Source organism: Aphelocoma coerulescens, chromosome 3 (assembly GCF_041296385.1).
Source record: "Aphelocoma coerulescens isolate FSJ_1873_10779 chromosome 3, UR_Acoe_1.0, whole genome shotgun sequence".
NCBI lineage: Eukaryota > Metazoa > Chordata > Aves > Passeriformes > Corvidae > Aphelocoma > Aphelocoma coerulescens.
The window spans coordinates 825,888-966,989 of record NC_091016.1 but is presented as its reverse complement, the minus strand read 5'-3'; the positions used below and the strand labels follow the sequence as shown (position 1 = coordinate 966,989).

General features: G+C 51.1%; 2 protein-coding genes and 3 long non-coding RNA genes across 16 annotated transcripts; 3 read left to right on the top strand and 2 right to left on the bottom strand.

Annotated features, from left to right (window-relative positions):
- The first annotated feature begins 30,974 nt into the window (after positions 1-30,974).
- Positions 30,975-37,584, top strand: LOC138107490 (uncharacterized). Of its 3 annotated transcripts, none has more exons than XR_011149552.1 (3): positions 30,975-31,326; positions 32,183-36,109; positions 36,704-37,584. It is a non-coding gene; the product is annotated as an uncharacterized lncRNA (long non-coding RNA). The 3 variants fall into 3 exon arrangements; XR_011149553.1 differs by lacking the exon at positions 30,975-31,326 and adding an exon at positions 31,996-32,065; XR_011149551.1 differs by lacking the exon at positions 30,975-31,326 and having other exon boundaries at positions 32,111-36,109.
- A 14,094-nt stretch (positions 37,585-51,678) lies between these two features.
- LOC138107489 (uncharacterized) lies at positions 51,679-94,972 on the bottom strand. The gene is made up of 7 exons (XR_011149550.1): positions 93,355-94,972; positions 84,174-90,324; positions 79,210-79,400; positions 64,854-65,014; positions 56,342-56,403; positions 54,578-54,697; positions 51,679-53,114 (listed from the first exon to the last, which is right to left on the bottom strand). It is a non-coding gene; the product is annotated as an uncharacterized lncRNA (long non-coding RNA).
- Positions 69,211-72,516, bottom strand: LOC138107091 (uncharacterized). The gene has a single exon (XM_069008416.1). The coding sequence runs from the start codon at positions 72,260-72,262 to the stop codon at positions 69,917-69,919; it is 2,346 nt and encodes a 781-aa protein (XP_068864517.1). The 5' UTR covers positions 72,263-72,516; the 3' UTR covers positions 69,211-69,916.
- A 4,703-nt stretch (positions 94,973-99,675) lies between the features above and the next one.
- LOC138107487 (thyroid hormone receptor alpha-like) lies at positions 99,676-112,528 on the top strand. Of its 10 annotated transcripts, none has more exons than XM_069008725.1 (8): positions 99,676-99,779; positions 101,601-101,794; positions 103,087-103,148; positions 104,858-105,157; positions 105,538-105,714; positions 107,330-107,457; positions 108,939-109,041; positions 109,921-112,528. In XM_069008725.1, exons 2-8 carry the CDS (start codon positions 101,742-101,744, stop codon positions 109,929-109,931), a joined length of 834 nt encoding a protein of 277 aa, XP_068864826.1. In that variant the 5' UTR covers positions 99,676-99,779; positions 101,601-101,741; the 3' UTR covers positions 109,932-112,528. The 10 variants fall into 10 exon arrangements, 9 of the variants coding, with proteins under 9 accessions (XP_068864826.1, XP_068864823.1, XP_068864825.1 ...); XM_069008722.1 differs by lacking the exons at positions 108,939-109,041; positions 109,921-112,528 and adding an exon at positions 107,718-108,759 and having other exon boundaries at positions 104,858-104,958; positions 105,028-105,157; XM_069008724.1 differs by having other exon boundaries at positions 108,939-112,528.
- Positions 112,529-126,250: 13,722 nt separating this feature from the next.
- On the top strand, positions 126,251-132,867 carry LOC138107486 (uncharacterized). The gene is made up of 2 exons (XR_011149546.1): positions 126,251-126,606; positions 127,467-132,867. It is a non-coding gene; the product is annotated as an uncharacterized lncRNA (long non-coding RNA).
- The last annotated feature ends 8,235 nt before the right edge of the window (positions 132,868-141,102 follow it).

The following is a 141,102-nucleotide window of genomic DNA, read 5'->3' as shown; positions in this document are numbered from 1 at the left end:
CGAGAGGGCGGCGGCCTCGGTGGCTGCCGAGCGTGGCAAGGGCAAGGAGCGAGCGGGGCCGCGTCTGGCAGCGGAGGGGAGGGGCGAAGGACGGTTCGGAGCGCCAAGGGACACGGGCGTGCATGAGCGGGGCCAGAGCGCTGCAAAGGAGCGGGCGCCGTGCGGGGCGGTGACCGCGACGAATGACAGCGCGGGGGGCGGCCCGGCGGGGCCGGTTTTGCCGGGCAGCAGAGGCGCGGTCGCAGCGCGACACGGGGCGAGGGGCACCGGGCGAGCACGGTGGGAATAGAGCCGCCCGCGTGCCGCTCTCAAGGGGGCGGCTCGGAAAGGAAGGCGCAGTTCGGCGCTTTCGGGACGGCGTAAGTGGCGTTTTTATTCGAACCTGCCAGGACCTTGCAGAGGGTGGATGACACTTCCGCCACACTCAAGATGGCGGACGCAATAGGCCCCTAAGAGAGGTGTCCCTGCCGATGCCTGCCGCCGGTCGCGGGGCCGTCGCCCGCCTCCGGCGCCGGTGACCCCACCACCCGTGTCCTCGCACCGGGGACCACGGCGGAAAATCGCGCGGAAAGCGCGGGGCCGGCGTCGGAATCCGGGCCGGATTCAGGCAGCTGAATAGACAGAAGCCCTTGTGAGGGGCGGGGGCCTTGTGAGTACCACACTAAAGATGGCGGCTCGACCGGAAGTGGCTTCTGCCAGCACCCAAGATGGCGGCGAAACCGGAAGTTAGATCATTGCCACACTAAAGATGGCGGTCGTTTACGCTGTTTTCTGACCTTCTCAAGATGGCGGCAGGGAAGGCCCCCTCTAGCTGCGTCTATTCGGCTGCCTGAACGCGACGCCGACACCGACGCCAGCCCAGCGCTTGCACACAATTTTCTGAGGCGTTTCCCGCTATGCGGACACCGACTGTGGGGTCAGTGGCGCCTGGGGTAGGCGGGAGCATTCAGGCAGCCGAATAGACGGAGCGGGGTCCTCCACCGCCGCCATCTTGAGAAGGTCGCATCGCCACATTGGTGTGGTCCCGGTAATTTCCGCCCTTCTTCGCCCGACGCGGCAATGGCGGGGAGTCCGGGGAGCAGCGCTGCCGGGCCGGGGGCACCGGGGCGGGTGCTGCGGGCTCGGAGGTGAGCGGGGAACGGGGACAGTCCCGAGCGGACGGTGGGGGCCGCGGGGGATCGGTATTCCGGCCCAGGGATGGGTGTCCCGGGACAGGGGTGGGGGTCCCGGCCCAGGGATGGGTTGCTGGACTATCTAATAAGATTATATAACAATCCTACAAGGAGAACTATGTAAAAAATCCTCCCTTGTTACCCTTCTCCCAGCCCCGCTGTGTTTTCAGGATCCTGGGGGCAGAGTTTGGGTCTGGACAAGGCTCTCGGGCACAGGGTGGGATTCTTGGGGTGCAGGACCAGGATTTGGACTCGATGCTCCCTGCGGGTCCCTTCCAGCCCAGGGAATGCTGCGATCCTGTGCCTCTGGGGGTGAAATAAAGGGGATCGCTGGGGTTTTTGCCCGCTGTGTTCACGGCCCCGCCGGCTCCGGGCGGGTTAAAGGCGCAGCTGCCCCGAGACAGCGGGACCGGCCGGGGCTGCTCGCTCCCGGTGCTGCCGCCTTGTGGGGAGAGCCCGGCACTGCAGCCCGGAACGGCGCTGGACACGGGATCGGCGTGGAACAGCAGCCCAGGGAATGCTGAGGCACCCCAGGGAATGCTGAGGTGTCCCAGGGAAGGCTGAGGCGTCCCCTGCCCGGGGCACTCGGCAGCAAATCCCTGATGTTGAGCGGAAAAAGGAAAGTTCTGGGTTAGTGGGAGGAGGTTTCTGGAATGGAGTTGGGACAGGTGCTGATCCACGCATGGAATCACGGGGTGGTTTGGCTTGGAAGAGCCACCAAGATCATTTACGCTCTGTTTGTTGTCCGATTCCACAGCAAAGTACATCCAGAACTGGCACCTCACCCTCACGGACAGCAGGAATGTCTTGCATAGCTCTTGGAATGGGAAGGGCCGTTGGGAGCTCTGGCAGGAGCAGGTAAGAACAGAAATGGGATCATTCCGGCTGCTGCTGGAGGTGGTTTTCTGCTTTCAGGCTGTTCTTCTGACTGATCCTTTCACAGCACTGTTCTAGGGCACATTTGAGGGTAATTCCAGGAATTTCAAACCAGATAAAAACTGGTGGGGAAAAAATGTGAACCTGATCCATTTCTGGTAATTCCAAGCTTCTCCCACAACACCGTTCCAGGGGAAAGCTGATGAAAGGGTGAAGATGCAGAGGAGCAAGTGCTGTAAACCCCCCTGGCACTCTGACAGAGCAGACCTTGCAGTACTCGCAGCAGATCTCTTGGAGAAAGTGTGGGATGGCAAGGTTTTCCAGGAAAGCAAAAGGAGGGCAGAGATGAGGGAATAGGCTTCCAGTTATTCCTTTAGCTGAAAGCGTGGGGGAATTGAGAGGGGCCACAAGAACTGTTTGTGTAGGAAAATGGGAGTTTGGGGGCTGAATCGGAGTTTCTCTCTGGGGCATTTTTGAGGGAAAAGCTGAGGTGCTGTTTAAGGGAGGGAATGCACATTTTTGGGGTGGAAAAGGTTTAATCAATATTGTAGAGGAAGTAAAATGTTGGGGGTAAAAGTGGATGCAATCTGGAGGGGACAGAAGGAATATTTTGAAGGCAAAATGGGGAACTCAGTAGTGGACAGAGGGGGAACATCTTGGAGGCAACACTTGACAAACTCTCTGGGGTGGAGAACGAAGACATTGAGGGAAAAATGAGGTGGTGAGCAGTGGGCACGTAGGGAAGGTTGTGGGGGTAAATCTTGAGAAAAGCCCCGTGGTATTCAAGAAATTCTTGGAATCAGGACGGAGGAATTCAGCGGTGGAAAACCAGGGGAATTTTGCGGGGGTAAAACTTTAAAAGATCTAAGAGTTGAGAGTGAGTGTTTTTAGGTGAAAAGGATGTCTTGTTGAAGTTGGGCATCTGGATTGCGGCATTTATGGATCAGAGGGTGTGTTTCCAGAAAGTAGAAGATAAAGAAGACTCCCAAAGCCTCGGTAGCTGTGTTAAGAAATCCCTGCCAGGGAAGAAAGGTACCTAAACCTCCTAGAAGTAGGGACTAATTAGCATGGGAAGCAGGGGAAAACCCAGCCCAGTGGGAGAGAGCAGGCCGGGTAAGGGAAGAGAAGGATGCCCTTAAGAAGAAGCAGGGAAGGGGAATTTCTCGGTTTGCTCAAATGTATCAAAAAGTTTGGAATCTGGGTCTGTGTGGAGGCCGGGATTTTCTCGGCCACATCCAGAGCCCAGCACTAGGAATAAAGTAATTCCAGGCTTTACAACGCCAAAAATGCAGTACCAGAGAGTTCTGTTGTCCCGAGGACTTGGGGGATATTTGGCAAAAATTTCTGGGGGCCCAGGCTGGACCGAGCTTTTCACACTCCCCGGATTCACGGGATCGGGGATTCCAGCGTGCCCTGCACGGGTTTTTCAGGGAAGTCCCAAATCCGTGTGAGCACGAAGCAGAATCCCCTGGGAGCTGAAGGCAACGGGATATTTCTTGGGAATTTTGAAGGATTAGGTGAGTCCTCAGTGTTAGGTTGGAATGAACGCAAATTGTCCGGGAGTTGCTGGTTTAGGGATGGCCAGGTCTGGATTTGGATTTGTGGGCACCGAGCGTTCCTTGTGTCAGCTTTAGGTCTGGGTTGGTGGGAATTGTCGGAGAAAAGAGAAGGGAATTGCAATGCAGAGCTCCATTCCTGGAGAAAGGATCAGGATGGGAGAGGAAAGGCTGTGGAGCTGCTGGGAGCTCCTGGAGACCAAAAGGATCTGAGGTCCGGAGGCAAAAGCTGTGGAAGAAAGGCTGAAAAGGGTGCGGGGTGGGGCGGGAGGGGGAGGAGGGCACCGCGGGGGGTGGGGGGAAAGAGGGAAAGGATCCCTGCTCCGGGAATCCAGCAGGGGCCAGGAGAGGATCATTTTCCATCCACTGCTCTCAGTGGAATCCTAATAAGGAAGGTCGAAGGAAAGTGATTCGTTTGTTTGTTCTTAGGTTTGGAATGCAAAGTGCTCTTCCAGAGGGGAATATTCACCTGTTAAAATTCTGTTGGATCCAGGAAAAGAGGGAGGCAGCAGCTGGGGAATGAACGGGTGGATTTTTGGCGGATACAGGCAAAGGCATGGGCAGGGGCACTTAGGTAAAATACACTTCATGGGCAGCACCAGGAAAAGCCTCAACTGCCCTTTTTTTCCAAGCTCTGACATTCCAGAGGAGTAAGCAGCGGTCAGCACATCGCTCTCTAGAATTCCTTGGATGGCCAGTGCTTTGTTGGGAAGAGGTGACATTTGGAAAGGAACAAATCCGGGGATATAATTCCTGATAGTGAGGCCCTGGTTTTGATATCCTTCCAGCACCCGAACGCAACAGAGGGAATCCTGGAGGAGGAGGAGGTGGAAAACGCTGTCGCTCCGTTGGTGGAATTCCTGGGAAATGGAAAGCAGCAGAAGCAGCAAGAACAGAGTTGGAAGCAGGCTCCAGCCGGGTAAGGCAGACACCAAATCCTTTGGAATTAGAAGTGGGCAGGGGTGGGAAGAATTAATTCTTCAATTTGTAGCCCATGGATTCCTGAGCAGGATCCTGGCAGGGAAGACTGCAGGGATCGGCCTGGGGACTGTTCCCGGCTGGGGGCAGCGAGGCTTGGAATTGGCTGGAGGGAAGAAAGGGGGATCCTTTGAGCACAAGGATCAGCTGTGAAATGTGGAGATGGCATCAGACAATTCCTCGGGAGGGTTCGGTTCCTGGGCCAAATGGATCTCCTGCCTTGTGAAGGAGCTCAGAGATCTGGGAATCTCCCTGGCTATTCCCTGTGTGAGTCTTCATCTCCATCCCGCCTTATCCTGATCAAATAAGGGCCTGAGATGTGTTTAGCAGCAAATGCATTCCTGTAAAGAAAGCCAAGTGCAAAGTGCATCCAGATGCGGAGAAGTCTTTAGAAAAGCATTCCAGACGTGCAAATGAGGGATATGTCTTCCTGCATCTCCCGTTGTTTTTCTCTGTCAGGTTTTGGAGGGGTTTCTCTCCGTGATTTCCCGCAGTCCAGGTGCGTCCCTTCTTTTGTCCAAATCCAGTGCCAGAGGATTGAACAGCTGACGAGGGGGGTCTGGGATGAAAAGGGTTCTCCTAAAATGAGGGAAACAATGCTGGAAGAGAAATGAGCATCCTTTTAATGCCTGGAATAAAAATGCTGGAATGCTGAGGCGTCCCAGGGAAGGCTGAGGCGTCCCCTGCCCGGGGCACTCGGCAGCAAATCCCTGATGTTGAGCGGAAAAAGGAAAGTTCTGGGTTAGTGGGAGGAGGTTTCTGGAATGGAGTTGGGACAGGTGCTGATCCACGCAAGGAATCACGGGGTGGTTTGGCTTGGAAGAGCCACCAAGATCATGTACGCTCTGTTTGTTGTCCGATTCCGCAGCAAAGAACATCCAGAACTGGCACCTCACCCTCACGGACAGCAGGAATGTCTTGCATAGCTCTTGGAATGGGAAGGGCCGTTGGGAGCTCTGGCAGGAGCAGGTAAGAACAGAAATGGGATCATTCCGGCTGCTGCTGGAGGTGGTTTTCTGCTTTCAGGCTGTTCTTCTGACTGATCCTTTCACAGCACTGTTCTAGGGCACATTTGAGGGTAATTCCAGGAATTTCAAACCAGATGAAAACTGGTGGGGAAAAAATGTGAACCTGATCCATTTCTGGTAATTCCAAGCTTCTCCCACAACACCGTTCCAGGGGAAAGCTGATGAAAGGGTGAAGATGCAGAGGAGCAAGTGCTGTAAACCCCCCTGGCACTCTGACAGAGCAGACCTTGCCGTACTCCCAGCAGATCTCTTGGAGAAAGTGTGGGATGGCAAGGTTTTCCAGGAAAGCAAAAGGAGGGCAGAGATGAGGGAATAGGCTTCCAGTTATTCCTTTAGCTGAAAGCGTGGGGGAATTGAGAGGGGCCACAAGAACTGTTTGTGTAGGAAAATGGGAGTTTGGGGGCTGAATCGGAGTTTCTCTCTGGGGCATTTTTGAGGGAAAAGCTGAGGTGCTGTTTAAGGGAGGGAATGCACATTTTTGGGGTGGAAAAGGTTTAATCAATATTGTAGAGGAAGTAAAATGTTGGGGGTAAAAGTGGATGCAATCTGGAGGGGACAGAAGGAATATTTTGAAGGCAAAATGGGGAACTCAGTAGTGGACAGAGGGGGAACATCTTGGAGGCAACACTTGACAAACTCTCTGGGGTGGAGAACGAAGACATTGAGGGAAAAATGAGGTGGTGAGCAGTGGGCACGTAGGGAAGGTTGTGGGGGTAAATCTTGAGAAAAGCCCCGTGGTATTCAAGAAATTCTTGGAATCAGGACGGAGGAATTCAGCGGTGGAAAAGCAGGGGAATTTTGCGGGGGTAAAACTTTAAAAGATCTAAGAGTTGAGAGTGAGTGTTTTTAGGTGAAAAGGATGTCTTGTTGAAGTTGGGCATCTGGATTGTGGCATTTATGGATCAGAGGGTGTGTTTCCAGAAAGTAGAAGATAAAGAAGACTCCCAAAGCCTCGGTAGCTGTGTTAAGAAATCCCTGCCAGGGAAGAAAGGTACCTAAACCTCCTAGAAGTAGGGACTAATTAGCATGGGAAGGGAAAAACCCAGCCCAGTGGGAGAGAGCAGGCCGGGTAAGGGAAGAGAAGGATGCCCTTAAGAAGAAGCAGGGAAGGGGAATTTCTCGGTTTGCTCAAATGTATCAAAAAGTTTGGAATCTGGGTCTGTGTGGAGGCCGGGATTTTCTCGGCCACATCCAGAGCCCAGCACTAGGAATAAAGTAATTCCAGGCTTTACAACGCCAAAAATGCAGTACCAGAGAGTTCTGTTGTCCCGAGGACTTGGGGGATATTTGGCAAAAATTTCTGGGGGCCCAGGCTGGACCGAGCTTTTCACACTCCCCGGATTCACGGGATCGGGGATTCCAGCGTGCCCTGCACGGGTTTTTCAGGGAAGTCCCAAATCCGTGTGAGCACGAAGCAGAATCCCCTGGGAGCTGAAGGCAACGGGATATTTCTTGGGAATTTTGAAGGATTAGGTGAGTCCTCAGTGTTAGGTTGGAATGAACGCAAATTGTCCGGGAGTTGCTGGTTTAGGGATGGCCGGGTCTGGATTTGGATTTGTGGGCACCGAGCGTTCCTTGTGTCAGCTTTAGGTCTGGGTTGGTGGGAATTGTCGGAGAAAAGAGAAGGGAATTGCAATGCAGAGCTCCATTCCTGGAGAAAGGATCAGGATGGGAGAGGAAAGGCTGTGGAGCTGCTGGGAGCTCCTGGAGACCAAAAGGATCTGAGGTCCGGAGGCAAAAGCTGTGGAACAAAGCCTGAAAAGGGTGCGGGGTGGGGCGGGAGGGGGAGGAGGGCACCGCGGGGGGTGGGGGGAAAGAGGGAAAGGCTCCCTGCTCCGGGAATCCAGCAGGGGCCAGGAGAGGATCATTTTCCATCCACTGCTCTCAGTGGAATCCTAATAAGGAAGGTCGAAGGAAAGTGATTCATTTGTTTGTTCTTAGGTTTGGAATGCAAGGTGCTCTTCCAGAGGGGAATATTCACCTGTTAAAATTCTGTTGGATCCAGGAAAAGAGGGAGGCAGCAGCTGGGGAATGAACGGGTGGATTTTTGGCGGATACAGGCAAAGGCATGGGCAGGGGCACTTAGGTAAAATACACTTCATGGGCAGCACCAGGAAAAGCCTCAACTGCCCTTTTTTTCCAAGCTCTGACATTCCAGAGGAGTAAGCAGCGGTCAGCACATCGCTCTCTAGAATTCCTTGGATGGCCAGTGCTTTGTTGGGAAGAGGTGACATTTGGAAAGGAACAAATCCGGGGATATAATTCCTGATAGTGAGGCCCTGGTTTTGATATCCTTCCAGCACCCGAACGCAACAGAGGGAATCCTGGAGGAGGAGGAGGTGGAAAACGCTGTCGCTCCGTTGGTGGAATTCCTGGGAAATGGAAAGCAGCAGAAGCAGCAAGAACAGAGTTGGAAGCAGGCTCCAGCCGGGTAAGGCAGACACCAAATCCTTTGGAATTAGAAGTGGGCAGGGGTGGGAAGAATTAATTCTTCAATTTGTAGCCCATGGATTCCTGAGCAGGATCCTGGCAGGGAAGACTGCAGGGATCGGCCTGGGGACTGTTCCCGGCTGGGGGCAGCGAGGCTTGGAATTGGCTGGAGGGAAGAAAGGGGGATCCTTTGAGCACAAGGATCAGCTGTGAAATGTGGAGATGGCATCAGACAATTCCTCGGGAGGGTTCGGTTCCTGGGCCAAATGGATCTCCTGCCTTGTGAAGGAGCTCAGAGATCTGGGAATCTCCCTGGCTATTCCCTGTGTGAGTCTTCATCTCCATCCCGCCTTATCCTGATCAAATAAGGGCCTGAGATGTGTTTAGCAGCAAATGCATTCCTGTAAAGAAAGCCAAGAGCAAAGAGCATCCAGATGCAGAGAAGTCTTTAGAAAAGCATTCCAGACGTGCAAATGAGGGATATGTCTTCCTGCATCTCCCGTTGTTTTTCTCTGTCAGGTTTTGGAGGGGTTTCTCTCCGTGATTTCCCGCAGTCCAGGTGCATCCCTTCTTTTGTCCAAATCCAGTGCCAGAGGATTGAACAGCTGACGAGGGGGGTCTGGGATGAAAAGGGTTCTCCTAAAATGAGGGAAACAATGCTGGAAGAGAAATGAGCATCCTTTTAATGCCTGGAATAAAAATGCTGGAATGCTGAGGCGTCCCAGGGAAGGCTGAGGCGTCCCCTGCCCGGGGCACTCGGCAGCAAATCCCTGATGTTGAGCGGAAAAAGGAAAGTTCTGGGTTAGTGGGAGGAGGTTTCTGGAATGGAGTTGGGACAGGTGCTGATCCACGCAAGGAATCACGGGGTGGTTTGGCTTGGAAGAGGCACCAAGATCATGTACGCTCTGTTTGTTGTCCGATTCCGCAGCAAAGAACATCCAGAACTGGCACCTCACCCTCACGGACAGCAGGAATGTCTTGCATAGCTGTTGTTTTGGAATGGGAAGGGCCGTTGGGAGCTCTGGCAGGAGCAGGTAAGAAGAGAAATGGGATCATTGCGGCTGCTGCTGGAGGTGGTTTTCTGCTTTCAGGCTGTTCTTCTGACTGATCCTTTCACAGCACTGTTCTAGGGCACATTTGAGGGTAATTCCAGGAATTTCAAACCAGATAAAAACTGGTGGGGAAAAAATGTGAACCCGATCCATTTCTGGTAATTCCAAGCTTCTCCCACAACACCGTTCCAGGGGAAAGCTGATGAAAGGGTGAAGATGCAGAGGAACAAGTGCTGTAAACCCCCCTGGCACTCAGACAGAGCAGACCTTGCAGTACTGGCAGCAGATCTCTTGGAGAAAGTGTGGGATGGCAAGGTTTTCCAGGAAAGCAAAAGGAGGGCAGAGATGAGGGAATAGGCTTCCAGTTATTCCTTTAGCTGAAAGCCTGGGGGAATTGAGAGGGGCCACAAGAACTGTTTGTGTAGGAAAATGGGAGTTTGGGGGCTGAATCGGAGTTTCTCTCTGGGGCATTTTTGAGGGAAAAGCTGAGGTGCTGTTTAAGGGAGGGAATGCACATTTTTGGGGTGGAAAAGGTTTAATCAATATTGTAGAGGAAGTAAAATGTTGGGGGTAAAAGTGGATGCAATCTGGAGGGGACAGAAGGAATATTTTGAAGGCAAAATGGGGAACTCAGTAGTGGAGAGAGGGGGAACATTTTGGAGGCAACACTTGACAAACTCTCTGGGGTGGAGAACGAAGACATTGAGGGAAAAATGAGGTGGTGAGCAGTGGGCACGTAGGGAAGGTTGTGGGGGTAAATCTTGAGAAAAGCCCCGTGGTATTCAAGAAATTCTTGGAATCAGGACGGAGGAATTCAGCGGTGGAAAGCCAGGGGAATTTTGCGGGGGTAAAACTTTAAAAGATCTAAGAGTTGAGAGTGAGTGTTTTTAGGTGAAAAGGATGTCTTGTTGAAGTTGGGCATCTGGATTGTGGCATTTATGGATCAGAGGGTGTGTTTCCAGAAAGTAGAAGATAAAGAAGACTCCCAAAGCCTCGGTAGCTGTGTTAAGAAATCCCTGCCAGGGAAGAAAGGTACCTAAAGCTCCTAGAAGTAGGGACTAATTAGCATGGGAAGGGAAAAACCCAGCCCAGTGGGAGAGAGCAGGCCGGGTAAGGGAAGAGAAGGATGCCCTTAAGAAGAAGCAGGGAAGGGGAATTTCTCGGTTTGCTCAAATGTATCAAAAAGTTTGGAATCTGGGTCTGTGTGGAGGCCGGGATTTTCTCGGCCGTATGCAGAGCCCAGCACTAGGAATAAAGTAATTCCAGGCTTTACAACGCCAAAAATGCAGTAGCAGAGAGTTCTGTTGTCCCGAGGACTTGGGGGATATTTGGCAAAAATTTCTGGGGGCCCAGGCTGGACCGAGCTTTGCACACTCCCCGGATTCACGGGATCGGGGATTCCAGCGTGCCCTGCACGGGTTTTTCAGGGAAGTCCCAAATCCGTGTGAGCACGAAGCAGAATCCCCTGGGAGCTGAAGGCAACGGGATATTTCTTGGGAATTTTGAAGGATTAGGTGAGTCCTCAGTGTTAGGTTGGAATGAACGCAAATTGTCCGGGAGTTGCTGGTTTAGGGATGGCCGGGTCTGGATTTGGATTTGTGGGCACCGAGCGTTCCTTGTGTCAGCTTTAGGTCTGGGTTGGTGGGAATTGTCGGAGAAAAGAGAAGGGAATTGCAATGCAGAGCTCCATTCCTGGAGAAAGGATCAGGATGGGAGAGGAAAGGCTGTGGAGCTGCTGGGAGCTCCTGGAGACCAAAAGGATCTGAGGTCCGGAGGCAAAAGCTGTGGAACAAAGCCTGAAAAGGGTGCGGGGTGGGGCGGGAGGGGGAGGAGGGCACCGCGGGGGGTGGGGGGAAAGAGGGAAAGGATCCCTGCTCCGGGAATCCAGCAGGGACCAGGAGAGGATCATTTTCCATCCACTGCTCTCAGTGGAATCCTAATAAGGAAGGTCGAAGGAAAGTGATTCATTTGTTTGTTCTTAGGTTTGGAATGAAAGGTGCTCTTCCAGAGGGGAATATTCACCTGTTAAAATTCTGTTGGATCCAGGAAAAGAGGGAGGCAGCAGCTGGGGAATGAACGGGTGGATTTTTGGCGGATACAGGCAAAGGCATGGGCAGGGGCACTTAGGTAAAATACACTTCATGGGCAGCACCAGGAAAAGCCTCAACTGCCCTTTTTTTCCAAGCTCTGACATTCCAGAGGAGTAAGCAGCGGTCAGCACATCGCTCTCTAGAATTCCTTGGATGGCCAGTGCTTTGTTGGGAAGAGGTGACATTTGGAAAGGAACAAATCCGGGGATATAATTCCTGATAGTGAGGCCCTGGTTTTGATATCCTTCCAGCACCCGAACGCAACAGAGGGAATCCTGGAGGAGGAGGTGGAAAACGCTGTCGCTCCGTTGGTGGAATTCCTGGGAAATGGAAAGCAGCAGAAGCAGCAAGAACAGAGTTGGAAGCAGGCTCCAGCCGGGTAAGGCAGACACCAAATCCTTTGGAATTAGAACTGGGCAGGGGTGGGAAGAATTAATTCTTCAATTTGTAGCCCATGGATTCCTGAGCAGGATCCTGGCAGGGAAGACTGCAGGGATCGGCCTGGGGACTGTTCCCGGCTGGGGGCAGCGAGGCTTGGAATTGGCTGGAGGGAAGAAAGGGGGATCCTTTGAGCACAAGGATCAGCTGTGAAATGTGGAGATGGCATCAGACAATTCCTTGGGAGGGTTCGGTTCCTGGGCCAAATGGATCTCCTGCCTGTGAAAGAGCTCAGAGATCTGGGAAGAGCGCAGCCAGCGCAGGGAATGCACTGGCAGATAAAACTGCTGGGGAACGGTGGGGAAAAGCATCCGAACAGGGGGCCTCGTTTTGTACAGGAATGGTACAAAAAATTGTCCGAAAGAGCAGGAATCCCATGGGATTTACATATTCCTTGGAGACCACATTCCAGTGGGAAGTCTGAGAGACGGTAACAAAACCTAAAAACGCAATTGAGCCCAATCTGCCCAAAGCCTCCAATGGCCACATTCCCTGGGATTGCTGAGGAATTCAGCCGAGCTCCAAGCAAAAGGTGAGCCCCTATGGAATCCTTTCTGGGAGACCCTATCCAGCTGGGACTCTTCCTGGAGAAGGCCATGGGATAAGGGTTATCCCAGGTCCAGAGAATATGTAATTTCCTGGGGAAAAACACTTGGATCACTGCATCACTTATTGTTTTAGGCTCACCAGTCACCCGGGCTATCCAAGTCCATCCTCCCCAGCGGGGAGAGCGGGAGCGCGTCCGGACATGGAGAATTTCTGGGAGAGCCCGGGAGAAGGAAGAAGGCTCCAGCTTCACAGATCTGTGTCATAACCCATCCTGTCGGCCGCTCCTGTTTAAACCTGGTGGATTGGGCCTCTTGGATTCAACCTGAGCAGCGCTAATTGCTGGGAATGAAGCAGCCTTTGGTACTTCTTTTCCACGAAACCTCTCCACCCTGCCCTTCAATCCTGTTGCAAACAGGGGAAAAACCTAAAACTCCGTTTTTCCCCCCCTCTCCCCTTCACTTTGCCTCCTCTTTTCTTGCAGGCTTTGGGCTATCCAGGCTTGGATGTGGATTAGGCAGAGCACCCTGTAAGCTCAGCTCCAGGTGGGATTGCAGCGGTGTTGGAAGCACCAGGGATTCTCCCAAGGTTTGGTGTGAGGAGCTGCATCTTGGGAGGGGCTGGGATTTTGTGCACTTTTGGGGTTTTTTTTTCCTGTTTGCCTTTTGGGCCGGCTCAGAGAAAAAGCTGAAAACCGAAGAAGCTGAGGGGGGTTCCCAAATTCCTTTCCAGCCCTTCAGAGGAGGCACAAAGCCACGTGCAGCTGAGGAAAGGGATGTGAGGAGAATGGCAATAATGGAGCCTCGGGACTCTGCACTTCATTCTTTTCACGTGTTTGGAGGTGCAGGAAATGCCAAACCCCACAGGAATTCTGTGTCTGTAACATTGGGTGCAACCTCTTGAAACCCAAGTGCTGAGAGTGGGGTTTTCCCAAGGGTAAATCCCGATGTGACATGGCAAAGCTTCAGTGAGGATTTCCAGGCTTGACTGCACAGCTTTTGGGAAAGCTCAGGAGCCAAACAATATCAGATTTCTATGGGATTTGGATCAAACGTGGCGTTTAAATGTGGGACAGCTCAATTCCCCGGGTGAGAAAGTGCTTGGAGTAGCCAAGCTGAGCCATTTTTGAGAATTCCAAGCATTGTGTCCTTACGCTCCTTAATACAGCGTTTAAATAATTGATACAGAATGGAGACAGTATCAGGGGGATTTGTTAGCCTGGCAGGGATGTTTTTTCACCTGGCAGTGTGTTGGAATAGTCAAGACTCCTTATGTCAGAATTAATTGGTCTTCCTTCTTTTCCTTTCTTTCCTTTCTAGATTGTGGCTGAGTGGGAAGAATGTTTGGGGTAAAGAAACGAAATGCCCGAGGGAAGCTTCGTGTTCCCGTGGGGCTGCTTTAGGTACGTGCAGGTTCTGAGCTGCACCGCGACTTGAGGCTCCCACAGAAGCCTTCCGAAGCTGGAAGGGCTGGGAAAGAGAATTCCAGGAGAGGTGTGGGAAGCGCTTTCTGCCAGGTCTGGGCAGCGTTTAGCCAGCTTTAGTTAAGTTCCTTTTGCACAGGTTTCGTGTTGCTTTGATGGTGAAGTCACCCAACCCTGAAGTTTGCTAAATTACCCCTGAAAAGCTTTAATGAACCAATGCTGAGGGAACTGGGGATTGGATATCTGGGATCTTATGGCCCTTTGAGGCCATGTTGGGTTTACGCCCTGATTTTGGTGCCAAGGGAAACTCCCAAGTTAAGAATAATCCAAATATGAAGCACTTCTCACAAAACTCAGCTTTGCAAACCTTTATTTGGGCTAAAAAATAAGAGATGGGAATGCCCTTGGCAGAAAAGCAGCTGTGAGGCCCAGCAGGCTTCAAATGCCTGTCAGCAGGAGCTCCAGGAGAAATGGCTGCTGGCTCCGGGCATCCTGGGCTTCCCAGGCAGGTTTTGTACTGGATTGCAAGGCAGTTTTCCTGCCTCTGGGGGGTGGCACCTGCATCCCACTGGAAAGGGAAAAATGTGGAGAGAGCGCCAAGCGGGAAGGCGGTTGCTGATGTGTGTCCTTGGATTGCAGTTCCTCCCGGTGGGTCTGTGCTGCTGGAAGTACAAAGGAGATCAGTCCTGGAGTACGTGTGGGTTCGCCGGTGGGGCTTGGGAGAGACGCTGGACGTGAAATTCCAGGGAAGTTCCCCTTGCTGGAGTGAGAAGCAGTGGAAGCAGTTTGCTGTCTGCTTCTTCATCCCCTTCACCTCGGTCCCCTGGGGCTCCAGGTAATCCCCTCTCACCTTTGCTTTTCCAAGGGTCTCTAAATGAGGGCTTGAGCTTTGGTGTTGCTCCCTTTTACAGGGAAGATCTGTTCCAGGAAGGGTCTCCTGGTCTGGACTGATGGCGTTGCAGGAAGAGCAGGAAACCCCACAGCTCCTGTGGCTCCCTCATCTGATTTGGCTGCAGGCCGCAAGGCTCATTCCCAAGTGTCATCCCCTGGCTCCGTGACTCGGTGAGGTTGTGTTCCCCCAAAGGCCAGGGGCCGCTTTGTGTTGCAGTTCACGAAAGTCCAGCTCGGTGGTGCTGGGTTTGGTTTTTGTGTGCCATGAAGGCACTAAAACTTCCCCTCCTTCACTGGCACAGCCCTGGAGTGGGAGCAGATTCCCCTTATCCCAGAGTTATCCCGCTCCTGCCCTGGATCCCTGTGGTGCCGTGTGTTCTCCAAGCTCACAGCACTGCTGGCTCTAAACAAGAAAAACAATCCCTGTTCCTTCTCTTCTCCGTCCTTGATGTTCCCAGGCCCTGCATCTCCCTGGCTATTCCCTGTGTGAGTCTTCATCTGCATCCGACCTTATCCTGATCAAATAAGGGCCTGAGACGTGTTTAGCAGCAAATGCATTCCTGTAAAGAAAGCCAAGAGCAAAGAGCATCCAGATGCAGGGAAGTCTTTAGAAAAGCACTCCGGACGTGCAAATGAGGGATGTGTCTTCCTGCATCTCCCGTTGTTTTTCTCTGTCAGGTTTTGGAGGGGTTTCTCTCTGTGATTTCCTGCGATCCAGGTGCGTCCCTTCCTTTGTCCAAATCCAGTGCCAGAGGATTGAACAGCTGACGAGGGGGGTCTGGGATGAAGACGGTTCTGCTAAAATGAGGGAAACAATGCTGGAAGATAAATGAGCATCTTTTTAATGCTTGGAATAAAAGTGCTGGAGAAGGGCACTTTTTATTTGATATGGTGTCATTCTCCTTTTTTTTCCATGGATAATACTCTGCGGTGAGCAATCAGAGCAGAAATATGAAATGCAGGAGTCTTGCATTCCACAGTGGGATTAACTTCGCTTTTCTGCTCTCTTTCAGGACAGGAGCAACCACTGAACTCGTCCTATCTTTGGCACCAAGAGCTTTGGATGTTGGAGCAGCCAAAGCCAGCTTGGGCCCCCCTTGTCCTGCCCGTGGTGTGGATGAGTGACAGGCTCCTCTTCTCCTCTGTGCTGGGATGAACTGCCTAGGGAATGCTATTTCTGACAGCCCGGTCCTAGCCGTGGCTGCTGGAAAAAGGCACAGGTGAAGAGGCAACCTGCCAGAGTTCCTTGGGGATGATGGAATTGTGGTGTTTGGCTGTGCCCGGAGGGGCAGGTTGGGCATTATTTGTGTGTCTGAGGACTGGTTTGGGTGTTGGGGAGCCCAGGGAGCTGAGCTCTCAGTGCATTCCCAGCTCTCCCAGGGGTGGGAGCTGGTGCAGGGCTGGGTGACAGCCTCTGGTTGGGCTCGGGGCAGGCACTGGCCCCGGCACAGACACGGGGTGGTTTGGGGACGCTTGGGGAGCAATGGGAGGAAAATGAGGGATGGTGCTGGGCAGAGCGATCAGCCTGTGCTCGTGTCAGTGCAGCTGTGCAGGGCACTGGGATCTGGGTAAAACTCCAGCTCTCCTGGTGTTCAGGGATGCAAGGTCTGAGGGACTGGATTTACCTGGGGCTTTCCAGGCCAGCAGGAACAAGAGGAAATGTGGTGCCAGAGCTGCGTCTGTGTGTGTTCTCTGCCTGCGAGAAGAGTGCGTGTGTGGAATGCTTCTAACCTTGTGGGTGTGAGTTTTGCCTTTCAGGCTTTTCAGCTACTTTTTAAACTTAGAGTAAAAACCACCCAGCTCTGCTGTCTGGGGTTTTTTTCCCTCCCAGCTGGGTTTTTTTATCTGGGCCCCGGCCGCTCTGTGAGGTGACGTTCATCGCCAGGGGTTGGGTGCTGACCGTGCCGGGGCTGGGCATTTGTCAGGCGCGATGATTTTGGGGCTCCCGGGAACCGCCTTCCCATGGGGTGCTCTCGAGACGAGAGCGAGGGTGGGTTTGTGTGGAAGCTGAAGGAGGCGGGTGGTGGATGAGTGTTTTGTTCTCTGTCTGCTGCTGTTGTTTTGGGTTTCCTGGACCAATAAGATGTCATACATTTTCCAGAAAGAGAACAATTGTTAGGTTGTACTGCGATGGGGTTGGCTTGTGTTGCTCTGGATTCGTGTTTGCCGCTGCACTTGCACGTATTGCTCTGGATGTCACTTGGACTTTGACCAGTGTGCAGATGGATTGGATTTGTACTTGTGCTTGTGCACATTGTTGTTTCCACTTGCTTTGCTGAAGTGTAACTAAAAAACCCTCATTCAATAAAGTTGAAGAAACCCTAATAAACCCCCCTCCCCCCTTTGGTTGCTCTCTTCCTTTGGTGTGCTTTAGTAATTTTTTTGCCATATTTCTTGCTTTGCTGCTCTGCTTTGCTTTACTTTTTAGTCTATTCCTCACTTGACTTTTTCCAACTCTTTCTCTTTTTCTCACTGTTTAACTCTTTCTGGATGTCTCTGTCACTCTAGTTCTCAGTTGCTCTTTTTCTCTTCAACACTACTTCTCTTTTAAACTCCATTTCTTTTTCTCTCAAACCCGATTCTTCTCTTTCTCTATTCCTTTTTCTCTCTATTTTTCTTTCTTTCTTTCTTTCTCTCTGACTTGCTTTCTGCCTTGCTTTCTTTCTGCCTTTCCCTTTCTCTGACTTTCTCTCTTTCTCTGACTTTGACTTTCGAACTACCTTTCTCACCTTCCCTCCTTTGTTCATTTTTACCTTTCTACCTTAGTTTGTTTCTGTAGCAGCTTGGAAAAAAACAGAGACCATTCTTTCTTCAGGCACACTCTGCCCCAGGCTTTGTGTTGCTATTTTGGGCAAGTTTGAAGAGAGTTTTGGGAATGGGCACAGGGCAAGACCAAACAGATCCATGCCCACACACTTGTCAGGGCAGACTTTCTGCCCCTTTTAGGCCACTGCCTCAAACATGAAAGCTCCCAGCTTTCTGGGAGGTGAAGGAAAAGCATTCCCACCTGCTGCTTCTAGCTGGAGTCATGGCCTGGTCTGCATCTTTCCCAAGAGAGCAGAAGGCCCTTCTCGAAGTGAAGATCAATGGAACAAGTTGCTCTTCTCCACAGGGCTCTCCTTAAGGCTGGAATGGCTGCTGCCAGCCTCTGCACTTTCTGCCTCTCCAACTTTCTACCTTTGTTCATTTCTACCTTTTTGACTTTCTACCTTTGTTTGTTTCTAACTTGCTAGATTTGTCCCTTTCTGCCTCTGTTTGCTTCTAACTTTGAAACTTTCTGCCTTTGTTTTTCTCCCCATTTTTACCTTTCTGCCTTTGTTGGTTTCTAACACTCTACATTTCTAACTTTGTGCCTTTCTAAATGTATTTTTTGCTTTCTAACTTTTACCTTTCTAACCTTGTTTCTAACCTTCTTAGAGTGGAGGCTCCTCTGGCCTCAGGCCCAGAGGGAAGCCAAAGCCTTAGGTTTGAATTGAAACCTTTGGACAAGCTGGCATCCGTGAAGCCACAGCAAAGTGCAATAGAACTACGGATTTTTAACTTTTAGTAGAAATAGATGCCAAGTGCCTTAGTCATGAAAAAGCTGTAGCAGAGATCTTCAGCACAGCTCTTGCTGCAGCAGTGTTACCTTTTCACAGAATTCTTTACTTTAGACAAAATCTAGATTGAATGGCACTGTTGCCATTTTTTAGATGGAGTGTTCACATAAACACTAAGAGCTGATAGAAACTGTAGATGCAAATCTGTGTAACACAGATGTAACACTTGTGTGAGGCTTACGACTGTTAGAATTAGACCAGGGTGGGTTAAGAAAAAGAAAACTAGAATCGTGTGTGAATCTTACTGGTCAATTAACAAATATAATCCACACTTCTGTAAGCAAAAAATATAGTGTATGGAGCATATAGAAGCAGCTGGTTTTGCCTGCTGCTGCTGCTTGGCTTTATCATGTAACCCCATTCAAAGTCTGCCTTCAAGACAGCTGTGAGACTGTGAAATCAAGAACTTAGCAGAACAGCAGCCTCCTCTGCTCTTTCACCCTGGTCTGAGAAGGAAGGGTACCCTGTCAAAAGCTCAACACTCGCCTTTCTGACTTTGTCTCTAAATGTCTACCTAACTTTGTTTCTAATTTTTTTTGTTTCTACCTTTGTTTTTAACTTTCAACCTTTCTACCTTTAGAAATTTGTTCGTTTCTTGTATTGTACCTCTTTGTTTGTTTCTAAATTTCTGCCGTTGTAACTTCTACTGTTTAAATTTCATTTGTTTTTAACTTTTTACCATTCCTCCCAGGGAGGGATGTGTGCAGAATACCAAAACCTGCTAAGGTCTTCATTTTGACATCTATAGACAAAGGCGATGGATTTAGATGTAGATTCATTTTGAAATAAGCCAGCCCTCTCTGTCTACTCTGTTGCATATAGGAATATAAGAAGCTGGGACTAGAGATGAGCAAGTTTTGAGCATAACGAGGCGGCGTTTTTCTGTAGGAAGGGAAGAAGCGAGTGCCTGGCGCCAGGAGCCGAGAGGCTGGGGCTGCAGGAGCTGCAGAGCGCCCTGAGCCGGCTTTTGCCTCTGCTCTGTCCGTGCCCCGCAGCGCGGCCCGGCCCCGGGCTGAGCTGGGCGGCGCTGCTGCCGCCTGGTGGCGAGAGCGCGGCACTGCCGGCCCCGGCACGGCGCCCCGGCGCTGCTGCCGCCCGGGGCCGGGGGAGCCGAGAGGGCGGCGGCCTCGGTGGCTGCCGAGCGTGGCAAGGGCAAGGAGCGAGCGGGGCCGCGTCTGGCAGCGGAGGGGAGGGGCGAAGGACGGTTCGGAGCGCCAAGGGACACGGGCGTGCATGAGCGGGGCCAGAGCGCTGCAAAGGAGCGGGCGCCGTGCGGGGCGGTGACCGCGACGAATGACAGCGCGGGGGGCGGCCCGGCGGGGCCGGTTTTGCCGGGCAGCAGAGGCGCGGTCGCAGCGCGACACGGGGCGAGGGGCACCGGGCGAGCACGGTGGGAATAGAGCCGCCCGCGTGCCGCTCTCAAGGGGGCGGCTCGGAAAGGAAGGCGCAGTTCGGCGCTTTCGGGACGGCGTAAGTGGCGTTTTTATTCGAACCTGCCAGGACCTTGCAGAGGGTGGATGACACTTCCGCCACACTCAAGATGGCGGACGCAATAGGCCCCTAAGAGAGGTGTCCCTGCCGATGCCTGCCGCCGGTCGCGGGGCCGTCGCCCGCCTCCGGCGCCGGTGACCCCACCACCCGTGTCCTCGCACCGGGGACCACGGCGGAAAATCGCGCGGAAAGCGCGGGGCCGGCGTCGGAATCCGGGCCGGATTCAGGCAGCTGAATAGACAGAAGCCCTTGTGAGGGGCGGGGGCCTTGTGAGTACCACACTAAAGATGGCGGCTCGACCGGAAGTGGCTTCTGCCAGCACCCAAGATGGCGGCGAAACCGGAAGTTAGATCATTGCCACACTAAAGATGGCGGTCGTTTACGCTGTTTTCTGACCTTCTCAAGATGGCGGCAGGGAAGGCCCCCTCTAGCTGCGTCTATTCGGCTGCCTGAACGCGACGCCGACACCGACGCCAGCCCAGCGCTTGCACACAATTTTCTGAGGCGTTTCCCGCTATGCGGACACCGACTGTGGGGTCAGTGGCGCCTGGGGTAGGCGGGAGCATTCAGGCAGCCGATTAGACGGAGCGGGGTCCTCCACCGCCGCCATCTTGAGAAGGTCGCATCGCCACATTGGTGTGGTCCCGGTAATTTCCGCCCTTCTTCGCCCGACGCGGCAATGGCGGGGAGTCCGGGGAGCAGCGCTGCCGGGCCGGGGGCACCGGGGCGGGTGCTGCGGGCTCGGAGGTGAGCGGGGAACGGGGACAGTCCCGAGCGGACGGTGGGGGCCGCGGGGGATCGGTATTCCGGCCCAGGGATGGGTGTCCCGGGACAGGGGTGGGGGTCCCGGCCCAGGGATGGGTTGCTGGACTATCTAATAAGATTATATAACAATCCTACAAGGAGAACTATGTAAAAAATCCTCCCTTGTTACCCTTCTCCCAGCCCCGCTGTGTTTTCAGGATCCTGGGGGCAGAGTTTGGGTCTGGACAAGGCTCTCGGGCACAGGGTGGGATTCTTGGGGTGCAGGACCAGGATTTGGACTCGATGCTCCCTGCGGGTCCCTTCCAGCCCAGGGAATGCTGCGATCCTGTGCCTCTGGGGGTGAAATAAAGGGGATCGCTGGGGTTTTTGCCCGCTGTGTTCACGGCCCCGCCGGCTCCGGGCGGGTTAAAGGCGCAGCTGCCCCGAGACAGCGGGACCGGCCGGGGCTGCTCGCTCCCGGTGCTGCCGCCTTGTGGGGAGAGCCCGGCACTGCAGCCCGGAACGGCGCTGGACACGGGATCGGCGTGGAACAGCAGCCCAGGGAATGCTGAGGCACCCCAGGGAATGCTGAGGTGTCCCAGGGAAGGCTGAGGCGTCCCCTGCCCGGGGCACTCGGCAGCAAATCCCTGATGTTGAGCGGAAAAAGGAAAGTTCTGGGTTAGTGGGAGGAGGTTTCTGGAATGGAGTTGGGACAGGTGCTGATCCACGCATGGAATCACGGGGTGGTTTGGCTTGGAAGAGCCACCAAGATCATTTACGCTCTGTTTGTTGTCCGATTCCACAGCAAAGTACATCCAGAACTGGCACCTCACCCTCACGGACAGCAGGAATGTCTTGCATAGCTCTTGGAATGGGAAGGGCCGTTGGGAGCTCTGGCAGGAGCAGGTAAGAACAGAAATGGGATCATTCCGGCTGCTGCTGGAGGTGGTTTTCTGCTTTCAGGCTGTTCTTCTGACTGATCCTTTCACAGCACTGTTCTAGGGCACATTTGAGGGTAATTCCAGGAATTTCAAACCAGATAAAAACTGGTGGGGAAAAAATGTGAACCTGATCCATTTCTGGTAATTCCAAGCTTCTCCCACAACACCGTTCCAGGGGAAAGCTGATGAAAGGGTGAAGATGCAGAGGAGCAAGTGCTGTAAACCCCCCTGGCACTCTGACAGAGCAGACCTTGCAGTACTCGCAGCAGATCTCTTGGAGAAAGTGTGGGATGGCAAGGTTTTCCAGGAAAGCAAAAGGAGGGCAGAGATGAGGGAATAGGCTTCCAGTTATTCCTTTAGCTGAAAGCGTGGGGGAATTGAGAGGGGCCACAAGAACTGTTTGTGTAGGAAAATGGGAGTTTGGGGGCTGAATCGGAGTTTCTCTCTGGGGCATTTTTGAGGGAAAAGCTGAGGTGCTGTTTAAGGGAGGGAATGCACATTTTTGGGGTGGAAAAGGTTTAATCAATATTGTAGAGGAAGTAAAATGTTGGGGGTAAAAGTGGATGCAATCTGGAGGGGACAGAAGGAATATTTTGAAGGCAAAATGGGGAACTCAGTAGTGGACAGAGGGGGAACATCTTGGAGGCAACACTTGACAAACTCTCTGGGGTGGAGAACGAAGACATTGAGGGAAAAATGAGGTGGTGAGCAGTGGGCACGTAGGGAAGGTTGTGGGGGTAAATCTTGAGAAAAGCCCCGTGGTATTCAAGAAATTCTTGGAATCAGGACGGAGGAATTCAGCGGTGGAAAACCAGGGGAATTTTGCGGGGGTAAAACTTTAAAAGATCTAAGAGTTGAGAGTGAGTGTTTTTAGGTGAAAAGGATGTCTTGTTGAAGTTGGGCATCTGGATTGTGGCATTTATGGATCAGAGGGTGTGTTTCCAGAAAGTAGAAGATAAAGAAGACTCCCAAAGCCTCGGTAGCTGTGTTAAGAAATCCCTGCCAGGGAAGAAAGGTACCTAAACCTCCTAGAAAGTAGGGACTAATTAGCATGGGAAGCAGGGGAAAACCCAGCCCAGTGGGAGAGAGCAGGCCGGGTAAGGGAAGAGAAGGATGCCCTTAAGAAGAAGCAGGGAAGGGGAATTTCTCGGTTTGCTCAAATGTATCAAAAAGTTTGGAATCTGGGTCTGTGTGGAGGCCGGGATTTTCTCGGCCACATCCAGAGCCCAGCACTAGGAATAAAGTAATTCCAGGCTTTACAACGCCAAAAATGCAGTACCAGAGAGTTCTGTTGTCCCGAGGACTTGGGGGATATTTGGCAAAAATTTCTGGGGGCCCAGGCTGGACCGAGCTTTTCACACTCCCCGGATTCACGGGATCGGGGATTCCAGCGTGCCCTGCACGGGTTTTTCAGGGAAGTCCCAAATCCGTGTGAGCACGAAGCAGAATCCCCGGGGAGCTGAAGGCAACGGGATATTTCTTGGGAATTTTGAAGGATTAGGTGAGTCCTCAGTGATAGGTTGGAATGAACGCAAATTGTCCGGGAGTTGCTGGTTTAGGGATGGCCAGGTCTGGATTTGGATTTGTGGGCACCGAGCGTTCCTTGTGTCAGCTTTAGGTCTGGGTTGGTGGGAATTGTCGGAGAAAAGAGAAGGGAATTGCAATGCAGAGCTCCATTCCTGGAGAAAGGATCAGGATGGGAGAGGAAAGGCTGTGGAGCTGCTGGGAGCTCCTGGAGACCAAAAGGATCTGAGGTCCGGAGGCAAAAGCTGTGGAACAAAGCCTGAAAAGGGTGCGGGGTGGGGCGGGAGGGGGAGGAGGGCACCGCGGGGGGTGGGGGGAAAGAGGGAAAGGATTCCTGCTCCTGGAATCCAGCAGGGACCAGGAGAGGATCATTTTCCATCCACTGCTCTCAGTGGAATCCTAATAAGGAAGGTCGAAGGAAAGTGATTCATTTGTTTGTTCTTAGGTTTGGAATGAAAGGTGCTCTTCCAGAGGGGAATATTCACCTGTTAAAATTCTGTTGGATCCAGGAAAAGAGGGAGGACCAGCTGGGGAATGAACAGGTGGATTTTTGGTGGATACAGACAAAGGCATGGGCAGGGGCTCTTAGGTAAAATACACTTCATGGGGCACCCCCAGGAAAAGCTCCAGCTGCCCACTTTTCCAAGCTCTGACATTCCAGAGGAGTAAGCAGTGGTCAGCACATCGCTCTCTATATTCCTTGGATGGCCAGTGCTTTGTTGGGAAGAGGTGACATTTGGAAAGGAACAAATCCGGGGATATAATTCCTGATAGTGAGGCCCAGGTTTTGATATCCTTCCAGCACCCGAACGCAACAGAGGGAATCCTGGAGGAGGAGGTGGAAAACGCTGTCGCTCCGTTGGTGGAATTCCTGGGAAATGGAAAGCAGCAGAAGCAGCAAGAACAGAGTTGGAAGCAGGCTCCAGCTGGGTAAGGCAGACACCAAATCCTTTGGAATTAGAACTGGGCAGGGGTGGGAAGAATTAATTCTTCAATTTGTAGCCCATGGATTCCTGAGCAGGATCCCGTCAGGGAAGACTGCAGGGATCGGCCTGGAGACTGTTCCCGGCTGGGGGCAGCGAGGCTTGGAATTGGCTGGAGGGAAGAAAGGGGGATCCTTTGAGCACAAGGATCAGCTGTGAAATGTGGAGATGGCATCAGACAATTCCTCGGGAGGGTTCGGTTCCTGGGCCAAATGGATCTCCTGCCTTGTGAAGGAGTTCAGAGATCTGGGAAGAGCCCAACCAGCGCAGGGAAAGGACTGGCAGATAAAACTGCTGGGGAACGGTGGGGAAAAGCATCCGAACAGGGGGCCTCGTTTTGTACAGGAATGGTACAAAAAATTGTCCGAAAGAGCAGGAATCCAATGGGATTTACATGTTCCTTGGAGACCACATTCCAGTGGGAAGTCTGAGAGACGGTAACAAAACCTAAAAAGGCAAATGAGCCTAATCTGCCCAAAGCCTCCAATGGCCACATTCCCTGGCATTGCTGAGGAATTCAGCTGAGCTCCAAGCAAAAGGTGAGCCCCTATGGAATCCTTTCTGGGAGACCCTATCCAGCTGGGACTCTTCCTGGAGAAGGCCATGGGATAAGGGTTATCCCAGGTCCAGAGAATATGTCATTTCCTTGTGAAAAACACTTGGATCACTGCATCACTTATTGTTTTAGGCTCACCAGTCACCCGGGCTATCCAAGTCCGTCCTCCCCAGCGGGGAGAGCGGGAGCATGTCCGGACATGGAGAATTTCTGGGAGAGCCCGGGAGAAGGAAGAAGGCTCCAGCTTCACAGATCTGTGTCATAACCCATCCTGTCGGCCGCTCCTGTTTAAACCTGGTGGATTGGGCCTCTTGGATTCAACCTGAGCAGCGCTAATTGCTGGGAATGAAGCAGCCTTTGGTACTTCTTTTCCACAAAACCTCTCCATCCTGCCCTTCAATCCTGTTGCAAACACAGGAAAAACCTAAAACTCTGTTTTTTTTCCCCCTCACTCCTTTTCACTTTGCCTCCTCTTTTCTTGCAGGCTTTGGGCTATCCAGGCTTGGATGTGGATTAGGCAGAGCACCCTGTAAGCTCAGCTCCAGGTGGGATTGCAGCGGTGTTGGAAGCACCAGGGATTCTCCCAAGGTTTGGTGTGAGGGGCTGCATCTTGGGAGGGGCTGGGATTTTGTGCACTTCTGGCTGTCCAGGTACAGGGATGGGTTCCTGGGCGATCTAATGATATTATATAACGATCGTACAAGGAGATCTATATAAAAAATCTTCCATTGTCATCCTTCTCCCAGCCCCGCTGTGTTTTCAGGATCCTGGGGGCAGAGTTTGGGTCTGGACTAAGGCTCTCGGGCACAGGGTGGGATTCTTGGGGTGCAGGACCAGGATTTGGACTCGATGCTCCCTGCGGGTCCCTTCCAGCCCAGGGAATGCTGCGATCCTGTGCCTCTGGGGGTGAAATAAAGGGGATCGCTGGGGTTTTTGCCCGCTGTGTTCACGGCCCCGCCGGCTCCGGGCGGGTTAAAGGCGCAGCTGCCCCAAGACAGCGGGACCGGCCGGGGCTGCTCGCTCCCGGTGCTGCCGCCTTGTGGGGAGAGCCCGGCACTGCAGCCCGGAACGGCGCTGGACACGGGATCGGCGTGGAACAGCAGCCCAGGGAATGCTGAGGCACCCCAGGGAATGCTGAGGCGTCCCCTGCCCGGGGCACTTGGCAGCAAATCCCTGATGTTGAGCGGAAAAAGGAAAGTTCTGGGTTAGTGGGAGGAGGTTTCTGGAATGGAGTTGGGTCAGGTGCTGATCCACGCATGGAATCACGGGGTGGTTTGGCTTGGAAGAGACCACCAAGATTATTTATGCTGTTTGTTGTCTGATTCCACAGCAAAGAACGTCCAGAACTGCCACCTCACCCTCACAGACAGCAGGAATGTCTTCCATAGCTCTTGTTTTGGAATGGAAATGGCTGTTGGGAGCTCTGGCAGGACCAGGTAAGAACAGAAATGGGATCATTCCGGCTGCTGCTGGAGGTGGTTTTCTCCTTTCAGGCTGTTCTTCTGACTGATCCTTTCACAGCACTGTTCCAGGGCACAATTGAGGGTCATTCCAGGAATTTCAAACCAGATGAAAACTGGTGGGGAAAAAATGTGAACCTGATCCATTTCTGGTAATTCCAAGCTTCTCCCACAACACCGTTCCAGGGGAAAGCTGATGAAAGGGTGAAGATGCAGAGGAACAAGTGCTGTAAACCCCCCAGGCTCTCTGACAGAGCAGACCTTGCCGTACTCCCAGCAGATCTCTTGGAGAAACTGTGGGATCACAGGGTTTTCCAGGAAAGCAAAACGAGGGCAGAGATGAGGGAATAGGCTTCCAGTTAAGAATGGTTTGGTGGGTGTAGGAATGATTCTTGTATGTGTGATGCTTCCCTTTTTATTCCTGAATAATTAAAAAATTCTTGCTTTAATAAACCATTTAAATTTAGGAATTTAAATTTGAGAGGGAACAGTGCAAAAATAATACCGGGGGAGGTCATGGAATGATGGAATGGTTTGGGTTGAAAGCCCCATCTCTGAGCCTGTTCTGGGCAAGCTCGTGCCCATCGGCCACTCGGTGCAGGTGGACATGGAAGTCATGGAGGCGTTCAGGGAACGCTGATTGTTTTTCCCTGCCTCTGGCAGTCAGGTCATTACAAAGACTAATTGACCTCTTCCAGTGGGGAGACATTTGAACAAGAGGTGCCAAAAAGAATTGGAGCTTCTGCACGATGAAATCTGCAAGAATCCAACTTAAAATCCCCCCTGGATGGTCACCGGTGCGATTCCCACGGACTGGTCACCTTGGCCAGGAGTGTCCAATCCTGCTGTCAATGCACTGGACCAGGATGTCATTTTCATTTCATGTAAAGACCCTCTGGGTGCCCCCCAGTCACTGGAAGGACCGGACTGGGCTCCCAGGGCAGTAATTCCAGGTGTTCTCTTCATGGGAATAGCACAGGGGCCTTCCCCTTGCCCAGAGGAGCAGCCAGTGCCTCCCTCAGTCCACAAATCCCCAGGACAGAACACAGAGAAAGTAACAGGAATATGGAAATCCCCCACAGTGGGAGATTCTGGTGCTCTGGATTAAATTTTGGATTTATAATGTTAAAGGGAGGGGGGTGTGGAGGGGTTTTTCTCCCTCTCCTGTTCATTATTGTTACCACTGCTCTTGTTGCTCTCACTGTTATTATGTGTTGTCATTAATCTCAAATGATTGTATTTGTCTTGGTTTCCATTCTTAAACTGTTCTGAGCTGGAATTTTGTCTCTGGTCTCTTCCCCATCCCACGGGGGGTGAGGGAGCAGCTGCTGGTGCCCAGCTGGGGTCCAGCTGTGGCCCCGGGCACTTCTGGGGGCTCCGAACCCGAGGGACAGGAGCGGTTTTGGGCTCACAAAAAGAGACCCAGTGCTGCGTTTCGGGGGCTCAAAAGCAGGCGCAGAGCTTAAAAGCAGAGACTAAATCCTGCATTGTGGAGTCCTATTACCGCAGGCCGAGGCCCTAGGGTATATCACTGTGTCCCGCAGCCGCAGGGAGGAGGAGGAGGAGAGAAGATCCAGCAGGCAGGAATTGTGCAGCAAGATTCATTTCTTTAATTATTTTACAAACTCTATTATAGACTTTTTTCTTCATAGTCTAATTGGACAAACGATCAGCCTCCCCTTGGGGGTGATTGGCTAAAATCCTAAAACATCCACTCTCAAAATATTTTTCTACTGTACCATTATCAAGACTTTTCAAGGTTGCAGGTGGTGGTTTGGTTGTTTACATTCCCTGCCACCTCTTCTGTGAGAGAGAGAAGTCTCTCACAGACTTAGAAAATAGCAAGAGAACCCTTGCTAACAGCATTTCTCTATCTAAAGAGTCCTGAGAGCAGGCTGGTATGGCCAGAGCTGGGACTCAGAAACAGTGACTAAATCCTGTTTTCAGGGCTTGAGGAAGAGAATGAGTCCTGTGTGTTTGGGCTCACAAAGAGAAACTGAAGTGCTGCGTTTTGCTGGACCTGAATTAAAGCCTAAATGCCGTGTTTTGATGCTCAAAGCGGGCTCTTCGGGCCAGGGCGAGTCTGTGTCTCTGAGCTCCGAGTCCTGCCTTAGGCACAGCCCGAAGCCGGGCTCCCCGGCCTCACGCAGAGCTCGGGAGCAGCGACTCAGCGCCGCGTCCGGGGCTGGCGGCAGAGCCCGGGGCCGCGTCGTGGGGCCCAAGGCGGGCTCCGGGAGGGGCTCAGGGCTGAGCGGAGCCCGGCCCGGCGCGTCGGGCCCGGCTCGGGATCCCGGGGCTGCCCGGGCGCTGGCACAGCCCCGGCTCCCCGCGGAGAGCCGGCCGGAGCAGGAGCGGCAGCGCCGGGCTCGGCCCCAGCGCCCGTCCCGGAGCGGCTCCTCCCGGTCCCGATGCCAGCCCCAATCCCGCCGGGGAAGAGGCGGCGCCGCCCGGGACCCGCAGCGGCCGCCGGCAGGACCCGGAGCCCCGGTCCCAGGAGCGGCCCCGGTGCGCGGGGCGGGCCCGGCCCGGGAGAGAGGGGCGGGGCCCCGAGCGATGGAGCCGCCCCCGTGCCGGGCAGGGCGGGCCCCGGGGCCGGGCGGGGCCGGGGCTCTGGGGCGGTCCCGGGCGGGGCCGGGGGCGCGGCTTCAGGGGCGGCCCCGGGCCCGGCTCAGGTGCGCGGGGCGGGGTCCGCACAGGTGCGCGGGGGCCCCAGCGCGGCTGCGCGGGGCGGGGCCGAGGGGATTTAAGGCCCGGAAATCGCCCCCCGCCGCCATTTGCGCGCTCAGAAGTCGGTGAGGCTGCCGCCGGGCCGGGCTCCCCCTCTTTCCTCCCCCTCTTTCTCCTGCCCCTATCCTCCTCCTTCTTCCCCCGCTTATCACCTCTTTCCTACCCCCCCAGTTCTTTCTCTCCCCCACACCCTCCCTTTCCCTCCCAGCCCCCCTCCTGCCCTCTCCCCAGCGCCCCCCACCCTCTCTCCCTGCTCCCCTGCGCATCCCCGACCCCCCCAGCCCTCCTTTGTCCCCCAGCCCTCCTTTCTCCCCTCTCCATACCCCGCTCCCCAACCCGACTCCCCTCTCTTCCCCTTCTCCCCCTCCTCTGACCATCATCCCTCGCCCTCACCCGGCCTTTCCCTTCCCCCCTCGTTCTCCCCAACGCACCCCGACTCCTCTCCCTACCCTATCTCATTCCTTCCACCTCCCCGTGTTCCTCTTCCCGCTTTCCCCCTCTGCACCTTGACCCCCCCCCCACCTGTGCTCCGTCCTCGTCCTCCCCCCCCCTCCTTTCCTGTCCCCCCACCCCGCCTCTCCCTGCACACCCCGAACCCCCCACCTGCCCTCCTTCTTTGACCCCCTCTGCTCCCTTATTCCCGTCCTCTGTCCCGTCTTTCTCCCGCAGCCGCGGGACTCGGGGCGCCGGAGAATAAAGCCCAGAGGGCCGGAGCCCGGCGCCCCTGCCCTCGCTGGAGCCCCACACGGGGCCGGACCCGCTCGGCGGGTCCCCTGTGCAAACAAGAACACCGCCGGGGCTCCGGCTTTCCACACACACACTGGGGATCCCCTCCTCAGGAGGGGGTCCCGGGAGGGGGGGGGTGGGTTTCAGGGAGGGTGGTGGGTTGGGGTGGGCCCCCTCCGGAGGAGGGGGTCCCGGGGGGGGTGGGTGGGTTTCGGGGAGGGTGGTGGGTTGGGGTGGGCCCCCTCCGGAGGAGGGGGTCCCGAGGGGGGGGGTGGGGGGGGTGGGCCCCCTCCGGAGGAGGGGGTCCCGGGAGGGGGTCAGGGTGGGCCCCCTCCGGAGGAGGGGGTCCGGGGGAGGGGGGTGGGGCGGAGGGGGGACTTTCCCCCCCTCCAGTCCCCGCCCCCTCTCCCGGACCCCCTCCTCCGGACGGGGCTCCCCCAGGCCCCCTCCCCGGGGCCCCCTCCTCCGGACGGGGCCCCGGGGGGGGAGGGGGGGGGGCGGGTGGGGTGGGGGGGAAGCAGAGGGGGTCACGTCACTCTGCAGCATGAACAGACATAGCGACCACAGGCCAAACCAACAGCCCCTCCCGTCGAGCCCCCCCCACCCCACCCGCCCCCCCCCTCCCTCCCCCCCGGGGCCCCGGTCCGGAGGAGGGGGCCCCGGGGAGGGGGCCGGGGGGGAGCCCCGTCCGGAGGAGGGGGTCCGGGAGAGGGGGCGGGGGACTGGAGGGGGGGAAAGTCCCCCCTCCGCCCCACCCCCCTCCCCCGGACCCCCTCCTCCGGAGGGGGCCCACCCTGACCCCCTCCCGGGACCCCCCTCCTCCGGAGGGGGCCCACCCCCCCCACCCCCCCCCTCGGGACCCCCTCCTCCGGAGGGGGCCCACCCCAACCCACCACCCTCCCTGAAACCCACCCACCCCCCCCCCCCCGGGACCCCCCTCCTCCGGTGGAGGGGGCCCACCCTACCCCAACACACCCCCCCTCCCTGAAACCCACCCCCCGCCCCGGGACCCCCTCCTGAAGAGGGGATCCCCAGTGTGTGTGTGGAAAGCCGGAGCCCCGGCGGTGTTCTTGTTTGCACAGGGGACCCGCCGAGCGGGTCCGGCCCCGTGTGGGGCTCCAGCGAGGGCAGGGGCGCCGGGCTCCGGCCCTCTGGGCTTTATTCTCCGGCGCCCCGAGCCCCGCGGCTGCGGGAGAAAGACGGGACAGAGGACGGGAATAAGGGAGCAGAGGGGGTCAAAGAAGGAGGGCAGGTGGGGGGTTCAGGGTGTGCAGGGAGAGGCGGGGTGGGGGGACAGGAAAGGAGGGGGGGGGAGGACGAGGACGGAGCACAGGTGGGGGGGGGGTCAAGGTGCAGAGGGGGAAAGCGGGAAGAGGAACACGGGGAGGTGGAAGGAAAGGTGGGAGACAGAGGGGGAGGATTGAGGGCAGGTGGGGGAAATTGGGAGGGGAAGGGGAGCAGGGTGAGGGGGCAGGGGGGACGCGGGATGGGGGGGGGGAGGAACGGTGGAGGAGGGGGGGGGGATGGAGGGGTAGGGCAGGGTTGAGGCGTGTAGGGGGAAAGGGAGGGGGGATGGGGGGGGACCGGGCCGGGGGGGAGGGAGGGGAGGGCTAGGGGGGAGAGGGGGGGGGGGGTTGGGGGGGGGGGGGGGGTGTAGGGGGTGGGGGAGGGGAGGCAGAGGGGGAAGAACAGAGAGGGTTAGAAGAAGAGAAGCAAACACAAATATAAAGAAATACAGAGACACAGAGATATATAGAGATACAGAACCCGGTCCGGCCGCAACCTCTCCCACCGAGCACCGAGCGCGCAAATGGCGGCGGGGCCGATTCCCGAGGCTTAAATCCTCTCGGCCCCGCCCCGCGCAGCCGCTCTGGGGCCCCGCGCACCTGTGCGGACCCCGCCCTTCACACCTGTGCCGGCCCCGCCCCGCCCCGCCCGCGCCTGTAAATGCCGGCGGATCCGCGCCCGCTCCGCTTTGTGCGCTGGATGCTCATTCTGCTCGTCCCGGGCTGCGGCGGGACCGTCGTTCGGAGCGCTGTGCGGAGCCCGGCCCCGGGGGCTGCTCCCGGCGCTGCGCCGAGCCCGAGGCGCTGAGGTGGGACCGGGAACGGGGTCCGGGGATTCGGGTCCGAGTCCTGTCGGTGTCTGCTGGGGGTCCCGGGCCGAGCCGCTTGTCCCTCGGCGGGCGGGGTGTGGCTCCCGGGCTCGGAGAACTGAGGTGGGATTGGGGATGGCATTAGGGATCGGGATCGCCGCGGCTGGTTAAAAGCCGCTCCGGGATTGGCGCTGGGGCCGAGCCCGGCGCTGCCGCTCCGGCTGCGGCCAGCGCGGGGCTGCGGTCCCGCCGGAGCTCCGGCTACGGTCCCGCCGCGACCGCGGGGAGCCGGGGCCGTGCCGGGCGGGCGGCGCTTCCCCGGAGCAGGCGCTGGATCGCGCCTGGAAGCGGGCGGGGCACGGGGACCGCCCGTGCTGGCCCCGGCACCCCCAGAGGCCGCCGCTCCCGCAGCGCCGCCCGCCCCGTGGGGCGGAACCGGAGCGGCGGCGCTCCCGGCCCGGGCCCGCCCGCAGCCCCCGCGGGGACGCGCAGCTCCCCCAGCCCCGGCGCTGCCGAGGCCGCCGCACCCCCTGCGCAGAGCAGCGCCCGCCTCCCCCCGCCCCGGGGCCGCTCCCCCGGGGGCCTCCCGCCCGCCGCGCCCCCCGCCCAGCGAGCGCGGCTGCAGCGCCGCGGCCGGGAGGAGCCGCTCCCCCGGGCCGGGCGCTGGCGCCGAGTCCGCTGCTGCCGCTCCTGCTCTGACTGCGCCCGCTCTGGGGCCGGGGCTCGGGCCGCTCAGCCGGTACCTGATGCTCTCCTTCCCCCCCCCCCCCCCCACTTTCTCTGCGCCTTGCACTCTCCAGTGCAAAAACCTCTGGCTTTGAAAGTCCAGTGGAAACTGTTTCTTCTTTATTTCCAGAGCACAGCATCTCCTGAGTGGGAATGGATACACAAGGAGCACCAAGTCGAACCCTTATGTGAATGCCTCATCTGGGCCTTGAACCCACACCTGGCCATTCTCAGCACCCTGCTCCAACCAAGCCAATCTCAGCTCCTGCCAATGTCCTGCCTGGCATGGCAATGCCAAGTGCCAGCAAGGTAATTCCTTTGCAAATACAGCTCCTTCTTTTATGCTAATGCTGCTTTACACCCCAGCCCCTGCCATGGCTACAGGGCAGAGCTCCATGGCCAGCACCTGATCATGGAACACCACAGGTGATCGCTTGGGGGACAGCACAAAACTCTTCCCATAGCCCTGATTTCCTGCCCTTTCCAGGATTTCCCCAACAGCTGTCAAGGTGCTCATTCCACGTCCCTTTCCAGGGAGAAAGAAGCAAGGCAAGTCCTGAGGGTTCACTTGCTCCATGGCCAAAGTTCTGGAGAGTGTCAGAGCTGCTCCTGCCTGCAGAGGGGCATTTCCCGCAGGTGAGTGTTCACAGGCCAAAATCACAGTGGCGGCTGAGGCAGCTTTTGTGGCCCAGAGCTGCACAGAGCTCTCAGTGACTCCTGCTCATTGCCAGGAGTGTTCCTTGGTGCTCCTTCTGTGTGTCCCAGCTGGCAGGGAACGGGGGGAGGGAGAAGGCCGGCAGCCCCAGGAAGGGAACCAGCAGCTCTTGTGCTTTGGATTTGCAGAGAGGAGCTGTGCCTGCAGTGTCCTGCCTGTGGCACACAGCATGCCAAACACACATCCCGGGAACGGGCACCGGGCTGCCTGGGCAGCGCTGGGATGGACATGGATAAAGGGCGGCCCCTCGGCCAGGGGCTGCTCTGAACAGGCACCCGGAGATGCTTCGGCCCCGACAGACCCCACTGACGCCCCAAAAATACCCCAAGGAACAGCTGGCACCGGGGAATGTCGGCACGGGCTGTTTGCAGAGGGGCTCAGACAGCAATTCCCGCTGCCGACCTCCCACACACCTGCCAGCTATGTCCCAGCCACCCAAAATGCCTTCCCTTCCAGCCTGAGGACATCATCCCTCAGCAGCGTTAAAGCCAAGGCAAGCTTCCCCCACAGCAATGAAATGCCAAGCAATGCCCTCAGAGATGCCTTCAAATGAAAGGTCAGAGGCAGAGAAATCTCTTTGGATTGAGTTGGCAGTTTTTGGGGAACCAGCTGGAACTGCACAACTGATGGAAAGCTTTCACAGGTGGCTCACACTGCAGGTGCCCTGAAGGCAGGGATGTGCATCCCTTTCCTGAGGGAAAAGAACTTCCAGAGGCTCTGCAATGAAATTGCTCCTGCAGGGAGAGAAGTCCTCCCGGGGGCACAGGGGCTGCCTCAGCACGGGCTGGGAGCGCGTCCGGCCAGCGCCTTCTCCTGCTTCCAAATATCACCCGAGCCCGAGCTCGGGGGGTGCAGGCAGCTGAATTCCAGGGAACTCTGTCAGGTGCCCCAGGGACATGGTGGGGGGGGCTGGGGGATGAGGGTTACAAACAGCAAATTCTATGGAACGTGAAGTTGTCCTTGCCCTGACCCTGCTGAGCTTCCCTGGAAGCTCTGCTGCTTCCTGACACCTGCTGTTAAATAGGCAGCTCTGCATGGGAATATCCATGCTCCAGGAGGCACTAGGAGGCTATTCCAGTGGCAATTCAGGGCTTTGGGTAGAATTCATGTGAACTAGCAAAGCCTAACCCCAAATCTGGGCACCACACAGGGAACAATCTTTGTGCTGCCCTGGCAGCCAAAGCCCCTGGGCTGGGAAATGTCAGCAGGCAAATGGATAGAATGATTTAAATCCCAGCATCCCCCAAAGGGACAATCCACTCACCTCCCTTTGCTCCCAAAGTGTCCACTCTGTTCCCCACAGGTGCCCTGGGGATGCCAGGGAGGTCCCTTTGCCCACAGTGCCTTTCTCCTGCCCCTCTCCAGCCTGAGGCCTCTTCTCCCTTCCCTGCCAGCTGCTGCCAAGGAAGGAGGACACAGTGAGTCCTGAGTTCACCTCCAAATAGTCCTTCCCTCACCTTGAGATGACCTGAGACTTTACCCCCAAAATGTCCCCATCTGTCTCCTTCTGAGTTCCTCATTTTTTACAAGGAAGCATTCTTTCTCTGCTCTGGAGATTACCACAAGATTTGCCCCCAAAACTTTCCCCACCTGTCCACTACCTCTTTCCTCATTTCCACCTCAATATTCTCATTCTTTACCCTACAGACACTTTCAATTTTTACCCCTCAGAACTTCCCTACCTGGCCATAAAACCTCAGTTTACCCCATCAAGTGCATTCTCTCTGCTACAGATCACCTCAGATTCTACCCCCGACATTTTCTGTACCTCTCCACCACGGAGTACTTCATTTTTACTTCAAAATACTCCTTTTCTACCATGGAGATTCCCTCAAGTTTTACCCCCCAGATTTACCCACCTGTCCACAGCAATTCCCTCAGTTTACCTCAGGATGCTCCTGCTCTCTCCTAGAGATGACCTCACATTTTACCCCCTCAATTTTCCCTACCTGCCCAATTCTGATCACCTCCTTTTTACCTCAAAATAGGAGTTCTTTCTTCTACAGATTAACTAGGATTTTATGACCAAAATGTCTATTTTGTCCCCTGTATACTGACCAGATTGTAAAACCAAAACCACGCAAGTTCTGTCTGTCTTATCCCCAAAATGTTCATTCTGTCCCCTACAAATTAGGTCCGATTTTTTCTCAAAGACACTTACTGTTCCTCCATAATTACCTCAGGGTTTGCCCCCCAAATTCTACCTCCTCTTGACTACTGGTCACCTCATTGCTTCCTCAATATGTTCATTCTCTGCCCTACAGATCTTCCCACGTTTTACACCCCAAATTTCCTTGCCTAGCCCCAGTGACTGCCTCAGTTTATGTCAGTGTGTCATACTCTCCCTAGAGATTACCTCAAGTTTGACCCCCAAAATTTTCCTTAACTGTCCACAACTTATTACCTCATTTTTACCTCAAAATATTCATTCTCAACCTCTAGATTATTTCAAGTTTTACCCCCCCAAAATTCCCCTACCTGTCCACTACTGATTCCCTCTTCTTCCTTCAATATTTATTTACTTTCTACCACATAGCTTCTATCAAGATTTACCACCAAAGTTTTCCATCTGTCTACTACTGATGACCTCATTTTTACCTCAACATGTTCTTTCTACAGCTTATTTAATGTTCTTTTTACACAAGTTTCCCTACTTGCCCACAACTGATTCCCTCATGTTACCTCAGTGTGTTCATGCTCTCCCCTAGAGATTAGCTCAGATTTTCCCCACATGCTCAGTACTCATCACCTCATTTTTCCCTCCAAGTGATCATTCTCTGCTCTTGAGATTTTGTCACGCTTTGCCTCCAAAATTTTCCTTATTTGTCTACTCCTCTATGCCTATGCCAAAATATTCATTCTGTCCCCTACAGGTTACATCAAGTTTTACCCCCCAAATTTTCCTTCCTCTACAATATTAACTCTTTTCTGCCCCAAAAATGTGCATTCTCTCTCCTAAACATCACCTCAGCTTTTCCCTCAAAAATGCCACCTCGCTCCCCTCGACATCCCCTCCCATTTTCCTACACAAACAATTCTTGTGTCCCCTCTCAGTCACCCCAGGTTTTCCCAGTGAGGAGCTGCAAGGAATTCAGGCAGGGCCAATGACACCAGGGAACAGCTGTAAATTCAGAGGCAGAGAGAGAAGATCTACCAGGAAAGGGGAAAGGTTCAGAAGACATTTCTGCAATTAATTAATTAATAATTATTTCCAGTTCCCCACTGAGAAGAACACAACCTCACAGCTGTTAAGGCCTGACGGTTCCCTGCAGGGAGAGCTCAGCACACGTGCCCAGAGGCAATCCCAGCATCTGAAAGAAAGAAAGAAAGAAGCAGCAAAAGGTGATTGCTTCTCTTTCCAAGTTATTTCAAGTGCTCACACCCAAACCAACCTTTGCTCTTGATTCTGGCCGGGTGCATGGTGAGCGGTGGGCACAGGTCATGTCATCCATGCTGATGTGAGTGATGCTTTCTGGGGGAAATCAGCTGATTTCCAAAGTTCCCTTCCTGCCCCGTGCCTGATGTGCACAGGAGAAAACCCCTTCCCTGAAGGGACTTGTGCTCCCTCTAATCCCATTTGCCCAGTCTGTTCCATGGGGATATTGCCAGCCTGGGGCAGCAGAGGCACCCGCAGCTCTCAGCACTCTCTGCTCCAAGCACAGCTCTGGGCTCCTTTGCAGACTGCCTCTGCCGTGGGGTTTTCTCCAGGAGAAGCCAAGGAATTGCTCATGGAAGGGTGGAGATTAAGTTAGCCCAAAGGGAAGCAAAGAATAAGTACTCCAGGAAGAGCCCTTGGGAGCTGCTGGGCTGAGGTGGGAAGGGGACATTCCTTGCCTGCAGGGCCAATACACAACAACCTCCAACCCAAAGCACAGACTGGCAGGTGGGGTCTGACAGCACCACTCTGACAAACCTCCTTGTCATTCTTCCCTGCAGTGACTTTTGCAATCAAACTCTGAAGCTGACAAGCCCAGCAGCTCTGTCCATCCACTCTGGAAGGAAAGGATACTCCAGGGATGAGGCCCATTCCCAGCAAACGCTCCCAACACAGCCCGGAGGCACCGCTGGAGCTCGGGTGTGGAGCTGGGAAGGGCTGCCAGGAGCACGCAGCCCCCAGGTGGGGTGGCAGTGGCAGCAGCAAATTCCCCCAGGCTGATGGCACAACAGAGAGACAAAGGCCAGCAGTGTCCACGGGAGGTGCAGGGTTAATTCTGCTCCCTGCCCTGCCCCATCCCTGCAGGAAAGCTCCAGGGGGGAGAGAAACTCTCAGGGTGCCCAAAATGCAGCATCTGTCACCCTGATCCCGCTTCAACTCAGAGTGTGGGGCCAAGCTCCCCCCACAGGTAAACACTGAGCTGACCTGCTCAGGCTCAAACACAGCCCCAGTTCTCACCTCCAGCCTGCTCCTGGGGCTGCTGCCACATTCCTGACAAGGTGCCAAAGGCCCCTTTGGACAGGGCTCTCTCTGTCTCAGGTGCTGGGCACTGCAGGGACCAGGGCAGCCCCCTCTGGGGACAACTGGGGATTCATCCCACACCACGGGCAGGACCAGGGGCCCTCCAGTACAGGCTGGTGGGGCCAGAGCTCCTTGGGTTTGGCTGCTCAAACACCAAAGCTTTTGGCAAAGATGGGACAAGTTAAGTGGGTTTTCCTGCCCTGAGAGAGAGAGGAAATTGTTAAAATTAAGCATGGAAATTAAGTTCACTGTGGAAGTCAAAGGCTCCTGGCTTTCCCACTCCTGTTCTGATTGCTCACTAGAGGGTTTTATCCATAAAAAAATGAGAGGTGGCACCAAATAAAAGAACTCTTTTTCAACATTTTTCCCCTACTTTCTTTCACACATAAAAAGGATGTCCATTTTTACTTAGTGCATTCTTTGCCTAATTTTAACAGAACTGTTTTCCTTCCAGGCCCCACTTGTGGGTTCTTCACTCCTTTGCCATCGGACTTTGGACAAAGGAAGAGAAGGATCGGCTCCACACGGGTGTCATCCAACGGGGAACACCCCCTGTACCAGCCCCAGCCTTCTCCAAGCACGCTGCCTCACTTTCCCCATTCTGGATGCTGGCTCCAATCCAGTCTGAGTTCTCCCCTGTTTTCCATGTCTAAGGACAGGAACTTGTCCTGGTCAGGGTGTAAGGCCTTAAACTGCACATTGATCTGGGGGGCTGTGACTGGGATTCCAGCAGGGAATTCACTGTTTTACAAATAAAAATTATTCCAGGGAGCTGCTGCTTCACCACACAGTGTCAGCAAAAGAGAGAAAACACTAAAGGTGTATCCAAAAACAAGGATGAAATGATTCCTCCTGCTTTTAGTGGGATCAGGGCTTATGCTGCCCTGGAATGACAAAGAACTTCTCCCTCAGCCCCCCAGAGAGCCCTCGAAAAGCCAAAGTGCCGCAGGGAAGGAAGGAAGGAAAGGCACCTGCTGGGGCAGCACAGGTCCAGCTGCTCATGGGGACTGGGAATGAGTGCGGAGCCAAAAGCACCTTCCCAGGCTGGAGGGGCTTGCCTAAAGCACCACCTCTGGGAAGCAAAGGGCTATGGAAGAAATGGAGTGGGAATTTACAATAATAATCATCATGTATCGGGAAAGAGCAACAACAGAAGCAACAATCATTCCAAGGGAGCAGGAGGGATGCGGAGCTTGAAACGAGGTTTGAGTGAGGCAGCAGCTCCTGGGAGTTCTAACCCACAGCTCCAGCTCTGCGATTCCAGGAGCACTGCAAGCTCCTACTGCCCCGTCCCCGGCTTTGCCTCCTGCCAGTACTCGGCACCTCGGGCACGGTTGGGTGCGAGTGCTCCAGTGCTGCTGCCCCGAGGGAGTGGGAAAATGGCCATTAAACCACTTCCCACTGGGCTGGCTCCGAGCTCGGGCTGGGGAAAACATTTGGCACCCCTGGCATTTCAATGAAATCAGTTTCCATCACTTTGAAGAGGCACTGAATAAACCCAGGGCACATAAGTAAACCTCTCCCCATAAGGACAGCCCCAGGGAATACACAATTATTCCTATGCCTGGCCAAACAAACCAGCAGCCAGGTTTTGGGAAGAGACTCCAGACTCTTATCTCCTTCCCTGGCTGTAAAACACTTGCAGAGGCTTTGGAGTTCATACAAGCTTGTCAGGATTTGGATACTTCATGTAAATTCCATTCAGATACTGGAATGGAAGTGTCCTAAAGGCACCTCCACTCAGACTTTAATTTTAAGCCCTCTACCACCAAAGAATTTAGATGTTCTTTTCTTAGGAACACCCCACCTCTGCTTCTTTAGGTGTCTCCACGTGGGACATAAATTAAATGTGGACAAATTTTAGAATGCAGCTTCCAAGTCAAGTTACCTGCTAGGAAATTACTTCAGCTCTCTGGTACCTTGGGCTGTTTTAAACACAGCCTGGCCCTTCATGGCTGAGGCTCTGAGCTACACAACTTGTGAGTGGGCAAGTAGCAGCAGCTGAGGTCTCATCCCAGCTGTACACAAAAACAGGGAGTGGGGGCTGCACGTGGATACGTGCAGGCAGGGTTGGGCCCCTTCTGAAAGCTTCAATCCCTGTTTTGCAGAGATTCAATCAGGGATAATGACATTTTCACAAAGCTCTCTTAAGGCACGTGAAAACCCGAGTAAGAAAATGGAATCAAACCCTTTGTTCCACTGGCCTCACGCCCCAAATTCCAACGGGACAGACAAGTCCCTCTCCTCGGAAGGCAACGTCTCCTACCTGGACCTGTGCCTTCCGCAGCCTTTGGTGGCCGCTGTCTCCATCCTCCCACACCTCCTCATCTTCCTCCTCAGCAGGCCTGGCTTCCTCATCCTGCAGAGCAAGCACAGGGACAGTCACCAACCTGCTCATCCCAAACCTGGCCAGCAGGGATGGACTGCTGGGACCCCCTGGACGGTCACCCCTCTGCTGGGCACCATCCCTGCTCTGCAGTCCATTCCCGTTCCTGGCCTGGCATCTCCTTTGAACGGGATGTTAAACCACAACCACTTGCTCGGCTGGGTTTTGGGACATCAGAGACTCCCCCAAGGCAGTGGACAAAGCTCCTGTTCCCACACCCTCTGCCTCCCAAAGCCCTGCTAGGGCCAGGCAGAGCAAAGGAAACCCCTCACTTCCTGCTGGAAATTTCCTCTTGTGCTCGGAAACCCAGGGAAATCGTGGTTGCCCCATCCCTGGAAGTGTTTGAGGCCAGGCTGGCCGGGGCTTGGAGCACCCTGTGGATGGAATGAGGTGATCCTTAAGGTCCCTTCCCACCCAAACTATTCTGCCATTCCAGGATGATTCTGTGATCTCTCCCTGCATTTATTTTGCATCGCTTCCTCTCTAATTTGAATTCCCAAATCAAAATGAGTTTTTAAAGAAATCATTTAAAATTATCCCAGGAATAAAAAGGGGTGCAAACATACAAGAATCATTCCTACCTCCATCAAATCATTATTAATTGGAAGCCTCTTTCCTCATCTCTGTCCTTAGTTTTCCTTTCCTAGGAAACCTTGTGATCCCACAGTTTCTCCAAGAGATTTACTGGGATTGCAGAAAGCTTTGCTCTGTCAGGGAGGCAGGGGGGTTGACAACACTTGTTCCTCTGCATCTTTATCCTTTAACCAGCTTTCCCCCAGAATGGTGCTGCAAGAGAAGTTCAGAATTACTAGAAATGGATCAGGTTCACCTTTTGTCCTCACTCTTTTCCAACTACTTCCAAATTCTTGGAATTATCCTCAAATGAGGCCTAGCAAGCTACTGTGAAAACATCGATCAGAGGAACATCCTGAAAAGAGAAAACCACATCCAGCAGCAGCCAAAACAATCCCATTGCTATTCTTACCTGGTCTCCAGGTGCTCCTGCCAGAGCTCCCAACACCCATTGCCATTCCATGAGGGTGAGGAGGCAGTTTTGGATGTGTTCTTTGCCATGGGATGGGAAAACAGAGCCCAGAGGGTCTTTGTGTCCCTTCCAAGCCACCCCATGATTCCATGATACCATCAGCACCTATACCAATTCCATTCTGGAAAGCCCAATTCCATTCCTCCCATCAACTCAGAATTTCTCCCTTCCTCTCTCTGCTCCACATCAGGCATGTGTTGCCACGTGCCACAGGCATGGGATGCCTCAGCATTGCCTGGGAATGCCACTCAAGGCTGCCCTTGTGGCCTCAGCGCTCCAAAATGCCCAGCTGGCTCCCGTTCCAGCTGGGAATGTCCCAAACAGCAGCGTGGGCTGTGCCCTCTGCCATCCCACCATTGGGGCAGCTCCCATAGAATGTGACTGACTTACTGGGTTTGCAATTCCTGGCTTAAAAGTCAGGTGGTGGAATATCCTCTCCTGGGAATATCCAGAAGACCAGAAGGCTCCCTGGAAGCCACAGGTCAGGGACAGAGTCAGATGAACGATCCTGAACTGGTTTTCAGGGGATGCATCCCCAGCCTGTGGCTGCAAAAACTCCAGAGCTGTTCCTTCCCCTTGGGACAGCCAGGGAAAACATCCCCAGCATGGATTTCTGACAGGAAAAACCTCACTGCTCCAGGCTACTTGGCTCCTCCCAAATCCAGGCCAGCACTCCAACAGGCTCTAAGGACAAAACAACAGGAAAGACCATCTCAGGGCACACGCCACAAGCTGGGCATCACATTCCTCACTGGAACTGGGCTGTTCCCACATCCCTGTGACAGTTGGGAGCATCTCCCGTTCCTCGCTCTTCCATTCAGGACAAAGAGACAACAGAGCTGTCAAACAGCCAGTGTGTAACCCCAACAATCCAGGGAAAACCACCTTGCTCTGGGGAGAAACATCATGCCCAGTTATGGAAAAAACCAAAGAGCGGTACTGGGAACACTTCCAGGCATGGAGGCTCCCAGCTCCGGAAATGCAGCTCACAGGCTTCTTCCCATGGGAACCCCAGTATTGCCCGGGATTGGGCTCAGGGAAAAAGTCCTGCCCATTCCACCACTCTGGCACAGACATCCCAGGAAGGTGTCCCTGACCATGGCAAGGGGCTGAACAGGATGGTCTGTAAGGTTCTTCCCAGCACAGACCACTCCAGGAGTTTAAGGTGGATTCGAGCAGCTCCTGAGGACATGAACACCACCCACACCTCCCACCTGGCTCAGCCCAGAGTCCATCCAGCACTCACAGAGAGCTGCTGGGAGCTGAAATTCTCCCTGCTCCCCCTGCCTGGGAAACCCTGCCTCTAGCTCCTGGGAAAGAGGAGCTGCATCCTGCTGGGTGCTCCCGGCTCTGGGCAGCTGCCGCCTTCAGGCGGGGGGATGGCTCGGGCAGCTCCGGTGACTGTTCCACCTCGATGATTTTGTGTTTTCCTGCATTTCCCTGGGCTGGAGGGGAGCAGGGGGTGCGGTGGGAGTGCGGGAAGGCAGCGGCAGGGAGGGCAAGGAGTGCGGCCGGGCACCGCACAGCGCAGGGGGGCTTCTGCTGGGAGTGGAGGGGCGCGACCCGGACGGAGACGTCCCCGCCGCTGCCGGCCACTGCCCATGGGGCTCCTGCCTGCCCCCGGCGCCACTGACCCCACACCCCGTGTCCCCACACTGGGAACCACCATGGAAAATCATGCTGAAACCTCTAATCCTGAGCCTGAGCCTTGACCTTTTACCCCCCCTGACCTTTGACCCCTCGACCCATTCCTTGACAACTTGACCTTTGATCCCTGACCCCTGACCATCCACCTTTACACCTTGAGCCCTGCCCTTTGACCCCCCCCAACCTGAGCCCTTTGACCCTTGCCTTTTGACCCATGACACCTGACCCCAGGACCTTTGACCCCCCTGAGCCCTGTGACCTTTGCCCCAACTTTCTACATGTGACCTCTGTGCTTTGACATTGACCACCTTGACCTTCGACCCCTGGACTTTCACCTTTGATTCCCTGACCCCCCAACCTATGCCCTGACTTTTGTCCCTTTATCCCCTAACCTTTAACCCCCTCTACTTTATACCCCTCACTGCTATTGCTGCCTGGAACCCCTCACTCCTGCTCTACACGCCCCAGCCCTCAACCCGTACCTGTCACTCTCCAGCCTGCAGCTGTCATCCCTAACTTTTTGGTGTGGGGCTTGTCCTCCTCTGAGGGTTCCAGGGTTATCCCAGCACCAGGGTTACTGAGCTCTGCTGCAGTGAGGGTTCCAGGGTTGCTGCACTGTGCTGCTGGTGGGGGGAAAATGGTGCTGTCAGGGGTGGTATGAGGGCTGGTGCACCTTTTCCCTGTATTCCTAACCTCCACTGGGTACTCTCCACCCTGTTAGGGAGGCTGTTTGTTTGGCTGCACCCAAACCTTGGCGATGAACATCACCTCGCAGACAGGACGGGACCAAGGAAAAACAAAACCCAGATGGGGGAAAAAAAACCTCACAGCTGGCTGTTTTCTTATTATAAAGTTAAAAATCAGTTGAAAAAACTGAAAGGCAAAAATCCCACACACAAGGTTAGAACCAGTCACACACGCTCTCACAGACTGACACACGCAGACACAGACAGACACACACTCTCACAGACAGACACCCTTCTTCAGCTTACACACTGACTTGCAGCCCTTACTCACAACACTCCACCGATGAAGACGCTTCAACACATCTTCCAACTGCTGCTCCCTGACGTGGAAGGGTAGATTCTGGGAAAAGCGGTAGCATCGGTGACTGCAGGGATCAGAATCGGCCTCGGGGACCTGCAAGACAACATGAGACAGTCTACAAGCAGCTGACAGCTCGGAGTTATCCCCATACACCAGGCCCATAAGTTTTCTACACAAAACCCCACAGCCAAGAGATGAACCACAAAGTTTTACAACTGTTCAACCCAGCCACGACTCTACGTGCCAGGGCAGGGCAGCTCCAAGTGTAAGCACACCAAATAGAAGCAAAGATGACACGAGGACTTGAGATAACTCTCCAGAAGATAAATTCTAGACCCGATATGCTTTGAGGCAATGGAACCTATGGAACTACCACAGTGAGGAGGGTCTAATACACTTCATAGAGAAGTCCATGGCCCATGAAAGAAAAGATACTACCAAAAGTGAGAAGGAAGATGGAGGAGAACATCTTGTGTACTTCTCCTGGTCTCCAAAAGCAAAACTGTAAAGATGCCGGAATGAGCCCGATCTGGGAAAGCACGCGAGCAGAGACCCCCGCTGCCGCTACGGCCCAGAGCGAGGCCCATAAAGCACCGAGATGTAACAAAGGCCTGTGACACAGGAGAGGATGGACACAAACTACAGAACACAGACACCCATGACATAGCACAGACACGAGCTGAAACTGCCCAGCAACGGGCACAAGATTGCTAGTGATGCCATGAGGATTTTTGCCTTTTCTTTTATACCCCTGTTGTACCTTTTTACAAATTCTGTATTCCTAGTGCTTTTTGCCTACATTCTTGGACTTGTTTGTCAAGCTGAGAGACTCAACATTTTAGAAGCTTCGTAGCTAGGGATCAGTGTGCCCCAGACCCCACGGTCCTCTCCAGAACACATTCTGTAAACCAAGATAGAACCATCCAGGGGAAGGTTCCTTGGGGAGGGGGGCTCACTTGAGCCTCTCATTGGGGAATCTTTGATAGATATGCTAATTAGTAACACCTATAATGTTACACCTAATGTTGGGGGAGAGGGGGGGACACAGAGACTCGGCGGGGTGCATCTCGATGCATATGACCTGGACGTGTGCACCTAAGGATCCTTAAAATAAATACCAAGGTAAAATCCCTTTTCCCCTTCGAACCGTGTATGACTCTTGATTTTAAGGCCAGGAAAAGGCATCATTTAATCACGTTTCCCTCATTAGAGGAGACAATTAAATGACCACTCAGGTGCACAACCACTCCTGCAGAGCACTTCACTAGACCCCGTTTTGCAATAACTCCCCCAGGCTGCAAAGCCCCGTTTGCCAGGGACCTGAGAGAAGAATTCGGTAGTTTTAAAGGAATGTCAGCAACTAGGAATACACCTGAGAGGAGTTCAGTAGCTGGGAGGGAGCCCAGGTGACAAATAAACACACAGGCCCCAGCAGAACCAGCTCGTTCCAAAGAGTGGCACTGAGGAAGGGCCTGGGCAGTCCCACAGGGGCAGGTGGGTGCCTGGCTGCCAGCACTGGGAACGTGGGAATGCTTCAAAGCACCGGCACTCCTGAGAAAATGACCAAACAAGGCCGTCATAAGGCAAGAGATGAGCCGGGGGGACAGTGGGTCCCACACCTGCCCCTTTTCCCTTTCCACTGTACAGCATCTGCCCAGGCTGTGAGCGAGCTTTGGGCAGAAGCACTCAGTTCTCCCCCAGAATCCAGTGAACCACTTGCTCATCTCCAGAAGAGAATCACAGGCACAGCACTGAATGCACCGATACCCGGCTTACACCTCTCAACACTTTCTCGCTTTGGTTTGTTCATTGAAAAATGGCAAAAAAGGAAAAAAGTCAGCCCAGAGCCCAGGAACGTTAAGCGACTGCTCTTTTACAAAGTCCAACACAACCCCCCCCAAGGATGAGGCTTTACGTAAGAGCCACCCACTCAGTCCGGACGGGATTGTGTCCGGACCCGCGACTCTTCCCTCGCTGACCTTCGGCAGCAGCCGGCGGAAGCCAATTCCCCGAGCACGGCAGCCCCGCGGAGCCGCCCAGAGCCGCCGGCCGCCCCCAGAGCCCCGCAGCCCGTGCCGGTGCTGGCCCGCTCCATCCCGGAGCGGCTCCGGCCGCAAACCGGGAGAGCAAAGGGGAAGGAACAAAGCCCTGACAAAGCCAATGAGCGGAACACCATTCAACCCATCAGCGGGGAGGGCAGCGCAGCGGCCCCGCCGGCCCCGAGCCCGCCCCGAGTCCCCGTTCCAGGGAATGCCCCGGGTTGCGCTGCCCGGGGAGGGACCCCCGCCCTCCCGGGGTGTCCCCCACAGCGGGGCGCGAGCGCGGGGAAAGCCGCGGGTCCCGGCGGGAGCTGCGCCTGGAGCGGCCGATGCCGCCCTCGGGCCCGCCGGTGCCGCCCAGGGGGTGCCGGGAGTGCCCGGGGCGGGGACGGCGCGGCCCCGGCGCTGCCCCGGTGCCGGCGGGAGGCCAGGCCCGGCCGCGCTCACCTGCGCTGGTCGCTCCGCTGGGCCCGCACCATCTCTTGGCTGCCGCCACCGGCGAACGACGGAGGAGCCGCGGAGCCGCCGGCGAGTCACGGAGCGCCGGGGGGGGCGCGGGGCGGGCCCGGCGGAGGGAGGGGGGGGCGGCTGCCAAGCGGGCGGCCGATCCGGAAAGGTCCCGGCGGTCCATGGCGGGCTGGCGGCTCGCAGGGCTCGGGCAGGGCCGCGGCTGCGCTGGGCCCGATCCCGGCCCGGTCCCGCCTGGCGCTTCCCGGCGGCTCCCGCGCCGCCGCCGCCGCCCCGATCACGTGACGCGCGGGGAACCACGTGACCCCGGCGGAGCGCGCGCGCAGGGGGCGTGGCGCGGGTCAGGCCCCCCCTCCCCGCGGGGCGGTGGGAGAGTCACGTGGCGCAGCGCGCGCGGAGCGACACGGGGAACAGCGGGACAGACCGGGAAACACCGGGACACCCCGGGACAGACCGGGACGCACCGGGACACACAGGGACACACAGGGACACACCGGGACAGGCCGGCAGAGGAGCAGCTTCGGGGTGACCCAGCGGGGGCCGCCCAGTGCCTGAAGGGGCCGCAGGAAAAGATAGAGAAAGGATTTCCAAGGGACGGAGGGACAGGACACAGGGAATGGCTTCCCAGTGCCAGAGGGCAGCGATGGATGGGAGATTGGGAATTGGGAATTCCTGGCTGGGAGGTGGGGGAGACCCCAGCAGAGTTCGCCCAGAGCAGCTGTGGCTGCCCCTGGATCCCTGGCAGTGCTCAGGGCCAGGCTGGACATTGGGGCTGGAGCAGCCTGGGACAGTGGGAAGTGTCCCTGCCCGTGGCAGCGGTGGCACTGGATGAGCTTTAAGGTCCTTCCAAGCCCAAATCGTTCTGTGAGTCTTAGAGCCCTGAAATTCTCATGACAGAGGTGGAACTGCAAGAGCTTAAGGTCGCTTCCCAAAAAAACCCCATTGCACGACTCTGCAGCTTCTGGAGCCCTCGGTCCATTGAAATGCAGTTTCAGAGGAGCTCCGAGGAAATGGTGCTTTGGGGAGAGCAGAGCGGCTGGAACAGAGGAACAGGAACAGTCTCCTGGAGCGAGCCCTTGTGTCTCAGAGAGCGGGATCGGCTCGTTCCTAACGCACCTGGTGACTCCCAGAGCGGAGGATGGAAACGCAGCCCTGGTCCGAAAGAAACCCTGCCCGGGAGCGCGGGCTGGGATTGGGAGCCGGCAGAGGGAGCTCGGTGTTAAAGAGGCTCTTTTGGCTGTAAAGGTGCGCCTTTGTCTCTCTGCGAAGCACCCGGCCGTAGCGGCGTTTTTGCTGCTGTCTCCTGATTTTATTAAACTTTCATTAAACTGTCCCTTTTCTTCAACTTTCCTTCAAATTCTACAAAGAGTGAAGCTCGTTTTTCACGGCCGCGCGGTTGGAGCGGCACCAGCGCTGATCCCTCCGCGGGCAGGATCGCATCACAAATAGTCCCTCCTGGCGGATCACTCCGCGTGGGGCCGCATCACCGGTGATCCCTCCGCGGGCAGGACCGCATCACAAATAGTCCCTCCTGGCGGATCACTCCGCGGGCGGGCGCCATCACCGCTAATACGAGTATTTATAAATTCCAAAGAACTCGTTAACGCAGAAGAAAGCAAGTACGCTTCATGCTGGGTGGGAAACATAGGGTCTAAGGGATAAGAATTTTAAAGCTGTCAGAGACCCAAGGAAAGGAGCAAAGGGGAAACAAGAAAGAGAAGGGCTGGGACCCCTGGAAGCATCGCCCCCTCCATTGCCGCCTGCCCCCCCCAAGCCCAGGCTCCTGTGGCGCCGCTCGCAGCTGCAGCGCCGCTCCTGAGCCCGAGGTCCCGCCTGTCCCGGCCCTCAGGCACCGCCCGCGGCTCCACCGCTTGTCCCAGCGGGGCGGCTCCGCCGGTAGCCCCGGTGTTCCCGCCGCCCCCTCCAGCCCCTGCGGGCCCAGCGGTAGCCCAGCCCCCCCTTACGTTGTCCCTGTGCCCGTCCCTAGCCCAGGGTTTTAAAAATCCTCAGGATATTAACTGTGAATTTACGTTTTGTATTAAGAAGACTAAACATCATGGAAACAGCTGAATTTAGGACAAACAATAGGCCAATAAATACAATACTAGTGCTTTAAAATAATTAAATAACCATTTGTTCTTGCATCTATGTTGCTTCCAAATACTGGCAGAATTCCTTCAAATAAACAAACTGCTAGTTTTTTTGTTTTGTTTTGAATTTTTAAAGATTGCATTTTGGCAGTCATTCGGGCAAATCTGGACATTTGTTCCATTCGTCTGAAGTGAAAAAAAGCGATACATCTATCACATTGCACTTTCTCTCTTAGGAAGCCAAAACTAGGGCCCTCCAGGGAACAAGAAGTTTAATTACAAACTATCACTGTACAACAAGACAGATTATTGGGCAATAGTGCGTTCTGAAAGGTATTTGTCATAATGAGGAATGGGCAGGGTAATTGGTGTTTGCCAACTGACAGGCACTCGGTGATCGATGCATCTGAAGGGCCAACAGAAATTCTCCATCCTTGCTTAGGCTCTGCTGACAAGGCACTTTCAGCACTTCTCTCAGTGTTTGGTATCTCTCATTCCAAGTTCCTGCTACGTCCTGAACAGTTTTGGTGAGTGGTAATTTGTAATAGAGGATGGATGATCAGCAGGTGATTCTTCAGTCAAAAGGACTAGTTTTTCCAATTTATCTGTGGGATTTACTTGAAGTGATATGTCATGTAGTACTCAGATGACCTATTTCTACAAAGAATGAAAATTACTCAGCTGCATTAACTTACATATATGAGTGAAAATACAGTTAGATATTACTTAGCTCATAAATGTATAACTGAATAAAAAGTGTTCTCTGAAGGATACAAGTAATCTTTACTGCCATTTGGCGGTAGACAGAGAGAAGTGACACACCAAGGTTACTCTGCTCATCAGTGGCAGAGATGGGAAATGATCTCACCTGAGCTCCAGGGCAGCATCTTATGCATGAACTGTACTGCTCTCCTCGTTCATTTGGGAATAAGGTTAGCATCCAAAGATAGAGCAGAAACACATTCTCTGGTCAGGCCTGTAACTCTTTACAGTGCTCCTTGTACATTATTGTGAAGCACTTGACACCAGGCACAATCAAAAAAGGGATACTAGAATACCCTGACCCTTAATTTTATCTAGAGCAAAAAATTGTTACGTAGCAAAGTTCATGTCTTAGGTAGCTAAAGGAGAGCAGCTTCTTCATTTCACAAGATTTAATAGAACAGTCAAAGCACTAGAATGCTACTGAAATTAGGAAATGCTGCAATAAATCACAGAGTTCTACTGCTTGCATTAAAAAAAAAAAAAAGTTAAAGTTTCTGGATTCCCATTTTAAAAATAGACTTCACAGTCATTAAAGAGTACTAGGGGTCTCTGAGAAGAATAAGCACAGGCTTTAATCTATTGTTTTTAATAAAGGAAGTCCTGCCCCATCTGTAGGGTCAGAATCACAAATCATCTATCTTATTATCTGAGAATAAAGACTGAACATTAGTCATATTCTTTTTATAACACAGAGTGACCGATACTTCAAAGCATTGTCATCACTGCTCTCTGGCTGTAAATGAAAACGTCATGGTGCTTCACTCTCATCTTGTATTCATATGCTTGACAGACAAGTTAAATGAGAATTGTCCAAAGCTATGAACCAAACCATGACAAAAGTAGCTCTTAGAGTGGTTTTAAATCACTCAAGCTGACATTCCTCGGCCCCAAATGTCAGACCACACAGTGCTGCGATGCACGCAGCAGGCAGAGCGCACTGTCCTGTTCCTCGGCTCCCAGCTTCAGAAGTGGCTACTCGAGTAAATAGAAACCTCAGAAACGTAGTTATGGAAATAGTGCATGTCAGCAGACTTCAAAGGGCAGAACATATTGATAATTGCAGAAAGAGGCCCAAAAGGGCTTCAATCACTCCCTGTCCCTGCAGGTTTTTTTGTTGTCCTCTTAAAGGAGCAATGACTGGGTGAGGATGAAACTGCCTTCCTGTCCAGCTGACAGAGGCTTTACAGGCATTCTAATGCTTCTGTTTGCACGGCTGCCCTTCCAGCTCTGTGCTGTCTGCAGCCTGAAGGCTTCCCCAGCTCTGAGAGCACAGACCAGCACTGGAAACACGACCAGCGCCAGAGGAGCTCCAGCGGTGACATCTGCTGAGCCCCCGGGCTCGCATCCTGAGCCATCGCAGGTCCGAGGGAAGCACCCGGCTCTGGTGGCTCCTTACCTGCCAGCACTGAAGCAAACGGCTGCTGGGGATCGAACGGCATTTCAACCTGCCAGACTCCAGGTTCTGGGTATCCAAACGGAATACCATTTCCTGAGAATAAACACAAATTCGTTATCCTGGTGTGGCTACAGAGAAAAACTCACTTAGACAGCCTGTTCTGCTAATGTACAAAGTAAAGATGTGTTAGATCGTGCAGCTGTCATCGCAGCATTGATGTTTACAGTCTGTGTCTGTTTTACATCTGTATATTTTCATTCAGTGTTTTACTGTATCCTGGTCACTCTATAGGGAAACACAAATCTTAAAAAAATACAATTATTTTCAAAAAAAAGGAGATGCATTGTTCATTTCTACTCCAGTGAAAAGCTGGATTGTACTTAAAAGGCATTGGCTTCTATTTGGGAAAGTGCTGATAGACTGTGTTGCAACAGGAGACCCTGAAGGGATTCTGGCTGACTCAGAAATTTCTCCAGGGACTGCTGAATAATGTTCACAGCAGACACAGTTCAGACTCTTTTAAAATGAAAGAGCATATGCTCTCTCTTATTATTTTTAACAAGGCTAACGATACAAGAGATATCAGAATAGATTTTTCCTTGTCGTTTCCAAATACCGTGTGATTAATTCCTGGGCCACAGAACAAGGGCATAGAGGAAGATAAAGAAAATAAATTATTTAAAAATTATTCCCTATGTTTTCAGTGGGTAATCAACAAGTCGATTCCTGTAAGCATCCATTTGAAGCTTTATTATAGTTCAGAATTGCCAACAAGGGCTCTTTTACTTGCCCCTTTCAGTGGTTTCCTGAAAGCACACTTAAGCTGAAATCCACTGTGAGTCCTGCTGAAGGCAAATTGATAGCTCAGAGGAGTAAAGTGAACTCTCTGCAGGTATAGAGACTTGATCTTCAGAATTGTCCTGCCATTAAGAGAAGGGAGATTGCCTAGAGAATGGCTTTTAACATATTTTCATTCACCATGCTTTCCTATCTACTGTGATACTTAAAATCCCTCTAGTACTCAAAAACCCATTCAATGTGGATTTAATGTCTATTGTAGAGAAAAAACTTTAGAAGCTAGTTTAAAAAAAAAATCAAAACACCTCCATGGTTTAAACGATTAAAAATATGTGAAGTGATTTTAATTATTTGTTTCCATACCTCTGACTTGCAAGACGCCTGGAGAGTACAAATGACAAGCAAGTATGTCCAAAGATGGCCACATAGGATTAGACTTCACAACACATTAATTCAATTCATCCTTAATGGACATCAGATTATAAATGACCAAACCTTTCTATGTTATTGAGGTGCCTCCTAAACTCTCTAGGCTCAGAAGACAAAAGCCCAGGATATTGAATAATTAAGCTCCTTAAGAGAAAAGAAAAATCAATTCCAATCCGTGAACATAAATTCAATTTCCTCCAGCCGTCCTAGCTCATACAAAGCAGAATTCAACCAGCAAAAAACTCGTTACCTTCCCAAACCTGTGGAATATCCAGCAAACCAATTTCTCAGGCTCCTACAGTGAGCAGAGCAAGGACAGAACTAAACTGATTTTTTTTTTTTTTTCTTACAATGCTACGCTGGTGTCCAATTGTCCTTAGTTCTAGGATGTGCAACCCTGAGCTGCTCAGGGAACCCTTGCCTTATCACATGCGAAGAGGCTGTCTGCAAGTCCAGCAATACTCAGGGGACCAAGGGAGTTACAGATCAACATCAAGTATTTCAGGCTTCACCCCGACAAACTAATGGACACTACCAAGCATTCACACAGAATTAACCTCCTGCTTTCACTTCGGGCAAAGCTTTCAAAGAAAAGAGCATCCCTTGGAGAGCTGTGGCTAACAGCACCAACCGGGCCAAGCCTCTTCTTCACCAGCCAAGAGAAGTTTTGGCAGCGACTCGAGCAATAACAAGACAAGGACTTTAATCCCCTTTAATTGTGTGATTCTGTTGGGGATTTGTGCTGCTTCAAAAGCAGTGTCTGCTGTGGTTTTGAGTCACCTGATCCACACTGTTTTCCTCTCTGTTTTCACAGCTCTGGCACTGGCCAGGAGAGCACTGTGCAGATCCACGAGCAGCTTTCAAAGGTCAGCAGAGCACTGCCTGGTTTCACAGCCTCCGTGAGGCTATCTCAGGGCCTGGCTCTCCCAAGCATCCCACAGCTTCCTGGAGAGGTTGCTAATTACCAGACATTCATTATCTGTTCTTATAACCCAGAGATTTAAATTGAAAAAAAAAAACCAAATTAAAAAGGGGAGGGACGGAAGAATGAAAAAATACTAAGAGAATGGATCTGCACTAAAAGTGCTTTGACTTATCCTGTAGGACTCCTGGCTTCAGTTCCTACAAGGAGACATTTTCAACTGCCTGTCAAATTCACATCACTGGGCCTATCCTCAGCACCCTCCAGCCTTGTCACATTTATATGGAGAGGTGGTGGAAGGATGGTGGCTGAAGGGTGTTTGGGGCTCCAAGAAGGAAAGGGAAAATATGCCTGATGCCATTCAAGGCTGATAACTCAGTAGGAGGCTGTAGAAGAGCTTCTCTGTCAGAAGAGGCAGGAGCAGTGCTGAACACTGCCCAACCTACCACTGCAGCTGAGCAAGCAGGAGGAATGTGGGAGAGGCAGGACTGGGAGACAGTGAGGGGATTAGGAAACACGATGCCAGGATTCTTCTTCCATTTCCTTTCTAAGGTAATTGGTCCTGTCTAACTGAGACAGACCCCTTGTCTAGACTGGCTGCCGGACTGAACAGTCAGACCAAATCCATAATTTCATAAGGTCTGGTGAAAACAACCTTCACAAATGAAGTAGTTGAAATGAAGTAGGGCAATGGTAGAGTGAATAAGGAATCTTGCTAATGAGCCAGAGGTAAACCAGAGCCTTACTTACACTCTTGCTGAGAGCTGTTCTGTTCCATTCAGCTGTGTATTTGATCATTCAGCTAAGAAACCAGCATGATACAAGGGATCTAAAATTTCAGTTGCTTCAACCGGAATATCTAAAGTAGCAAAGCAAAGAAGCCAACAAATTATTTCATTGTAAGCCAAATTATACAGGATATACCAGACAATACCAGGAGCATTAATGGTTTATTAGGGAAAGAACACCACCAAGTAGATCTCTCATAGCTTCAGTTTTCTGTTGCATAGGCAGCCCCTCTGGGTTGGTCATCCAACACACAGATTGGGGGGTACATAATTATGGGTCTCAGTCTGGGCAAGCTTAATCACTTTTTTTTCCATGAGGACCTTCCCTCGATTCCATGTGTCAGTGATAGAACAAGGGGGACTGGCTTTTAATGAACTATGGTAGGTTTAGATAAGATAGCAGGAAGAAAATTGTTTCCTTTGAAGGTGGTGAGGCCCCGGCACAGATTGCCCAAAGAAGCTGTGGATGCCCCATCCCTGGAAGTGTTCAAGGCCAGGCTAGATGGGGCTTTGAGTAACCTGGTCTAGTGGAAGGCATCCCTGTCCATGGTAGGGAGGTTGAAACGAGATAATTTTTAAGGGCCCTTTCAACCCAAACCATTCTATAATTCTATTATTCTGTTTCAGGTTATTGCATTTATTAACTTTAAACCTCATTTCCTATATTCCTATAGAATTTCACCAAGCCCTGAAGAAAAGAGAAAGCTATTTCTATAGCAGCATAGGAAGCCTGCACCACAGGCAAGCAGAGGGACAGGTCACACACATCTCAACACTGTCTGAGAACAGTATCAGTGGGATAAATACAGCCAAGGTGTGATACATATAGGAGTTCAAAAGAGACTTGTGTACTAAGTGGCTGCTTGACACAACACTAAAATTCTTCTGTTGTGGGGGTTAGGTCTCAAACATTTACCACTTAGGATAGTGATTTCTTTGTCACCAGTAAATGAAGACCAGTCAGCTGCTAACTTCAGCTCAGGAATATGCCACTAGTGATGGAGGACATCCAAGACCTGCTTGGTGACCAGACTGCAACACACTGCAAAGTCCTGAGATGCTGTCTCTGGACTCAGGCTTAGAGAACCTTTTCAAAGTGTTTATTACTCTCACGCACAAGGCACAGGAAACCCTCTGCGGTATATGTACATTAAAGACAGAACCACAAGTTTCATCTTGAACTCTGAATGTGTGTGCGCAAGGAAAGTATGTGCAGAAATGACTTACTAGAAAGGAAGACATCTGGGTCAGATGTTCTCTTCACTTAGTTAATCACATGGAAGTGTCATTCTGAAGAACTTTGTGTATTAAGCCTGAGGAAAAGTGCTTTGTTCAAAAGCGATATGCACATAGCAAATGTGAGGACAAGAGTTCCCGTCTGACCCACAGAATCCACCACTTACCCTGTTATTTATGCAAGCTGCTGTCAGGTCATTTTTTACACACTCACATAGTATTTTCCAATCTATGATGAATGCTACACAAGATGAGGGCTATTCCTTGACATGTCAGACTAGTGAGAAAGTTAAATTACCTCTTTGTGAGTTCCAAGCTCAATGTATCCACAGAGAGGGTGAAACGCTCCTGTGCCACAGACATAAACATGGGTCCAGTTGTACGGCTGAAGAACTCGGATAAAATTGGCACACTCTGTCTGTTGGGAAAAGAAAGATAAAGGTTACTTTTCATGTTTATTCTTCTCTTTCACATTATACATAGAATATAAGTTACAGCCATATAAGCTTATATAAGTTACAGCCATAGCATTGGTGTATTTAAACTCAGAACTACTGTAGCAGAAACTGTTTACAAGTAGTTCAAACCTGTTAGGACTATAACTTGACAGTGGCTATCTACCAGGCAGTTCATCAATCAGACTTGCAAACCTAATTCTGCTGTATGCTTACAGCCACGAGAAACTGTCTGCTCACACCACGGTTTGGAGGGAATCTGTTCAGCCAGTGTTGTAGCAAACACCACCCGTCAACAATTGGGCAGAGGTCGCAGAGCCACTGGGTTTGTCTGGCTACCAGTCTTCCTGCCTTTGCTCCCAGCTCAGGGTACTGCACATGCTTTAATACCAAAGATCACATGATTAAAGCGACTGCAGTGGGCTGAAAGGCTTCAACACACTTCCAAGGGCATGCTTTGTCTCTGCACCAACCACATCTTACTGGTGACTTTTATTTGGTCATTTCTGAGTCCAGTGGGACATCCTGGCTCTAGCTGGGCTTGCTCCATGTTGTTGTTGTTGGTAAGTAGCACAGGCATGCTTGCAAGGATGATACATGGGGCTGGGGGAAAAGCCTTGATTTAGCCTTGCCCAGAACGAAATGAACACAAAAACACATAACATACTTCAGAGGGAACACACAGGATTTGTTCATATGTTCAAGCCATCACCCTGCATCTAAGTGAGAGTCCGAAACAACTATTTCCCTCTCAGGACCTTCTCCTTTTTCTCTTAGTGTAGAAATAGACCAGCACAAATCTTCCACATGCACCAGTATCAGAATATTTCCAATGCTCAGCATTGTTTAGGTTCTGACTGCTGTAAAGGTAAGGGTAGTAACAAGTTAGAATAAAAAGCTAAACTCTTCAGGCAGAGAGCTGATAGCATTTTGAGCTGGAAGATACCTTGGTAACCGACATGCTGGAGATTTTTTTTGGAGAGAAAAGGAAGAAATTTTATTTTACAGCCAGGAAATGTTTACATTTATAGTGGGCTCTAGACACGTGACGTAATCTGTGCTGCACAAAACATATAAAAGTTGTATTGTGTACACATATGTACCTTAAATATACTTCCTAAAGAAGATTTGTGGTTTCTGGCAAAAGCCATTGAGTCTGAGATTTTTTTTTAAACCCCAACTGCAGCTGTCTGCAAATTAAGTTGATTTGTACACTGCTCTACTACTGTTTCTTTAATGAATTATAATGAAGTTACATTCAGGATACACCCAAGAAAAAAAGAAGCATTTTAATGTGAGAAAAGAGGATTCCAGGGAAATACTGCCTGGTATACATTTTTGAGGAAACGCCATTCATCTCTCAGCTGCATTTATTACACAAAAGAACAACATATCATGATTGATGCCTGCAAGATTGAATTTTTTTAAGTATTAATATTTAGAAACCAATAGAAATGTAACTTTGTTTTTCAATTAAGAAAAAACACTTAGGACATTAGTTCAGAAGAAGTGTAACAAGAGCTTACTAAAGCATTTTTTGCATTTAATAAAAAATACATAGATATGCATAATCCTCAGCCATAATAAAAAACATACATCATACTTACATGGGCATCTTTCCCAGCTAATTTGCATAATTCTACCTTTTCTTTTGCTGCAGCCAGTAAATCTGTAATAGAGTTAAAACAAGACAAAGATGATGAAGATTATACACTGTCCTGTGACTGTAGATTATTCCAGGAATAAACAGTTAAAACAGATTTATGCATGTTGAAGGACCTTGCATGTAAATTGAAATGAACATGACTTCAAGTACAAGATCCCATTACAAAAAGTTAAGAGGCTTTAAATCAACCCCCCTGATTCTTGTTTATTTCTTCATTGGCTACATGTACTTTTAAAAAGCATTCAGTTAATCTGGCCGGGGCACCTTGTCACCATTATGTGTTTCTCTCAAAGTTATGATGAGCCAAATCATCTGGAAACTAAACTGATTGCAAAGCCAGGCAAATTACATTTGTAAGAATTTGGTCCAGTGGACTTGGCAGAACTGTTATAAAAAAAACACTTAGCTCTTTCTGCCAATTTTCAAATGAAAATAATTAGGTTCAAAAAACTAAGGACAGCTGAAGGGAAATTTGTAGAACAAAAAGTACATTTGGCAGGAATCAACAGTGCATGGTTTAAAAACATCAACATTAACTGAGTTTACTGAGAAAATGATACAGAAGTTTAGAGAAGAACTGTGGACCTTAGATAATTGCCAGTATATATTGATACTGTTTCTCTTTCTTTTTTAATCTGCCCTGCAGAATTCTACAAAATAGGTTTTGATGTAGATAAATCCAGATGACAACATACTATCAGTTACTGTAATCCAAATTGTGTTGGTGAAGAAATGTCAGTGAACAACAGTGCAGGTTCTGCCTCACTGATTTCAATTAAGCAGTCAAAACTGGATATGATTGAGTACATCTGATTCTATTAAATTTAAAATAGAAGCTAAATACAGATTCTTCTCGAATCACTGTGTTAAATATGGATATTTTGTACTTCTAATTTTGACAAGAAAAAGCAATTGTTATTTCTCATGACTAGTAATAAAAACACCACAAATCACACTACTTTTTAAGCAAATATTGATTAGTAAATTGCCTGAAGTCCCAGGCACCAGTCAGCAGGTCATTAGTAGTCACAAATGCTTTATAGTAGTCTCCAGTCATGCTTTACAAAATCTTAAATAGCAAATGTATAGGAATGAAGAATTATTATAATATGCACTAGAAATAAAAACAACATCAAGGAAGGACGCACAACTCAGTGGCATGCAAGAGGAGTTGACTGCTGTCATATTCCCCTTCACCCAGCTGTTGGCACCTTACTGGAAGTGGCTTGACATACCCAGGCTCAGTCCCACATAGGTAAGGAAAGCAAAAAGCAAGTGGCCTCCCTCAAGTACCTTTATCACTTTCCAAAACCTACAGTCACTGTTTCTCTCAATCTGGAAACAGTCTGGATTTTACTTCTTTCTCTTTCCTTCCCAGTGAAAATGGATGTATTGGATTTCTGCAAGGAAATTAATTTCCTCTCAAGTGAACTCCGTTACCTTCCTGATAAAAAAACCTCTTAGCAGAGACAATGTAGTTTAAGTTACTTAAACCTTAACCCTCTGCAACAATATTTACATGGAGTCAGAGATAAGACAGTGTAACAGCATTGCAGCACTGGAGCACAAATTTGCTTTCCCAGAGCATTTTCTCGGAAAGATCTGGTCAAAGCACCCAGGTATGGAAATGCAATCAGCCATCCCAGGGATGTGTGGATGGCACAGAGCACAGTGCCAGGAAGCACAGAGGAAAGTACTGGAAACATCATGAAGGGCTGAAGGTAGGTCCAGTCTGGTCTCCACTGCAACACAGAGAAGTTTAAGAAGAAAAGCTGATGAAAAGCGACCCGTGAAGAAAAGCTGATGAAAAGGAACAGATAGAGGAACGTAAGATCATGGATCTCCAAATACATTTGGCCACGGAGATTTGTCTGAGATCTGATCCTCAGTTTTCTTGTACATAAACTTTATGCCCAAGATCCCTGAATCACTTACAGGAAAGCCTCGAGGTCTTCAAGGGGTTTGGGAGATTTTTGGCCAAAGTTTAGTTATCCAATGAGGTAGACAAGATGTCCCTTTGTAGGCTTTTGAAAATGCCCACCTGTCCTTGCCAACTACACAGAAGAACTGGAGGAGTTAAAAACAGAGACATCTGCTTCAAGGCTTCAGAAGTGTTAATGGACTTGAGTTACCCTCAAATCTTCTACAGATTCGTTCATGGGAATCAGTGTTTGTCCTACAAGGCTGAAATACACACATCCCCCCTTCTATGATAATTGACCACAGACAATTATTATTTAAAAAATCAATTGTTTTACTCTCTAGTTACTCAACAGCCTCAGTATTTAGCATTATATAAGGCCACATTAGACAATGAAAAGTGAAGCTAAGTGATTTAACTTGAAAATCAATTTGCAATTATATATGGGGGAGTAAAAGTGATATTTATTAGCTTACCATATGAGAAATGAGAGATTCCCAGAAACTGTCAGTTCTAAATCGTAATAGATCAAGAAAATTGCATCATTTGATGAGTTGCATCATAAAAATTGCATAAAATAATGAGCTGATGTGCTGAGCAAAAAAGCATGAACTTCATTTTTTATTACAGGACATGCTGTGTAACAGTGCCACAAGCCTGGTTCCCTCAAACACTGGCACAAGCAACATTATACATGTGTACTGACTTTTCTGTAGGGGGTGAAATTAAATTGTACCATTATATTTTATTCCAATGTGTTACTTAGTTTCGCAATATGCCAAAAAAGTAAGACTGGAGGCTCCTGTAGTTTCTTTCAGATTTAAAATCATTTAGCTTGTAAATGGTTTGAAGCTTTGAAGTTCTTTTTTTTTTTTTTTTTTCTATTTATATGCTTTATTCACAATGGTAACATCTTATTAACAAATTCTCTTTTATTCCCAAATTTCTCAATAAGTAAAAACCTCAAGGAATGGAAAAAACCCCCCAGATAGCCAGGCCTTATATATTAAAGGTGACAACAACATTGACTTGTAAAGTTACAATAATGTTGTGTTACAATCAGTACAAATTATATATTTAATATACTTTATAGTTGTATGTATCTGAAATGTCTGGAGAAATCTTAGAATAGCTAAGTGGAGTTACTGAATTTAAGGCAAGAATGCAACTAGTTGGAATATGTGAACTGTATACTTAAACAGGATTCTTTTCTTTTCTTAATCTTCGGTTTATTTTCCTTTTAAAATAACCATATCAAAATTCCAAAGGTCAACTACTGTCATGATTTCTAGATTTTCTCTTCTATTGCCCAATTAAAAGAAAAAAAACAACCTCACCATTACTTTTAAATCATTCTTCAAATATTTTCTTAAATTTAGGAATGGGAAAGAAATTAAATTCTCCTAATAAATGGAAGTTAATAAACTCTTTTCTATCAGAGAGAAAGAAGACCTCCCAGGAGTACAAAATTAAGCAGTACATAAGTGTAGGACAGATAAGGTATCACTTTAAAGGGTAGCTGGAAATTGATTTCTGATTAAAACAAAACATTTAAAACCACAGAGGTCTTTTCCAGATCAGGAGCAGTGAATTTCTAAAAGTAACATTTTCCCTTCCTCCAAATATGCATTTTACTATAAGAAAGGAATGAAAAAGGAAGTAATTTTTTTTAATACATTATTTATATATAAATAAATTGGTATGTGAATGCTATATATATATATATATATATATATATATATATATATATGTATGTATGTATGTATATATAAAAATAATATCTGGATCCACCACTAAGAGCCAAATTTCAGCTGCCATCTGTCATGAATTAATAATACTGGTATTTTACTCATTTTCATGTATGCATCTTTCTCTATCAGATTTTGTTCCTAGCCTAACACTTAAGATTATAAATCTTCAGGAGAAGGGGTGCTCAAAGATAAAACAGTGAAATCTGATTACAAAAAAATGTGTGAAAGTACAGCTTTTTCAAGAATCACTTCTAATTAGGCTACTAAATCTAGGATGGTGCAGAACTTTACAAAATGAGTGGAAAATGCTATCTATTGTCACAATACAAAAGAGGAAGATCACAAGCTATCTAAACAATTTAGAAGCCCACTGGGTCTTTTTTCATCTGTTTTTAAGGTTTCAGAACAAGTTTTTAGTTAGGGAAGAAATAATACAAGTTTCCAATGAAAACGGAGTGTGGCAGAGAAGACAACAGAACTTGGTAAACAGCCACTATCCCACTCTAATATTGTACTTTTCTTAAATAACCTAGCTGAATTACATTAAGGTGGTAGAGCTGCTCTTCATCAGGGCTCCATTTAAGTATTCACTACATTGTCACACGGAAACTGATTAGCTCAGCTGCCAAAAACAGGCATTAGTACAAGAAAAAAAAATGGTCTGATAAGTAAAGAACTTGAGGTACAAAGTTACTCGTGCAGTTCCCCAAGAAACAGTGTCAGAGCTCATCCTATTTCATGCACCCTTCAGTAGCTTTGGTAAAAACCCAGAACTCTCCAACAACCCCTGCAGATGACACAAGGTTGGGAAGCATCACTAAAACAAAAGAAGTTAAATTATGCAGGAATAATCAAAGGGCTCTGAAGACCAGAATTATCAACAGCCAGAGGAAATGGGTATAAACTGCTAATAAATAAATATAAATAATAGATTGTAGATTTGAACAAAAATCAAATCTGAAACATCGGCGTAACAAGGATCTGTTCCACAGCAACAACATTCCTAAAGAAGTTGCATGAAGTATCCCAAAGGGCCGCTTACAACAGATGATGATTTGGGACCCTGAGCCAGTGCACGCTGGGACAGATGAAAACAACTTGTTCCAAAGCTGCTGCTGGGGATCTGACATGTTTATCTATTTGGCCCACATGGGGCTGTGTCTTCTAGCACCCACAGCTCCTGCACGTTGGCAGCTTTTCAAAAGCTTGTCAGGCCTTGACAGCATTCCTATTCCTGCGGAGCTGGGCGGGTCGCGCTGCAGATCACACCGTGATGATCGCGCTGACGTGTAACCCCGCGGGCACTGTTAGCACAGCCACAGAAAGGGGCACCATTGCTTTGCAGCTATTTACCCACTGTTTACCCAGCTGACAACATTTTGTATTTCGTATTTATTTAGCGCAAGGAGTAAAATAGAAAAGGCTTTTGCAAACTCACAAGAAACTTCGATGTACTGACGTCATGTTTCCAGCAGGATCCCAGAGGTTGGTGCTCCTATAGAATTTCTTTGCCAGCTTTCCAGCCTCTCATGCTATTAAACATCTCTCCGTTTTACACTGCACTTCTGGTGGTAATGGCACAGAGGCCTTCAGTAGAACTACTTTCCTTTGCTGACCATCTTTATTTTACTCACAGGAAGAAATCACAATTTTTCCAGTTTGCAAATAGCTTGCAGAATTTGTCAGGGACACTTCATAATGCCATTCCTGCAACAGGAGCTAATGGCTTCTGTACAGGAAAACTTCAGAGAAAATACATCCCTGTTACAGAAAGAAGATTATCCATTGCTATATTTTATATATTTATTGACTATAATCACTTTCGCTTTCTGCATTCATCTGTCATTCTGGAGGACTTGCTCATTACACTGTGGTACTTGCTGTTGTTTTATAATGAGGTTTACAAGCACTGGAAACCAGACAGATTTTTTTTCAAGCTGCCAGCTAAGGAAATTTTCAACCTATTACACAATACATTTCATAAAAACTACAATGATTTAAGAAATTCTGACTCCAGCAGAACTACTGATTTATTTCATCAGGAAAAATACACCAGGAAATAAAGCTATAACTTAATATATGGAAGTCAAATTAACTAATTTAGGTAAATTAATAGGTTTTAAAAAGGAAGTTATTAAATTATATATATGTATACATTAGAGAAGGGAGCAGGATACAATGCTTTGGATCCTTCTTTGCCAGAAATGTCTTAATAGAGAGCATTAGACTCTAAAATATAATCTTGCCAAGTAATTATATCTACACATGAGAATAAATTGTTGGGGATCCTGACTTAGCTTTTGGAGGTATCAGTAGCTCCTAACAAAACAAATATCTGAAATTGAGAGCTTTATCAAAGTAAGAAGTTCATGTTCAGCTTTGTTTTAAAGAACGGAAACCCCAAACTATGCACAATCTTGCACTGCAGTCTCAAAGCTGTTATGCCTCTCTCGCCCCATCAGCGTGCTTTTAACACTCCTTCCACAAAGTCCACAAATGAACACATCATTTATCGGCAGAAACTTAATATTCTAATCAATTTCTACTCGTTTTAGTAGCTGTATGTAAGCAGATCATTTTTTCCAGATGACTCGTACTCCAGAGGAGTACAAAGGACACACTTCAGACCCTTGTAGTCCCAACATGTGTGGTTTCCCCACACTGGGAAGGCCTGGAAGTGAGCCGCCTGGCCCAGTGCCAACCCAGACCACGCTCAGTCTAAACACAGCACCGGCAAGTGCTACTTTCTGACACTTCACTGCTACTGTAGAGTATCCTTTAGCTTCCTCCTCAGGGGCTGAGATTTTATACACAGCTCCTCACGCAACTTCCTTCATCTCATCCCTTCCCTCCACTGCAAGATTCAACCAGCCAAGCACAGTGGAATTAAAGAGAAACACTCATGTGACATTGCCTTGTGTTACCTGGGCATTTAAGCAAGAAGATACATTTATAAAGTTGTTGAATGCCCATGGAGACCTGGGAAATCAGCACACCAGGACGTTCTGCAAGGCTTCTCAGTCAGTTCTACCCATTTAAATATATTTTGCCTCAGTGCTTTTTTGTGAAAAGTTAAATATTATCTGAATAGTTAAACTATTATTTTACTACTAAAAGAAGTATTTGAACCTGCACACATATTTAGTCCAGATACGCAAGTGGTTAGGAATTTTATTCCCTCCTTTCTGGTTACCACAGATACGTAAGCATGCATTCTCTATTCATCTTAGGAAATCCAAATTTTCTTTCCAATACAAAGTGAGTCTTTTCTCTACCACATCTATACCAAATGGCACTGTCTGACTGCACATTAGTGCTCCTGGCTCCATCTGTGTTCTGCTCTTCTTGGAAAGCACAAGGTCCGTAATGAACAGCGCTGGTTTGGCCAAAGGGAAAATGTCACCAGCTTGGACTGAGGGGTGGCTCACACAGAGTGCTGCCACCTCCAGAAAGGTCTGGGCTCAGAAAGCCCCACTGAACATAATGGGAGGTGACAGCACTCAGCATCTCTCAGGAGGCAAGCAGAAGCCCACAGAAACAGAAGTCTGCTTTTCACACAAACAAAATTTGTCTTCTACAGAAAGCCTACACCAAAAATCAATTTGTGGTCTGAAAATTTGCAGTTGTGAGTAGTGCTGTTATTAATGCAATATCCTGGGAGGGGTAGTGGATTTTGAATCAATTACTGAGATGACAGAAGCAAGGTAAGTACTTGATAAAGCATGCCAGGAAGAAATTTCCTGAAATACCCAGAATCTGAGTTTTACAGAAACTGCCATGTGCAGCATTGCTGAAGTCCAGATAAGGAACAAGATATTCAGACTGGTACTGTATCTCTTCTATACAATGACAGCAAGCGTTGCTCTCAAACGTGAGGGCAAAATAGTCTCTTCTTCCACCTGTTCAGCTCCTGCCTGCAATCACATTAATTCAGGGTCAGTTACCTCTTCAGAGCTGGCAGCAGTACGTAGTAATTTAAAACCACCCTCTGGTGCCTAAAGAAAATACCAAACACAGCTGAGAATTCAGATTTTCTTCCTATCTGGGACAAGCAGGAAACCAGTTTTCATGTGTTCCTGTTGCAAGCATCTGGTTTCCACTCATAGCAGTCAACTGTGCTTACAAAAGCTCCAGTTCACCATGTCTGCTAGAAATATCGAAGGCTAAATTGTCATCTTATTATCTCAAGTTAACACACTGTCACCGGGCACAGGCAAGGGACTACAGGAGATCCCAGTGGAAGCTTTTCCTAAAACTAGTCATTCTAGATATTAACCAAAATGTTAAAATTGCCACTTTTATTTTACTATGATTTAAACCATCCAAATTGCCTCTGCTCTGTTCAGTATTAGAGTAAAGTAATCCCAGGGATGCCAGGAAGCAATGAAAGAGCTGTCTTCAGTTATTTCCTTCCAAATGCTTTGAAATGAGGAGGGTAACCATGACCAGAGGAATTGAGAAGTGAACACTCTGAGCTGCATTTTTCCTGTCTGCTGATATTTTGATGCTATTTTCATGCACTGCAGGGCTCTTCCACACAGCTGATCTCTTGCAGGTCATCAGTCACAAAGGACATCAATCAGCACAAGAAACTCAATTGATTAAAGATAATCTGTATAACTACGGCAGGTGAGATGATCAAATCTTGGTAAATTTCATTGCACAACGAATCTGCAGTTACCCAGAGAAGAAAGAAAGAAAGAAAAACACAAAACCAACCAAACAAAAAGAATTTAACAAAATTTAACTTAGGAGATAAACTCCGTGGAAAAGGCACTGACCTTTTTTACATTTTTGTTTACATCAACCAAGTTGAGCAGGAAGATGTGGTCCTTTGCCCCGACTAGTAGCCGGCCCCTCTCCTCATCCGGCAGCAAGGTTCGAAAATCAAGCCCCTCTGTTGAGCCCAGGAATGGGATGCAGCTGTTTGAAAGCAGCAAGTCTGTGGGAAAACGAAGAAAATCTTTATAATCAAAATGTTTATATATGACTCATCAGTGTCTTTTATAAATACATGCAACCAGCATGGAGTGTACCAGGGAAATGAGTGCAGTCTTGGAGCATGTCTTTCCAGAGTTATAATACAATTCCTGTTAACTTCGGGTTCTCTGGGGTTTTTCTTACTTCCAAATTGGGCAATATTTACTTGCACAAAATATTTTTCTACATAAAATTTTCTTAACAAATTATCTGTAAGGCATAAAGGAATGAGAAATTCAACAGAAATTAGAAACCAAGAAAGACATATCTTTGCAAGATGTGTGCTATATCTTTCCTTCATCCCAAGAAAACGAATTCTGTTTATATCACCATACTCATGGATACACATGATCAAGGATCAATACCTCACCGTATTTGGTGCTCCAGATATAAAGCAGCGAAGAAGGTCAATGCCAGCCAAGAATAATTAGGAGCAGGAAACAGTGGGTAGGAACATTTGAAGATCATCCAGTTCAACTCCCTCACTATGAGGAGGAACATCTTTCACTGGACCAGCTCGCTCAAAGTCCCACCTAACACAGCCTTGAACGCTTCCAGGGATGGGGCATCTGCAACTTCTCCGGGCAACCTGTACCAGTTTCTCACCATTCTCATCATAAAAAATGTCTTTCTTCTATCCAGTTTCTATCCACTCTCTTTTAGTTCAAAACTATTGCCCCTTGTCCTGTCCCTAAAGGCTTTGGTTAAAAAGTCCTTTTTTCCTTTTTTACATCTTTTTCACAAGCCCCTTTTATATATTGAAAAGTTGCAATAAGGTCTCCTCAGAGCTTTCTTTTCTCCAGGCTGAACAACCCCAAACCTCTCAGCCTGTCTTCATACGGAAGGTGTTACAGCCCTCTGATCATTTTCAGGGCTCTTCCTTCCAAGGTCCATGTCTTTCTTGAACTGGGTGCCCCAGAACTGCATGTAGGACTGTAGGTAATTAAGAAAAAAAAAAAAAAGCTCTATGAAACTAATGAAAGAACCTATACTGTTGCAAAAAAGCTAAAAAAGCTGTAAAATAAAAATTCTGTAGCATTTTGCCTAATGAATACTCTGTGGACGTAATTCTGGACGAGGACACAAACAACATATAGAAAAGAGCACAAGAATATTTAAGTCTTGTTGGGTAGTCATTACTTTGGGGAAAAGAAAATAAACATGTGAATCAGTTCTTCCACAAGCCAACTCTCCAAGCTAAACTATTTGGAAATCTTCAGACAGAAAGGCAAATCCTGTATTTAATGGGAAGATAAAATTAAGGGTATTTCCACCTTCCTGGCACTGGATGGACAATGTAGCATTCCTGCTAGAAAACCCAGACTTACCGCACAAGTTATTGGCATATCCTGATCATGATGAAAATTCGGGCCAGTGTTTTGGAGAAAAAAGTCCTGAATTAAATAAAGGGAAAAAAACCCCACCCAAACATTTTTCTCCAAGGTCTTACACAAACCAAGTGACAGGCAAGAAAAGATTAAGTTCTAGTCCTGGCTAATGAACAGAACCATGGGAGAAAAATATTTTATCATTATTAATCTGACTACCTGGTATATAATTATGACAATTATTTTTTGGCTCAGTCACTTCTACTTAAGTTTGTGTACTTTTGTCTGGCTCAGTGCAGGATGTTGTTATGGTACAATCTGAAAACAAATTGTCATGCATTGCAGCTCCTATTCCCCTAGGTGAGATTTATTTGGCAGTACTTTGGGAAAAAATCTTGCTTCACACTGAAAAATTTTATCTGATGCTGAGCATTACATTACTATACACCAGCACTGTCCTTTCCCACATACCTTTCGTGAAGGCAAAGATGTCAGGATTTGTTTTCTAAACCAGTAACACTTTAAAAGATGTTTATTAATTGCCAGCAAGACCACTTTGGAAGCAGCTTATGGTTAACATGGTACTATAAAAACCTCAGTCCTCACCTGCAGAACACAAGTAACTAGCATACAGAATATGAGGAAAAATTCCTTCTCCTCTGCAGTCACAGGAATTTGATCTAAGGATAAATTACATGCTTGTGCAAATGCTCTAAAGCACTTTCAGCACTTAAAGCCATGCAAAGCATGGGCCTCTGCAAGAGTGTCAATTGCAAAAATATGTGGATTTGATTCTTCTCCACATACATGAAGGACGATGACTGAGACTGCTGTCTACTTCCAGTTTCCTTATTTGAAAGGAATGATCTCTGAAGAGACCATCCCAAATGGACATTTGTCATCTGTTGTTTAACAGTTCTAGAATTTCTCAGTAAAAAAAAACCCACCTAGAACAGCTACAACAGTGAGGGAAAATGCTGCCTCATGACTGAAATGCCCAAGTGGGAATGAACCCTGCCTGATGCCTTGTACAATCATTTATTTCACTGCATCGTAAGGAAAACATCTGTAGAATATTCCAGATTGAAATGACAACACTGCACACTCCTTTCTTACTGGTGCAAATGACAACACAAGCTGCAAAGTGGTGAAGAATCACGTTTGGTACCTACTATTGAAAACAGCTTGGAAATAAGACTCTGAGCATGGCCACTGATAAGATTATAACTGTAATATGACCTAATAAAACTTTACCAGCAAATATTAACAGAGGGTTGATTAAATTTCAGCTAGATTAATAATTGTTCTCAGTCTATAAAACAACGCATTTTAATCTTACGCATTGAAATTTCCCTTCACAGCGAGACATATTTACTATCACCAAGGATATTGCACTGGAAAAATTTACTGTGAAAAGCACATTTCCCAATGATTCTCAAGCTTAGAGCAAGCTGTTGATTTGAATCACTGCATCTCTGTAGCCTGGCTAACACAGAACCAGCATTCTCACAAGGTACAGTAACAAAGTTACAGGGATGGTCTTTCATGAGTACGTGTTCAGCACTCAGTTTATGGTCTCTATTTGCTGTTTTCCTCAAAATTAAATACTTTTTTCCAGCCCGGTGATTAACTAAGTATCCAGCTAACTCCCCTTCTGGGTTAATATTTCACTGCTGACTGATAGAAGCTGGAATAGTGACTGGGTTTTATTCATTTCACACAGTATCTCGGTGGACTTGGCTCAAAACAGCATGATCATTGCTTACTTATAAAATCTCCAGCAGCAGAGCCACAGCAAAGAGACTTCAAAAGTAAAAATCTCATTCTGTTCTGATCATATGTATTTGCATTTATAAAACATATTTACACTTGTTAGCATCAAGTCACATGTGTGGTGACCATGTTGCCATTCCTCAACTCCAGCATGCTGTCACAATGCAGCAATGTAGAACCACTTGGTTCAGAATCAGAATGCCCTTTGTGACTAGGTACAGATTTTTTTTAGTGACAAGCCATGCCTAAATTAGCAGAAAGGGAACATCTCAGCCACTTTCAAAACAGTTACAGACAACTTTGAAGGACTCTGAAACTAAAGGCTGTATAACTTTCATATACAGGAAAGAACAAAGGTTGCATCACTTGCCTTTAGGGAGGAGCAAGTCCTTTCTCATGTTGGAGAATACACGTGAAGGTTTACATGGGCATTGTAGAAACTCAAGCAAATTTCTGGGATAAAGAAAAGTATTTCTCGCATGACTGCAGCAATTTATCCAATTCCTAAGGTATGCTGAGTTTAAAGTTGACCAGTTGACCCCAGATGTATTGGTATGAAGGCAAAGAGAATAAATACTTCCGGACTACTACCAATCTCTACAATGTAGTGCAAGAAGTAAATTACATTTTGTTTAGCTGCATGTCACCATGGACAAAGCCGTGCATGTGAAGTGGCTCTCATTGATATACAATACTATTAGGCCTGGTGAAAAACGTAATATTCATAGAACAGCAGGGCCTCTCCAAAAGGATACAGACAACTGGGAATAGAGAAAACATGACTTTCTGTGTTCACAGTTTTGTGTTAAAACCTTGGTTATGAGAAGCCCAGAAAAGAGCTGTGTACTAAACCACATGTTTTGCAGTTAGGGACTTCTCTGTTCATCTTTCAGGACGGAATTGTTCCCCAGGAGGGTATTACAGTTATAAAAGTGACTGTGAAAAGAACACTTTTCCAAAGATTCCTAAAAAATTCAGGAGTACTCTGCTGTAGAATTTCAGGCATTTCAGGGCATTTTCACATCAACCTTCAAGCATCTCTATGGGTTTGCTCAAGAGAGAGCACACGCAACATATCCAACATCTCTGTTTGCAAAATGGCATTATTTCAGGCAGGTATATAGGAACGACGTTCTCTAAGATACAGAGGCTTAAATATAAAGAATGTCACGTTTCAGGCAATTTGAGACACTTCTCTCCTTTTATTAATTTTCCAAACATAGCTATCCAGATATTACTGAAAAGGAGACAATCTACTATAGTAGGGTAGCTCAATTTCCTAAACTAAGACCAACTTTGCAAAATAGTTGTACACTGATAATAATAAAGGACCTCTGGAAGCAATGCTAATAAAGAATTCCTATTAGAAAAATTTGGACTACCTATTCTCCTATGGTAAAGTGAGCTACAGGTCACTGAACAACTACATCAAGTCCCTAACAGGCCAGTTTCATGTCTTTGAGGTGTGCCAAGCAACCTCTCTCAGTTCGTAGTCTTCTGTAAGGATGTGCAGGTGGAGCCAGTTTCTGCCTCGTAGACGTAGGAACATCACAACAGCACCGTGGTAAACTGGAAGGTGAAGGGCAGGGCAATGCAGAGATGTGTGTCTGCACAGTGAATCCGTGTGCCGCAGCATCTTCCATCCACGGGAGCAGGAAAGCAGCTTCAGGATTGCCAGTGAAAAAAGGAAGAATTATGCAGTGCTCACGTGGCTGCCATCGGGTGTGAGCCCCCCCAGCACAGCTCTGTGCAGGGAATTCCTCTCAGTGGCCGGAGAGCAGCATCCAGAGGCGAAATCGCAGCTGACCGTAAGCTCGCATCGCCTCTGCGTGGGCGGCCGGATCTTGGGCCAGGTGCTCAAAGAGGTTGAGCGGCTCGACCGCTCGCATTGCCGGCGGCAAGCTGATCTCTGCAGGAAGCCTCTGGTTGCCTAGGACAAAGTGCTCCAGGCGTTTCAACTGCAGGCAGCGGCGCAGGTATGCCATGATGTCCCACAGCCGCCGTGCAAATTCCCTCCTGCGCCACTGGGACAGCGGTACGGTGGTCAGCACGTGCATGACCACAGTCTTCCAGGTCGAGCTGGAAAAACCTGTGCCCCTCAGGATGCAGGTGAAGAGCTGCAGGCATTTCAGGTGCAAGCTCTCACATGGCACCTGCCTGGCGACGTGCTGGAAGAATTTTGCCTCTGCCACAGCGTATGTCTCAGGCCACGCTGTGCTTGCGATGGAGTCGGCCTCGGCGGGATGGCTGCTCACAAAGATGCTGGAGCTGCCTGTCTGGGCCTCTGTGGGCTGGCTGACCGCAAAGATGTCGGAGTCCCCGTGGCGCACCCCAAACAACATCTTCACCACCAGGCTCTTCTTGCCTTTGCTCAGCCGGAATTGGCAGGACCGGCTGCAGGGCTGAAACACCAAGTGCCATGAGTACGACTGAGGCAAATGCAGCCACGAGCATCTCACCAGCTGGTAGAACCAGTGGGAGGTTTTCTCCACGTCCAGGTAGGAGCCGGTGCAGAGTGTCTCTAGGAGGCTGGGCTTCTGCTTCCGCCGCAGCTCCTCCTGCGAGTGGTGCAGGAAGCACAACAGCTTCTCGCCCAGCTGCTCCCTCTCGCACGTGCACACCAGCTCCACACGGACGCAGAAGGTCCTTGCTGCCATCTGCCCTGCACTGTTCAGCTCCAGGTGGAAGGCGTGTCCCGGTGGGGGATTCAGTGGGACCAGCACGCAGTACACCCCATCCTGCTCACGGGGACTCCAACCCTCAAAGGCACTGCCCACCCCGATGGCTTCTTGAGGCACCGGGTAGAAACTATTGCTCACGCTGTCAATAAAGACACGCGTGAAGCTCTCCATCAGCTCAGCTGCCACTGAGCGACCTTTCTCCACGTCCTCGACGGGACACTGTATGCGATCCACTAAAAGGATCCCTCGCTTATTCCCAGTGTCACAGGCGTCTTCTTCCTCTTCAATTCCACCACGGCTGCCTTTGCCCTTGCCAGCACTGCCTTCTTTTTCACTGGCAGCCACATTACCTTGTTCTCCTTCTTTTGCATCTTCATTCTTCTCTCCATTCGCATTTGCATCACCCTGCTTCTCATCTCTGTTTGCAGCACTGGTCTCTTCATTTCCAAGGTGAGTGGTTTTTTCTTCAGTTGCAGCAAACCCACTGTGGTCTATTGCCTTCCCACCATCACTGTTGTCTTCCTGCCCAATCCAATCACTGCTTTGTTGTTCACTGGCATCACTGCTTCCCTGCACCTTCACATCTGCTTTTTCTTCCTTTCCATCTACCTCGTATACTCCTTTATTTACATCATCACTGTTGCCTGCCTTCATATACGCATCATCGGTTTTTTCTTCATTTCCATCTCCGTCTTCCTTTCCAGCATCCTTGTCTGGCTCCACCTTCACATCCTTGTTTTCTCCTTCATTTACTTCATCTAGGTCTTCCACACCTCCAGTAACATTGCCAGGTTCTTCTTCATTTCCTTCGGCAGTATTGTCTCCTGGCATATTCCCATCACTCCAGCCTTCATCTTTCTTTGCATCATGGCCATCATCACTTTTAACATCACTGTCTTTCTTCAACTTCACATCTTCATCTCGTTCATTGGCATCATCATCGTCTCCTTCGTTTGCAGCCACAGGACTGCCTTCTCCTTCATTTCCGCTGCCGCTGTCATCTGCCTCCACAGTCACATCTATGGTTTCTCCATCTCCCTTGGAATCCAAACTGTCTTCTTCCTTTTCTTTTTCCTTCTCCTCTCCCAAGATCTTGCAGGAGCTCTGGTCCTTGCCGCTGCTGTTGGTTTCGCTGGCTTCAGGACTCCTCCTGCAGCTAAACCACAGGCCCAAGAGGAGCAGGAGTCCAGCAAGAGCCCAGAATGGCCACTGCTGCAGGGCACCAAAGAGCAGGGCTCCCCAGCCCTCGTCCTGCTGCTCCAGGGGCCCTTGCTCCAGCTCCTGCAGCAGCCGAGCCATCTCGCGGTCAAGCAGCTCCTCACGCTCCTGCATTCGCCGGTGCGTGGCCTCATCCAGCCCATCCCCAGCTGGCTGGGGGTACTGGATCAGGCTTTGCACGAGCACGAAGAGCAATGACAACAAAGCCATGGTCTGCAAGAGGACACACAGAAGGGGTTCAGTAGGGCCAGCATGGAGGCAGCCAGTGGGGGGCAGGAGCCACAGGGACGTGGCAGCAGGAAGGAGAGGGCCCCTGGCAGCTGGCAGGAGGCAAGGCCTGCACCGCTGCCCCAGCAAGCACCGAGCCTGAGCAAGGCACTCCCACCAGGGGCTGGGCCCTGGATGCAGGGACAGAACACACGCCCCCGGTGCCGGCGCTTCTGCCCCAGCCCTCCCCCAGCCCTGCCTCCCCACCGCCTGTGTGCACTCACCGCTTGCCCAGGCTCTACTGGGGCAGCGGCAACCCATGGGGCCTTTAATAGCTGCCCCCATTGTGACACGGCCCCTGTGCTGTCACAGGCCCCAGAGCGCATCACAGGCCAGCCCCACCCGCCATCCCCAGCCCGGGAACTCATCATGGCCCTGGGCACCCAAAGCCTCAAGAGACACAAAGTGCAGACCCATCAGTCGTGAACCTGGGAACCCCAGAGCTTCCCTGTACAAAGCAGGCACAAGCGCCCTCCCACACAAACCCTTGTCAAATATAAATATGGGTGACATGATCCATGGATGCTCTTGGTATACGGGTGCAAGCTTTATTTAATCTTGGAGGGGGACATTTTTTATTAATAATATTTATATTGATTACTTTTGGGGCAGTATGTCATATAAGCTAATGTTTTGTTACAGATTTAGTGAGAAATCTTTCTGAAAGAAATCCAGGTTGCTTGAATGATGCACAGGAAGATCTAACACCCTCCTTTAAGAGGCCCAGTAAGTTAATTACAAAATTTTGGTGTCTTCAGCAACCTCTCAGCTCTTAAAACTCTATGGTTCAACACAGTGCAAAATTCTGGGATAGCCAGGATTTTGTTCAGAAAGTAGAATGTCTCCTTTTTCAAATTTGTAGCAAAGATGTACATCTGTCACTCCCACCATCTTCAAAATTGTCTGCCTTAAACAGAGTTAACCAATCTCTCTGACTTGTTTGATGTTGCGCTGGTTAAATAAAGGAAATTCTGACTCTTTCTGCTATCTCTGTGTATTTATCTCCAAAGGACTGTGAGTACGGAAGAGTCATCCCCTATATTCCTCAGCTCTTCTTTGGGGAACTCACCTAGAAATGGAACTGCAGAAATGGGGAGGGAGGAAAAAGAAACAGGATGTGAATCGAGCACCTGCATAGTGACCACAGATGTCCACTGCTAGACAGACACTGACGTCAGGCAGATCGTGCCCTCCAAATAGTGCTCAGAAAGAGAACAAGTTTGGGATTTCTGAAACTGCTCTGAATTGGATTTGCTTAAACACATGTCATTAGTAAAAGTAATCAAAGAAAGAGTTTTGATCCCTCTTCCAAGCTGATGCCACTTATCATGTCTCTTCCCCCTGCATTCTTCTAGGGAAGCTGTTTTTGATGTTGTCCCGTCCTTCTTTTTATAAGAGAGCAAAAATCCTTTGTTAAGTATTACTCTTTCAGTTTTGTTTCCTCTCATCTTCTGAGATATAGTAAAGTGAACATTCAGCAGAATAGTTTTGTATTTTTTGAATACAATTCTTCTTTTATCCAATTGAGGCCCTTCTGTGATCACGAAAAAACAGCCTCCAGTCAGTGACATCAACAGTTTACACTCATAAGAGCTTGACATGGGTCAGTTCTCCAAGGTTATTCTTAGTTCAACTGCTATGTAAGCTGTTGATGTCACTGACTGGAGGCTGCTCTTCAGGACATGATATATATGATAATTATATGACAGAAAATGCAACATAGAGTTGAATCTGACCTTCAAGTTCACTAGCTTAAAAAAGGAAAAAAAATGTCTGCAAGAAATTTGCTGCTTTTCCCATTACTAAGATGTAATAAATGCCTTCAAGTTTATACTCAGTCGACGGCATATACACATGGACAGCAGCACCCATCCATCTTCAAGCTAGGGTACATTTTAAGTCTCAATGATCACTGCCTCCAGAAAGCATTTTTGAGACAAAACAGGCAAAGTCTTTTGCATATCTAGACAATCATCCAATACTAGGATCTTCACTCTCACATAAACACTTCATGTTTTTCCATAGAGGAATCTGAGATAGATTTTTCTGACAAATAACAGACCACCAAAAATTAATTAAACGACAAACAAGGGAAAAGCACCACTTCCTCACTCAGCACATTTTCCTTGATTTTCATTAAGCATTCAGATTTACAGACGCTGATATTGCCACAAGAGCAGTTTTTTTCTGGTTTTACTTCCTCTTCTAGTAGAGCAAGCACAGCTGCAAAATGCAAGCTCATTTCTAGGCTCTCTTACACATCACCAGTTTACCACATTCCAACCAGTCATAGCTGTGCAACACCCCGTCAGGGTACTGGGATTACTGCAGTGTCACAGACAGCTTAAGTGAGGCTCATGGAGCTGTACAGTTTTAACTACGTTTTAGATGTATAATTAAATGATGCATGACATGGAAATAAGCCAGCTGTACTGAAACTGAACAAACTAACTGCTGTGATGCAACAGTTAAGCATCTCATCAGTTATAAAATGAAACAGGTTTAAAGCAAAAGCAATATAGAGAACAGAATGCTTGACACTGTTAAATAGCATGTTCAAAGGATAATTTTTGAACATTAAGGAAATGTACTCACCCAGTCAAATTTTCAAAAGAATTCATGGCACCAAAATGTTCTCTGTTTGCTTTTTCACCATGTTTTAAGAATGGATCACTCTTAGGGGGAAGAAAATCCGGTGTGCAAAACACTGCGGGAAACTAAACAATCCTTAAACATGGCTAATTGCCATGTGGAGCTGATGGTTTAGCACGGTCATCCTTCAGCAGAGGAGAAAGAACTGCCTGTCTTTAGTTTACTTAGGTAAGATGAAAAAAGTGAGGAGTGTGAATTTGATCTCGCTTCAATTTACTTCAGTGGAAAAACTCTTGCCATGACTTCAGTGAGAGTGAGACTGCACCTTAATTCATTCTATATGGAGAAAAACAAACCAGCTGAGAATAATGCTTTTGTTTATTAGATTTAAATTACTACCATAGTCGTTTTGAACAGTGCTAAGTAAATCCTGCTTTAAAAGCCAAACCTTGCCTTCAGTCGTGCTTATTCCTCTGTACTGTGTCACAGTGCAGGATTCCTGGTCCTCTGACCAAGTCACGGCTGTCACAGTAAGCATGGTTTGCTCTGGGGAATGGCCACATTCCCACACGGGAATGATACATGTTTGTGGATATCACTGGTGACAATGCCCAAATCTGGCCTGGTGCATGCCCCCCAGCCAAGAAACTAGGGTGCACACTTTGGTAATATAAATGCATTCACTGAGAACACAGACTACACTTACTGAAATGTCCATGAAAAGCAGCCAAGTAAATCAAATCAATAGGGTTAAATTTGCAATTTCTCTCTTTCTGCAGGAAAATTTTAGGATAGCCACAAATTGAGAAAAATTTGATTTTTTTTCTTCTTTTTCTCAGAAGGCAATCAACCTTCTGGGTCTGGCTATTCTTTACTTCTCCCTATGAAGTAAAATCTAAAAAGACACACACGATATTTATGGAAGGACCTCCCAATGAATTAGGAAAAATTATTACTCAGAAGATAAAACAGAAACAAGACTGTCTACACTGTATGAATTAAACATACGAGAATTAGGACACAGAGCCTTCCATCCTTTAGTAACAGAACTGATGCTGTCCTGAAAATGACATGAATGAATTAGACTGGTGTATGAAAACCTTCTGCATCTGCTCTAGAGGTTGGAATGAGGATGTCAAATGAGGCAGCAGACAACAAGGATGTGCTGCTTAGGGAAGCTGTGGTTGTGGAGTTCTGCAGTTTGGATGAAGGTCACAGGTTATCTCCATCTACATGAAAATGAGTGATAAATATACACTGTCGGTCTTAAGACTGAAAGAGTACTAGGCAAAGAGGGTTAAAATATGGAATATTACTCAAAATCATCCCCTGGTTTTCTAAAGATCCTAATCTTCTATTAGAAGACAGTTTGTTACCTTCTCCTAATATTAAAACTACAGTAATAAAAGCACCTCAATCTTGTAGAAGTATCTAAGATACACAGATTAAGTAAGGTATATGCACTGAGAGCACCCTAAAAACATCACAAGAGGAGTGACAATTTCTGGGATAGTAATGACATGAACAAGTATCTAACTTAAGTCTGAGTGAATAAGAGAATTTTTCAACTAATGGATATGGGAAAATGTGAAAAGATGAGATACATGATTAAAGATCATAGTGGATTTGATTAACACAGGTGGAGAATATATGACTTTGATTCTGTACTACAACGTATTTTAATTGATTTGTGTGTAGTTTTAGTTTTATACATGCACAATTTTTTTAGAACACATCTTTAGACTGGGACAAACAATAAAGGAAATCCATTGTACGACTTTACATTGATCCCGACATCATTCACTGGAATATCTTAACATTTCCTGCACAGATTCCCATTCGTTAAGATGACGACCTTGAGAAGAAGGAAACCTATAGCTGCCATTCAGAGAAGGTCTAAAATTTTAATTGCTGTTTGAACACAAAGGAGCTTTGACATGCTGTGGTTTATTGAAGCACTCCTGCAGTTATAGACACATCTTTAACCACCCTACCCTCTCCCTCTTCCTCCATCCACCACTGATTGATGCAACTGGAAAACTCAGTAACTGCAAAGTCCTGCTTACTTCCAGCTCTCCTGCCCCAGCAAATGCTCAGCTCTTCTGGGAAGATGGAGCTATGCCATAAACACATTGCACATGAAAGGAGACGAAACCTTCCCTTCAAAGACACGTGTGACCAGGTTTTTGGAACTGCCTGATGTGGCCAGTTCTCATCTGTTTTCCATAAAGAAGGAGAAGAGCCCTGTATTCTCCTCTTCATGATAGTTCAAGTATTAATTCCAAAGAACAGAGATGCCAGGACTTGTCAGTGACATGACTAACAATTTTATGACAACTGGCAAAACAGTTCATTTCTCCTACATCTTATTCTCAGAAACCTTGGAATTGTTTTGTCTGAAAGATTTGGGGGGAGGAAGGTAGACTTAATTCTCACAACTATATTAAATACTCAGTATATGTGATATCCTGTTGTCAACACACAAAATATAGTTTGATTATGATAAGCCATACTGGAATCATTTACAGTACATAAGTGTGAAAAAACAGCATTAAATTGTTTCTTGTTCCATGTGGAAAAATATACACCTTCCAACCCCCCAAGAAAGTAAGACAAAGCACAATAAATTCTGGTAATTCTCTTTCTTCCGACTTTTCAGTTCCATCACAGCTCTCAAAATTAAGATTTATGTGCTATTTTGCATCTGCATCTGTTGTTGATTTTCCCCCCCTACGGGGATATAGGTGAATAAGTTTGGACAGGAAACGGTATCCCTCAAGCCAAACTGAAAGGTTTATAAAGTTGCTAATAAAAGTTTGGATCAGGGCCTAAATATCAATCATCTGCTCATTGTCTTTTTAAACGAGCTCAGGCATTTCCCCAACTGTTCCCAGCAGGTCTCTGCCACTATTTTAAACTAAGATTTCAGCCATTTTTTTTTCCCTGTGTTGACCTCAATAATTTTTCTTTCTCCCCCTCTTTACCTGCCAAAGGCATCCATCAGGATTTTGCCAAAGGCTATCTGCTTTTGAAGTTGAGAGGAATTCACTAATCGTGAGTGTCAAATCCACAATAAATGCCGTCGCCATGTGGTACATGCTGCTTTTGGGAATTATCTCAAAAGGCCTGGCTGTGAGAAGGCCGGCTGTATGTTAGGAGGGTTTTACTGCTAACTTTCGTAACTCACGTCAGGTCTTTCAGTTTCTCTATTCATTGGCTTCAGTGAGTGCAACTGTTTCCCAAAGTAATAAAAATGTTGTCAAGATCCCTTGATCTTGCTTCCTCTGTCTCTCTCACACAAACACATCCAAACACATTTATATACACAGTGGAATAGCATGCGCAGTGGCACGCAAATCTAGCAAAAGAGAAGCTTGTAAATAAATAGCAAGTCATTCTGCTTACTCAATAAATTTCTCTGGGTGTTAAACTCATGATAAACATATCATAAGCCCCAATGAAGGCTTTACAGCCTGTCCCATCACACCATCCTGAGTGTAACTCTGCAATGCATAGGAAGACATAAGTTTGAAAAACAGAGCAGAAATAGCTCCCATAAGGGCAAGGTGCTGACACAGCTGAAACATAACTAATGGGAGAGCACTTGTTTTCACTAAAGAAGAAAGTATCAGTGACACACCTCTGTGCCTGTGCAGGTGTGCTGTACATTCAAAGCAAAAAGAAATCTACCTTCTTTAAAAACTTGTCCATTAATACATAAATATGTCTGTGTTGAAATCCCTCGGTACCATTCTTAACAAGAACTACACACAAGACTAAGAAATTCTGCAGAGAAACACGCTTTTGTGATCCAAAGAGGCAAGGAGAAAGAAAACCACCTATGAAGAGTTTAACATACCCACTTAGTGATAGAAAAAGAATTATTACAAAAATAAATGTCAGTCCCCTTGAAACACTTGAGTCAGCTCTCTCAACTTCCTCTGATGCTGTAGGAAGGTGTGAACGTCCTCCATGTCTCACATCATCCCTACCAGCCACATAGGAATGTCTCCAATGCACCTCAGAGTGTTTCAAGTACCACTCCCCTCTAATTTATGTAGAGTCTGTTAACATCCTCTTGGAGCAAACAGAAATAATACTTTTAAAAGACAGTTATACTTCAGAAACATGTGCCCCGACACAACAAAAAGCCCAGATTTTAATACTGCCCCGAGGCAGAATTCATCCATCTTTAAGGCTTCTATTGTGTATTTCCTGGTTAGTAATACAAAAGAACTGCTGGCAGTATCACATCAAAACGGAAGTGGCAGAATCAGAAAAACTACTGAAAAGTTTACCTTTATAGGAAAGCTTCAGTCTTGGGATATTTTGTTTTGACATTCCAGTGACTGGAAGGAACAGCATCACTAAAGACAGCGGGCTGCAGGCACGTGGCACTTGCAAAGCTCTCATTCTGCTCTCCTCTTCTGTATCTTCTTTTGTACTATGGTGAAGTATCTCCCCACTTTTCAAACAATCCAAGTTTTATCTGGAAGAAAAAAAGAAAACATCTGCAGATCTGCTTTACTGCATAAGTAACAATTCTGTAAGCAAGCCAGACCTATCTTTAAGGAGCACCTCAGTTAATTTCTTTGCTACAAAAGTATTTTTCCTCTAGTACAAGTAAATATGTTTTGTTTCCTTAATACTAAATTTACACATTTTGACATTGGAAAAATATGTAAACTTTTCAGACACCAGTGTCTAGCCTAGCTAAAGTTTAAGCACAAATTAAATTAATGCAGTATCCATAAAAAGAACATATGACATTCAAAAGTGACCATGCAACTTGATAGTTAATACTAGTCCATTGGATATCTTATATGTTTTATAGCTCTTTTTGTCTCAGTACAACAGCTATTGTGTGTTTATGCTATGACTAGAATGAACTGTAATGTCTCAGATGCCATGGGGGTACAAGCTGAGTTAACAGTGAGTACATATCCATATCCATCAAAAACTTTTCATAAATAAACTAAGAAAACTGGACAGAGCAAGCAGTTGTGTTTCGTTTTAATAGAGAAAAAAGTCAAAGCGGATGATGGATTTAAAAGTGTTTTCAGTATGATATTTCCAGCAGAATAACTGCCTCAACTCATCCACCAAAATGTCCTATAAACTTTAATGAGTGTTTCAGGCTGGAGTCAATAGGCTGATATGGGATTTTGTTAGCACAGTGTGTAACTAAGCCAGCTTTGCAACACTTTTCACTTAGTAAGAATCATTCGTAGTCCATAAATCTTAAAGTTTTTTACAAACGAAAGCAATTATCACTGCCCTTATTTTCCCTATGCAAAAACGGAACCATAAAGCTGCAATGAACCTATTTCCTCAAGGTCACACAGCCAGCACAGGAGTTGAAAAGAAAACAGCAACAGCAGTCCTGCTGTCCTTTGTACCCAGCTATCAAGGATCCCTTTTGCCCAATAACTCGACTTTTGCACGTGAAATTATTTGAAACGGCATCTTGAGTTCTGAAGGCAAAACTTCACGGTTAATAAATCACAGAGATCAGAGTATGAAAATATTTGTGAGACCAGATCCTTCCCCCTGCAAGTGCCTGATGCTAGAGGTCAAGGGAGATGGCTGGTGAAATGACAAATGTCAGTGTTTGAGTAATGCTGGAAAACCAAGGAGTAAGGAAATGTTATGGTTAGTCGAGAGATTAATGGCTCATGATGTGCCATGAAAATTCTTTTCTGAAAGGAACTGGAGCTGCCTGATTAAAAGAGCAATCCTAGTGCCCACATCAGCCAGCACTTGCACAGACACCAAAGGATAGGTTCCTCGCAAGTCCATGAGAGATGCAGCACAGCTTGTGGCCCCTGAGCCTTTCCACTGGTCTGTTATTTGAACTCCTGCAGCACTAGGTCTTGCAATTCTGTGAGCTACAGCAGCACCCAGAACCAATTCAGCACCTCCTGATACAGGCAGTTCATCCTTCCTGGCATGAAAGGATGGAAACAGAATCCCTTCAGTTCTCTCTGACACAGGAAATCTTGCTCAGATGGGCTTTCTGAGCCTCCAGACTTTCGCTCAGTAGCAAAAGACAAGGAAGTGTGCAAGAAAAGCATGATGGTGAAAAAGAGGGAAACAATCCGTAAAATCCCCAAAGCATAATTCCTATTGCAGAACACTAAGCTTCTTTCTTCTCAGTCCCCTCTTCAACACTCATATTCAGTGTCTGAATGCACTACTCTTGGCCAAGCGTGAGTACACGTTCATGAAATGACATGGAGAGAAAACAGACAAACATGAAATGCCTGTTTCATCTTTCTCTTCCCTTTATTACAGTATCAGATCCTAAGAGAACACCCTTAATTTCTTCTGTGCCAACACATCTATTTGAGGGTGGACCACGAAGGACTGAAGTGGATTAGACCATCCCAGGGTTAAATCGCCTTTAAGAAATTTATTTAGAGGTGAAAAAGGGGAAAAGAAGGAGAGGGGAGGAGGGGGAAGAATATGTGAAAATGAGACACCAGCCCTGTTCATCTTCAGCAGGATGATAGTGACAAACCATACTTCAAAAAGAAGCAATTAAGAGGGAGCCAGTCTCACTGCAAGTATGTTGAGAAGTCATGGCCTGAAGCCATGGGCCTCAGCCAACAGGGAACTCACCAAAGGATATGGGGCTCATTTTCTTGAGGCAAATTACTGTGAAGAATCAGGACTAAATTTGACTAAAAAACCAGTTGTGTCAATGCACTGTCATTTGCTGAATTGATTGAGAATCAGCACCAAACTCGGGCCTTCGGCCATAGCTCACAACCTCACTTTTTCATGTAGGCTTTTTTTGCTAATGGGAACCTTCCTTTGTTTTGGTTGGTTTTTTTTTTCCTTTTCCCCTTTTATTTGAATAAAGTCTGTGAAAAACCATTTGCTTTCACAAGGCAGTTAGTTTACACTCGAGGCAGCTGCTCTGTGAGCTCGAGCCAACCCTGTCCTGTCTTTAGATTCATTGCAATCTGGCCAGATTGTCACATATATTTTTAGTTTATGATGATCCTCTAATACAATTCCACACAGAGTCCTTCCAACAGTCTAGCTCAGGTTAATGAACTTCAGGCCAACTAACTTGCCATTAATCGTCAGGAAATGCCCTTCCTCTCTGTAACACATGCAATGTCAATCAGTGTCCTGTGCTGAAAAGACCCACGGTCACGCAGCTCAGTAGCAAACAGTTCCACGGGCAGAAATAAAACATAAAACCTAAACGCAAATTTGACTCCCCCATTCCTTCCTCCCCTCAAAAGTAAGAAGAATTTGGTCAGAGAAGGAAAAATTACTGGTTTGTTCAGTTCTTCGATACTTCAGCTAAGGACCAACACATTGTAAAACCTCCTCACCATGAACAGATCCAAAATAACTGAGGAAAAAGAGTCTGAAATGAAAAATGCTGAGGCTAAAGCTGGTTTCCCACCTTGGCTTCAGCTAGGAAATAGCACCGCACTGTGTTCATTATCACCTGCAAGACCGACCAGGGAAGGAAGCCAGGCATACACCTCGCTGAAACAGGGGCATTTCCAATGGAATAAAGAAGCTTTTATTTGCCCCATGTAGGGGTGGGAGGCACAAGGCTGAGGAGGGGCTGAGCAGCCTGGCTCCATCCTGCTAGGACCTCCCTGCGGGGCCCATAAATTGGGAACAGGCCGTAGGTTAAATGCCAAAAGACAGAAAGCTGAACTGCTGGTGCCCGGCCATCCTGACAGAGAGAGGGGCTGGACCTGACTGGCACATGTGGGATGCCACGTCTCTGAAATGAGGTGTCACCTCCCTGCAATTGGTCAGATTTAGTGGAGCCTATAAAACAGATTGCTCTGAAGCTACTGTCTGAAACAAGAAAACCTGGGGCCAATTTACTAAACATAATTTATTCCAGGCCCTTTGTGGCAATAAACAGAGCTCTTCAGCCTTCTCAAACACACAGACAGTAAGGAGTTCTGTGCTTATGGGAGCTTTTTCAGATCGTTCAGCTCAAACCTATCTAAATGCAAAGTCTTGCATTCACAAATACTGTGTAGTTTCCGACTTCTCCTGGCATCATGAAGTCCAGAGCTGAAAGGACTGTGACCCATCTGCAAACACACGCTTTATAAACTGTATTCGTGTAACTCTTGGTTAGTTCTGTAAAATAAAAACCTTTATGGAATTGGAGGATAATTTAAAACCTGTTTCCAACACTAGGTTTCCGAGGTCATTTTGAAATTCAGAATTTTACATTCAAATAAAGAGTTACGGCTCAGTTTTAGTGAACCTAACAGCAATGCTGCAAATTGTGACAGCTGAAAATCTAGAGCAACCCAGTCATCATAAGCTTATGAATTCATTATAAACTTAATGAGTAAGTTGCCTAGGCCACGTAGCCTCAATATCTAATTTACTATCACTGATGCTAGAGTTTTTCTTTCTTTTCCTCATCTATCCTTGTTTGAGATGATCTCGAGGTTTTATTTTGTCTATGGAGTCAGAAGCCAGCAAAAGATGTCCCTTCTAGACATCAATAAAATAGCATGAGTGGCCTGTCAGACAAACATACTGCTTTAAAAGATTTAAAACTAATCACCTACAAGAAGAAACAAAAATTACCCCGCCTACAATTCAAATTGATTGAAAGGTACCTTATCTCTTTATGATCTCTTCCTTAAGTATATGTACTTTATATACATGCACACAAATTTAAAGCATGTTACTTTAACTGCAAATATACAAATACGTGTCCAATGCATTATGTAGATGTCTCACCTTGAAATTATCACACATATTCCAAAAGAAAAATTACTATTGAGTGGTTCAAAACTATACTATAATCATGAACTGGATATTGAATTGTCTTTGTTAATAAGAGAGAAAACGATAAGCATACATGACTCAGATTAGTAACTTATAAAATCAAATAGACTAAAAATAAAATTGCATCATTAGACTTAATATTCTTAACTTAGTTCTGCAATAACAAAGATGACATTCATCCAGAGCACAATGAAACTATGTTCTTGTGCCACTTAGATAGATGGTCTGTTGATATATTATTTGGCAGAAGATGCTTTTCACTTTACCGTGTTCTATTTTATTTCATTGGCACCTCGCCGGGCGTTGCGCCGGGCGGCTCATTCGGGGACATGCGCCGGCTCCCACAGCGCCCCGCCCGCCGCCGCTCCCCGCTGCTCTCGGGAGATCGCACACCGCAGGCGGCCCAAGCCCCGTCTCGCCGACGGCCCTCGCCACCCGCCGCCCGCCGCCGCGTTCTCCCGCTCCCTACCGGCACGAAGCGGCGCCGGAATCCCTCCTGTCCTGGAAAAGGTGCGCTAAAGAAAAAAGAAATGAACTCCGAACTTTCCACAAACGTCCCAAAAAACGAAGCCGCTGTGAGGGGCTTCGAGCTGGGCCTGGTCCCTCAGGGAACGGCGCTTTCCATTGGCTGCCGGAGTAGCCAGGGCTCCTATTGGCTGCCGCACGCTGCGGCGCTTCCGATTGGCTGCTGCCCGACCCGCCGCCCCCGGGCCGCTGCTGCTGGGGGTCTCGCCAGGCGGGCTGCAGCCAGAGCAGGACACAGCGCAGCGCCAGCAGGCGTCCGGCGGTGCTCCGTGTCTGTCGGCGTCTGCACTTCAGACAGACAAATTGCATCCAAATTGCCGGCGATTTCCACCACCTGCTATTTCTCCTCTCTTTTCCTGGATGGATTTGACAGCGCTTTCTTTCCCCCCACAGAGTGGGAAAGCAAAATGCTCAGCTGCCCCTTGGCCATCTCCGCTTCCTTCCACAGCTCCAGCCTTGTCCCTCTTTCTCTCCCCTTTCCTTTGCACTAGGTTCTCCCTCCTCCTTTCCCAGGCAGCTCGCAGCAGAGACATTTCACCCACCGGCAGCACCTGCTTCCTCTCACTCCGTCCCAATTTGCCCACTTTGAACTACTGGAGCCGCCTGCCCGCGGAGCCGGACCCGCCGCGCGCCTGGGTAATGGTGGCGTGAATGATCGCAGGGATTATTGGGGTGGGCTGGGCCTGGCCAGGTGCCTGGTGCCAGCAAAACCGCTCTGTCCCTCTCCTCCTCACCCTGGGCAGGGAACAGAACACATCAGGAAAGGCCCGAGGATCGGGAGAAGGGCACAGAGAGATCACTCACCGGTCACTGGAATAAGAGACACGACTGGGGGGAATAAATTGAATTTATTGTCAAACAAATCAGAGCAAGAGAATGAGAGGTAAACCTGCAGGGCTTTAAGCCTAGGAACGAGGACTTTTTCCTCGGCAGCTCGCAGCTGTACGAGGGGGATAAAGGATCCCCCGAGCAGCGGCTCTGCCCCCCCTCAATGGGGATGTGTCCAGACCCGCCGGTCCATGCCGGGCTTCTTTTTCAATTTCTTAATGAATTAAGGGAAAACTCCCTTTAGTCACCATTTCAAAGCCTTGAAACAAGGGGAAAACGGAGCTTCCCTCTCAATTTAGACCCGTAATTGATGCATAAGGAGGGTCTCCCCTAAATATAAACCCAAAGAAAAAGTGAATCAAGGGGGACTTTTGCTCAAATTAGCCTCCTAAAATGAGGGAAAATGCAGCGTCCTCTTCACTTTCCCTCAAGAAACACCATTTTGGGGGCTTTTGGACACGTTTTTCCTCTATGAAGGTCCCTTCAAATGAGGGTCCCCCTCGATGGAACTCTTATAATGGCACATAAAGGGCTTCCCTTTAAAACCAGGGACGGTGGTGTTTTGCCCTCAGTTTTAACCTTAAGATTATGAAAATGGGGCGGTTTCCCTCAATTCAAATCCATCAAACAGCACCATAAAGGCTTTCTTCTTCCAATTAGACAGGAAAATTAATGCAAAACAGTGATTCCCAGCCAACTGAGATACAAAATCATGAAAACGTTGTGTCAATTGAGACCCTCCAAACAGTAGATGAAGTGGGATCCTCCTAAGTTCAAGCACAATTAAAGAAATGGAGTGTTTTCCCCTCAATTAAAATCCTTTTTCTTCTCGTAACCCCCCCCGCCCCCCTTTTTTTTTTGGGGGGGGGGGCGAGGCACTGGGAGCACTTCCTCCTCCTCACTGGTCGCACTTGGGGCTGCTGCACGTTGGAGAGTGGTGGGAAGTTTCCTCCCAGTTCCCTCCCAGCGTTCCCAGTATCTCTTCCAGTGCTCCCACTGGCAAAACACTGGGGGGCACTGCATGGTCTGATGATGGAGGGGTGCATTGTCGAGGATCACAGAGGGGCCCGGGGGGTCCCAGGCATCCCTGGGGGGGTTCCAGATTCAGCAGTAGGATTTTTCAGACTATGAGTGAGCTATGTGGCCTTTGGAGGTGTCCCTTCCTCTCCTGCTCACAAGAGAGCAGCTCAGAGGTGATTTGGCTCCTGAGCGTTTCAATTTAGGCCCCCAAAGAGAGGAGGAGCTGCTGCCCACATTACACCTTACAGCTCTGCCAAGGGGCATCTAACCCCATGTGTGCTCAGGAGGTGGGGATGCAAACCCCAAATCCCATCTCTGCCTCCCGCTGCAGTCCTTCAAGGGGTTCCTCTAGTCTGGAAAACCAGTTCCATAGCTATAGTAAACCCAGAGTCTCCTGAGTGAGAAACCACGTACTTGTAATTCCTCTGCAATAGCCTCATCCCACCTCCAGCAGCCCCTGGGAAGTTGCAGGCAAGAACACCTAACCTGGTAAGCAACTCCAATTCTTGGCAGATTTCCAGGACAATGCAAAAACATTTCAAAGTATTTTTTCAAAACATCTGCTTATTGTCCTTTAATGCAAAATAGTGATTCCATACCAGTCCTAAGAAGAGCAGGCCCAGAGAAGACCTTGCTCTCTACAACTCCCTGACAGGAGGGTGTAGCCAGGTGAGGACTGGCTGCTTCTCCCAGGCAACCAGTAACAGGACAAGAGGAAAGGGCCTCAAGCCGCACCAGGGTTGGGCATCAAGAGGACTTTCTTCCTGGAAAGGGTGGTCAGGCCTTGGCAGGGGCTGCCCAGGGAGGTTTGGAGTCCCCCCGTTCCTGGAGGTGTCCGAGGAACACCTGGACATGGCACTCAGTGCTCTGGGCTGGGTGACAAGGTAGGGATTGGGCACACGTTGGACTCGATGACCTTAGAGGGCTTTTCCAACCTCAGTGGTTCTGTGATTCTCATGATTCCAAATTCATTTGCAAAAGTTCTCACACCTCTAGTCACACCTTAGCAGGTGTGTAGGCCCAAGCTCATACATTTGAGAGATTTACTGCCTCCAGTGGGATCTACACCGCAATTTCAGGAAGAGGCAGGACTTGAGCCGTTACGAGAGAAAACTTTGCAAAAGCATTCCCTGGAGAGACATCCTGAAGGAAGGTGTCTCCCCCTCTTCTGACCATAGAGGGAGCTGAGTCTCCAGCGTTAATTCTAAAACTTTCGAGCTCCAAGTCTGACTCCCAGAAATTTTATTGGCCCCGCTTCCCAGCACAATACTCAGGCCTCACATGTCGAGGAAAAAAGCAGTGCAGATTAAATAATTAATGCTTCTGGGTACTGTTCTCCCTCTAAACTACACACAATCCCAAAGGAACAAAACCCTTAAAGAAGATGGATTGCTCTCACTAGCACAAGAAGGAGAAATCTGACAGGGATCTACTTCATCATTCTGCCAAGGCTTTGTCAAACACCTCAGCTCCTGCACTTCAGGGAATAAGAAGTGGCTTATAAGAAGTGACTTTTATGTCAGTGAGCATGTTATTATGGATTAATCTCGCACTGGAGAACAGTCTTCATACCCTACTGCCTCACCCAAAGAGTCTGGAGGCTGCTGCCTAGTGAGCTCCTGAGTTGTATCTTCCTTGTCAATCTTATCAGCCCCTTGTTTGATTGTAAAAACGTAAACAAAATGCAGCAAGCATTGGCCCAACGGCTCAGGACTTGCATATCTCTTCCAAAGAGAGGGAGAAAAAAGAGTGTTTCTCCCAAATCACAGAGTTTAAAAGTTCATGTTATCTACATATATTTTTAAAAGAAAAAGAGGAACAGTAAAATATCAGGTAATATGCCAGTGGTGCTCCACTCTATTTCTGTTCTCTTCTTCCACTTGTAGCATCTCTAAGAATACTTTAAAACCAGCCAACCAACCAAAACAACAAAAAAACGACGTTGAAATGAAGCTGAACAAGAAGCAACCGGGCTGCTGGCTTGTGGGCACTCCACTGCCTGAGTTCCAGTAAGGGAGTTTATCCTCTCCGCAGTTTTGAGCCAGATCCCAAAGTACTGAGCATCAGCTTCTAGCTTTTTTAAGAATTTAACTGTAAGAAAAGCTGCTGGGGAGGGCCATGCTCCAGGCATATTCATGGGATTTCACCCGTGCAGCTCTCTAAGCTGAACTTGTGTCTGTCTTTTCCTCTACCTTGCTGGGCTTGGCTCATGCGTTTCTTGAGGGGAAGGCCCTGCACTGATCAAAGCATGGACTGACCTCAGATAAACAGCTTCTGTCAGTGTAGATCTATCCTAAATGGACCATTTCCCAAAGTAATTCAAGTACCTGAATTTCACTTACTCAAAACTGCTTTTAAAGAAACCTGGTTTAACACATTCCGTTTCTAAGCAACTACTGGGCAGCGCTCCTTCACTCCCTGTCAGTGTTATTCTCTGACCCTTGGAGAAAGGCTTTAAAGCAACAAAGGGCTTCTTAAGCACCAATAACTTACTCAGTCAAGAATTCAAATCAATAGCAAGGGCAGAGCCTGACTTCAAAACCTATTTTAAAACAGAATTTAAAAGCAGTTGCATTGCCAATTGACAAGATTAGAAAGGTTTCCTTAGCAGTTGTGATTACAAAGGAATGAACTGTGCAGGGAGAGGACCGAGCATGGAGCAGGTGGGGGGTAGGGGGGAAGAAGGGGGAAACCTTCCTTTGCACTGTGGGTTTTTAACCATCATGGTCATATCTCAACCAGTCTAATCTCAAAAAAGGAAAAGCTTCCTGGACATTTTTCATTTCAGCAAGAGCCTAAGGAAGCCCTCAGCAGCAGGAGATTGGAATAACTGCAATCCCTTGAGCAAAGGGAGCAGGGCGTGCTCCTCAAAGCCAGACCTTCATCCACAGCACCCAGAAGGTAGCAAAACAAGGCTACAACAAAGCCTTAAGTGGGGAATGGGTTATCAAGGGTTTTATAAGGAAAGGTCTGAAAAACAGGACCTGGACGGTGAGAGAGGAAAGAAATAGCAAGATAGCTGAGGCCTCTTGGAAAAAAAAAAGGGGGGAAAGGTCGGGATTAAATTCTAACTCAGCTGGAGCTGATCTTAAATGTAATAGGGGGAAATTGCAGCAAGAGGAGACTTCTTTATAGCAGCCAAGTACTGGGATAAATTCACTATAGAAACAGAGAAATCTACATCAGCAGCAGCTCTCTGCAAAGAGGTCAGGCATCCATTCCTCATGGCAAAGCAGGGCATAGGGAATTGTGCCAGACAACCTCCTCCCCAGGTTGATCCCAGCCCTAATTTCAAAAAATTGCACAAAAATGCAATTGTGCATTAACACAGCAAAGTCTTCTTTCCAGCTTATCAGGCTTTGAGATGCCTTAGATTGAGATGCAAACCCAGCTCCTACCACTGTGCTGTGCTCGGACTCTCCCCCCCTTTCCCCAACCCCATCTCCTGAGCAACCAACAGCTCGCAAGGAGCCGGCACTCCTGGAATTTCACACTCGGCATCTCTTCCAAGCTCAACAGGTGAACAAACAGGTACTCCAACACCTCCTTCCTTTGTACTTCGGGCAGCACAGACCCACTGGGAGAAACTGGAATCCAAGGGCAGATGTAAACATGGGACTCCTGCTTGCCACTGTCTCCACCCGTTCTCCAGCTCAGCCCTGGGCTGGGAAACAAAAGACAAGAAACATTTAAAAAACATCCTTGAGGTGTCTTGAGAATGCCCAGGCCTGGAAGAAAGACCTTCCCATCGCTCTCTTGGCCTTTTCCCACTCTGAGGAACTGTGCAAATGCACAGCCACACCCAAGCTGAACAGCCTGGGATGTTTTCTGCACACCAAACGCCACGTCCCAAGCACCAGGAGCCTGAAGATGCCCTGGATTGCAATTCACAGCATCAGTGAACCCTGCACAGGACAGCCAAGTCTGACAGGAAAAACCTCACTGCTCCAGGCTACTTGGCTCCTCCCAAATCCAGGCCAGCACTCCAACAGGCTCTAAGAACAAAACAAGAAAGAAGGGAAATGATGCTTTTTGTTTCAGTTGAGCTGCACATTTATCTTTTCCCTTTTTGCATTTCCAGGATGCAGGAAGTGAGAAGGAACTTGAGGAGATGTGCTCGGTCCGAGAAAAATAATTTTGAAAAAACTGTGCCTGCCTGGGCAGCTGCAGTTATTGCACAGGCATTCAGGGCTGACAGTTCCCTGCGGGGAGAGCTCAGCACATGTCCACAGAGGCAATCCCAGCATCTGCAAGAAAGAAAGAAGCAGCAAAAGGTGATTGCTTCTCTTTCCAAGTTATTTCAAGTGCTCACACCCAAACCAACCTTTGCTCTTGATGTGAATTATGCTTTCTGGGGGAAATCAGCTGATTTCCAAAGTTCCCTTCCTGCCCCGTGCCTGATGTGCACAGGAGAAAACCCCTTCCCTGAAGGGACTGTGCTCCCTCTAATCCTATTTGCCCAGTCTGTTCCATGGGGATATTGCCAGCCTGGGGCAGCAGAGGCACCCGCAGCTCTCAGCACTCTCTGCTCCAAGCACAGCTCTGGGCTCCTTTGCAGACTGCCTCTGCCGTGGGGTTTTCTCCAGGAGAAGCCAAGGAATTGCTCATGGAAGGGTGGAGATTAAGTTAGCCCAAAGGGAAGTAGAGAATAAATATCTCATTTTTCCATCAAAATGCTCATGCTCTGCCCTACAGATTATTTCAAGTTTTTCCCACAAGCTTTGCCCTACCCATCACCTCATTTTTACCCCAAAAAGTAATTTTCTATATCCTCAAGAATGTCTCAGTGTCTATCCCCAAAATTTTCACTGTGTCTCTGCAAATGACTGCCTCAGTTTACCTCATTATGTTCATTCTCTTCCCTGGGGATTGCTTCAGATTTTCCTTCCGAGCTGTCCCTGTCTGTCCACTTCTGATTTCTTCTTTTTTACAAGAAAGTATTCATTCACTACCTCTGGAGATTATCTCCAGTTTTACCCCCCAAACTTTCCCTAACATTCACTCTTCATTGCCTGATTTTTACCTCAGTATGTTCATTCTCTCCCCTAGAGATAACCTCCGATTTTACCCCCAGTATTTTCCCTACCTGCCCGCTAACTATTTACTCTTTTTGACCTATAAATATTCTCTTTCTGCCCTGGAGATTTCATCAAGTTTTACTATGAAATATTTCACTATCTTTCCAGTACTGTCTCACTTTACCTCACGATGGACACTCTCCCTGCCACACATCCCCCCAGATTTCACCTCCAAAATTATTGCTACTTGTCCACTACTTATTACCTGATTTTCACCTCCGTATGTCTATTCTCTGCCCAACAGGTCATTTTAATTTCTACGCCCAAAACTTTTCCAACCTGTCACCTAGTGACTGCCTCAGTTTAGCTCAAAAATGTTGTCTCCCCTAGACATTAACCTCAGACTTTACCCCCAAATTTTTTCCCTGTCTACAAGTTACTACCTCCCTTTAACTTCAGTATGTTCATTCTCTGCACTACAGACTCAAATTTACTCTCAAAATCTCCCTGCCTCTCCAACACTGATGACTTCCTTTTTACCTCAAAACACTTATTTATTTTCTACCATGGAGGTTACATCAAGTTTCAGCCCCAGAATTTACTAATACTCCCACAACTGATTCACTCAGTTTACCTCAAAAAGTGTTCATTCCCTCACCTAGAGATGACCTTGTATTTTACCCCCAGAAGTTTCCCTACCTGTGCACAACTGATTGCTATAGTTTACTTCAAAATCTTCATGCTCTCCACTACAGGTCACCTCAAGTTTACTTCAAACATTTTCCATACCTATCCATTACTGATTATCTCAATTTTTACCTCAAATAAGTCATTCTCTACCTACAGACACTGGATAGTAAATCATACAAAGATCTAAAAGTCTGCACAAGAAACAGCAGAAGGTTTTCCATGAATAACACAAGTTCCTTTTTTCCTCTCCTCCACCTAGGACTGCTACCAAGAGACAAGAGAGTTGTTATCAACACTCGAACCTCCCAAGCGTTGTTACTGCTCAGAGAGCTGCGCCGGCACTGAGCTACTCCCATGCGCCTGCAGGGCTTTGGGGAGGGGCAAGACCGTCCCACTCCTGCCTGGAGAAATTTCAACGCCCTAAAAAGTCATTTCCCTTCTCTCGCTCTGACCCAGGGCCAAAGCAGCTGTGTAGAACAACATGGACTATTCATGGAAAGGATGAGTCAGTTGTGGGAAAAACACTAGAGAAAGACTATCACCCCAAATTTCAGGGTGAAAACACACTGCTTGTTAACAGGAGCACACAAACTCAGTTAAACCAGAGAGGAAACTGCACACCAGGAAAAGAGCTGAAAGATATGCTCTGCCTTGGTTGATAATTCCAAAGGAAATTCCCCACCAATCATAGGCAATTACCTATAATTTTACCTCCATTATCACTGGATTTCTGACTTGGGTTTCTGTGGAAGTGTTTCACAGATGCCTTGAGGGGTCAGGGGCTTGGTTGGATTCTTTGTGGTTAGTCCTGACAGGCCCAAGCCAAACCCACCCACCTACATCAACGCTCCACCCCAAATTTGCATGAAATACTGGTAACAATTTATAAATACTCCCCTTCCCTGTCCTTCCTTACACATCCATAGAGCAAATGTACTCTATCCATTGTTCCCAAGAGCACCTCTCCAGCCCAAATCCCAGTTTTCACAAACACAAACCAAATAGACCTAAGACAATTATTCCATCAGTGCCTGCAATTCTGAGCTCCCTGTTCCCTGCCACTCACACAGCAATCTCACCTCAGCCCAGAGACTCCCTGTCCCCAAAGGGAAACACAACCTGATGGGGCACAGCTCTGGCACCACATTTCCTCTTGTTCCTGGAAAGCCCCAGGTAAATCCAGTCCCTCAGACCTTGCATCCCTGAACACCAGGAGAGCTGGAGTTTTACCCAGATCCCAGTGCCCTGCACAGCTGCACTGACACGAGCACAGGCTGATCGCTCTGCCCAGCACCATCCCTCATTTTCCTCCCATTGCTCCCCAAGCATCCCCAAACCACCCCGTGTCTGTGCCGGGGCCAGTGCCTGCCCCGAGCCCAACCAGAGGCTGTCACCCAGCCCTGCACCAGCTCCCACCCCTGGGAGAGCTGGGAATGCACTGAGAGCTCAGCTCCCTGGGCTCCCCAACACCCAAACCAGTCCTCAGACACACAAATAATGCCCAACCTGCCCCTCCGGGCACAGCCAAACACCACAACTCCATCATCCCCAAGGAACTCTGGCAGTTACCTCTTCACCTCTGCCCTTTTCCAAAAGACACAAGTAGGACTGGGCTGTCAGAAATGGTATTCCCTAGGCAGTTCATCCCAGCAGAGAGGAGAAGAGGAACCCTGTGTCCCTCTGACTAACCCCACAGCATGGGCAGGACCGGCTGGGCTTTTTGTATTCAAAATTTTAAAATGAACTGAAGAACCTGAAAGGCAAAAAACACCACACACATAAGGTTAGAGCCAGTCAACACACACACAGACAGACACACTCTCAGACACCCCTTCTTCAGCTTACACTCTGACTGCAGCCCTTACTAGAAACACCCCTCCCAAAGAAGATGTTAAAGCATCTTCCGTCTGCTTCTCCTTGATGTGGAACAGTAGACCCTGGGAAAATTGGTAACATCAGTGACCATAGGGATCAAAATCTGCCTCGGGGACCTGCAAGACAGCATGAGGCAGTCTACAAGTAGCTGACAGCTAGGAGTTATCCCCACACCAGGCCCATAAGCTTTCTACCCAAAAGCCCACAGACAAGAGAGGAGAGTTTTAAAACTGTTCAAATGAGCCACGACTGAATGTGCCAGGGCAGGGCAGCTCCAAGCATAAGTGGCACATGGACACACAGTGCATCAAATATAAGCAAAGATGACACGAAGACTTGAGAGAACGCTTCAGAAGATAAATTCTTGAGACCAGGATGCTTTGAGACGACGGAAGCTATGGAACTACTGCAGTGAGGAGGGTCTAGTACACTGCATATAGAAGTCCAAGGGAATGGCACATGAAAAAAAGATACTACCAAAACTGAGAAGGAAGACGGATAGGAACATCTTGTGTACTTCTGGTCTCAAAAAGCAAAACCATAAAGATGCCAGAATAAGCCCAATCCAGAAAAGTATGCAAGTACTCCCGCTGCCGATATGGCCCAGAACGATGCCTGTAAAGAACTGAGACATCACAAAGCCCTGTGACACTGAAGACAACGGACACAAACCACATCACATAGACACAAATTGAAACTGCCCAGCAGTTTCACCTGATGGACCCAAGATTCCTAGTGCAAGATGAGCCAGAGGCCCACGATGCCGAAGGAAAGAAGGCGCTACGGCAGTAGTATGTGACAGTGAAATGTAAACTCCCTATGAGAAGTTAGTGCCAAAGCTGGTAAGAGGATGCTCAAGAAGTGCAGCAGGCCTAGAGAAGGAGGCAACGACTGCCAGGTGATACAAAGGGTTCCCTAGAGAAGGATTCTGCCGCCAAAGGCTGAAGTGACATCTCAAAACATGACCGACCGACAAATGGCCAAGATGCAAGATGCCCACGTGTTATGCTCAAGAGTGTGGCTCCACTGAAGAGTAGGCAAAATTTAGACCATGGCAATCATGCCAGACCCGAAGGCAGGCTCCTCGGGTGAAAAGACGGACAATGACATCAAGACTCAAAATCCAGTGATGCGAAGCTCACGAGAACATGGAGATGGGTTGGAACTGCCCGGCCCGGCAAAGGCTCGAGTGATGCTGAAGAAAAACTCCCTTAACCTCCAAGGGGCCCGGCCCAATACAGCCCTCTCCTCTCAGCTAACTTCAAATTGCCTCCTGTGATTCCAAAGGTGTTTTGCCTTCTCCCAACCAACAGTCCCCACACTTAGCTCTCTGAAGACCAGCAGACGAAATCCATCCTCGACAGAAAACATTGCTTCAGCACCGTGGACGTCAATACATGGCCCACAGTCCACTTGGGCGGCTGCAAAAGACAGAGAACAATGACAAAATTCAGACTGTGATGACACGTCCCAGAAGTGACCCCTTGCACAACGCCCCTCTCCCTCATAACTGCCGAGGCTCATCGCTTACCGGCCGTTTCCAAACTTAGGCTCTGCACCTACTTGTGGTACCTAAGACAACAAAACAAACTGTGACTATTGCCCTCCAGAAGAATAATGCGCAGGCTCCCTCTGCACCGCTGGCCCAGGCTCACCTCAAATCTTCATCCGACTCCGGAGGTGGCCCGGACGATACCTGCAAAGCGAAAAGGGACACGCTTCACATGCTGCCACGTACCTCTCACCTATCAGTCGCCCCACCTAAATGCCAACTCACCTGCTCGCCTCTGTCCCTTGGCATGCCTAGGGCAGCAGCAGCACCTGCAGAGAAGCAAAGCAGAAAAACATGCTGAGAGACTGAAACCACAGCCTCCCCGCTCCAACTGAAGTACACCACACCCATACCTTAAGCTTGCACGCACCTGGCCTCCAGCATCCCCAGGGCCAGCACACCTTCCCAGTGGACCACCTAAAATGCACAAACAAAAACGGATGCTTAGAGCTGCACCAGAAACTGATACCCAAGCAGTAACAACTCATTCTGTCCACCAGTCACCGCTCACCTCGCTCCATCGACCTTGACCACTGCTATTCAGCATTACTTCCTACAAATAAAGATGAAGAACAAAGCTGTAACACGGTCACCATTTACATTTGCCCTGCAAAGACAAACAGTGACTGACCTTCCTGTGGCAACCACCTCACCTGCTATGGGGGCACTCTGTCACAGGTTCAATCCATCTGCAGCTGAAAGTTATGACAAAAGTCAAAGTACTGCATGAGAATTTACCAGCTCCAGACATCTTGTGTCAATCTAGAAATACCATCTTGAGTCCAACTAATCCCTACATTACAAATGTCAAGTCCCTAGGACTTATCCTATTACACCTACACCCAGACCATGTAGCAAGGCAAAGCAGCCCCGGCCCAAACACACAGACACCTGTGACACAGGAGATGACAAACAAGGGGATGCAACAAGGAGAGGAAACTCTCAGCAAGAAGAATTACCAATGAGATGACCTAGATGAGGCCGATGAGGCTCAAAGAACTCCGGCAGAAAAAGACCCTAACAGAAGGGCTTATGCCAAGAACCGCAAAGATGGATGCCCGAGAACCATACGGTTGGAATGCTCCACCTATCCTCGCATTCTCACAAGTCCTAATCTGTTATAATGGATCATTGTGGTGCACAGCTGTCAATACAGCTCAGAGCAAGACTGTAAAAGGTGTCTGACTTGATATTGCTAAAGAGAGATGCGATTCCGATGCATGTCCAAGCTTGCAAGTCAAAGGTTCAAGGGTACCAGCGTCGGGCCAAGGAATGCAAAGGAGACGCTAAGGATGATGCCCAGCATTTCTGATAAGCCCCTCAAAGGGGTAAGGCAGAAGACATGTGACACAAGATGCCCAAAAGACACAGAACACACAATAGACAAGTGACACAACACACACCGGGACTGCTCTGCCCTGTACACCTCAGCATTGTGATCAAAAGTGAGACTTTCCCTTTACATGGCCTAAGGGGCCCTCTCGTGGACATCCCCATCTCCAAAGCTAATTCAAAAATCCCTCCCACCAAGTCCTGACCCAGCACACCACTCTCATCCCCCTCCCTGAGGTGTAGCCCTCGACTTAGCTCTCGGATATCCAGGGATGCAAATCCTCATCAGGTGCAAAAGAAGGCCGCCTCGTCCTCTGGGGAGTTCCTGCCCTCAGTGAGCTGTTCTCTCTTAGTCTACTACAAGAAAGAAAACCAAACATCAGTGCCTGAACTCAGCAGCACATCAGCCAAAACCCAACAATCCCACTACTCACCGTCTCCTGAGAACGCCCCGGTCCTCGGCTCATACACCGTGGCCGCACTCCAAGGCTGCCGGCGCAGGGTATACCTGGGTTAAAAGGAGACAAGGTGATGGGGCATTGCTGAAACTTGAGTGGACCCTTGCTCCTCCCTCCCTCCCCGAGTCGCTGCAACTCCTCAACCATTGCCAAAGGCTGCCCAGATGGCACCTTCAAACAGAAAAGGTACAGGCTTCATCGCAGAGTCCTGTAATAGTTCTGGAAGGCTCACAGGGGCAGCTCAAGGGTGATAAACTGGCTCCATCAGCTGGTCCATGAGGGGGTTCAGCCCCTGTAGGCATAATACGAGTGGGCCACCTAAAACACACAAATGGATGCTTAGACAATGCATGCTTTGAGCTGCCCCAGAATTTGGCACCCAAGCAATAACTGGTTGTGTCCACTGGTCACTGCTTACCTCACTCATTTGACCTTGACTGCTGATATCCAGGTTTACTTCCTAAAAATAAGGACAAAGAACAGCCCTGCAACATAACCACCATGAAACACCACCCCTGAAAAGCTGAATGATGACCAACCTTCCCAAGGGAGAAGGGGCAAAACAAAATGGAAAGGCACATACCGATGTAGTGTCCAAAAGTGCTGCATTGCCGAGGCAGGTTCCACCTGAAAGTGCTCGACTGTGACCTCTGTCTGGAAGGGTGTCTCTCATGTTGGAGTAGCAATTTGAATGCTGCAGACCACCTGTAAAACACAAAAAATCAAAGGCTACTTATAGTTTCATCACTAATACAACAACTCCAGTAACATCCAGTTCTGTGCTGGAATCAATACTCATCCAGCTCATGGTCCCCCCAGTGCCAATACCCTGCTGCTTCAAGCACTTCACATCTTCAAAATGAAAGTCCCAACAGTGAGGTAAACGTAGAGCCCAAAGTCAGGCCATAGCTTGGACTTCAGGCACCGACCCACCTCGTTGCTGTGCTCCTCTGGTCTCCTCTGTTCATACCAGGTTTACATCCTAGCCATCTGCAAAAGAATTATTTGTCAAAGTTACCCAGACAGGGAAAGCTTAGCCTTTCCCAAGTTCTCATTCCTCAAAGCAAACTGCCTAGGATCCCACAACAGTGGGCCTTAGGACAAACTACTATAAAACTGCAAGACACCACTGCACCACTCCCACATCTGCACTGAACACCACACAGACTAGCCACAGTCACTCTGTGCGAGGCGTGGCTCGGGTGGCTAAGCAAAGCAAAAGGTTCCCTCTAAAGTCTCCTTTCTTCTCCACCTACCCCTCCTCAGGACTACTCTACAGGGCAGAGCAATTCCAGGTGAGACACAAACTCAACACATTATACTACAAACAGTAGGACACAAGGATGATAAAAAAAGCTCTCGGCAAGAAGAACGATGGCAAGAAGAAGAGACGACGCCAAAAGAGACAACCGAGGGTGTGGCAATGGTGGATGAAGGAGGCTCTAAGGAGCAGAAGAAAAGACTGTAACAGTGACCTGTTCTAAGAACTGTCAGTCACAATGATCAAGATGGCTGTGAGAGACAATGCCACATTTAGAATGCTCCCATCTCCTGACAATCTTGCAAGCCCCAGGACATTACAGCTCACGGCTGGAAAGGATGGATGGCAGTACAGCCAGGAACAAGGCCTCAAAAGACATCTGACTCAATGCTTCCAAGATGTGATTCCAAGATGCGGCCAAGCCCACTGGTAAAAGAACAAGTGACATTGGCATCCTACCAAGAAGTACGAAAGTTCAAGAAGCTAGAGATGATGGCCAATGCTTATGATAAGCCCCTTAAGGATAAAAGGCACAGAGATCTGATCCGAGGGATGCCAGAGACACAAAACACACACGGGACGAGACAACACACACTGGAACTGCTCTGCGCTGCACACCCTACAGTTGCAATCAAAAGTAGGGCTACTCCCTTTAGCTTACCTAACAAGCCCCTTGGAGAGCATCCCTTTCCCCTACACTAATTTTTACATCTCTCCCAGGAATTTCCAACCCACTACCCTGCTATCATCCCATCTCTAGGTCCTGGCCCCCAACTTAGCTTTTAGGTGACCAACAATGTGAATCCACACTGGATGCAAAAGGAGTCCACCTCAGCCCTCTCCAAAGGCACTGTGATCACCAGGTTGGCATCTTAGTCAGCTATGACAAAGAAAACCAAAATCAATGCACCCGTGGAGTGGCATACAAGCCAAATCCCAGCAAGTCAGCTACTAACTGGGACCCTGCTCCCACTCCCACTCATACTTACAGTCCTTAGCTTACCTATCAGAAGCCTCCATCTCCAATGTCATCTTGGACCCAGGGTAGCTTCCTCTTGCAGCAAAATGAATCTGCTGAAAAAACTGAAGTATCGTACCTGACACAATCTGGAATTTCAGGAAGTTGCCATGAACCATGCACTTAATGCTATCTTCTTCACAGAGTCTTCAAAGCCTCTATTACTTCAGATACCAAAAGTACCTGCTGAAAAAAAGCTGAGAAAACCCAAAAGACCCCCTTCACAGAAATAAGAAGACACCCTTACCCCAACTAACCCCACAGAGGAAATGGGCCTCTTTTACCCAGGACTGGGGTTAATATACCCCTGGCCAGGCCCGCCTCTCGTTCCCACAATGCCCGGGAAAAGGGAGGAGGCAATTTTACTATCAGGGATAAAAGCACTGGGAGGAGTTGTAGCTGTTTGGCTGCTCTGACTTAAATTCCAGGGGAGTAAGGGGCTCTGTAGGTGCCTTCTTTTTTTACTACAGCCACACCTGCCAAAAGAGTAGATAACAGGTAAGAGAAGAAGCTTCTTGTCTCAGCAGCATAGGCAGGTGAGTTGGGTAATTCCTTGTTAACATGTGTAATTGTTCATTAGTCATTCCTGGGTAGTATGCTGTAGGCAACTAAGTAGGCAAGAGAAGAATAGTAGTAGTATAAATGGTGTAGCTCCTGCTGGGGCTTCTAGTTAGGGCCATAAGTGTCATGAATAAGAACAAGAAAAGTAATGGACTCTTGGGCAGCATTAGGTTATATATGTACTGGGCTCGCTCCCTTGTGAGAGATTTGATGCCAGGGCATGGGTAGAAGTGTGGATTTAAACCCTTAAAATGCTGAAAAAGGGGAGTTTGCTTCAACTGAACCCCTTAAAATGAGGGAATAGGAGATGTTTGCCTTTACTAATGCTATTGTAACTAATGGGTTCTCCCTTCTGAATCACCTGAAATACTGCAGCCTTTGGTACTTCTTTACCTCTCTATCCTGCCCTTCAATCCTGTTGCAAACGCGGGGAAAACCCAAAACTCTGGGTTTTTTCCCCCCCCTTTCCTTTTCATTTTGCCTCCTCTTTTCCTGCAGGTTTTGGACTATCCAGGCTTGCATGTGGATTAGACACCTTGGAAGCTCAGCTCCAGGTGGGGTTGCAGCAGTGTTGGAAGCACCAGGGATTCCCCCGAGGTTTGGTGTGAGGAGCTGCAGCTTGGGAGGGGCTGGGATTTTGTGCAGTCTCTCACAGACTTAGAAAATAGCAAGAAAATCCTTCCTAGCAGCATTTCTCTATCTACAGAGTCCTGAGAGCAGGTTGGTACGGCCAGTGCTGGGACTCCGAAACAGTGACTAAATCCTGTTTTCAGGGCTTGAGGAAGAGAGCCAGTCCTGTGTGTTTGGGCTCACAAAGAGAAACTGAAGTGCTGCATTTTGCTGGACCTGAATTAAAGCACAAGGGCTGTGTTTTGATGCTCAAAGCGGGCTTTTCGGGCTAGGGCGAGTCTGTGTCTCTGAGCTCCGAGTCCTGCCTTAGGCACAGCCCGAAGCCGGGCTCCCCGGCCTCACGCAGAGCTCGGGAGCAGCGACTCAGCGCCGCGTCCGGGGCTGGCGGCAGAGCCCGGGGCCGCGTCGTGGGGCCCAAGGCGGGCTCCGGGAGGGGCTCAGGGCTGAGCGGAGCCCGGCCCGGCGCGTCGGGCCCGGCTCGGGATCCCGGGGCTGCCCGGGCGCTGGCACAGCCCCGGCTCCCCGCGGAGAGCCGGCCGGAGCAGGAGCGGCAGCGCCGGGCTCGGCCCCAGCGCCCGTCCCGGAGCGGCTCCTCCCGGTCCCGATGCCAGCCCCAATCCCGCCGGGGAAGAGGCGGCGCCGCCCGGGACCCGCAGCGGCCGCCAGCAGGAGCCGGAGCCCCGGTCCCGGGAGCGGCCCCGGTGCGCGGGGCGGGTCCGGCCCGGGAGAGAGGGGCGGGGCCCCGAGCGATGGAGCCGCCCCCGTGCCGGGCAGGGCGGGCCCCGGGGCCGGGCGGGGCCGGGGCTCTGGGGCGGTCCCGGGCCCGGCTCAGGTGCGTGGGGCCGAGGTGTTTGAAGCCCCGGAATTCGCCCCCTGCCGCCATTTGCTCCCTTAGAGCCTAGGGAGGTTGTGGCCGGGCCGGCCTCCCCGGGCGTGGCCCAGGTGAGGCCCCCGCTCCCCCTCTTTCTCCTGCCCTTATACTCCTCCTTCCCTCCCTTCTTGCATGCTCACACCCAGTCCTCCCCGGTGGCCACAGCTCCTGGGGGTCCCTTATGGCTTCACACCCCTCCCTGGGTGTCCCCTCTGTGTCCCCCACGGCTGGTCTGGGCTGACCCCCCTGTCCCGCAGGATCCAGCCCGGGATGCTGCGCGGTGCTGAGCACTGAGGGGCACCATGGGGTGCGCGGCGTGGCCCCCCAGCCGTGGACCCCCGCGTGGCGCCGGAGCCCCCTCGGTCGGTGCTGAGCGCTCCTTGATGGAATTGCAGTGAATGGAACAGAAGCCCAGCACCCTGGACCCGCTGTTGGAGCCAGAGGACACCCGGTGAGCTCCCACCCCAGCACGGGGACATGCGGCGGACACGTGTGGCACCACGCCTGGCGTGTCCCAGCACATCCCTGTGTGGCCCATACCTGGCTGTGCCCTCTGTGTCCGAATGCCGTGTGTGTCCCCAAGTGTCTCCATGTCCCAGTGCCCACTGTGTCTCTTGCGTCGTCGTGCCCAGTGTGCCTTCATGCATCCCTGCGTGGTCACGTATGTGTCCGTGCCCTGGGTACCCCCTGTGTCCCCATGTGTCCCTGTGTGGTTGTGTATATGTCCATGCCTCGTGTGTCCCTGTGTCCTGGGTGCCCTTTTTGTTCCTGTGCCCATGTCCCCGTCCACCCCATGTGTCCCCACTCATGTTCCGAACCTGGGTGTCCCCATGTCCTGTACATCACCGTACCCCAGGTGTCCCCCAGCCCCGCTGTACCCCACATGTCCGCAAGTGTCCCTATGTCACGTTCTGGGTATCCCCACACGTGCCCATGTCCTGCGTGTCCCCCTGCCCCCCACATGTCACCGGCTAGGTCCATCCCCTGGTGTCCCTGTGTCCCCACGCCCACATGCCCCCACTCGTGCCCCGCCATGGTGTCCCCCCACTCGTGCCTCTCCCAGCCGCCCCCTCCCCTCACCCTCCACCCCCCCCGGGACTATTTCGGGCCCCCGGTGGGGGGTGGCGGCCCGGGGTCCCCTTGGGCTGGAGCGGCCCCGGGGGATGCGGGGTCCCCGGGGCTCCCCCCCCGCAGGTGCCGATCCCCGCGGCCCCGGGCCCCCCCCGCGGGGACGGGCGCGCGCGGACCCCCGCCGCCCGCCATTGGCTGAGCCCCGATGACGTCACTTCTCCGCTCAGCCAAAAGGACATTTTGTCTTTGACTGGGAAGGAGCCCCTCCCCCACCCTTTTCCTTCCCCTCCCCCACCCTTTTCCTTCCCTTCCCTTCCCTTCCCTTCCCTTCCCTTCCCTTCCCTTCCCTTCCCTTCCCTTCCCTTCCCTTCCCTTCCCCCGCTCGGTCCCAGCCCCCCCAGGGCGGTGTCGTGTCCCGGAGGGGGGGGGGGGTCCCGACAGGGGTGTTCTGGGTGGGGGGGGTCCCCAGGGCCCTCTCCTACCCCCCCCATCCCGCACTCCCGGGCTGGACCCCACCTGTGACATCGCTGCGCTGGGACCCCCGGGTGGGGGCTGCCCATTTCCCAGCAGAGAAGGGGGTTCGAGGGGGGTTTTGGGGGAGCTGTTGGAAGTTTGGGGGGGTGCAGCGGGAATCCGTGGGCACCCTCTCAGCCTGTCACCCCCCTCCCGTAGGTGGCTGGATGGGAAGCGCAAAAGAAAGAGCAGCCAATGTTTGGTGAAGAGCAGCATGTCAGGTACGGGGACCCACGGCACCCCCCGAACCCCCCCGGGCACCCCATGGCCCTGCTGGGCACCCCCGGGTCCCCCGAGTACCTCATGTGCTCGCCGGGTTCTGCAGGCACTCCGTGTGAGCACTGTAGGGGCCTCGAGTCCTTACCAGGGACCCCTGGATACCCTTCGTGTTCCTTGTGGACATCTTGGGGTCCCCAAGTCTCTTCAGGCAAGTCAGGGTGCCACGGACACCCCATGTCCCTGGCAGGCACCCTGGGGGCCCCAAGTCCTTGCCAGGGTCCCCTGGCCACCCCATGTATGACCTGGGTCCCCCAAAGTCAATGGACATCCCTTGTCCCCCATGGTCACCCCAAGATTCCTGTGTCCATGCAGGTACCCCAGGGTCCCACGGACGCCTCATGTCTCGACCGGGTCCCCTGGAGTCCCACGGACACCCCTTATCCCCTGTGAGCACCCCAGGAACGCCAGGGTCCCGTGGACACCCCATGTCCCTGGCAGACACCCCAAGGTCCCCATGTCCCCCAGGCACCCCAGAGTCCCATGGATACCCCACTCCCATGTCCCCCCCTGCACCCCACATCCCTGCAGGGTCTGCTGGGGTCCCAGTCCCCCACATCCCCCTCGGCGCCTCGTGGGTCGGGGTGCCGCCATTGGGGCGGCAGCGCCCTGGGGTGGGCGATAAGGGGGGCCCTGCGGGCACTGCCCCCCGCCCTGCCCCATTCCCGGCGGGGAGCAGCCGGCGCCGGCGGGACCCGATGGGGGGCCAGGGGGGAACCCAAGCGTCCGGCTCCCGCCCATCCCCTGCACCCGCCCCGCTCCCGGAGGGAGGGAGCACCCAGGGACCCCCGCATCCGGCACCTGCAGAGCGCCAGAGTGGGCTCGAGGGGTGCCCACGCCTGGGTTTGTGGGATCCCGGGTGGGTGCGGCGGTCCTGGGGTGCTGGGGACACTCCCCTGAGTTACAGGTGCTCCATGCAGGGGGGACCCAGGCATCCGGTCCCTTTCCCATCCCTCTCACCCTTCGGGGATCCCCAATTCCAGCCCCCCCAAAACACAAGGGTGGGCTCCCGGGAGGGACATGAGGGGCCCAGGGTGCTGGGGACCGCCCCATGCATCATGGGCAATCTGTGCCTCAGTTTCCCTGAGCAGTCGGTGGTGGGGAGGCTGGGGGGACTCTGGTGGGGGGCTGGTTCCTGGCCTGCCAGGCGGGGGGACCACGGACAATGACAGGGACAGTGGGTCTCTGTGTGCCAGGGGGACAGGGACCCCCCCCGCTGCCGGTTCCCGGCCAGATAATGGGATAATGGGGGCTTTATTGGCGTGGGGGGCTCAGGCACCCCCCCCCACACCCCCAGTGTTAACCCTTCCCGTGCCAGGGCAGGGGTAGTGGTGGGGCAGACAGTGGGTGCAGACAGAGGGGAAACTGAGGCACAGGGAGGGGAGGGCTTACTGGGGGTCCCTGGCATGGGGTGTGTGGGGTGTCCCTGATGTGAGGCATGCAAGGGGGTCTCTGACTCAGGATTCCTGGAGGATCCCTGATGTGGGGTGTGTGGGAAGGTCCCTGCTACAGGGTGTTCCAGGGGTCCTTGACTTGGGGTGCCCTGAGGGTCCCTGTCATGGGAATCCCTGTCATGGAGCACCCCATGAGTCCCCGCTGCGGGGGTCCCTGCTCTGGGGTGCCCTGGGGGTCCCTGACCTGGGGGTCCCCGCAGGGTACATCCCTAGTTACCTGGACAAAGATGAACAGTGCGTGGTGTGCGGGGACAAGGCCGCCAGCTACCACTACCGCTGCATCGCCTGTGAGGGCTGCAAGGTGACTTGGGGCAGGGGGCTAGGGGGGCTCAGCAGTGCTCACTGGGTCACTCCCCCATGCCCTCCCCAGGGATTTTTCCGTCGGACCATCCAGAAGAACCTGCACCCCACCTACTCCTGTGTCATCGACAAGATCACCCGCAACCAGTGCCAGCTCTGCTGCTTCAAGAAGTGCATCTCCGTGGGCATGGCCATGGACTGTGAGTTGGGGGGCGTGGGGGGGCTCGGCTGGGGGGCAGGTTGGGGTCCCGACACCCTGGGGCACATTGGGGTACCCGGAGTAGCTGCAGGACTGGGCTGGTATGTGATGCAGCAGTGGGGTAGAATGCATGAATGGGGGGTCCTAGCTGACTGGGGGGCATCCCAGATGATAGTGGGGGGCTTTTGGGAGGTGGGTTGGGGTCCTGGTGCTATGGGGCAATTTGGGATGCCCAGAGCAGCCACAGGAGGAGGCTGGGGGGGGTCACCATGGGGTGCTATGCTGCAGCTGTGGGATGCATGGATGGGGGGTCCTGGCTGATGTGGGGGGATCCTGGCTGATGCTGGGGGTCCGGCAGTGGTGCTGGATGACTCGAAGCAGGTAGCCAAGCGGAAGCTGATCGAGGAGAACCGGGAGTGGCAGCAGAAGGAGGAGATGATCAAGTCCCTGCAGCATCGCCCCAGCGCCGAGGAGTGGGAGCTGATCCGCCTTGTGACAGAAGCCCACCGCAGCACCAATGCCCAGGGCAGCCACTGGAAGCAGAAGCGGAAATTCCTGGTGAGGGGATGCAGTGGAGGGACTCTGTCACCATCTCGGTCCCCCACCCTGGCCCCCAGCCCTAGCCAGGATCTGCTGAGCACTCACACACTCAGCACACACATGGTGGCAGTGCCAGGGTTTGGGATGTCACCGGTGTCCTTGGGCAGTCGAGGGGGGTTGGGACATTGCCCAGTGTCCTTGAGCTGGTCACCCCTAAAGGGTTCAGGGGTGAGCAGTGACCGAAGGGGACAGCTGTGCCCGCGGGTGGCCCTGGCCCTGCCATTGGCCCTGTCACTGGCCCTGTCACGCAGCTTCCTCTTCTGGCTGCTGCACTGGCCCTGCCACGAGTGTTCCCCGGTGACATGGAGGCCCCAGAGGGGGGGCAGGGTCACATCACACCCCCCGGGGTGTCTCAGGGAGGGGGGACAGGGTCACACTGCACCCCCTGCCACTGTCCACCGTGGGGGTCCCAGAGTGGGACACGGTCACACTGCACCCCCAAACCCCACTGTCCATTACGGGGGACACAGTCACACCACACCCCCCCAATGACCCATCTGCTGTGGGGGTCCCAGGGGTGACACGGCCACACCACGTTCCCCAATGCCACCGTGGCAAGTCCCTCTCTGCCTTCAACCTGGATGACACCGAGGTGGCCCTGCTCCAGGCTGTGCTGCTCATGTCCTCAGGTGTGCGTGCACACCAGTAGTGGGGGAATGGGGTGGGTACCCCATGCCAGAGGAATCAGGGTTGGGTGTTGGGTGGGCACCCCAATGCCCAGAGTTCTCACTGTCCTGGGGAGGTGTTGGGTGGGCGCCCTGATGCCAGAGATCCCCAGCAGCTTCAGGGGGAATTGGGAGGGCACCCCATGCCCAGAGGCTGTGCACGGGGATTGTTGTGTTGGCACCCCCTTGCCCACAACCCCCAGCACGTGGAAGTGCACTGGGTGTGCACCCTAATGCCCAGAGTCCTGACTGTCTTGGGGGTGTGTTGGGTGGGCACCCTGATGCCAGAGCCTCACAACATCTTCAGGGTGTGTTGGGTGGGAAACCGTGCCCCCCCTGGATTTTGGGGGGGTTTGGAGTGGGCACCCCAATTCCCAGAGCTTCAGGCAGCTGTGCCAGGCTGGGAGGGGTCCCAGGAGCATGAGGTGGGCACCCCAATCCCTGGTACCCAGGAGCACAGGTCCCCTTGGTGCCCTGGGGCCCCCTGCCAGGCTGACGTGGGTCTGTGGGGTGGGCACCCCAACACCCAGGGGGTGCATGGGACACTCAGCCCTGTGGGAGGGAGAATCCCTGCAGGTATGGGATTGGGAGAGGGACTCTTCCATGGGCAATGAGTGCCAGGACAAGGAGAGGTTTAAACTGAAAAGGGGAGATTGTGATGGGGTATTGGGAAGAAATTCCTCCCTGTGAGGGTGCTGAGGCCCTGGCACAGGCTGCCCAGAGAAGCTGTGGCTGCTCCATCCCTGGAAGTGTCCAAGGCCAGGTTGGACAGGGCTTGGAGCACCCTGGAATAGTGGAAGGTGTCCCCGCCATGGCAGGGGGGTGGAACTGAGTGAGCTTTAAGGTCCCTTCCCACCCAAACCATTCCATGATTCCACAATCCCCTGATGATTCCCTGATTCCCGCAGACCTGACGGGGCTGATCTGTGTCGAGAAGATTGAGAAGTGCCAGGAGATGTATCTGCTGGCCTTTGAGCACTATATCAACTACCGCAAACACAACATTCCCCGCTTCTGGCCCAAGCTGCTGATGAAGGTGATGGATCTGCGGGGGGGTAGGAAAGCAGAGACCCCCCCAGTTTCTTTCTCTCTCCCCCACACTCTCCCTTTCTCTCCCAGCCTCCCTCCTACCCTCTCCCCAGTGCCTCCCACCCTCTCTCCCAGCTCCCCTGTGCATCCCCGATCCCCCCAGCCCTCCTTTCTCCCTGCTCCCCAACCCGACTCCCCTCTCTTCCCCCTCTCCCCCTCATCTGTCCATCATCCTTTCCCCCCCTCGTTCTCCCCTGTTATCCATAGGAAGGAAAGCCCGGTGCCCCAGTGTGTCAGGTGCAGAGGATGAGCTGTCCAGGTGCCGGGGGCGGGCGGGGCTCTCCCGGCGCGGGGCCGCCCCCGGGCACCGAGTGCCGCCGGTGCCGTGGGTCGCGTGGCTTCTCCGGTCCCCTCGCACCGTGGAACGGCGCCAGCCCGGAGCGAGTCCCGGTAATGGGCGCTGGGGAACACGTGTGGCTTGAATGGAAAAAAACCCAACCCCGACCTCCCAGGCTTTTTGCCTCGGGGCTTTGTTGCTATTGCCTGAGCCACGCCTTTAAATACCGACGAGGGCGCCTGCTGGAAGCGGTGTTCCGTGGTTTTTGTACTCTCTATTTGTGGTGTTCATTTTTATCTGGATGCACAGTTGGGCTTTTTGGGCAGAAGGTGCCCCTCAAACCACAAGGCTCGTTTCAACCTTGTATTCTATTGTTTGGACGATCCAGGGTGGGTGAGGACTTTGTCTTGTTACCGTACTAGGGAATGGAATGCAGGAGGTTCTTACAATTTTGGTATTGAAGTTGGAGTGTTGAAGGATATCGGTCTGATGGTAGTCTTAACCTATGAGCTACAGGCATTTGTAAAAAAACTTCAGCCTTTCCTTCCAGCAGCCCTATACATCTAAAAGCACGTGCATTTCTTAACAAGTCTCTGTGTCATAGTGACTTTAAAAATTAAAACACGTGTGTTCTGCCTTACCTAGGACTGGGGCTTTTTTCTACAAGTTCAGTTTGAGCAGATGTTCTTGTCTGTGCTTTTAACGTGAATGGCCTTGATTTTGCAGCAAAGTCAGTGAGATGGCACCTGAATGCAAGGGTTTGGGTTTGTGAAGCTTTGCAGAATGATGGCCTATATTTATATTTCTTTCAGAAACTCTCCGTATGCTGCACACAAACCTAATTTAGAGAGTTTTACTGAGACAGCAGATTCAAGCCCTCATTGTTAGGGGACGTCTGTAATGCCATTGTCTGCTTGACATTAATTCTTCCAGCTGTGCATCTATGTATTGTAATTGCCCTGACTTTTTTGGTCACAGTTTGTTTTCTGCAGTGCCCTCGTGCCTGCGCAGCACTCGCGATGCTGCCGTTGAACCTGGGCTGTGTGACAGATGGGGCTGTCCTGTATCAGAAAGTTACGGGAATGTATGTAGACGTCAGATGGAATGCTGGTCTCTCTGCTCACCCTTGGCTCTGTAATTTCGTCATCCAGCCATGGAGGACCTGTGCAGCCATAACTGGCCAAGGTAGTGGGGGAGCACAAGCTGCAGCTCTGCAGGAGATAAGGGACCTCTTGCCCACAGCAGAAACAGCAAGTAAGTGCAATTCTCAGAACTCTTTACTGCGCCCTTAACTGCAGTATTTCCCTGCTCTATAATCTGGCCAAAGTTAGGTAGGTTTTAATAGGGATAGACACATTTCTACCACAAAGGTCACCTCTCTGCCAGATTTCAAAATTTCCCTTCTGAAGCTAGAGATCCTCATGTAAAAGGTTGCCTGAATTTATGTAACATGTGCCAAGCAGTCTATTTTTCCTTTAATAATATTCCTGGAAATAGTGGAACTGTTTTGGCTAAAGCAGATGCTGAACTGTTCAGAATGAAATTCTCAGAGCTAAAATCTGGCCAAGTAGAGTAACGTGCCATTTTGTTAACACTGGGGAAGGCTGAGCTCCATGGCAGCAGGGAGGGGAGGTGGCACTGCTGGTCGGCAAACCAAGGAAAGCAACAAGCACTGCTTTTAGGAAACTGCCAGCTTGAAGCCAGTGAGGAACATCCTTGGGCTCCTGCACTCTGTGTTTTTATGTTCACCTTAAATAACGAACAGAGAAACCCAGAGGCACCAGCGCTACTTCCAGTTACCTTGAACTGCTTAAACACGTAGTTTAAATCACCCAGGCTCCGTTCTCCCCACCTGTATTGCTTCTGGGCTTAAGGCTGGATGTATCTATGGAATCTATAGTTATGTATTGGAGTTTGGCCTGAAGTAATTTGTGTTGCCGACTTGGTACTCTTTCCCCGCCCTGGAAGTCCATCTGCAGAACCCCTCTGTGCCAGACAAGAGAGTCCCCCATAGATGTTTCACTATACAGTTATATCTTTTGGTCAAAGCCTTACAGGGCTATGATGTGAATGAGGACAAAGCTCTGTTTTTCTTCTTTGCTCTCTGCCCTGTCTTCTTTCTCTGTATTTTAGGACCCAAGTAACAGGGCCATAAAGCTCCTGTTCTGCTTCCTGGTTGTGTCACCGAAACTGCAGGAAAAACAAAAAAGCCTCCAGCAACATTTTTAATGTTAGAGAGTCAAGGCACTACTTTATTCTCTGGCCAGGATGTAGCACAGAAATCATCTCATCCACACATAGCCCGGGTGTGCCGAGAGAATCATTCCATGACACATGACCTTTACTAGAATTTTCAGATCTTTTTTACAGTCAAAACTCATAGAAACGAATTGGGTCAGTGTTCATTGGTCTCAAGTTGTGTAGTTCCTAGTATCTGGTCTCCTATTAGATCTGTGTTTCTTCGCTTCTGATGTTAATTAGATCTTCAGGGGTAGATGTTCTTAGATGGCCGCTGACATCTGTTCTGGTGATGTTCCCTCAATGGCTTTATCTTATTGGGGCTACTCCTAGTCTTTTGAAATGCTAAACCCATCAGGCCTCACCTAGAGAAACAATGCCCTGGAAAGAAGCTTCAGTTCCCTTTCCCTGAGGCAAAGATGAGCAAACCTGGCCAAAGTCATATATAAAAAATTTTTAAACTGGTATGTTTTCCAACAGTTGTATATAATGCTTTATTACATAAATGGGCTGGGAAAAGCTCTGGTACCCCTTACCAAGTTGGCTTTGTGTCAGACAATGCTGTTATTTTGGGGCTAGACATGAAGCTCCTGTCTCTGGAATTGAAAATGAATATAGGAATGACTGAACAAACAAACCTGGTACACTCTTAAAAAATTGTGTGCCCATTGACCTCAGCACCCCAAGCTGGATTCCCATGCTCTTTCCAAATTCTTGCCGTTCAAGTCCTTTCCATGCGCTCACTTGCTACTCAAACTTTTTTTTTGTTTTGTTTTAAATGATACTGGTACCAGAGCACGGGCACAGCACTTCTATGAGCTGCACAGCACTTCTATGAGCACTTCTATGAGCTGTGAATATCTCTTTTTATGGATACAGTGTGTGCATGCTGTGGCTTTGGGCACAGGGTATGTCAGTGCTAGTGCAAGGCTAATAACAGCCTCTAAAGATAATTTGAGAAGTTGCTTACCTTTCCCCAGGGAACAGGACATGTCTTTGTATTTCCACCTTCAGATACACAACCCACTTGTGGGCTTGACTGCATAGCAAATAGAGTGTGAGAGTCATCCTTGTTTATATGGATTTTTTTTTCCCCCTCTCTCCTTTATGTTTTGCTTTGCCCTCTCGTTTGCTTTCTGCCTGTTTTCTCTGAGGCTAGTGATTTCTTGGCAAGTTATTGTTCATGATCAAAGAAAGGTAGTGGGCAAGCAGCAACTGCTGTCTTAGGTAGCCCAAGCTGATCCTGCCGCTGCTTCGGCAGGAGAAAGCAGCTGTTTGAGAAGAGCACAGCTGTCCTGGGCTTTGTGCACACAAGGGCTGCTCAGAGCAGCCCCTTGACCCCATGCTGGCTCTGTGACCTCTGCCACTCTGACTGGTAACAGTGATGGCAGTTTGTGTTGAGGCTTTGTTCTCTGCTCCACAGAGAGAAACATTAAAGTGCAGAGTAACTAAGTGGCTTTTCAAAGGCTACAGAATGAATCAGTGAATGAATAACAACCCCCAGCGGCTCCAGGCCCCCTTCTCTCTGCAGAACAATGCCTTTCTCCCTGTGTGAAGATGTGCACGTAGGATAGGTTGCATACAGAATTATGTATTTCAAAAGAAATTTGAATATTAATATTTATATTGTAGTGATGCCACTGTCCTCTAGGCTCTGTAAATAGCAGCACCACAACAATGTGAATTATTCCTTTTATGCAAAACCCTGGCCAGTGAAATAGCTTGCCAATACAAAATAAAATTGCTGCACAAAAGTTTGACAGCTACATTCATTATATATGTCAATCAAAGGATCCTAAAAGCTTTATTGTCCCTGTACAGAGTCTGAACAATCTGCTAGCCCAATATGCCGCAAAGCTATTTTCTCTCTACTCCTTTCATTTAAAAAATAGCCACCAATAACTTTTGACAAACAGTCTGAAAAAACTGCATGAGCAGCAAGGAAATCTTAGATTTTCTTGGCTATCTGTGGGCTGGAGCCTTCCACTCACTGGGCTCTTTCAGATGTCACAGTAGATGAGATCTGGTCAGAAACACGGAGCCCTAAAATTACTCTACAAAACCCAGGCTGGCTGGGGTCGTGGGGAGGGCATGGGGAGGTAGGGAGGAGAACTTAATGCTGAATATAAATGAATTAAATAATTTTTGGTTAAGGCTTTTTGTTGCTTTCCCAGGTATGGGACATTCAAGCTCCTCTGTCCCAGGTCTCCCCCAGGTTAGGCTGGACCTGTCTTGATGAGCTCTTGCTCTCATCAGACCACCCTACAGCTTGGGAGTGTGAGGCCATGTGTATTTCAGCTGGATTCCCTTTTTCCATCGTGCTCGGTCCTGCGAAGCCCAGCTGTCACTTATGGCTCGAGGTGTTGTAAGCGGGGCAGGGGTCGGGCGGGAGCGGGGCTGTGTCCCGGGAGGCGGGTCTGGCGGCCGGTGCTCCCGCACGGGCGGTGGGGCCCAGGCCGGGCCCTGCCGGGAGCGAGGGCCCGGCAGCCGCAGCGCTGCGAGCCCAGCGCGGCCCCGCGAGGGAGCAGCCGGCACGCCCCGCTCCTGCCCGGCCCTCACGCAGGCCGCCGGAGCCTCCCCGGGAGGGACGGACCCCACACCTTCGCTCGGCCCTGGGGAGGCCACATCTGGAGTGCTGTGTGCAGTTCTGGGCTCCTCAGGACAGGCGAGACATGGAGCCTCTGGAGAGGGTCCAGCTTAGAGTAACAAAGATGATTAAGGAGAATCTCATGTATGAGGAAAGGCTGAGGGTGCTGTCCCCGGTCAGCCTCGAGAAGAGACGCCAGAGAGGGGAACCTCATCAAAGTCTATCAGTATCTGAAAGGGAGAGTGCCAAGAGGATGGAGCCAGGCTCTGGTTGGGTTTTGCCCAACAATAGTACAAAAGGCAGCGGGCAGAAACTGATGTACATGAGCAAGAACTTTACTGCGTGGATGACCAAGCACTGGAACAGATTGCCTAGAGAAGTTGTGGAGTCTCCCTCTTTGGAGGTATTCAGAAGGTATCTGGACACAATCCTCAACAACCTGCTTTGGGGGACCCTTGCATGTCTGGGAGCTAGGTGACCTCCAGTGGTCCCTTTCCAATCTTTAACCATTCTGTGAAAGTGTGACATTGTAATCTTGTGCCATGACAGACCAGACTAAATCTGATTTAGGAGGGTGTCATAACTTTGACGTCTTTGTTCTGGGCTGTAGCTTAAATTGTTTCACAATTCAAAATATCTTGGAGGTTGGTTGTTTCCTCTAAGCCCTCAGCTTGCTTCTTAGCATGTGCTGGTGCATGGCTTTGCTCTCAGACCCTGGTCATGGGCAGTGCAGCAGCAGTACCTCAGGAGGTTACTTCCTGCATGCATATCTGCCTGTGCCTTTCTGACAGCTGCTTTTGGGAGGAGATGCTGCTCCTGGCCTGTGCTAAAGGGCTGACCTAAAAGTGTAAAGAATAGCCTTGCTCTTGTGTTTGGGAGCGAAGCATGGGGATGCTCTGTGAGGATGCGTGCAGAGGAGATACTGCAGCAGGACTGCTGATCGTGACAACTAGTGCTTCTACTGAAAAAGCCTGGTGAAGAAACTGGTAAAATGGAAACTTTTAAAGAATTGAGGTGTTAATTCATGTGCTGAGAAAGCTGTGCTGCCCACTTACCATCCCAAAAACTGTGTAACATTTCCCTGAGGTGCACTGCTTGCTGCTGCATCATTGCTATGTCTTTGATCACAGGCAAAATTACCATGCTTTTGTAATCAGTAGACTCCACAAGTAGTTTCAAGATACATGGGAGTATATGGGAGTAAAAAGACATAGACTGACACTTCTCACAGTGTTGAAGTTTACATGGTGTGGTGTGTTCTCTCCCCATGCAGCATTGCCCTCCTGTACAGAGCCCTTTTATTCATGTTTTAAATAATTACCACTGTTGTGGCAATGGCATAGAAGTTGTTTCAGTGCAATTTGTGGCGAGCACCAAATATTGTGCAACAGAATGTCTGTTACCTGTGACAACAGCTACCTTTCATAACTACCTTTGATTTCAGGTTTGCAAGACTGGACTAAGCTGAATGTAGGTGGTGCTGACAGGATGCAAAAAGGCTTTCTGTAAGCAGAGTGGGCTGTGCTTTTCTCGCTAGTCCACCTCTGGCCAAGGACGTACTTTGTAGTGTGTGGGTGCAATGGTAAGAACACTGCAAATACTTTTGCTCCTGTGGTAAGGCTAGGAGCTTGGTGTTGTACGTGGAAAAAAAGCCTTCACAAGTCTGAAGCTTCTGCTGTGAGCATCACTGCTTCATCTTGTTATTCTGGCCCTAAAGGAAACCCTCCTGAAGGAATGCTGTAGCCAGCCCCTCTGTTTCTGTGAACAGGAGGTAGCGGTGGCTTCCCAGGGGGGATAAACCAGTCTTTGGTGCTTGCCTGTCTCACTTCTCTGCCTTGTGGGAAAGCGTTATGAATCCCTCTGTTTGGGTGATTGCTCACGCTTCTGCACCCTCAGACTTCATCTGTAAACTTTTAGCAGAAATTATGCACTGATGCTGGGATGGTTCTTGCCAGCTAGGAACTGTTTTCCAGTGTCACTCACTTGTAGTTGGCATGGGGAACTGCTGTGGCCTTTTCTCGATGTTTAATGTGACCTAATTGTGTACTTCCACTGTCTGGGAGGATCAGCTCTTCTGGTGTGACAGCTGCCATAAAATCAGCGGTGCGTCTCCGGCATTTGCAGCTGGTTGCAAGGCACAAGTTCCTTGATTTTGCTGCATCAGCCCGGTGAAACCTTGCGGGGCTGTGTGTGCAGCCAACTGCCTTTTGTTACGCCTGGTAACAGCTTGGCAATATTAAAAAAATGTAACCTCCAGCTGTTTAATTGGCTCTAGGGAAATAAAAAGGCTTCCTAATAATCTTCATATTTACTTGGCACGTTTGGTTTGAAAGCAGATGGGTTGATTTACGAGATAAATGACAAAGCAAGAGGAGAAAAAGTGTGTCAGTGGCTTTACCATTAGAGAGGAAGGCATTTCTGATATGTGGTTAATCACGATTAACCTTTCTAGGTTTTGGTTTTTTTTACAAGTCAGCTTCTTGGACCTTCTGCCCGCCAGCTTGCTCAGCCAACTGATTCCCTCAGTGCCCATTGTCACCTCTCCCTATGACCTACAGGTAGGGGAAGGTGCAGAGCTGTAATGAAGGAGAGGGGCTGAGGTGGCCATTCCTTCTCAGTTGAGCCTTCTTTGCCCACTCCAGACTTGTGCAAGAGCCTCCCCCTTGCAGCACTCACCCCCTCCCTGTGGCCAGACCAGTAAATGCCTATGTCCTTTTGGATGGGCTGGGAATGCTCCTTCCTGAGGCACTGCTGCTTGAGGCACTGGCACTGAGCAGAGCAGGTTCTCCAAGCAGGCTGGTGCTGAGGCTGTGCCCTCCCTGCCAGAACCATGCACCCCTCTGCCCTGGCAGGCAGCTGGCAAGTTGTGAAATATGGTTCAGCACTTTTTTTTTAATATTAACTTGTGCAGCTGTCTTGGAAAGGATTAGAAATCAGTTCTGGAAAAGACTATGGTAGATTTTAGTGAAGAATTCTGCTGTGTCTTTAATTATTTATAAGCATCAGGATATAAGGACACCGTGTTAACCCTTCAGCAGTGAGAAAGATTACAAATAATCTAATCAATGACATACGCAAATTTACAGATTGAGTAGGTTTAGTTGCAAGTTCTGAGACTTAGAAGTGAGGAAATACCAGAAATAAGGTTTCTGCTTATTATTTTGTATGTCAGCGTGTTTGGTGAGGCAACTGGATTAGATGAACACTGTATGACCCTTTCGACTGAAAGACACCATTCTACATTTCTGATGGCACAGGCCTCTCCTAAGGGCTCACAGATTTGCTTACCACCCCTGCTGGTTGCTCTCACCACCTTTCACTAGTGGGTTTTGCTCAGGGGATGCATCAAGGGCAGGTTCATGCCCACAAGGCTCCTGCTCTATGGCCCCAGGGCCAGGCAAGGCTGCAGCAGCACTGTGGAAGGGTTACTGGTTTTGGCAGCTGAATGGTGGCAGGAAAAGCAGCTTCCCTCCCTGCCACGTGTTTCTAAAAGGCTGCTGAATAAGTCAGGGAAGCCAAAGTAAGGCTCCTTTTAGGGCTCAGAAACCTCTGTGCTAGAAGAACCTGTCCCTGCCAGCTAGGGCCCCCCTTGTCCTGCCCATGGTGTGGGTAAGTCACAGGCTCCTCTTCTCTGTGTTGGGATGAACTGCCTAGGGAATGCCGTTTCCAGCAGCCTGGTGTGCTGGAAAAAGGGAGAAGGGAAGAGGGAATGTGGTGCCAGAGCTGCGTGCCATCGGGTTGTGTTTCCCTCTGCGGACAGAGAGTCTCTGGGCCGAGGTGAGATTGCTGGGAGTGCTTGGATGAGCTGTGCAGGAGACAGGGAGTTGGGGCTTGCAGCTGCTGCTGGAACCATTGCCTTAGGTCTATGTCTGTGTGAAGTGGGATTTGCGCTGGAGAGGTGCTGTCGGGAACAAAGAGCGGAGTAAATCCTCTCCGGGGATGCGCAGGGAGGGAGTGAGTTGCAGGGAAGGAGAGTATTTCTAAGCCGTGTCAGTATTTCCCTGAAAGCGGGGCTGGAGCAGTGAGGGGGGTGCTTGGGTTTGGCCTGGGCCTGTCAGGAAGAGCCATAAACGAGCCAGCCCAGGCCCTGACGCCTGCATGGATGTTTGACACACTTCTACAGAAAGCCAAGGCAGTCATGAATGCAGAGGACAAATTGTAGGCGACTGCTTACGATCTGTGGGGAATTTCCTTTGGAATTACCAGTCAGAGAGTGCATGCAAGCAGAGCACATCTTTTGGCTTTTTCTGGTTTGTCGTCTCCTGTCTGGCTATAGAGAGTTTTGTGCGCTGCTGTTCAGGAAGCAGCGTGTTTTCAGCTGGAAATTTGGGGTGGGTTTGTTTCCTCAGGGTCTGGGGTCTTTCCTGAGAGAGTCACCCTCCCATAAATCCCCCGGGTTGTTCTACACAGCTGCTTTGGCCCTGGGTCAGAGAGAGAGAAGGGAAATGACTTTTTAGGGCGTTGAAATTTCTCCAGGCAGGAGTGGGACGTGGTCTTGCCCCTCCCCAAAGCCCTGCAGGCCCATGGGAGTAGCTCAGTGCCGGCGCAGCTCTCTGAGCAATAACAACGCTTGGGAGGTTCGAGTGTTGATAACACCTCTCCTGTCTCCTGGGGCCCAAGGTTCGGTCTCACGGCCCCGGACCGGTGAGGGAGAAAAGGAACTTGGGCTATTCCTGGGAAAGCTTCTGTTATTCCTTGTGCAGCCTTTTAATTCCGTGTTCTGATGGACTGTCCGCTGTCTTTCCAACAGGACTTGTCAGAGATTGAGATTTGGGAATTGAATTTGGGTCCGTTCACTACAGAATCTTGCCAAGCCTGAAGGCCTGGGGCGATGACTGCTCTCAGCGAGGGCTCTTTATGAATCCTCTGTCAGATTTCCCTCAGTGCTGGGCAGGAAAGGCGAGGGTTTGGATCAGGAATTCTGCAAGCAGGCCCTGTGTGACCGTTGGCCTCTTGTGTGTGTGTGTGCATCAGTGAGCCAAAGTCAAGAGCAAAGGCTGGTTTGGTTTTAAGAACTTACAGTAACTTTAAAAAAAAGTCATCAACTTTTTCTTCTTTTTTAAATTTAGGTGCTGGAATTGGCTCTCTGGACATGTGCTGAGCTCTCGCTGCTGCAGACTGTGCAGCCTTATTTGCTGCAGGTTCCTCTTCCCAGCCCAGGAGAAAGTTGGTGTTCCCTGAGTGGCTGCAGTTCCCTGGATGTGGCGGGAGGAGGTCTCTGCTGGGGAGTGGGAGAAATGTCCCTGCCCGGTGCCGTGTCCTTGGTGGGCAGAGAGCGCCGATCGTGGCAAGGGGGGTTTGTGAGTATGGAATCAGTCCTGCCTACGGCGCTGACGGAAGAGAGAAGCACTGGGGCAGAGTACGGAGAAACTTGGAATTTCAGGTGTGGCTTAACAGAAAGCTCAGGGTGCAAAAAGGGGGGTTTTGTGTGCCCAAATTGCCTTGAGACGGCTTTGCTGTCTGTTCTCTGCAATTGTGCCTTCTGAACACGAGAGCGTTTTACTCGTGGTGCCGTGCGCAGCAGTTCCCACAGTGCCGGCCGGGAAACAGACAATGCTGAAAATTGAAGGGATTTGGACGCGTAAAAACGAGCTGTTCGTTCTTCTCCGGTGCGAGGGGTTTGATGTTGGTTGGCAGCAAAGTTTCCTGGTTGTCTTCTACTCTTGCTCATTCTCAAAGTCAGTGTAGGATTTCCAAAGAACCTGCAACAGAGAAACCTCTCCTCGTGTTTGTTCCGGGCACACGGAGATACCGGGAGGGGAAGAGAAGGGGTAAAGATGAGATTTCCCTGAGAGAAGGTTCGGAGATCGGGGTGCGTTCACTGGCGCCACGGGCTGGGATTAGGGCTGAGCGGCACCAACCCCGGTGCGCATTATCCCCTCGGCTTTCCCCTCCTGTTCCAGCAGGGGATTCATGGCCCTGCCGAGAGACAGATGTTAATTAGTGAGTGCCGGGCCGAGCCGTGCCAGCAGCAGGTTCTGTTCGAGCCGGTGCTTTACTGGCACTTTCGTCAGCCACACTCTCTAATTAAAGTCCTGGCGTTTGTTCCCGATTTTCTTTCACTCTTGCATCCAACTTTGCAGCTCTTTTCTTCTCTCTGTCCAGTGTGTCTTTTGTGTTGCTTTCTTGTCCTGTGTGCTCCCCATGCCATTGCCTTTCACTGCCTCCTCTCTCTTGTTTTTCTTTTAAGAAATAAATACTCACTCTTTATTTAATAAACACCGCAGAGAGGAGAGGGGGGAGAAATGTTCCCTTACAGCTGTGAAGTTGAAGCAGACAGCAGAGTTCCGTGATAGGGATGTCCTGGTGTTCTTTTAAGAAATCCATACTGACCTTTATTGAATAAATTCTGCTCAATCCCTCTCCCTGTTCTGTCTCTGTCTCCCTCGCCGCCCGCATCTTTCTCTTTCCTTCTTTCTTGCTCTCCTTTTTCCTTTGTGCTGCAGTGTGACTGTATTTCTTTGTCCCTCTCACTGTCCTTTTGCCTGTCCCTGTCTGCATCGGCTGCTCGGTCCCTCTCCCTCATGGTGCCCTTCTCTTGAGAGCCCCCTGTCCTGCTGCCCATCCCTCTCTTTCCCCATCCCTCTGCTGCACCTTCCCTGTGTTTCCAGCCAAGCCCCTTTTTGGGGGATGTATGCATGGAAATGGCTTTATTAAAGTGCCGTTCTGCTGTCCAGGGCAGTTTGTCTCATTTTGTGCATTCTTTGGAGGTGAGGAAAAAAGGCTGGGGGCGGGGGTGGAGACTCGGGGGCTCTGAATGTCACTTGGGGCACCCCAATGTCCCTGGGAGAGCCACGATGCAGTGGAGGAGCAGGTGAGTGGGGAATGAGGGGGGCCATTGCTGGGTGCCCTCCCCCAGAGGGGCCCAAAACTGCCAGAAAATCCACCGGGAGGGATGTGTGTATGACAGTGTGGAATCCCCAAACCTGTCAAGTTCTTTGTTTTTACATCTATAGACAAATTTAGATGTAGATTCATTTTGAAATAAGCCAGCCCTCTCTCTACTCTGTTGCATATAGGAATATAAGAAACTGGGACTAGAGATGAGCAAGTTTTGAGAATAACGAGGCGGCGTTTTTCTGTAGGAAGGGAAGAAGCGAGTGCCTGGCGCCAGGAGCCGAGAGGCTCGGGCTGCAGGAGCTGCAGAGCGCCCTGAGCCGGCTTTTGCCTCTGCTCTGTCCGTGCCCCGCAGCGCGGCCCGGCCCCGGGCTGAGCTGGGCGGCGCTGCTGCCGCCTGGTGGCGAGAGCGCGGCACTGCCGGCCCCGGCACGGCGCCCCGGCGCTGCTGCCGCCCGGGGCCGGGGGAGCCGAGAGGGCGGCGGCCTCGGTGGCTGCCGAGCGTGGCAAGGGCAAGGAGCGAGCGGGGCCGCGTCTGGCAGCGGAGGGGAGGGGCGAAGGACGGTTCGGAGCGCCAAGGGACACGGGCGTGCATGAGCGGGGCCAGAGCGCTGCAAAGGAGCGGGCGCCGTGCGGGGCGGTGACCGCGACGAATGACAGCGCGGGGGGCGGCCCGGCGGGGCCGGTTTTGCCGGGCAGCAGAGGCGCGGTCGCAGCGCGAGCCGGGGCGGGGAGCACCGGGCGAGCACGGTGGGAATAGAGCCGCCCGCGTGCCGCTCTCAAGGGGGCGGCTCGGAAAGGAAGGCGCAGTTCGGCGCTTTCGGGACGGCGTAAGTGGCGTTTTTATTCGAACCTGCCAGGACCTTGCAGAGGGTGGATGACACTTCCGCCACACTCAAGATGGCGGACGCAATAGGCCCCTAAGAGAGGTGTCCCTGCCGATGCCTGCCGCCGGTCGCGGGACCGTCGCCCGCCTCCGGCGCCGGTGACCCCACCACCCGTGTCCTCGCACCGGGGACCACCGCGGAAAATCGCGCGGAAAGCGCGGGGCCGGCGTCGGAGTCCGGGCTGGATTCAGGCAGCTGAATAGACAGAAGCTCTTGTGAGGGGGGGGGGGGGGGGGGGGGCCTTCTGCGTACAACACTAAAGATGGCGGCTCGACCGGAAGTGGCTTCTGCCAGCACCCAAGATGGCGGCAAAACCGGAAATTAGGTCATCGCCACACTAAAGATGGCGGTCGTTTACGCTATTTTCTGACCTTCTCAAGATGGTGGCAGGGAAGGCCCCCTCTAGCTGCGTCTATTCGGCTGCCTGAACGCGACGCCGACACCAACGCCAGCCCAGCGCTTGCACGCAATTTTCTGAGGCGTTTCCCGCTATGCGGACACCGACTGTGGGGTCAGCGGCGCCTGGGGTAGGCGGGAGCATTCAGGCAGCCGAATAGACGGAGCGGGGTCCTCCACCGCCGCCATCTTGAGAAGGTCGCATCGCCACATTGGTGTGGTCCCGGTAATTTCCGCCCATCTTCGCCCGACGTGGCAATGGCGGGGAGTCCGGGGAGCAGCGCTGCCGGGCCGGGGGCACCGGGGCGGGTGCTGCGGGCTCGGAGGTGAGCGGGGAACGGGGACAGTCCCGAGCGGACGGTGGGGGCCGCGGGGGATCGGTATTCCGGCCCAGGGATGGGTGTCCCGGGACAGGGGTGGGGGTCCCGGCCCAGGGATGGGTTGCTGGACTATCTAATAAGATTATATAACGATCGTACAAGGAGAACTATGTAAAAAATCCTCCCTTGTTACCCTTCTCCCAGCCCCGCTGTGTTTTCAGGATCCTGGGGGCAGAGTTTGGGTCTGGACAAGGCTCTCGGGCACAGGGTGGGATTCTTGGGGTGCAGGACGAAGATGTGGACTCGATGCTCCCTGCGGGTCCCTTCCAGCCCAGGGAATGCTGCGATCCTGTGCCTCTGGGGGTGAAAGAAAGGGGATCGGTGGGGTTTTTGCCCGCTGTGTTCACGGCCCCGCCGGCTCCGGGCGGGTTAAAGGCGCAGCTGCCCCGAGACAGCGGGACCGGCCGGGGCTGCTCGCTCCCGGTGCTGCCGCCTTGTGGGGAGAGCCCGGCACTGCAGCCCGGAACGGCGCTGGACACGGGATCGGCGTGGAACAGCAGCCCAGGGAATGCTGAGGCACCCCAGGGAATGCTGAGGCGTCCCAGGGAATGCTGAGGTGTCCCAGAGAGGGCTGAGGCGTCCCCTGCCCGGGGCACTCGGCAGCAAATCCCTGATGTTGAGCGGAAAAAGGAAGGTTCTGGGTTAGTGGGAGGAGGTTTCTGGAATGGAGTTGGGACAGGTGCTGATCCACGCAAGGAATCACGGGGTGGTTTGGCTTGGAAGAGCCACCAAGATCATTTACGCTCTGTTTGTTGTCCGATTCCACAGCAAAGAACATCCAGAACTGGCACCTCACCCTCATGGACAGCAGGAATGTCTTCGATAGTTCTTGTTTTGGAATGGGAAGGGCCATTGGGAGCTCTGGCAGGACCAGGTAAGAACAGAAATGGGATCATTCTGGCTGCTGCTGGAGGTGGTTTTCTGCTTTCAGGCTGTTCTTCTGATTGATCCTTTCACAGCACTGTTCTAGGGCACATTTGAGGGTAATTCCAGGAATTTCAAACCAGATGAAAACTGGTGGGGAAAAAGTGTGAACCCGATCCATTTCTGGTAATTCCAAGCTTCTCGCACAACACCGTTCCAGGGGAAAGCTGATGAAAGGGTGAAGATGCAGAGGAGCAAGTGCTGTAAACCCCCCTGGCACTCTGACAGAGCAGACCTTGCAGTACTCGCAGCAGATCTCTTGGAGAAAGTGTGGGATGGCAAGGTTTTCCAGGAAAGCAAAAGGAGGGCAGAGATGAGGGAATAGGCTTCCAGTTATTCCTTTAGCTGAAAGCCTGGGGGAATTGAGAGGGGCCACAAGAACTGTTTGTGTAGGAAAATGGGAGTTTGGGGGCTGAATCGGAGTTTCTCTCTGGGGCATTTTTGAGGGAAAAGCTGAGGTGCTGTTTAAGGGAGGGAATGCACATTTTTGGGGTGGAAAAGGTTTAATCAATATTGTAGAGGAAGTAAAATGTTGGGGGTAAAAGTGGATGCAGTCTGGAGGGGACAGAAGGAATATTTTGAAGGCAAAATGGGGAACTCAGTAGTGGACAGAGGGGGAACATTTTGGAGGCAACACTTGACAAACTCTCTGGGGTGGAGAACGAAGACATTGAGGGAAAAATGAGGTGGTGAGCAGTGGGCACGTAGGGAAGGTTGTGGGGGTAAATCTTGAGAAAAGCCCCGTGGTATTCAAGAAATTCTTGGAATCAGGACGGAGGAATTCAGCGGTGGAAAAGCAGGGGAATTTTGCGGGGGTAAAACTTTAAAAGATCTAAGAGTTGAGAGTGAGTGTTTTTAGGTGAAAAGGATGTCTTGTTGAAGTTGGGCATCTGGATTGTGGCATTTATGGATCAGAGGGTGTGTTTCCAGAAAGTAGAAGATAAAGAAGACTCCCAAAGCCTCGATAGCTGTGTTAAGAAATCCCTGCCAGGGAAGAAAGGTACCTAAAGCTCCTAGAAGTAGGGACTAATTAGCATGGGAAGGGAAAAACCCAGCCCAGTGGGAGAGAGCAGGCCGGGTAAGGGAAGAGAAGGATGCCCTTAAGAAGAAGCAGGGAAGGGGAATTTCTCGGTTTGCTCAAATGTATCAAAAAGTTTGGAATCTGGGTCTGTGCGGAGGCCGGGATTTTCTCGGCCACATCCAGAGCCCAGCACTAGGGGTAAAGTAATTCCAGGCTTTACAACGCCAAAAATGCAGTACCAGAGAGTTCTGTTGTCCCGAGGACTTGGGGGATATTTGGCAAAAATTTCTGGGGGCCCAGGCTGGACCGAGCTTTTCACACTCCCCGGATTCACGGGATCGGGGATTCCAGCGTGCCCTGCACGGGTTTTTCAGGGAAGTCCCAAATCCGTGTGAGCACGAAGCAGAATCCCCTGGGAGCTGAAGGCAACGGGATATTTCTTGGGAATTTTGAAGGATTAGGTGAGTCCTCAGTGTTAGGTTGGAATGAACGCAAATTGTCCGGGAGTTGCTGGTTTAGGGATGGCCAGGTCTGGATTTGGATTTGTGGGCACCGAGCGTTCCTTGTGTCAGCTTTAGGTCTGGGTTGGTGGGAATTGTCGGAGAAAAGAGAAGGGAATTGCAATGCAGAGCTCCATTCCTGGAGAAAGGATCAGGATGGGAGAGGAAAGGCTGTGGAGCTGCTGGGAGCTCCTGGAGACCAAAAGGATCTGAGGTCCGGAGGCAAAAGCTGTGGAAGAAAGGCTGAAAAGGGTGCGGGGTGGGGCGGGAGGGGGAGGAGGGCACCGCGGGGGGTGGGGGGAAAGAGGGAAAGGATCCCTGCTCCGGGAATCCAGCAGGGACCAGGAGAGGATCATTTTGCATCCACTGCTCTCAGTGGAATCCTAATAAGGAAGGTCGAAGGAAAGTGATTCCTTTGTTTGTTCTTAGGTTTGGAATGAAAGGTGCTCTTCCAGAGGGGAATATTCACCTGTTAAAATTCTGTTGGATCCAGGAAAAGAGGGAGGCAGCAGCTGGGGAATGAACGGGTGGATTTTTGGCGGATACAGGCAAAGGCATGGGCAGGGGCACTTAGGTAAAATACACTTCATGGGCAGCACCAGGAAAAGCCTCAACTGCCCTTTTTTTCCAAGCTCTGACATTCCAGAGGAGTAAGCAGCGGTCAGCACATGGCTCTCTAGAATTCCTTGGATGGCCAGTGCTTTGTTGGGAAGAGGTGACATTTGGAAAGGAACAAATCCGGGGATATAATTCCTGATAGTGAGGCCCAGGTTTTGATATCCTTCCAGCACCCGAACGCGACAGAGGGAATCCTGGAGGAGGAGGTGGAAAACGCTGTCGCTCCGTTGGTGGAATTCCTGGGAAATGGAAAGCAGCAGAAGCAGCAAGAACAGAGTTGGAAGCAGGCTCCAGCCAGGTAAGGCAGCCACCAAATCCTTTGGAATTAGAACTGGGCAGGGGTGGGAAGAATTAATTGTTACATTCGTAGCCCATGGATTCCTGAGCAGGATCCTGGCAGGGAAGACTGCAGGGATCGGCCTGGGGACTGTTCCCGGCTGGGGGCAGCGAGGCTTGGAATTGGCTGGAGGGAAGAAAGGGGGATCCTTTGAGCACAAGGATCAGCTGTGAAATGTGGAGATGGCATCAGACAATTCCTCGGGAGGGTTCGGTTCCTGGGCCAAATGGATCTCCTGCCTTGTGAAGGAGCTCAGAGATCTGGGAATCTCCCTGGCTATTCCCTGTGTGAGTCTTCATCTCCATCCCGCCTTATCCTGATCAAATAAGGGCCTGAGATGTGTTTAGCAGCAAATGCATTCCTGTAAAGAAAGCCAAGAGCAAAGAGCATCCAGATGCAGAGAAGTCTTTAGAAAAGCCCCGGGGGGGAGGGAGGGGGGCGGGTGGGGTGGGGGGGAAGCAGAGGGGGTCACGTCACTCTGCAGCATGAACAGACATAGAGACCACAGGCCAAACCAACAGCCCCTCCCGTCGAGCCCCCCCACCCCACCCGCCCCCCCCCCTCCCTCCCCCCCGGGGCCCCGGTCCGGAGGAGGGGGTCCCGGGGAGGGGGCCGGGGGGAGCCCCGTCCGGAGGAGGGGGTCCGGGAGAGGGGGCGGGGACTGGAGGGGGGGAAAGTCCCCCCTCCGCCCCACCCCCCTCCCCCGGACCCCCTCCTCCGGAGGGGGCCCACCCTGACCCCCTCCCGGGACCCCCTCCTCCGGAGGGGGCCCACCCCCCCCACCCCCCCCCTCGGGACCCCCTCCTCCGGAGGGGGCCCACCCCAACCCACCACCCTCCCCGAAACCCACCCACCCCTCCCGGGACCCCCTCCTCTGGAGGGGGCCCACCCCAACCCACCACCCTCCCTGAAACCCACCCACCCCCCCCCCCGGGACCCCCTCCTCCGGTGGAGGGGGCCCACCCTACCCCAACACACCCCCCTCCCTGAAACCCACCCCCCGCCCCGGGACCCCCTCCTGAAGAGGGGATCCCCAGTGTGTGTGTGGAAAGCCGGAGCCCCGGCGGTGTTCTTGTTTGCACAGGGGACCCGCCGAGCGGGTCCGGCCCCGTGTGGGGCTCCAGCGAGGGCAGGGGCGCCGGGCTCCGGCCCTCTGGGCTTTATTCTCCGGCGCCCCGAGCCCCGCGGCTGCGGGAGAAAGACGGGACAGAGGACGGGAATAAGGGAGCAGAGGGGGTCAAAGAAGGAGGGCAGGTGGGGGGTTCAGGGTGTGCAGGGAGAGGCGGGGTGGGGGGACAGGAAAGGAGGGGGGGGAGGACGAGGACGGAGCACAGGTGGGGGGGGGGGTCAAGGTGCAGAGGGGGAAAGCGGGAACAGGAACACGGGGAGGTGGAAGGAAAGGTGGGAGACAGAGGGGGAGGATTGAGGGCAGGTGGGGGAAATTGGGAGGGGAAGGGGAGCAGGGTGAGGGGGCAGGGGGGACGCGGGATGGGGGGGGGGGAGGAACGGTGGAGGAGGGGGGGGGGGATGGAGGGGTAGGGCAGGGTTGAGGCGTGTAGGGGGAAAGGGAGGGGGGATGGGGGGGACCGGGCCGGGGGGGAGGGAGGGGAGGGCTAGGGGGGAGAGGGGGGGGGGGGTTGGGGGGGGGGGGTGTAGGGGGTGGGGGAGGGGAGGCAGAGGGGGAAGAACAGAGAGGGTTAGAAGAAGAGAAGCAAACACAAATATAAAGAAATACAGAGACACAGAGATATATAGAGATACAGAACCCGGTCCGGCCGCAACCTCTCCCACCGAGCACCGAGCGCGCAAATGGCGGCGGGGCCGATTCCCGAGGCTTAAATCCTCTCGGCCCCGCCCCGCGCAGCCGCTCTGGGGCCCCGCGCACCTGTGCGGACCCCGCCCTTCACACCTGTGCCGGCCCCGCCCCGCCCCGCCCGCGCCTGTAAATGCCGGCGGATCCGCGCCCGCTCCGCTTTGTGCGCTGGATGCTCATTCTGCTCGTCCCGGGCTGCGGCGGGACCGTCGTTCGGAGCGCTGTGCGGATCCCGGCCCCGGGGGCTGCTCCCGGCGCTGCGCCGAGCCCGAGGCGCTGAGGTGGGACCGGGAACGGGGTCCGGGGATTCGGGTCCGAGTCCTGTCGGTGTCTGCTGGGGGTCCCGGGCCGAGCCGCTTGTCCCTCGGCGGGCGGGGTGTGGCTCCCGGGCTCGGAGAACTGAGGTGGGATTGGGGATGGCATTAGGGATCGGGATCGCCGCGGCTGGTTAAAAGCCGCTCCGGGATTGGCGCTGGGGCCGAGCCCGGCGCTGCCGCTCCGGCTGCGGCCAGCGCGGGGCTGCGGTCCCGCCGGAGCTCCGGCTACGGTCCCGCCGCGGCCGCGGGGAGCCGGGGCCGTGCCGGGCGGGCGGCGCTTCCCCGGAGCAGGCGCTGGATCGCGCCTGGAAGCGGGCGGGGCACGGGGACCGCCCGTGCTGGCCCCGGCACCCCCAGAGGCCGCCGCTCCCGCAGCGCCGCCCGCCCCGTGGGGCGGAACCGGAGCGGCGGCGCTCCCGGCCCGGGCCCGCCCGCAGCCCCCGCGGGGACGCGCAGCTCCCCCAGCCCCGGCGCTGCCGAGGCCGCCGCACCCCCTGCGCAGAGCAGCGCCCGCCTCCCCCCGCCCCGGGGCCGCTCCCCCGGGGGCCTCCCGCCCGCCGCGCCCCCCGCCCAGCGAGCGCGGCTGCAGCGCCGCGGCCGGGAGGAGCCGCTCCCCCGGGCCGGGCGCTGGCGCCGAGTCCGCTGCTGCCGCTCCTGCTCTGACTGCGCCCGCTCTGGGGCCGGGGCTCGGGCCGCTCAGCCGGTACCTGATGCTCTCCTTCCCCCCCCCCCCCCCCCCCCACTTTCTCTGCGCCTTGCACTCTCCAGTGCAAAAACCTCTGGCTTTGAAAGTCCAGTGGAAACTGTTTCTTCTTTATTTCCAGAGCACAGCATCTCCTGAGTGGGAATGGATACACAAGGAGCATCAAGTCGAACCCTTATGTGAATGCCTCATCTGGGCCTTGAACCCACACCTGGCCATTCTCAGCACCCTGCTCCAACCAAGCCAATCTCAGCTCCTGCCAATGTCCTGCCTGGCATGGCAATGCCAAGTGCCAGCAAGGTAATTCCTTTGCAAATACAGCTCCTTCTTTTATGCTAATGCTGCTTTACACCCCAGCCCCTGCCATGGCCACAGGGCAGAGCTCCATGGCCAGCACCTGATCATGGAACACCACAGGTGATCGCTTGGGGGACAGCACAAAACTCTTCCCATAGCCCTGATTTCCTGCCCTTTCCAGGATTTCCCCAACAGCTGTCAAGGTGCTCATTCCATGTCCCTTTCCAGGGAGAAAGAAGCAAGGCAAGTCCTGAGGGTTCACTTGCTCCATGGCCAAAGTTCTGGAGAGTGTCAGAGCTGCTCCTGCCTGCAGAGGGGCATTTCCCGCAGGTGAGTGTTCACAGGCCAAAATCACAGTGGCGGCTGAGGCAGCTTTTGTGGCCCAGAGCTGCACAGAGCTCTCAGTGACTCCTGCTCATTGCCAGGAGTGTTCCTTGGTGCTCCTTCTGTGTGTCCCAGCTGGCAGGGAACGGGGGGGAGGGAGAAGGCCAGCAGCCCCAGGAAGGGAACCAGCAGCTCTTGTGCTTTGGATTTGCAGAGAGGAGCTGTGCCTGCAGTGTCCTGCCTGTGGCACACAGCATGCCAAACACACATCCCGGGAACGGGCACTGGGCTGCCTGGGCAGCGCTGGGATGGACATGGATAAAGGGCGGCCCCTCGGCCAGGGGCTGCTCTGAACAGGCACCCGGAGATGCTTCGGCCCCGACAGACCCCACTGACGCCCCAAAAATACCCCAAGGAACAGCTGGCACCGGGGAATGTCGGCACGGGCTGTTTGCAGAGGGGCTCAGACAGCAATTCCCGCTGCCGACCTCCCACACACCTGCCAGCTATGTCCCAGCCACCCAAAATGCCTTCCCTTCCAGCCTGAGGACATCATCCCTCAGCAGCGTTAAAGCCAAGGCAAGCTTCCCCCACAGCAATGAAATGCCAAGCAATGCCCTCAGAGATGCCTTCAAATGAAAGGTCAGAGGCAGAGAAATCTCTTTGGATTGAGTTGGCAGTTTTTGGGGAACCAGCTGGAACTGCACAACTGATGGAAAGCTTTCACAGGTGGCTCACACTGCAGGTGCCCTGAAGGCAGGGATGTGCATCCCTTTCCTGAGGGAAAAGAACTTCCAGAGGCTCTGCAATGAAATTGCTCCTGCAGGGAGAGAAGTCCTCCCGGGGGCACAGGGGCTGCCTCAGCACGGGCTGGGAGCGTGTCCGGCCAGCGCCTTCTCCTGCTTCCAAATATCACCTGGAGCCCGAGCTCGGGGGGTGCAGGCAGCTGAATTCCAGGGAACTCTGTCAGGTGCCCCAGGGACATGGTGGGGGGGGGCTGGGGGATGAGGGTTACAAACAGCAAATTCTATGGAACATGAAGCTGTCCTTGCCCTGACCCTGCTGAGCTTCCCTGGAAGCTCTGCTGCTTCCTGACACCTGCTGTTAAATAGGCAGCTCTGCATGGGAATATCCATGCTCCAGGAGGCACTAGGAGGCTATTCCAGTGGCAATTCAGGGCTTTGGGTAGAATTCATGTGAACTAGCAAAGCCTAACCCCAAATCTGGGCACCACACAGGGAACAATCTTTGTGCTGCCCTGGCAGCCAAAGCCCCTGGGCTGGGAAATGTCAGCAGGCAAATGGATAGAATGATTTAAATCCCAGCATCCCCCAAAGGGACAATCCACTCACCTCCCTTTGCTCCCAAAGTGTCCACTCTGTTCCCCACAGGTGCCCTGGGGATGCCAGGGAGGTCCCTTTGCCCACAGTGCCTTTCTCCTGCCCCTCTCCAGCCCGAGGCCTCTTCTCCCTTCCCTGCCAGCTGCTGCCAAGGAAGGAGGACACAGTGAGTCCTGAGTTCACCTCCAAATAGTCCTTCCCTCACCTTGAGATGATCTGAGACTTTACCCCCAAAATGTCCCCATCTGTCTCCTTCTGAGTTCCTCATTTTTTACAAGGAAGCATTCTTTCTCTGCTCTGGAGATTACCACAAGATTTGCCCCCAAAACTTTCCCCACCTGTCCACTACCTCTTTCCTCATTTCCACCTCAATATTCTCATTCTTTACCCTACAGACACTTTCAATTTTTACCCCTCAGAACTTCCCTACCTGGCCATAAAACCTCAGTTTACCCCATCAAGTGCATTCTCTCTGCTACAGATCACCTCAGATTCTACCCCCGACATTTTCTGTACCTCTCCACCACGGAGTACTTCATTTTTACTTCAAAATACTCCTTTTCTACCATGGAGATTCCCTCAAGTTTTACCCCCCAGATTTACCCACCTGTCCACAGCAATTCCCTCAGTTTACCTCAGGATGCTCCTGCTCTCTCCTAGAGATGACCTCACATTTTACCCCCTCAATTTTCCCTACCTGCCCAATTCTGATCACCTCCTTTTTACCTCAAAATAGGAGTTCTTTCTTCTACAGATTAACTAGGATTTTATGACCAAAATGTCTATTTTGTCCCCTGTATACTGACCAGATTGTAAAACCAAAACCACGCAAGTTCTGTCTGTCTTATCCCCAAAATGTTCATTCTGTCCCCTACAAATTAGGTCCGATTTTTTCTCAAAAACACTTACTGTTCCTCCATAATTACCTCAGGGTTTGCCCCCCAAATTCTACCTCCTCTTGACTACTGGTCACCTCATTGCTTCCTCAATATGTTCATTCTCTGCCCTACAGATCTTCCCACGTTTTACACCCCAAATTTCCTTGCCTAGCCCCAGTGACTGCCTCAGTTTATGTCAGTGTGTCATACTCTCCCTAGAGATTACCTCAAGTTTGACCCCCAAAATTTTCCTTAACTGTCCACAACTTATTACCTCATTTTTACCTCAAAATATTCATTCTCAACCTCTAGATTATTTCAAGTTTTACCCCCCCAAAATTCCCCTACCTGTCCACTACTGATTCCCTCTTCTTCCTTCAATATTTATTTACTTTCTACCACATAGCTTCTATCAAGATTTACCACCAAAGTTTTCCATCTGTCTACTACTGATGACCTCATTTTTACCTCAACATGTTCTTTCTACAGCTTATTTAATGTTCTTTTTACACAAGTTTCCCTACTTGCCCACAACTGATTCCCTCATGTTACCTCAGTGTGTTCATGCTCTCCCCTAGAGATTAGCTCAGATTTTCCCCACATGCTCAGTACTCATCACCTCATTTTTCCCTCCAAGTGATCATTCTCTGCTCTTGAGATTTTGTCACGCTTTGCCTCCAAAATTTTCCTTATTTGTCTACTCCTCTATGCCTATGCCAAAATATTCATTCTGTCCCCTACAGGTTACATCAAGTTTTACCCCCCAAATTTTCCTTCCTCTACAATATTAACTCTTTTCTGCCCCAAAAATGTGCATTCTCTCTCCTAAACATCACCTCAGCTTTTCCCTCAAAAATGCCACCTCGCTCCCCTCGACATCCCCTCCCATTTTCCTACACAAACAATTCTTGTGTCCCCTCTCAGTCACCCCAGGTTTTCCCAGTGAGGAGCTGCAAGGAATTCAGGCAGGGCCAATGACACCAGGGAACAGCTGTAAATTCAGAGGCAGAGAGAGAAGATCTACCAGGAAAGGGGAAAGGTTCAGAAGACATTTCTGCAATTAATTAATTAATAATTATTTCCAGTTCCCCACTGAGAAGAACACAACCTCACAGCTGTTAAGGCCTGACGGTTCCCTGCAGGGAGAGCTCAGCACACGTGCCCAGAGGCAATCCCAGCATCTGAAAGAAAGAAAGAAGCAGCAAAAGGTGATTGCTTCTCTTTCCAAGTTATTTCAAGTGCTCACACCCAAACCAACCTTTGCTCTTGATTCTGGCCGGGTGCATGGTGAGCGGTGGGCACAGGTCATGTCATCCATGCTGATGTGAGTGATGCTTTCTGGGGGAAATCAGCTGATTTCCAAAGTTCCCTTCCTGCCCTGTGCCTGATCTGCACAGGAGAAAACCCCTTCCCTGAAGGGACTTGTGCTCCCTCTAATCCCATTTGCCCAGTCTGTTCCATGGGGATATTGCCAGCCTGGGGCAGCAGAGGCACCCGCAGCTCTCAGCACTCTCTGCTCCAAGCACAGCTCTGGGCTCCTTTGCAGACTGCCTCTGCCGTGGGGTTTTCTCCAGGAGAAGCCAAGGAATTGCTCATGGAAGGGTGGAGATTAAGTTAGCCCAAAGGGAAGCAAAGAATAAGTACTCCAGGAAGAGCCCTTGGGAGCTGCTGGGCTGAGGTGGGAAGGGGACATTCCTTGCCTGCAGGGCCAATACACAACAACCTCCAACCCAAAGCACAGACTGGCAGGTGGGGTCTGACAGCACCACTCTGACAAACCTCCTTGTCATTCTTCCCTGCAGTGACTTTTGCAATCAAACTCTGAAGCTGACAAGCCCAGCAGCTCTGTCCATCCACTCTGGAAGGAAAGGATACTCCAGGGATGAGGCCCATTCCCAGCAAACGCTCCCAACACAGCCCGGAGGCACCGCTGGAGCTCGGGTGTGGGGCTGGGAAGGGCTGCCAGGAGCACGCAGCCCCCAGGTGGGGTGGCAGCGGCAGCAGCAAATTCCCACAGGCTGATGGCACAACAGAGAGACAAAGGCCAGCAGTGGCCACGGGAGGTGCAGGGTTAATTCTGCTCCCTGCCCTGCCCCATCCCTGCAGGAAAGCTCCAGGGGGGAGAGAAACTCTCAGGGTGCCCAAAATGCAGCATCTGTCACCCTGATCCCGCTTCAACTCAGAGTGTGGGGCCAAGCTCCCCCCACAGGTAAACACTGAGCTGACCTGCTCAGGCTCAAACACAGCCCCAGTTCTCACCTCCAGCCTGCTCCTGGGGCTGCTGCCACATTCCTGACAAGGTGCCAAAGGCCCCTTTGGACAGGGCTCTCTCTGTCTCAGGTGCTGGGCACTGCAGGGACCAGGGCAGCCCCCTCTGGGGACAACTGGGGATTCATCCCACACCACGGGCAGGACCAGGGGCCCTCCAGTACAGGCTGGTGGGGCCAGAGCTCCTTGGGTTTGGCTGCTCAAACACCAAAGCTTTTGGCAAAGATGGGACAAGTTAAGTGGGTTTTCCTGCCCTGAGAGAGAGAGGAAATTGTTAAAATTAAGCATGGAAATTAAGTTCACTGTGGAAGTCAAAGGCTCCTGGCTTTCCCACTCCTGTTCTGATTGCTCACTAGAGGGTTTTATCCATAAAAAAATGAGAGGTGGCACCAAATAAAAGAACTCTTTTTCAACATTTTTCCCCTACTTTCTTTCACACATAAAAAGGATGTCCATTTTTACTTAGTGCATTCTTTGCCTAATTTTAACAGAACTGTTTTCCTTCCAGGCCCCACTTGTGGGTTCTTCACTCCTTTGCCATCGGACTTTGGACAAAGGAAGAGAAGGATCGGCTCCACACGGGTGTCATCCAACGGGGAACACCCCCTGTACCAGCCCCAGCCTTCTCCAAGCACGCTGCCTCACTTTCCCCATTCTGGATGCTGGCTCCAATCCAGTCTGAGTTCTCCCCTGTTTTCCATGTCTAAGGACAGGAACTTGTCCTGGTCAGGGTGTAAGGCCTTAAACTGCACATTGATCTGGGGGGCTGTGACTGGGATTCCAGCAGGGAATTCACTGTTTTACAAATAAAAATTATTCCAGGGAGCTGCTGCTTCACCACACAGTGTCAGCAAAAGAGAGAAAACACTAAAGGTGTATCCAAAAACAAGGATGAAATGATTCCTCCTGCTTTTAGTGGGATCAGGGCTTATGCTGCCCTGGAATGACAAAGAACTTCTCCCTCAGCCCCCCAGAGAGCCCTCGAAAAGCCAAAGTGCAGCAGGGAAGGAAGGAAGGAAAGGCACCTGCTGGGGCAGCACAGGTCCAGCTGCTCATGGGGACTGGGAATGAGTGCGGAGCCAAAAGCACCTTCCCAGGCTGGAGGGGCTTGCCTAAAGCACCACCTCTGGGAAGCAAAGGGCTATGGAAGAAATGGAGTGGGAATTTACAATAATAATCATCATGTATCGGGAAAGAGCAACAACAGAAGCAACAATCATTCCAAGGGAGCAGGAGGGATGCGGAGCTTGAAACGAGGTTTGAGTGAGGCAGCAGCTCCTGGGAGTTCTAACCCACAGCTCCAGCTCTGCGATTCCAGGAGCACTGCAAGCTCCTACTGCCCCGTCCCCGGCTTTGCCTCCTGCCAGTACTCGGCACCTCGGGCACGGTTGGGTGCGAGTGCTCCAGTGCTGCTGCCCCGAGGGAGTGGGAAAATGGCCATTAAACCACTTCCCACTGGGCTGGCTCCGAGCTCGGGCTGGGGAAAACATTTGGCACCCCTGGCATTTCAATGAAATCAGTTTCCATCACTTTGAAGAGGCACTGAATAAACCCAGGGCACATAAGTAAACCTCTCCCCATAAGGACAGCCCCAGGGAATACACAATTATTCCTATGCCTGGCCAAACAAACCAGCAGCCAGGTTTTGGGAAGAGACTCCAGACTCTTATCTCCTTCCCTGGCTGTAAAACACTTGCAGAGGCTTTGGAGTTCATACAAGCTTGTCAGGATTTGGATACTTCATGTAAATTCCATTCAGATACTGGAATGAAAGTGTCCTAAAGGCACCTCCACTCAGACTTTAATTTTAAGCCCTCTACCACCAAAGAATTTAGATGTTCTTTTCTTAGGAACACCCCACCTCTGCTTCTTTAGGTGTCTCCACGTGGGACATAAATTAAATGTGGACAAATTTTAGAATGCAGCTTCCAAGTCAAGTTACCTGCTAGGAAATTACTTCAGCTCTCTGGTACCTTGGGCTGTTTTAAACACAGCCTGGCCCTTCATGGCTGAGGCTCTGAGCTACACAACTTGTGAGTGGGCAAGTAGCAGCAGCTGAGGTCTCATCCCAGCTGTACACAAAAACAGGGAGTGGGGGCTGCACTTGGATACGTGCAGGCAGGGTTGGGCCCCTTCTGAAAGCTTCAATCCCTGTTTTCCAGAGATTCAATCAGGGATAATGACATTTTCACAAAGCTCTCTTAAGGCACGTGAAAACCCGAGTAAGAAAATGGAATCAAACCCTTTGTTCCACTGGCCTCACGCCCCAAATTCCAACGGGACAGACAAGTCCCTCTCCTCGGAAGGCAACGTCTCCTACCTGGATCTGTGCCTTCTGCAGCCTTTGGTGGCCGCTGTCTCCATCCTCCCACACCTCCTCATCTTCCTCCTCAGCAGGCCTGGCTTCCTCATCCTGCAGAGCAAGCACAGGGACAGTCACCAACCTGCTCATCCCAAACCTGGCCAGCAGGGATGGACTGCTGGGACCCCCTGGACGGTCACCCCTCTGCTGGGCACCATCCCTGCTCTGCAGTCCATTCCCGTTCCTGGCCTGGCATCTCCTTTGAACGGGATGTTAAACCACAACCACTTGCTCGGCTGGGTTTTGGGACAGCAGAGACTCCCCCAAGGCAGTGGACAAAGCTCCTGTTCCCACACCCTCTGCCTCCCAAAGCCCTGCTAGGGCCAGGCAGAGCAAAGGAAATCCCTCACTTCCTGCTGGAAATTTCCTCTTGTGCCCATAAACCCAGGGAAATCGTGGCTGCCCCATCCCTGGAAGTGTTTGAGGCCAGGCTGGCCGGGGCTTGGAGCACCCTGTGGATGGAATGAGGTGATCCTTAAGGTCCCTTCCCACCCAAACTATTCTGCCATTCCAGGATGATTCTGTGATCTCTCCCTGCATTTATTTTGCATCGCTTCCTCTCTAATTTGAATTCCCAAATCAAAATGAGTTTTTAAAGAAATCATTTAAAATTATCCCAGGAATAAAAAGGGGTGCATCAAACATACAAGAATCATTCCTACCTCCATCAAATCATTATTAATTGGAAGCCTCTTTCCTCATCTCTGTCCTTAGTTTTCCTTTCCTAGGAAACCTTGTGATCCCATAGTTTCTCCAAGAGATTTACTGGGATTGCAGAAAGCTTTGCTCTGTCAGGGAGGCAGGGGGGTTGACAACACTTGTTCCTCTGCATCTTTATCCTTTAACCAGCTTTCCTTCAGAATGGTGCTGCAAGAGAAGTTCAGAATTACTAGAAACGGATCAGGTTCACCTTTTTTCCTCACTCTTTTCCAACTACTTCCAAATTCTTGGAATTATCCTCAAATGAGGCCTAGCAAGCTACTGTGAAAACATCGGTCAGAGGAACATCCTGCAAAGAGAAAACCACATCCAGCAGCAGCCAAAACAATCCCATTGCTATTCTTACCTGGTCTCCAGGTGCTCCTGCCAGAGCTCCCAACACCCATTGCCATTCCATGAGGGTGAGGAGGCAGTTTTGGACGTGTTCTTTGCCATGGGATGGGAAAACAGAGCCCAGAGGGTCTTTGTGTCCCTTCCAAGCCACCCCATGATTCCATCAGCACCTATACCAATTCCATTCTGGAAAGCCCAATTCCATTCCTCCCATCAACTCAGAATTTCTCCCTTCCTCTCTCTGCTCCACATCAGGCATGTGTTGCCACGTGCCACAGGCATGGGATGCCTCAGCATTGCCTGGGAATGCCACTCAAGGCTGCCCTTGTGGCCTCAGCGCTCCAAAATGCCCAGCTGGCTCCCGTTCCAGCTGGGAATGTCCCAAACAGCAGCGTGGGGTGTGCCATCTGCCATCCCACCATTGGGGCAGCTCCCATAGAATGTGACTGACTTACTGGGTTTGCAATTCCTGGCTTAAAAGTCAGGTGGTGGAATATCCTCTCCTGGGAATATCCAGAAGACCAGAAGGCTCCCTGGAAGCCACAGGTCAGGGACAGAGTCAGATGAACGATCCTGAACTGGTTTTCAGGGGATGCATCCCCAGCCTGTGGCTGCAAAAACTCCAGAGCTGTTCCTTCCCCTTGGGACAGCCAGGGAAAACATCCCCAGCATGGATTTCTGACAGGAAAAACCTCACTGCTCCAGGCTACTTGGCTCCTCCCAAATCCAGGCCAGCACTCCAACAGGCTCTAAGGACAAAACAACAGGAAAGACCATCTCAGGGCACACGCCACAAGCTGGGCGTCACATTCCTCACTGGAACTGGGCTGTTCCCACATCCCTGTGACAGTTGGGAGCATCTCCCGTTCCTCGCTCTTCCATTCAGGACAAAGAGACAACAGAGCTGTCAAACAGCCAGTGTGTAACCCCAACAATCCAGGGAAAACCACCTTGCTCTGGGGAGAAACATCATGCCCAGTTATGGAAAAAACCAAAGAGCGGTACTGGGAACACTCCCAGGCATGGAGGCTCCCAGCTCCAGAAATGCAGCTCACAGGCTTCTTCCCATGGGAACCCCAGTATTGCCCGGGATTGGGCTCAGGGAAAAAGTCCTGCCCATTCCACCACTCTGGCACAGACACCCCAGGAAGGTGTCCCTGACCATGGCAAGGGGCTGAACAGGATGGTCTGTAAGGTTCTTCCCAGCACAGACCACTCCAGGAGTTTAAGGTGGATTCGAGCAGCTCCTGAGGACATGAACACCACCCACACCTCCCACCTGGCTCAGCCCAGAGTCCATCCAGCACTCACAGAGAGCTGCTGGGAGCTGAAATTCTCCCTGCTCCCCCTGCCTGGGAAACCCTGCCTCCAGCTCCTGGGAAAGAGGAGCTGCATCCTGCTGGGTGCTCCCGGCTCTGGGCAGCTGCCGCCTTCAGGCGGGGGGATGGCTCGGGCAGCTCCGGTGACTGTTCCACCTCGATGATTTTGTGTTTTCCTGCATTTCCCTGGGCTGGAGGGGAGCAGGGGGTGCGGTGGGAGTGCGGGAAGGCAGCGGCAGGGAGGGCAAGGAGTGCGGCCGGGCACCGCACAGCGCAGGGGGGCTTCTGCTGGGAGTGGAGGGGCGCGACCCGGACGGAGACGTCCCCGCCGCTGCCGGCCACTGCCCATGGGGCTCCTGCCCGCCCCCGGCGCCACTGACTCCACACCCCGTGTCCCCACACTGGGAACCACCATGGAAAATCATGCTGAAACCTCTAATCCTGAGCCTGAGCCTTGACCTTTTACCCCCCTGACCTTTGACCCCTCGACCCATTCCTTGACAACCTGACCTTTGATCCCTGACCCCTGACCATCCACCTTTACACCTTGAGCCCTGCCCTTTGACCCCCCCCAAACCTGAGCCCTTTGACCCTTGCCTTTTGACCCATGACACCTGACCCCAGGACCTTTGACCCCCCTGAGCCCTGTGACCTTTGCCCCAACTTTCTACATGTGACCTCTGTGCTTTGACATTGACCACCTTGACCTTCGACCCCTGGACTTTCACCTTTGATTCCCTGACCCCCCAACCTATGCCCTGACTTTTGTCCCTTTATCCCCTAACCTTTAACCCCCTCTACTTTATACCCCTCACTGCTATTGCTGCCTGGAACCCCTCACTCCTGCTCTACACGCCCCAGCCCTCAACCCGTACCTGTCACTCTCCAGCCTGCAGCTGTCATCCCTAACTTTTTGGTGTGGGGCTTGTCCTCCTCTGAGGGTTCCAGGGTTATCCCAGCACCAGGGTTACTGAGCTCTGCTGCAGTGAGGGTTCCAGGGTTGCTGCACTGTGCTGCTGGTGGGGGGAAAATGGTGCTGTCAGGGGTGGTATGAGGGCTGGTGCACCTTTTCCCTGTATTCCTAACCTCCACTGGGTACTCTCCACCCTGTTAGGGAGGCTGTTTGTTTGGCTGCACCCAAACCTTGGCGATGAACATCACCTCGCAGACAGGACGGGACCAAGGAAAAACAAAACCCAGATGGGGGAAAAAAAACCTCACAGCTGGCTGTTTTCTTATTATAAAGTTAAAAATCAGTTGAAAAAACTGGAAGGCAAAAATCCCACACACAAGGTTAGAACCAGTCACACACGCTCTCACAGACTGACACACGCAGACACAGACAGACACACACTCTCACAGACAGACACCCTTCTTCAGCTTACACACTGACTGCAGCCCTTACTCACAACACTCCACCGATGAAGACGCTTCAACACATCTTCCAACTGCTGCTCCCTGACGTGGAAGGGTAGATTCTGGGAAAAGCGGTAGCATCGGTGACTGCAGGGATCAGAATCGGCCTCGGGGACCTGCAAGACAACATGAGACAGTCTACAAGTAGCTGACAGCTCGGAGTTATCCCCATACACCAGGCCCATAAGTTTTCTACACAAAACCCCACAGCCAAGAGATGAACCACAAAGTTTTACAACTGTTCGACCCAGCCACGACTCTACGTGCCAGGGCAGGGCAGCTCCAAGTGTAAGCACACCAAATAGAAGCAAAGATGACACGAGGACTTGAGATAACTCTCCAGAAGATAAATTCTAGACCCGATATGCTTTGAGGCAATGGAACCTATGGAACTACCACAGTGAGGAGGGTCTAATACACTTCATAGAGAAGTCCATGGCCCATGAAAGAAAAGATACTACCAAAAGTGAGAAGGAAGATGGAGGAGAACATCTTGTGTACTTCTCCTGGTCTCCAAAAGCAAAACTGTAAAGATGCCGGAATGAGCCCGATCCGGGAAAGCACGCGAGCAGAGACCCCCGCTGCCGCTACGGCCCAGAGCGAGGCCCATAAAGCACCGAGATGTAACAAAGGCCTGTGACACAGGAGAGGATGGACACAAACTACAGAACACAGACACCCATGACATAGCACAGACACGAGCTGAAACTGCCCAGCAACGGGCACAAGATTGATAGTGATGCCATGAGGATTTTTGCCTTTTCTTTTATACCCCTGTTGTACCTTTTTACAAATTCTGTATTCCTAGTGCTTTTTGCCTACATTCTTGGACTTGTTTGTCAAGCTGAGAGACTCAACATTTTAGAAGCTTCGTAGCTAGGGATCAGTGTGCCCCAGACCCCACGGTCCTCTCCAGAACACATTCTGTAAACCAAGATAGAACCATCCAGGGGAAGGTTCCTTGGGGAGGGGGGCTCACTTGAGCCTCTCATTGGGGAATCTTTGATAGATATGCTAATTAGTAACACCTATAATGTTACACCTAATGTTGGGGGAGAGGGGGGGACACAGAGACTCGGCGGGGTGCATCTCGATGCATATGACCTGGACGTGTGCACCTAAGGATCCTTAAAATAAATACCAAGGTAAAATCCCTTTTCCCCTTCGAACCGTGTATGACTCTTGATTTTAAGACCAGGAAAAGGCATCATTTAATCACGTTTCCCTCATTAGAGGAGACAATTAAATGACCACTCAGGTGCACAGCCACTCCTGCAGAGCACTTCACTAGACCCCGTTTTGCAATAACTCCCCCAGGCTGCAAAGCCCCGTTTGCCAGGGACCTGAGAGAAGAATTCGGTAGTTTTAAAGGAATGTCAGCAACTAGGAATACACCTGAGAGGAGTTCAGTAGCTGGGAGGGAGCCCAGGTGACAAATAAACACACAGGCCCCAGCAGAACCAGCTCATTCCAAAGAGTGGCACTGAGGAAGGGCCTGGGCAGTCCCACAGGGGCAGGTGGGTGCCTGGCTGCCAGCACTGGGAACGTGGGAATGCTTCAAAGCACCGGCACTCCTGAGAAAATGACCAAACAAGGCCGTCATAAGGCAAGAGATGAGCCGGGGGGACAGTGGGTCCCACACCTGCCCCTTTTCCCTTTCCACTGTACAGCATCTGCCCAGGCTGTGAGCGAGCTTTGGGCAGAAGCACTCAGTTCTCCCCCAGAATCCAGTGAACCACTTGCTCATCTCCAGAAGAGAATCACAGGCACAGCACTGAATGCACCGATACCCGGCTTACACCTCTCAACACTTTCTCGCTTTGGTTTGTTCATTGAAAAATGGCAAAAAAGGAAAAAAGTCAGCCCAGAGCCCAGGAACGTTAAGCGACTGCTCTTTTACAAAGTCCAACACAACCCCCCCCAAGGATGAGGCTTTACGTAAGAGCCACCTACTCCGTCCGGACGGGATTGTGTCCGGACCCGCGACTCTTCCCTCGCTGACCTTCGGCAGCAGCCGGCGGAAGCCAATTCCCCGAGCACGGCAGCCCCGCGGAGCCGCCCAGAGCCGCCGGCCGCCCCCAGAGCCCCGCAGCCCGTGCCGGTGCTGGCCCGCTCCATCCCGGAGCGGCTCCGGCCGCAAACCGGGAGAGCAAAGGGGAAGGAACAAAGCCCTGACAAAGCCAATGAGCGGAACACCATTCAACCCATCAGCGGGGAGGGCAGCGCAGCGGCCCCGCCGGCCCCGAGCCCGCCCCGAGTCCCCGTTCCAGGGAATGCCCCGGGTTGCGCTGCCCGGGGAGGGACCCCCGCCCTCCCGGGGTGTCCCCCACAGCGGGGCGCGAGCGCGGGGAAAGCCGCGGGTCCCGGCGGGAGCTGCGCCTGGAGCGGCCGATGCCGCCCTCGGGCCCGCCGGTGCCGCCCAGGGGGTGCCGGGATGTGCCGGGAGTGCCCGGGGCGGGGACGGCGCGGCCCCGGCGCTGCCCCGGTGCCGGCGGGAGGC

What these genes read in the sequence shown, in the direction of transcription:
- LOC138107091 (XM_069008416.1), bottom strand. Translation starts at nt 72,262, where the DNA reads ATGGCTTTGTTGTCATTGCTCTTCGTGCTCGTGCAAAGCCTGATCCAG.
- LOC138107487 (XM_069008721.1), top strand. Translation starts at nt 101,742, where the DNA reads ATGGAACAGAAGCCCAGCACCCTGGACCCGCTGTTGGAGCCAGAGGAC. An exon ending in GGTGAAGAGCAGCATGTCAG is followed by an intron (nt 103,149 to 104,857) that starts GTACGGGGACCC and finishes GGGTCCCCGCAG; the next exon opens with GGTACATCCCTAGTTACCTG. An exon ending in AGCAGAAGCGGAAATTCCTG is followed by an intron (nt 105,715 to 107,329) that starts GTGAGGGGATGC and finishes TGATTCCCGCAG; the next exon opens with ACCTGACGGGGCTGATCTGT.